The sequence below is a fragment of the Pygocentrus nattereri genome, chromosome 25, assembly GCF_015220715.1.
Source record: "Pygocentrus nattereri isolate fPygNat1 chromosome 25, fPygNat1.pri, whole genome shotgun sequence".
Classification (NCBI taxonomy): Eukaryota; Metazoa; Chordata; class Actinopteri; order Characiformes; family Serrasalmidae; genus Pygocentrus; species Pygocentrus nattereri.
Window position 1 is genome coordinate 9,072,415 of NC_051235.1, and position 132,414 is coordinate 9,204,828.

Consider the following 132,414-nt stretch of genomic DNA (forward strand, 5'->3'; position numbering starts at 1 on the left):
TGCTTGGTGATGTAAGGATTGGATGCAGCTGCTCGGCCATGGAAACCCATTCCATGAAGCTCTCTATGCTGTTCTTGAGCTAATCTGAACACATTGAAGTTTGGAGGTCTGTAGTGATTGACTCTGCAGAAAGTTGGAGACCTCTGCGCACTATGCGCCTCAGCATCCGCCATGTCATTTTACGTGGTCGACCACTTCGTGGCTGAGTTGCTGTTGTTCCCAATCACTTCCACTTTGTTATAATACCACTTACAGTTGACTGGGGAATATTTTGTTAGAAATTTCAGGACTGGACTGAACAGATGGCATCCTGTCAGTAATACATTGAAATTCACTGAGCTCCTGAGAGAGGCAAAGAGAGATTTGAGACAAACATTTGGAGACAAATGGACTTAAGTTTCCAACTGCCAAACACTAAAAAGGTGCAAAGATGAAGTCAGTGTCTCTTTTGAACTTTCCCGTTCCACCTTAAATGATGCCACATTTACATTCATGTCTCACTCAGAATTTAAGGTGGAACAGGAAAATTTAAACAAGAAGCTGGAGAATGAGAAGCGACTTCAGCCTTGTAAAAAATATCAACCGTTGAGAGACATTTTACAAGAAACTATTCAACGTTTGAGGAAAATCTTTCTGTCAGAAAAGGCAGGAAAGCGGCTATTTGATTTTTGTTGAAAGGACAAAATGGTTCTTCTTAACATTTGGGTTGTCAACTCCTGATCTAATCTAGTTTTTAATGCAGAGGGTCCTGGTCGGATTTCTCACTTATTCAGTAGTATTTTTGTTATGTGCACATCACAGACTGACTGGGCGCTGCGCTTCACCACTTTCAAGTTCTGCCTTTTGCATTCCGTCAAGATTAGAAAATTGCCCACCCCTACTGTTGACGCTTTGCTTATGAGGGCAAACTTGAATTTTAACACTTCACTCATCTTCCAAAATAAAATAAGTCTAGCGTGAGCACAGTAACAGGCATATGATGATGTTGCTGTAGATGAAATTTAATCCATTCGCTTGAAGAGTAACCAGCTGTGTAGAGTCCCGTCTACAGTCAGATGCCTACGTTTTGTCCATCTTGGGTCTGGAGACTTTCCAAGTCATAAGGCTCAAGTCCAAGTCAAAGTCCGAGTCACTGGTGTTCAAGTCAAAGTCTTTTTTATTTTATAGAGTCTCAAGTCATCAGAGTCGTGGCTCGAGTCTGACCCTAGTCCAAGTCATCTTACTCGAATCAACACCTCTGGACAAATGTTAAAATGTGCAGGGCAGTGGTCCTCCAGGACCAGGGCTGGGAAACACTAATCATTTTCCTGAGTAGTTTCCTAAGTAAATTCACATCTTTCTTACGAAAGCAGTTTGAAGCGTATCTACAATATATTTTAAGACAAAACAGGAACACAAACCCGAGTGGGCACAACATTCCAGCTGATAGCATTAAGAGCATAAAAAATAAGAAACATTAGGCTTGATCAAGAATCGCTGTGCTTCGACCAAGGATAGCTCTAATTTCCAGTCATCTTTTAACATCTCACAATTGTCTGCCTCAATGAAACGGATGATGAATGTTTGTTTTGGTTGCTATTAGACATAATCATAAAAATATCCATAACCAGAGTAGAGAAAAACATTCTGAAGTTCAGACCTCCAACAGCAGACACATACAGGAAGCACACAGTACTGTGCCAAAGTCAAGGAACCCCTTTCACTGATTTAATTTCCAGTCAAATGCGGCAAATAGATACACATTATTCCTTGTTCAGCATCTGGAAAAAAGCAGAAAACATCTATTTAACAGAAAATTATACAGAAGCTTCAGTAATGAAATATCATATCAAACTTCTCACAACTATTTGCCTTTATTACAGCTTTCTTTCTTTTCAGGAGACTTGCTTTCAGTTTTTCAAAAAAATTCATAGAGATATTATTTCCATACATCCAAAGTTCAGTCTAAGAAGTTGGTTGCATTTTTGACTGCTCACAATCCAAGCAACTAATCAAACTAACTAGTAGTAACTTTGGACTTACTGAAGTCTTTACACATAAACTTAAGCACAAATGTAGGTGCAAACCAACCAAAAACTGGTGCCACCACGTTGGGGTTGCGATGTCTACAACACAAATGTGTACAAATGCAAATATACAGTACTATTCAAAATTACCAGTGAACCTAAACGTGTCTCCTGGGTGTTATATGTAATGTTGATAATGATAGTAATAGTAGTAAATCTGAAAAAACAAGTTACTATTGGGTACTATTTTTCCTTAGAACAGTTACTGTAGAAAGGGGTAACTGTTGTCGGCTGAATGTGTTCATGGTTTTTGCAGCTTAGTTTCCATATATGAACAGTAGGGACTGGACAGTCAATGACACAGTTAAAACTAATTACTAATGCTTAAATAGTGTGTCAAGCAAGGACAACGTAATTGTATAGTAGCAAAAAGACAAAGAGAGAAAGAGAGAGAGAGAGAGAGAGAGAGAGAGAGAGAGAGCGAGAGAGAGAGAGAAGAAATGAAACCTTTGAAAAGGAGGTGTTAAGATGGATCAGATGGCAGCAGCAGTCAGACAGACAGTGGCGTCTGGCACATCAGAGAGGAGTGATTTTTCTTTTAATGATGGCGCTATGAGAGCAGATTGCTAATCTGGCTAAAAGAGTGGCGTCTGCCTCCAGGGGCGTGAGCGGTGTCTCCAAATGATTATCCCCGAGCCAACAGAGACACGCTTAATGAACACTTCAGCGCTAGAGTTCATAGTCATGTCTCCACACCACTGTCATCACATATAACTCTTCCTCTCTCTCTTTCTCTCTCTTTTTGCTACTATTCAATTGTTTTCCTTATTTTTTATTATATTATATTTATATTCCTTATATATATATATATATATATATATATATATATATATATATATATATATATATCACACACACACACACACACACACACATATATATATATATATATATATATATATATACATACATACATATATATATACATATATGTATATATACATACATATATATATATATATATATATATATATATATATATATATATATATATATATTGAACATTGATATATACAGTGAATTTTGATATATATGGAATGAAAGTTGAAGGGTTACGAATGGCCAAAAAAACTGTGCACCAATTAAAGGGCATTAACTCCAGGTGGAGCTTAAAAGAAGGGAATTCTGATAAAGTGAGCAGTATATTTACACAGTGAACCCTTGGAAAGAGTGATCTGAGAGCAGCTGATATATGATGTGAAGTTTCAGACGGGTGGCGCTTCAATATGTACATAATTTGACATGGTGCAGAAGAAGAGTCAGATCATTTCTGTTCTAAAAAAGGGAACACAAATCCACTGGAAAAGCAACTGACAATTGAGGTAGATCACTTCTAGCCCTATTCTTTCTTCTGATGGTCACCAAACACAAACACACCCTCACTAACACACTGTAACTGAATATATATCAAAGTACATTCTCTGTATATCAACATTCATTCAATATATCTCAGTGGAACAAAGATGTTTTGTTCAGACAGAGAGGGACTTTTGGGGTTATGTGTGTTGCCTTGCCCCTCTCCCACCTGCTAAGCAGACTGTTTACATTGTTATTTAACGTCAGTGTCTGTGTGTTTACTGTGTTGCCTGGATTCCACAAGATGTTGGAAAAATTCCTTTGAGAATCTGGTCTATTTTGACCTGCAATTCCTGCAGATTTTTTAGGCATACTTGCTGCAAATCTCCTGTTCTACCACCTCGCAAAGAAATGGACTGAAGAACACTGAACTCTTTGTCGTACTCAGTTTGGGAACTTTTGCCTTGTGACATGGTGCATTACCATCCTGGTAGTAGCCACTGGAAAATTATTGTGGTCATGGTCAGCAACAATACTCAAATCGCCTGTGGCATTCAAGGAGCATGGATTGATATTAACAGGTCCAAAGTGTGCCAAGAAAGCATTCCACCACTCCACCAGCCTGGACTGTTAACACAAGGCAAGTTGGGACCATGAATTCATGCTGTTGGTGCCAAGTTCTGACCCTACCATCCATGTGCCTCAGCAGACATCAAGATTCAGCAGACCAGGCTATGTTTCCCTGTCTTCATCTGTCCAGTTTTGGATGAGCCTATGTCCACTGCAGCCGTAGTTGTCTGTTCTTGGCTGACAGACGTGGAACCCAATGTAGTTCCTTCCTGTTGTAGCCATTCCTTCTTTTCTGCTCACCACAATTGTACAGGGTGGTTATCTGAGTGATCAAAATTGATAGAAAGTTCAGGAAATATTAACGGTTCACATATTTATTGATTGTTTTAACCTTTGGGTGAACAGCCTTTCTGTAACCTTTTCATTTTCTGTAGTTCCAGTGCTGTTTGGTGCTGATTTCTGTTCTGTGAACCCCCAAGTCTGAGGGCTTAATTTGTGAAGGGGAGCGTAAATTTAAGGGGCAACTGAAGCAGAAACAACACCTAAACTCTTCCAGGGATGCTGTGGGCCTCATTTAGTGGGAGCAAATCGTCATTTTGCCCCCCACCAAATGTCGCCCATGGGTGGGGCAGTGGTGATCAGCCAAAGTTTTAAAAAGACAGATTGGATTCAGATCAGACAGAGCAATTAGTCTGATTAGTACATGTGAAGCATCCTTGTCTCCACCTAAAAGGCATTTGTGACTTGTGCTTTGGAAGGTGGATTGACACAAATGTCTTTCCCAGAGTTACTTGTTAACCCTTTTGAATCTGACCTTGGGGATAGTGAAGAGAGGTCTGCAGAAGTTGCCTTTGTCTGCAGCTGTTAAGAAGACATTGTTGTGTTTTTTTTAAAATACTGTCATTCATTAGCTGAAAGGGAGATGTAGAGCCCATCTCTCTCTGAATATCGCTCTCTCTCTCTGAATATCTGTCTGTTGGCTCTCTCTGTGTCAGTCTCACTCTGTCTATCTCGCTGTCTAAATGTTTTTTTCTTTCTGACTCTCTCTATCTGAATCTCTCTCTCTCTCTCTTTCTCTCCTTCATTGATTTTTACTCCCCTGAGCCAGAGGATTATGCAATGATCCACAAGCATGTGAATTAGGATGGGAAAATACTGAGAATCATAAATATCGAGTTATGAACTGAAGTATGCTTCTTCCATTGACAAATGCAAAATCTCTGTAACAGCTGTAACATGGTGAACGTTTCTGCCCTGCACGGATTCATCACACTTTGCTGATTTCGGAAAATTATACTTACACAATTATCTAGCGCGCATTTGACTTATCTGAACACTTCTTAAGCTGTGGTGGCAAAAAGGAAAAAAAAACAAAACATAAGACAGCATAACATACTTAATGCATTTTCTCAGCAGGGTTGTGAAAACTTGTCTTGCTGCTTCCTAATCCAATGTCTAGATTCAAGGTTCAGTAAAAGTCAAATGAAGACGCTGCATAGACAGACCAATAAGAATGAAGGTCACCAGAGGTTAGCTACATTAATAGGCTACTCACATGTTGCTACCACCTCATTCAAAACAAGCGCTACGCTCGCAAAGAGAATAAAACACGTGAATGCGTATTTTCATAAGAAGATCCTCAACAGCATTCTGCATTCCAAAGAAGAGATGTGATTATCCTCTTTTTTGTTTGTAGCATACTGTGGCGGAGGCGAGATGGGGCCACCGTGATCACTCCTCACACAGGTGTGAGCTGCTCCTCTCCCTTGACTTAGTGTAGCTGTGCCTAATGAGAAGATATTGATGATATTGTGTATTGAGTATTGTTAGCTGTCATTAGCAATAAGTTAACTAGACTGACCCTGAAACCATAGGTCTCAGCCTCGTCTCAGTCTCAACATCATTTGGACTCTAATCTCGGTCTAAGTGTAAGATGGACTCGAAAACTGTTCTCAAGACCAGCCAAGTGCGATGCCTCTGTCTGAAGTAGTAAGAAACTTTTTCTTATTATTATTTATCAAAATTGTAATACTATTATTATATTAACAAAACCTTCCAAACAAATACCAGTACTTTCCCTGCACTGCTGAATTTCATACTTTTCCTGAATTTCCTTTATGCTGAAAATATGAAGATAACTCACTCACATTTTGCTAGAACAGTCAGTGAGCTTGGTATAAATATAATGTTATATTTTTGTGTATATTTGTCAACATATTTAAAATGACATATATCATAACCAACTGTTGTCCTTTGGCTTGTAACAGTGGTGGAATCCTTTTTGGAGAACCATTTGCAACACCATTTTCCTCTGTGAAAGGGTTATCATCAATCTGAAGAACCCTATCATGGTGCAAAGAACGCTTTAATCATGCAAAGGGTTCTTTGAGTGTTCATGGTTCTATATGGACCTGGGTTCGATTCCCCGACTGGGTGACCGGGGTCCTCTCTGTGTGGAGTTTGCATGTTCTCCCCGTGTCTGCGTGGGTTTCCTCCGGGTTCTCCGGTTTCCTCCCACAGTCCAAAGACATGCAGTCAGGCCAATTGGATGTGCTAAATTACCCCTGGGTGTGAATGTGTGAGTGACTGTCTGTGTCTGTCTGTCTGCCCTGCGATGGACTGGCGACCTGTCCAGGGTGTATCCTGCATTCCGCCCGAAGACTGCTGGGATAGGCTCCAGCACCCCCCTGCGACCCTGACGGAGAAGCGGATTAGAAAATGGATGGATGGATGGGTTCTATATGGAACCATTTTCTTGCCACTAGAGGGCCATGGTCCACAAGTTGAAGTAAAAAACATACATTTCAGAATGTTGACAAAATTAAAATCCACACACACCTTAATAACCACCTAGGATAATATAGCAATGGCCAAGCAACACCTTAGCAACCACCTGAGATGCCACAGCAGTGGCCCAGCAGCACCTTAATAACCACCAGGGACAAGGTGCCGCTAGTAATGCCCTAATGACTCTTTAGCAACCACTTGGGATACCATAGCAATGGCCTAGCAACACCTTAGCAAACACCTGTGATACTAGAGCTACAGCACAGCAACTCCTTTGTAACCACCTGAGATACAAAGGCCAAGAAACACTAACAACCACCTGGGATTCCATTATAATGTCTTACCAATGCCTTAGCAACCATTGGGATTTCTTGTTCCTCATGTAGCTCATTAAGAGTGACTGTTGGCCTCTCTCTTAGCTATCTTATCATTATTTTTACACAAATTTGCATGGTGCACCTGTCGAGGGCCAACCAATGGCAACATCTTTTATAACGACACCAGGTGCAATTTGCACAAGAATATTTTTATTACAGCATTCATTTGAAGAACTTGATGTATTTTTATTTTTAGATGTTTTGACACTCCTTATCATACATGTATATTGTATTTTAATATGATGTCTCTGAAATTCCTCCACTCTGTCATTCTGCCACTCTGACACAGGGATATGCAAAAGAAGTATTGTGTATATGCAGGGGTGGTTAATGTACCTGTAGAGCTTAGTGGGCAGTGCATGGGTTCAGACGCCCTTCCATGTCCATGTCGTATCTCGTGTACCTTCCATGACTTCCCCATGACCTTCTGATAAGTAAATCTTGTTCATTTTATTTTATTATTTTATTGTATTAATATTTTTCCATAAAGCTGTCTGAGCACCTTCCATTTAGAAAGGCTGGTTCCACTTAGACAGACATTCCCACTTCACAAAATCGGCAACCTTCCAGTCAGAAGTTGTCTGGATTTTGAGAAGCTATTGTCAGAGCATCTCTGTTGATTGGAGGTGCACGTCAAAATAAAGCTCGAGAAACCAGATATGTTTCCATCACAATGTACTAAGAATGTCTGAAACTGCTACAATATTATTCAAGCCAGTAATACTTTAACTAGTTTTATGCATCTGGTGTTAAATTGTACCACATCAAATACGGCCACTGTGTGGCTACTATAATAATTCATCAAAACATTCAGTATCGTGAGCTTTGCAGTAAAACTAGACACTAGAAGTACTTTTCTGAGGTAGCGAAGGACCTTCGCCTTCACTGCAGTTCAGTTTTATTTTTCAGTTATCCACTATTTGAATGCTAGCTACTTGAACTAGTGTTAAAGCTAATGCTAACTTGCTAGCTAATAACATGCTAGCTTATCAAGCACAAGCTGTTCTAATATAATCTAATGCAACGTGTGGTCATGTAGTTTTTTTGTCATATTTGTTCTTATATAGCAGACTTTAATGTACAAAGTTTAACTTTGTGAATACTGTTTTAGCAGCATAGCTTTAAACGCAAGCATGATTTAACCCTGTTAAAGCTTCAGCATAGCCGATAGGACAGCAGCTGGTGTGTCTGGTAATTCCCATCTAACATGGGCGAAAGGCTATTTTGACCAAAGCTAAGCCAAAAAACATTTTAACTGTGTATGACCCCGTGCATCTGCCACAGTGTACTCCATTTACAGTTCCACGCAGCCAAAATCCACATCTGTACCATGCATCAGTGAGCTTGGTTGAGGCGGGAGGCAGGAGGCTCGACACTTGATCACACATCACAGTAAAAGCATAGGTTAAAGAAGCTAACACTTATTGTCGAGATGAAAAGGCCCACCAGGTCTGAAGGGACAGATTTTTGCATTAAAGTAAACTACTTACCAAGCTATGGTGGTGAGGGGTATCGTCCATTTCTCAAGGTTGTTAAGCAAGCCACAGTGAGAATGATACATGCACCAGTGAATTCATATTTATTCATTTTTCAATGACAAATCTGAGCAAAGCTCTCTGTCTGTGTTAGCTCTCTGGTTCAGTTTTACCTTATTTTTGATTGGTTACCTCATAAAAAGTAACACATGACAAACTTTTCCACCAAAGTTGAATACTTAGAACTTGATCGAGTGGAAACTCAGTTAAGGCTGCTTGGTTGAATTGATGCATTTAAGAATGCAGCAATGATTTCAGGCAATGATTTCGGGAAGTCTTTGCCATTGTTTACAATGAATGGAGGTCATTTAATGTTATATCCTTACACTTTCACATTAATGAACGCAGAAGTGTGACAGTGATCTTAAAGCTTCATGGCACGTTAATGCCAAGCTAATAGCGATGTACATTTACTTCCCCATATCCTGTTAAATGCTATAATGGCTTAGCTTAAACTGACTTTTGGAACGTTTGTAAGACATGTATGAAATATTCTTGCATTGCATATTGCACTTTAAGTATTTACTAAAGAAGTTTACTAAAAAGCATTAGTCACTTAGCTTTTGCAATTTAACGGCAACCTTGGCTCTCAAGAAAGTTGCATGACCACCACATTGAGAAGATGTACAAGTATGGAAAACCTGTTTGTGCATATGCATGTGCATGTATTGGGTAAGTGATGGAAATGGACTCAAGATGAACTTTAGAAGTTGACAGGAGAAATTCATAAAGACACCATTTTCCACTCAGCATATGCAATTATCCTCTGACCTGCTTTCCTTTTAGCCACTATCTTCTTCCCCTCTCTTAAAGGTTAAATCTCTGCAGGTTTGTTTTTAGCGCATCTTTGTTCTAATCCTTTGTCACACTTATTTGCTCCCACCTGAATCTTCTACGAAGCAGCCAAGTCACAGCTAACATTATCCTAAAGCTCCATATAAAGCGACTGCCTATATGAAAATGTAGTGTGACAACAGCAGTGCTGTTTTTACTGACCCCTGATTAGTCCAAATCAGACAGAGGCAGAAAGAGGTAGAAAGGCATGGAGGGCCATGAAAGTTATTTCAACAGACATGATTTCCAATAGTTTTCCAAAATCTCCCGAAAACTCCACAGTATGTTATCTGTGACATTCGCAAGCGGTTTAAAGCTGATGGTCAATAGTTCATTACAGACCATTATGTTGTTTTTAAGGCTATTTGGTTCATTCGTGTATTTCTTTATGGACACGTGCTGTCCTCACACTTGCAGAAAGACTGCAGCAGGAACAATATATCTATTTTCCAAGCTTGCATTTAAACTGGCTTGCTTTGGTAGTTGAAATAGACCCATGTGAGCTCTGGTCAGTTATGATCAACGTCAACTGTTAACAGGTGGAGGGAACATCAAAGCATGTTAAATTTCTGGAAAAATATCTTGAAAGAAAAACAATAATGCAGTTTCCTGGGTAAGGTCTTTCTCCTGTGTGGCCAGTGGTATGACCACTTTTTATGCCCTCTTTACTGCAAGGCACAGTAGCAAGCCATGCTTTTAGTCCATGCTGAAAGAGAAATGATTATATAGTGGACTGTATTGAATTATGTGTAATTTGTTACTCTAGTGTAGTTTCATATATTTAAAGAAATAATATTATTACATTTCAAAGAAAACTATTTTCACTGCACTTCCCAGGGGATTTGTCAATGCTTCTTACTCTGAAGTTCGGAAAAAAAACTGTATTGTTTAAAATATAAAAGAATATGATGCATTTTCAAACAAAAGAACGGCGCATTCCTTCTCAGTGACTAAGCCTGGGTCAATGCCAACTGTATATGTGTTAACTAGTTATACTATATGGTCAAAAGTATAGGGACATCCACTCTAATGACTGAGTTCAGGTGTTTCAGCCACTCTCACTAATGACAGGTGTGTAAAATCAAGCACATACCCATGGGGACAGCCATAGACCAGAGGTTAGGGAACCGGCCTTGCGACTGGAAGCTGATAACACACGTCTGAGGTGTCTTAATGTAATTGTCATAGACAAACATTGGCAGTGGAGTGGGTCATAGTGAAGAGCTCAGTGACTTAAAACCTGGCAATGTCACATAATCCCACCTTTCCAAATAGTCAGTTTGAGAAATTTCTGCCCTACTAGATCTTGGCCAGTATGGTGTAAAGCACACCACCACTGAGCTCTGGAACAGTGGAAACCTGTTCTCTGGTGTGATGAATCACAATCTGGCAGTCTGATGGATGAATCTGGGTTTTGGTGGATGGGAAGAGAACAATACCTAGTGCCAGCAGTTTTGGTAAAGGAGGGATAATGGGCTTGGCTGTTTTTCAGGATTTACGCTATGGTCCATCAATTACAGTGAAGGGTAATGTTAATGCTACAACATGCAAAGACATTTCAGACAAATAAATGCTTCCAACTTTGAGGTAACAGTTTGGGGACGGCCCTTTATTTTGATATGCAAATTTTCCTCCTTTTTGTATTTTTCCCTTTTCTAGTAACAGCTACACATCTTTTCCAACCCATAGCATGAAGTTTACTTTACCATATGTATTTGTCAGATCTGAAGCAAGAGTGGAGCTTTTATTTTTCTTTTCTCTCAAAGATGAAAGCTTTAGGTTCCTGTTCCAGTATGACTGTGCACAAAGTGAGGTCCATAAAGACGTGGTTTGAGGAGGTTGGTGTGGAGGATCTCCAAGAGACCGCGCAGAGCCCTGGCTTCAACCCCACTCACTGACGAATGAATTGGAGCATCAATTGCAAGCCAGGCCTTTTTGTCCCTTAGAGTGCCTGACCTCATAGATGCTATTTTGACAAACTCCCACAGATGCACTCCTCAGAGTTTTGAAATGTGTCTGTGGGAACTTGTCAAAACATCATTTGTGAGCCCACAGACTTACTCTATATTAATGGTTATGGTTTTGGAATGTGATGTTCAAGCTCATATAGGTGTGATTGTCGGGTGTCTACATACTTTTGGCACCTAGTACTTTGTTCTATACTGCATTCACCTGATTTTTCTATAGCATATTTTAAATGTCATCTATCTAACTTGTAGTGATGGGAAGATTTTCAAACTGTTTGTTTCAATGAACTGAACAAGTGATTCAACCAATCCATTTCTGGGTAGAGTGAAGAGTAATGTTAATGCTACAGCATATTATATTCTAGAGAATTGTGCACTTCCAAATTTGTGGAAAATTTGGGGAAGGCCCTTCTTTTCCACCATGGCTGTGGCCCTGTTCATAAAGCAAAGTCCATCAGTGAGTGACGTGGTGTGACTGACCTGGACAGAGCCCTGACCTCAACCCCATCTAACACCTTTGGGATGAAATGGAATGCTGGCTGTAAGCCAGGCATCCTTATCACTCAAAACTGGGGCCTGACCTCTCTTGATCTCTTGTGGCTAAATGGAAGTCACTCTGGATAAGAGCGTCTGTTAAATACAGAAAATGTAAATGGAAACAAATCCACAAAGCTGTTTTCCAAATATAATGGAAAGCCATGCCAGAACAGAGGAGGCTGTTATTACAGGCTGTTATTAATAATGTCCATTATTTTGGAATGAGATGTTCAACAAGCCCATATGGTTCTGATGTCCATCTAATGTATATGTAGTATAAAGGGTCCTTGCTCTCTATTGTGGACCCATTATAATTGTAGACACTCTGTATATTTCAGCTAATAAAAGACTTTTATTCACTTTATGGTACTCTGGCATTAAATAGTGAGCCATTTATCACAGAGTGAATTTTTTTCATGGAACACATTTTTTCAGTTTCCTTCTGGGAAGAAGCAAGTATAGGTGAAGGACTTCTCTACAATTAATGTTTCTGTTTATTTTATTAGTGTTGTGTTTTTTAGTGTCTATTTAAATTCACACTTTTCCTGTTTACTGTCTATTTAATGTTATTGTTGCACCATGGGGTCTGAGAGTAACACAATTTCAGTACACTGTATGTCCTGTGCATATTGTAGTATCGACAATAAAGCTGATTTGACTTGACTTGACTTGCCTCTCTTTTTAATCCATTTCAGTATCAACGTTCAGGCCTGTCACTTATTTTTCCTAACGTGTCATCCATGTAGTTCTTTTGTGTACCTTAACATATGAAATTTTATAAATGAATTTCAATAATTTTACAATTTTACATTTATACTGAAGGCTAATTTGCAACCTTAGTTGCAGAGAGTAGAAAAGACCCCAATCCCACCTGTACTTAAGGGTCCCTGCTTCTAGAGCTTTCTTTCATCATTCGACAAGGAGAATCGATCAGAGATGAATCTGTTAGACTATTAGAGCCAGGACCTCATGTGATTGTAATTGCTGTTCTCTTTGTGTGAGTTAAGGTCATTCAAAAGGGTAAGGAACAGTGTCAGAAATACTCAGGAATTCTCTCTCTATGTCTGTCTCCCTCCCTCCTTCTCTCTCTCTCTCTCTCTCTCTCTCTCTCTCTCTCAAATGCTCTCGTAGATGGAGCTTAAGCATTGTTATGAATTCTTTACAGTACCAGCTCTCTTGGGTCTCACATACATGTCTCCTAGGAGAGAGTGTTAAGATTGAAAGTGACGCTGCATGGTTTACCACCCCCTCACTCACAAAGTGGTCTTACCATAATGAAACACTCACGGCGCTGAAAGGATATACTGCTGGTGTCTGAATGACAAGCACAGAGCATATGAAGCAAATAGTGGGCTTTCCCTGCTTCATTTCTCCGATGTTCTTTGTGAAGTTCTGTTTCAGCCCCATGGATCTTTCTGCTGGTGGGCCGATCATTGTAGCTGTTTAACCATTTTCTGAACCTAGCTTAGACTCAGCTGTGTTGACTTGCTAGCTGTAACCTACAGCAGCAAAAATATGGTGATATGTGTGGGTGTCAGTTATTTGACTTTTAATAATCTTGCCACTAAACTGTTCATGACCTTTGATGCACCCCCACTATTATTGGGTTGTGGGCTTTCCCATTTAAATTCTGAGAAGTTTTTTTCTTGTGAGGTTATGTTTCAGCACCATGGACAGCCATTCACAGGCAGTCATTATACCAGTGGTCACAAGCTCTGTTCCTGAAGATATTTCTTCCTGCAGTCTAGTTCTAACCACAATCTGACACACCTGCTCCAGCTAATTAACATCTTCAAAAGTTCTTAATTGGCTGGCACAGATGCATTAGCCTTAAGTTGGGGGGGTCGAGGGTAGGGGGTGTAGCGATGTGTTCTTACATGTAAAGAAGTATACAGAATGCTTCCTGGACCAAAGTGGAGCATACAAGAGTTATGGGGTTATGTGGATAGCCAGGGCAAACTGGCAGGCGTAAGACAAGAGCAGTCAAAATGGCCATTAAGTTCAAGTTGTTCATTTTACAGCATTGTGGAGAAAAACAGAATGCACATGTTTAACAGACCAGTACAAACAACTAAACATCATATCATATATTTCGGTATTTAATGTGCCCACCCTTTGCCTTTATTACAGCTTCCACTCTTTTCAGGAGACTTTCTTTTAGTTTTTCAAAGAAATTTGCAAAGTTCAGTCTTATAAGTTTGCATTTTCTATTTTTGAGGTCTGGACTCTGGGGTGGTCAGTCCATGGTTCTGAGAACATCAGCCGCTGTTTATTTGATTTGCAAATTTTCTTATTTTTTGCCTTTTTCTTAGTAACAGCCTCTTGACCGCTTCACATCCTTACAGACCCCTAGCACTGAGCTGATAGAGACATCTGTGGATTTTTCAGATCTGAAACAAGAGTAGATGAAAGAGCTGAAAGTTTTAGGTTAGTGGCGTCCAAATTCGACCCAGGGCCATATGCAGCATGTGGTCAGATTTTAACTGGCTCATGGCTTTTGTTTTAGAGTGTGTTATAAGTACATTGCAATTTTTCCTTTTACCTGATGGTGGCAATACTACTGTAATATTGCATTGTAATGCATCATACTGTAGTAAATTGCATGAAATTGGCTTTGTTCAGTGAGACCTGCAAATTAATTTACTTATTAAGATTTAATCAAGACTATATTCATGAAGCACAAACTCAACATTATGGAGCAGTGATTTTGGAGAGATGGAACAGAAACACTTGAATAAGAAAATCCTTAATATATGAATCATATTTTTGTTACTCTACATAAAAGAATCAATAATTTGCTTTATGTTTTTACTGGTCCAGATTACCCTGAATGAACAATTAAAAAATAAAGGAAGCCTTGTGCATCTTTATACAATAATAGGAAACACTGTAGCTCACAGAAAGCTCCAATTCTATGTGCTGATATGTTTTTCTCTGACCAGCATGAACATGCACACTTGGTAATTCCTCTAGTGGCAGAAAAACTAGAAAAACTCAGGCAGAGCAAACCAGCGGGACCTGATGGCACTGAACCTAGGGTGCTGAAACTGTGTGAAGAGCAGCTGTGTGGAATTCTTCACCACATCTTTCATCTGAACTGCAGCCTGAAGAGAGTCCCAGTTATATGCAGAACATCGTGTGTGGTTCCCCTTGCAGTTGCATTAACATCTCACTTAATGAAGACACTCAAAAGGCTGATGCCAGCTCATCTGAGACCTCTGGTGAGAACAGCTCTTGACTATTGGAGCTATTGGAGTGGATGGATCTACCTGCTGGACAGAACGTACTCTCACCTGGACACATTGGGCAGCACGATGAGGATCATTGTTCTTCGATTTTTCCAGTGCAACACCATTCATCCCATCATCTGCAAAAATTCTCGGATGTTGCGGCCATTGTGGGGTGCATGAGGAATGGACAGGAGAAGGAATACAGGGATCTGGTGAAGGACTTGTTTGACTGGTGTAAGCTAACCCAGTTGCTGCTAAACATCAGACTAAGGAGATGGTGCTGAACTGTATTAATTCTGGATATTAAATAAATAAAAGGTTGTCTCTGACCTTTGCACATAACGTACTATAAAAGGGGACACAAGACAATAACAATAAGGTGAGTTCAGGTCTAGTTGGGCTCTTTTTATCTCTCCCTATATATATATATATTTTTTTTTTTTTCTGTGTGTGCTGGTGTGATTTATAATTTTCTTCTTAAGAACACTCCATTGACACTCCCTTCCTTCTACCAAGAGCAGGCCATCTCACTGTCTCTCTGTTTCTCTCTCTCTCATTCACTTGAAGTAAAATGAAAGGTTGTTTCTGACTTTGCACACTAAGGTAACACAATAGAATGAATAGAGAGGAGAGTACACAATGACTTCAAAGCATACTATACAAGGGGAAACAAGACAATAACAATAAGGTGGAATCAGGTCTAGTGGGCATCAGGCTCACTTAAGGCGCTATGTGCTTTGGTTTTGCTTTTGTCAGCCAGTGTCAACAAACAGAACTGAAGTGTTGTTGTATGTGTGCTGAATAGGAATAAAAATGCTCCCTGAGTAGTAAAGAATGTTGGGGGGTAAATGAGGTCAAGCCAAGAAGGATTCTGTTGTGCAAATTTGACTGCGTCTGTGCAGCAAAAGTGCTTTAATGTGATGTGCCAAGACACATAAAACATCTGGCTTTCTTGGTTACTTTTGCACCTGGAAGGATGCAAAATGCTTTTCCATTTTTCCATTTGAATTTTTTTTATTATTCACATCAAATATGGTTTGTCATGACAAGGTATAATGCAGTTATAGTTTAAAATGTAGCCACATAACTGACACACAAGAGTTAAGCTACATTCAATCAGATTGTTGACGTGTGGTGCAGTAACCAATTGTGTCACTCCCACAGTTACACACTCAAAAAAAATGAGATATGAGTTTATTTTTCAGTATTCAAAGCATGGGACATCATTATGGTTTCTTTAAGTCTGAAAAACCCTTCCTGGATTGGGGCCTTGTTGTGGTGGAAGGGCTTATATGGTCTAGGGATCTTCAGAGCTAAGTCATCGGGAGTAATATGCTCCTGGTAGGGTATTCCAGGGCAAACAGGTCTGTAGTGAAGACCCAGACTAACTTGATCCAAAAACCCTCCATGAACAATGGACACAGACAATTATGTACCCTGCGCCTGGTGGCCCGGTAGGGAACATAACCAGGCCGGGCTCAGCCTGAAAAGGCAATGTAGGGAGACCATGTGGGCCCACCACCCGCAAGGTCCAGCATGGGCAAACGGTGCAGTGCCGTATAGGCAATGGAAGATTGCAGGGAGGCCCTTGGTGGCCTAGACCCTTGTGGCAGAAACTGGCTCTTGATACGTGGAATGTAACCTCACTGGCTGGGGAGCCAGAGCTTGCATGGGAGGTTGAGAGGTACCAACTAGATATAGTTGGGCTCACCTCCACCCACAGTGTCCGTTCTGGAACCAAACTCATGGATAGGGGTTGGTCCTTCTCCTACTCAGGGTTTGGGGATACTCACGTGTCCCCGGCTGGTGGCCGTGCAGTTGGAGTTTGTTCCAATGGACGAGAGGGTCCAACTGTCGGAGGCCCCTGTTTGGAATGATTTCAACTCCAACCCCCAGGAGAGCTTTTCTCATGTCCCGCAGGGGACATGGAGTCTGAATGGACCCTGTTTAAAACCTCCATTGTGGAAGCTGCCAGGCATAGCTGTGGCCAAAAGCTTGTGGGTGCCTGTCAGGGCGGTAAACCAAGAACCTCTGGTAGACCAGTGGTGAGGGAGGCCGTCAAGCTGAAGAAAGAGGCCTTTAGGGCCTGGATGGCTCGAAGGACTCCCGACTCAGAAGATAGGTACTGACAGGCAAAAAAGGTGGCAGCTTTTGAAAAATCCAGGGCATGGGAGGAGTTTGGTGACGCCATGGAAAAAGGCTTTCGGTCAGTTTCAAGGAGGTTCTGGACAACTGTCTGGCTACTCAAGAGTGGTCAGGGTGGCTGTGCCCATACAGGGTGTTGTATTCAGCAAGGGTGGTGAAACTCTGACTTCAAATGAGAATATCGTCAGTCAGTAGAGGGAGCAATTTGAGGAACCCCTTAATCCAGGAGACAGAGGCTTTTGGCGTGTCAAGCTCCATTTCCCTAGTGGAGATCACTGAAGTAGTTGGCAAGCACCGGGGGTGGATGAGAGTCTTCTGGAGATGCTTAAGGCTCTGGATATTGTGGGAGTGTTTTGGAGTGTTGTGGGTAACACGCCTCTGCAATATTGCATAGACTTTGGGAACAGTATCCTTGGACTGGCAGAACGTGGGTGATGGTCCCTATTTTTAAAAAAGGGGACTGGAGGGTGTGTGCCAACTATCAGGGAATTATACTGCTCAGCCTACCTGGGAAAGTATATGCCAGTGGTGTAGTCTTTGCAGTGGTGAAGAGGGCATCTGTTTACCGGTCTGTCTATATCCCGACCCTCACCTATGGTCATGAGTTGTGGGTAATGACTGAAAGAACAAGATCATGAATGCAAGTGGTGGAAAAGAGCTTTCTTTGTGGGGTGGCAGGCTACACTCTATTTGATAGGGTGAGGAGCTCACCCATCCAGGAAGAGATCAGAGTAGAGCCACCGCTCCTCCAAATTGAGAGGAGCCACCTGAGGTGGTTCGGGCATCTGATCCAGATGCCCCCTGGACGCCTTCCGGTGGGGGTTTACCAGGCACGGCCTACTTGGACAAGACCCCAGGTTCGTCCTAGGACCCGCTGGAGGGATGATATTGCAAAGTTGGCCTGGGAGCAGCTTGGTGTCCCCGGCAATGAGCTGGATCACATTGCGGGGGACAAGGTCATCTGGGATTCTCTGCTCTCTCAACTGCTACCGTGACCCTATCTGGACTAAGCAGTTTAATATTTGGATTGTCTATGGCCAGGTTTTGTGGAGTTTTGTTGCTCCACTGTTCCCAGAATTGATTCTGATCAATGGAATTTTCTATTTACTTTAGATATCAAACATAATGGCTGTGTTTTTTCTCTCTCTCCCTCTCTATCCCTCTCTCCCTCTTTTCCTCTCTCTCTCTCCCCCCCTCTCCCTCTCTCTCTCTTCCTCTCTCTCTCTCTCTCTCCCTCTCTCTCTTCCTCTCTCTCTCTCTCTCTCTCTCTCACTCTCCCTCTCTGTCTCTCTCCCTCTCCTTCTCTGTGTCTCTCTCCCCCCCTCTCTTTTTCTCTCTCTCTCGCTTTCTCTGTCTCTCTCTCTATCTCTCGCTGTCTCCCTCTCTCCCTTTCCCTTTCTCTCTCTCTCTGTCTCTCTCTCTTTCCCACTCCCTCTCTCTCTCTTTCTCTCTGTCTGTCTCTCTCTCTCTCGCTGTCTTCCTCTCTCTCTCTCTCTCCCTCTCTCTCTCTGTGTCTCTCTTTCCCTCTCCCTCTCTCTCTGTCTCTCTCTCTCCCTCTCTCTCTCTCTCTCTCCCCCTTTCTCTGTCTCTCTCTGTGTGTCTCTCTCTCCCTCTCTCGCTGTCTCCCTCTCTCCCTTTCCCTTTCTCTTTCCCACTCCCTCTCTGTCTCTCTCTCTCTCTCTCCCTTTCTGTCTCTCTCTGTGTCTCTCTCCCTCTCTCGCTGTCTCCCTCTCGCTCCCTTTCTCTCTCTCTCTTTCCCACTCCCTCTCTCTCTCTGTCTCTGTCTCTCTCTCTCCCTCTCTCTCCCTTTCCCTTTCTCTCTCTCCCACTCCCTCTCTCTCTCTCTCTCGCTGTCTTCCTCTCTCTCTCTCTCTGTGTCTCTCTCTCTCTCTCTCCCTCTCTCGCTGTCTTCCCCTCTCTCTCTCTCTCTCTCGTTCGTTTGAAGTCTTGCACATTCGTCACAAAACTCCGACCATGGCGAGGTGCTTTGGCTTTGCCTATTGCACTTAATCTCCAGCTTCGTTTATGAAGACCGTAGATCATTTTGTAGCCAGAGAAACGTCACAAAACTCTCCTGGACTTCTTTTCTCTCAGTTTAGCGTCATTTGGCTCTAAATTACCACCAAAACGACTGTACTGGGGTTGTGCGTTTTGACTAACCCGTTGCCCGCAGCTGCCCGGATGCTGCAGTTTCAGAGGGGCGATCTGGGAGAATTCAGCATGGTCAACATGGTCAGCGCGCGGGCAGCAGCGCTCTGGATCTGCGTCCAAGTTTCCTCCTGGAGCTCAGTCGCAGCGCAGGTGAGGACAGCCGTTCTTATTCTTTTAAAGCTCCACCGAGCTCAGCGTGCGTTTCTCTGAAAGAACCCCCTGAATTTTACAGAAGAAGCTCGAAGTCATTTATTTGGAGTCTCTCCATAGTGATTAGTGAATTAAGACGTGGTAAGAATGACTATATTGAGTACAAACATTTACATGCAGACTATGAATAACTATATTGAAGCCACAAATTAATATGTTGAGGCTTCCAATTACTATATAGAGACTACATATTACTATATTGAGGCTTCAAATTACTAAATCGATGCCACAAATTAATATTGGAGGCTATAAATTACTATATTGAGACCACAAATTAATAAATTGAGGCTTCAACTTACCATATTAATCTATTGTTAATCATATTGAGACCAAAATTAATCTGTAAATGCTATAAATTGCTATATTGAGATCACAAATTGATATATTGAGGCTTCCAATTACTATATTGAGACCACAAATTACTACATTGAAGCTTCAAATTATTATATTGATGCCAGAAATTAATATATTGACACCACAAAAGTTTTATTTTGAGGCCACAAATTAATATATAGAGGCTGTGAATTACTATATTGAGGCCACAAATGACTAAATTGAGACAACAAAATGATATATTCAGGCCACAGATTACTATATTTAGGCCATGAATTACTGTATTGAGGCAGCTTATTAATATATTGATGCTGCAAATTATTATACTGAAGCAACAAATTAATATTTTGAGGCCATAAATTACTATATTGGGAAGTTTAACTCAATAATAACTTCTGTTTTTTCAATCACTACGCCACCTTAGTGGCTCCATACCTAATTGTAGATCTGCATGCAGCAGTTTATCTGGAGCTAATTTAATGGTATTCAGCCTAACCATGATGCTCCAGAGAGGCTAATAAGTTAATATTGATAAAAGGCTGAATATTAAGTAAGTTTTAAGTAAGACAGGGCACTAAATATTGCCTTTACTGAAACTACCAGGTTTGATAAAGGCAGAATAATGGTGCTATAATGTGACTGATTCTTAGAAGCTAATGCCACCCTGGAGAGGTAAAAACACTTAAACAATAAAAGCCTCACTCAGGTGTGTTTTACAGGCATTATTCCATGGCATGCAGACACAGTTATACATATCTGCTTAAACCAACAGCTGTAGTTTAAAAGTACAGCTCTGAATTTTCCAGTCACTGCTTCAGCCTGTGACTGGGACACTTCTATCAGTTTCATATCCAAGCTACTCTTCAGAAAGAAACTTAACTGTACCTTTCAGGGTACAAAGCTGTCACTGGGGTGGTACATATATTAGGGAACATACAGTACTGTGCAGAAGTCAGAGACCACACATTATTTATTTATCTGTTAGAACAGCCGATAATGCAAGCTGTTCATTTTTCATCATCAGCGGAAAAAAATCTGAAAATTCCTTTAATGTTCTCCTTCCTTATGCATGAATAATCTTATATCTGATCTCCTGAACACCAAATTTGACTGGAAATGAAATAATGAAGGGTGATCTCTGATTTTTTTTGCACTACAGTTGCTGTATTGTTTAGTTATCTTGAACAGAGAACACAGTGTACCTTTCAAACTCATTTAAGATACACATTTGGAGCATTAGGACTATTTTATGCCTAGAAGGGTACATGTACATTCCTGGTAACCTGAGGAACAGCACAGTACCCCTTTTTCTGACAGTGTATATAATTATATTGGAGTGTATTCTTCTTTAAGTCTCCATCCTTTTATTGTATCTCCTGTTATGCATTTAGACTGAGTGAATGGTTGGACGACTGCTTACAAAGTCAGTTTACTTTGGCTGAATGATTAGAAGCTCACAGTAGGCTCAGTGATCAGAGCATAATTGTCAAGATACATTCGCCAGAAGTTCTTTGTGTTTGAACTTCCAGGTGACATCTCTTAAAGTTGTGGTCTTGGAGATCTGCATTACTGTAGAGGCTTGTTCCAGGCAGAATCCACTCTAGTTAATGAACTTCCTTGATTGACTTATTATTCAGTTAATAAGGGATTATTTTGGTGAAAATTCAAATTTATTGTCCACCAAATACAACAAATGTCATGGATCAGCAAAGCAAAGTTCATGTCTTTAATTTTGCACTGGAGTTACAAGGCTAATGAACTAAGTTTATAACCCTGCTGTCAGCAAGTGTGCTTAAATCACTCTTGCCTTAAATTGCATTTAGTATGTGAGTAATGCCACTTGCTTATGTGGTTTCTGGCACTGTGTGATGCACTGTTTTCTATAAAAAATGGGCAAAAGTACAGACAAATTCTGGTTTTATAGTGGCTGCTACTTTTGTTCATTTTTAATACATGCCATTTTATAGATTTGGGTACATTTTCTAGGTTTTAAAATACAGCTTTATAGATACACAGGTTCTCCCAAAAAATTGGCGTCATTTCGTAGTCGGACAACATTGCCAATTCTCCCTCAGATGATCTCAAATTTGAACAAAATGTGTAAAAACTAATTTTTAGTGTTTTTTCTTCTGGTTGAATGGCATTCATTATAAATGAAAAGGCATTTTGTGTGTTAGAATGTGCTTGAACACAGTCAAACAAGAGTGTGCAGCGTGCATTTTTCAGAAAATTCTATACAAAAGCACCAAATCGAAAGCAGATTGCTACAGACATGCTACAGCGTGTTTGGCAGGAGCTGGACTACTGACTAGACATGTGTCGTGTCGCAGGTGGTGTGCTTATTGAGCATTTGTGAAGCTATGAAATCGGTTATAAAATCTACACTACCGTGCGAAAGTCTTAGGCACCCAAGACACATTTTCAACATCTATTTATTTGTGTAGTATGTGTAGTATATATATATTCCTCTTTTTTATGTATTAAAATGCCTGTTACTCTTTACATTGTATGTAAATTTCATGACAAATGGGCCAAAAGAAACGACCCAAAATGACTTGGAAATAAACTCTGGTTCCATTGACTTACATTAGAAGTACAGTGGGTTTTATCCTTCTCCTGTAAAGTTGCCATTTTGGAGATACAAGGTTTTGTTCTGACAACAGCGATATATAATAAATAATGATTTTCTGGATGTTAGTGTGTTTGTTTAACCATTTCCAGGCCTCTCCTCGAGGAAGCCCAGTATTATATGTAGTTAAAAAGCAGCTCCTGGTTTGACCAATCAGTGCTCAGTAAATTGTGCTCATGATGTAATTGATGATAATAACAAGTCTCTGAGGTGGCTGTGAAGGTGTCAAGGAAAAAATGGACCCAAGAAATTCTTGTTACTTTTTATTGTTTTTATGTTTATTTGACTTATGAATGTGACTTTATTCTAATGTATATTGTGATAAACTCACTGCTGAGGTCAATTGTTCAAAAATTTGCTCAGATGCCTAAAACGTTTGCACAGGACTGTACATCCCTATGAATTTCTTGTTTGAATTTTGATAAATTGTTCAACATGAAGTCTAATTAATTTCGTTTGCCTAGGACATGTAGTTACTCAGCTATTCACATCTCAAATGATGTCAATTTTTTGGGACACCCTGTAGAACCACATAGGCAAGTGTATTTGAGATTGCTGAACAACTTGGTATTGTGCAAGGAAAGTGTTGGTGATTTAGGCATTTACACAATGCTAATTGGTGAGCTGTAAGCTTCCATTATAGTGTTGTTAGCTTCAAAGTTCCAGAACTTTAGGCACCAAACATGTCTTGGCTGGTCTAGTACATTTGAAATAAGAGGAAAACTGTCTAAATTGGATTTTTTTTCCAGAACTTACTTTAAACATAAGCAGTAAATACTGTAAAACTAATATGTAAGCAGTCACGAGAGTGAGGAATGGAATTCTGGAGCTGTCATTGGTTCGTCTTGAAGTTTAAAGGGTTAATCATCCATGATTACCTGATGGTCCCATGAGCCAACATACCGTGTGCGTCACAACATATTGTGTGCATCATAACTCTGAAAAATAACTTTTATAGAAGGAAAACAACATTCTTAAAACAACCGCTTCTTTAGCACAGTGCTGTGCAATAGTCAGACACCGTCTTCCGTTTATTCAATCGCCAGTCAAAACAGTAATTAAGTACAAGTTATTCATTTTTAATAAGAAATTTCTGAGGAACTTGGATATAAGATAATCCACTTGCATAAGGTAAGAGAAAGACAAAGTAGTGAAAAAACAGGAGTTTCCAAAATGAGGTTCCAAAAGCAATTAAAAGATATAGAGAAAGAACCTAACACAATGATCCAATCACTTGGGAGGTGGTAAGGAATATATGACCACATAACATTAATAGTGTGAACACTCAAGTGTCCTGATTTGTCTTTGACAGCCCTAAAGGACCACCTTAATCAGTAAAGCAGCTGTGTATCTTTGTTTTTTGCCTCCTCCACTGTTTTTTACTAGTCATGTTCTTGTGGCCTAAACGTTTTAAACAGACCTTTCATTTGCACAAATACTACATCAAGGTACATTGATGTCTGACAGTAAATGCAGCAAGAGACTGATGTAGTAAATGTAGGTGGTACCCTTCCTCCAGTCACAATCACTGGAGATGTTTTCGAAACACATGGAAAGCCTAGTGTGATTGGTTACATGTCTCAATGCCAACTTATGATTTCAGCACTGTCCACTTATCAGCATTTAGCAGATGCTCTTATCCAGAGCGACTTACAAGAAGTGCTTTGTCTGTCTAGAGAAAGTATCTTTGCTAGTTACCAATAGGTTAGAGAGAAAGACAGTCCTGAGCTCAGATACTGCTAGAAACAAAAGTCACTGTAGATACCCAGAAAAAAGGAACAGAGTTGAGCACAGAACTCTGTGTCGTACAATGCAATACAATGCAATACAATACAGTAAACTATGATACACAGTGCAAAACAATAAAATATAATATATAAGTGCAGCACAATAGATTGCAAACAATACTTAATTCAGTGCTCATTTAAGTGCTGTGTGAAGAGATGTGTCTTCAGTCTGCGTTTGAAGACAGCAAGACACTCTGCTGTACGGACAGCCAGTGGGAGTTCACTCCACCACTTGGGTGCCAGTACAGAGAACATTCTCGATGCTTGTCTTCCACGCGCCTTGAAGGATGGTGGGTGAAGCCGAGCTGTACTTGAAGCTCGAAGGGCTTGTGGTACAGTTCGAGATTTCACCTTTGCCATCAAGTAGGCAGGGGCTGGTCCATTTTTGGCTTTATAGGCAAGCATTAGGGTTTTATATCTGATGCATGCAGCTACAGGAAGCCAGTGAAGGGAGCGCAGCAGTGGGGTGATGTGGCTGAACTTGGGAAGATTGAAGACAAGCTGTACTGCCACATTCTGGATTGGTTGCAGAGGCTTGATGGCCTGCATGGGAAGACTAGCCAAGAGCGAGTTGCAGTAGTCAAGCCTTGAGATGACAAGAGACTGCACTAGCAAGAAATATCAGACAGACATGCCGAGATGCGACTGGAAACCTGTGTGTCAGAGGGTGAGAAAGAAAACATTAGTTGAGTGTCATCAGCATAACAGTGATAAGAGAAGTCATAAGAAGATATTACATCACCAAGAGAGCTAGTGTAAAGAGAAAAGAGAAGAGGACCTAGCACCAAGCCTTGTGGGACACCAGTGGAGAGCCTGCATGGAGAGGATGTCAACCCTCTCCATGTTACCTGATAAGAGCGATCCTCCAGATAGGACTTAAACCACTTCCTCACATAGCCAGTGATTCCACGGTTGGTGAGGATGTATGGTTGACTGCCAAAACGTATGGTTGACTGTCAAAAGCTGCTGAGAGATCAAGAAGGATCAGGACAGATGATAGTTTGGCTGATCTTGCTGATTGGAGCTTCTTGGTCACTGCTATGAGGGAAGTTTCTGTTGAGTGCATAGGTTTGAAGCCAGACTGGTTGGGGTCCTGGAGCTGGTTCTGTGTGTGAAAAAGAGAAAGTTGATTATAGACCGCACGTTCAAGAATTTTTATAAGGAAAGAGAGAAGTGATACTGGTCTGTAGTTGTTGACATCAGAGCTGTCAAGCATGGCTTTCTTCAAGATGGGAAGTACTCTTGCAGTCTTGAAAGTTGATGGAACTTTGCCTGATGCCAGGGAATTGTTGATGAGAAAAGTGATGAAGGGCAGTAGGTCCTTGGAGATTGACTGAAACAATGCAGATGGGATGGGATCCAGTGGGCAGGTGGTTGGGTGGTTGGGTGGTTTAACCTCTTAACATTCCAAGGTTATTACATACAAAGGCTACAAAAGGACTTCAGCGCAAACTAATGAAGCTCTCTTAGCATAAACAGAATAACGGAAATGTGTCATTAAATTTTGGGCCTTGTTTTGGCTTGCTAAGTGGTTAAAAATAAGGGTGGTCTCTGAGTTTTATTGGTCTATTCGTCATGAAATGCTCAGCTTGTGTTTTCAGATGGTGTGAAAAAAAATGTAGTTACAAGATTTGAATATGACAGTGATGAGACATGGTCTGTTTTTTGCCGGCAGCAAGTAGACCCTGAGGTGGGGCTCACAGCACAAGAACAGGTTCTCCTACTGTATGACATCAAACTCCAGTGTCTCCAGAACATCTCTGAACACGACCCTGCAGGTAGGCCATTCCACCCACACCTCCCTTTCGCCTCCACACCTGTATGGAGCTGTAGGTTCTCGTTTATAATATAGTCCCTTTATGCGGATCACTGAGATGTCCAGACTGCATGAGTCAGTACATCAGTGCACATACATACACTACATGGACATCCAGCAGAACTGCTATCTTCCAAGACCAGGCCAGAGTGTAGACCAGAGGTTGATCTGATGTGTTTGTAAAATTTTGATTGTTGAAGAACATTGCTGTGGCACAGCTGTTATTTTAGACTGCCATTAAACTGATTTTATTGCAGGAGACTTTTTTGCTGCTTTTAACCAACATCATTTCAGATTATTCAAAAGACTTGAGGAATCCATTTGCCACAACTGTGGAAAGAAAAAGCCAGAACTTAATTAAGAGGTTTTGAATTGATGGAGATCATTACTTTGGTTCATCTGTTATTTAGCTCTGAAACATCTGGATAAAAAAGGCTACTTTACTTGAATAAGTCCAGTTACATTGTGAGTGGGGTGAGGTGGGTGATGGAATCTTTATTGGGCGTCCTCTAACACGCTGATTAATGCTGATCACTCATGGGTAGACATGATAATATAGAAAACAGTAGCAACGCTAGAGTAGATCGAGTATAAGAGAGCAACACTAGCAACACTTAATTACCAGAAATTCCACACGCATTTGTAACCAATGCGTTTCAGCACATAGGCCTTCATCAGGGTTGAAGAGAATAATGGTTCCATTGTTGTTTAAGTGCACGAAGAACCAGAAGTACAATTTAAAAAGAACCAATAAAATGCTACAACACCCATCTTCCAGTCAGAGGAAAGGAAGTTACCGAGTCAAACAATATGCAGCTCAAACATCTCCAATGAACAACTTTCAGCATTCTAAATAAAATAAAGGGAAACATTTAGGATCACCAAGAGATCTAAAGATGAAAAAGGACAAATTACTACTGAAACAAACAAAAAAGAAAGTCTTTAATTATAAGCTCCTCATTCATCCCTTCAGGGATTCAACTTTTAAGATGAAAAATCCATAAGGATTCCTCTTTTTTCGAATGTGGTCAAGGTTATATCCTCTATCTGTAGGTTGTTCAACATGCTCAATACACCCCTTGTGAATAGGCAAAAGTCAAAACAGCAAAACAGAGTCAGATCTGGAAAAATAATGCTCGTGGAACAAGCAGCAATACTTTTAAATGTGACAAGTTGCAAATCTTTAAATGTATTTTGTAAAACTGGATCATTCTGGTGCACATGCCAGTGTTTCAATATCACATCTGCAATATCCATAGTTTTGTGAATGAGTGTTTCTATTTGTAGGTTTGGTAGGTAGAGATGAACAAAGACTTGTTCCCTTCTTATTGAAATGAACCATTAGCCATTAGTCTGCTTCAACAGCCCTAGTGGATCATTTTCTCCCTCCTATTCATGATGCACCCCATAAATAATGGTGACCAATTTCAAACAGATCATTTAAAACCTGCTAAATTGCATATTGCATATGGATAGCGAGAAGCAGACAATGCAACCAACTTCTATGACTGAGCTTTGGAGGTGTGGGAAAATATCCTTGTGTTTCCCAGAAATAATGGGAGCTGTAATGACGGGTGGACAAAGTAAATAAACCTGCAATTATATTTTCTTTGTTGAAACGTCTGTGTAATTTTTAAATAATCTAAATAAATGAATGGCTAACTGCTAAAAGTCTCTGGCTTTTGCACAGTGCTGCATGCTGTGCATATTGTTATTACCATGTTGTACTGCGAGTCTTCTTGGAAAAAGTTCATATGGGTGGCCCAGTCGTTTTTGGTCGATAATCCACCCACCTGGTGGTTAAGCAAACATTATTGCTTTACAGCAGAGAGAAATGAGCTGAATTCATAACACTAGTATTGCTATTAATGAAAGGCATCTGTAGTGATTCTGCTCAGGGTTATATGAGTGTGAGAAGTCTCCGTGTGCTGGCTGCATCATCTCCACTTTTGACAGATTACAAAATCAAGCCTGCTGTTTTATGTCAGTGTCGCATAACTACACTGGCATGACATGAGCTGAACAGATGGATCTCTCACTTAATGCTGCCACTCTCACTATGCTGACAATTTCCCCGCACCGGATTTAAATTAGATTCTCCAGAATTACATATCTCTTAGACAGATACATATGGCCCTTGAATGCTCTTTTCTGAGCTGCCTGCAGAGCATATATAAGATGGAAAGCAAATTACTGTCAAGTTGAGCTGGAACATTTCATCTTATAATACATTCAGACTGAATCAGTAAGCAATGACTGGCTGTTTGACAGGTTAAGAATATGGTATATCATACTTTGCAAATCCATTCTAATACAGATGTAGAAACCACTACCAAGCCGATATTCGTTCTTTAAAATTAGTTGGTTTTAAATCAGCATCTATGCAACTCTATGCAGCATCTATGCAACACCCTACTACCCCAGTAGAGTTGGGTATTGTTTGAAAATTTCAGATACTGATACTAATCCCATACCTTGAATTCAATACTGATACCAGAACAATACTTTTTATGTACAACCACATGTCCAAAAAAGTTGGGAAGCTGTGCAAAATGTAAATAAAAGCAAAATGCAATGATGTGCAGATAATTTAAACCCTGCATTTCACTGAAAGTAGTATAATGACAACATAAGCTTTATTATTTTTTGAAAAATATATGAATTTTTCACCCACTGAAAACATTTGGCACATTATTAAATATGTCAAAAGAGACCCCAAAATGTTGAGCAGTTGAAATGTTATATCAAGCACAAATGGGAAAACATTTCACTGTCAAAATTACAGCTGTTGGCCTCTTCAGTTCCCAAACGCTTAGAGAATATTAGAAGAAAAGGTGATGAAACACAGTGGTAAAAATGCCCCATCCCAACTTTTTTGAAATGTGGGCAAAATGGGCACATATTTAAAAAAAAAAAAAACAGTAAAATTTCTCAGTTTCAACATTTGATATGTTGTCTTTATAGTATGTTCCTTTAAAAAATATGGTTTACATGACTTGCATCCTATTTTTATTTACTTTCTGCACAGCATCTTAACTGTACTGGAAATGGGATTGTACCTTTTTATAATTGTGACGAACAGGCCAAAACAATGTATTCTCACTATCTTGGCCCTTCACGTCAGTCATTTTATCTGGATGCTGTAGAAAGAAATGAAAAACACTGGGAAAAAGTACCGAAATATAGTGTTATACATCATCACTAATTTGATAATAACCTGACTGCAGATCTGATAAACACTCAACCACTGAATATAGTGAAGGGGAGAAGTACCTCTTCAGCCAGTTAATTAGACTCTAATCATTGTTAATGATGAACTTGATAACTGCACTTGACTTTTGTGCTGTAATAAAAATATTACAATTTCCCTGGGGATGATGGCACAAACCTGAGAAGAACTGGCTCTAAAAAGGTCAAAGCTCTCACCTACAACATGAAAATCAGTAGTAGTTATTAGGCTGGTTAATGAAACCTGAAGATTTAGTATGTGAACCAACCGACAATTTCATTAAGTACACTTGCTTGCATCTACATGCTGTGACCATTTTTTCAGCTTCAGTACCATTTAAGTGCACTTTGTATCTCTACAATTACAGAGAATAGTCCATCTGCCCATCCTCTACATACTTTGTTATCCCCCTTTCACCCTATTTTTCGGTGGTCAGGACCTCCACAAGACCACCACAGAGCAGTTATTTGGGTGTTGGATCATTGTCAGCACTACAGAGCCACTGACGTGGTTGTGGTGTGTTAGTGTTGTGTGGGTGCAAGTGAATCAGATACAGCAGTGCTGATGGAGTTTTTAATCAGTGTCCACTTTCAGAGGCAGTAGCTCATCTGTTGCTACATAGTTTATGTTGGTCATCATCTAGCCCTTCATCACTGATCACAGGACGCTGTTGGCTGGATATTTTTGGTTGGTGGACTATTCTCAGTCCAGCAGTGACACTGAGGGGTTGAAACGCTCCAGCAGCACTGCTGTGTCTGATCAGCGCAACACACACTAACACATCACCACCACGTCAGTGTCTTTGCAGTGCTGAGAATGACCTACCACCCAAATAGTACCACTCTGTGAGGGTCTGTGGGGGTCCTGACCACTGAAGAACAGGGTAAAAGAGGGCTAAGTATGTAGAGAAACAGATGGACTACAGTCTGTAATTGTAGAACTAGTGGTTTTTTATTGGAATTTAAAATGAACATAGCCTTTTATGTTGGAACATGAACTAAGGCCAATATTAAAACCAAATGAGAAAAATAAATGTTTAGAACTAATATAAAATGATTTTGTTGAAAGTATTTGTGACACTTACTAAACCATTTTACAAAAGATAAAGAAATTAAGAAATGAAGGATAATTAAACAAATTGGACTGTGAGTGGAAAATGAGCGATGAAAAGTGATATTTTGTCCAATACTCTGCTTAGCCACTGGTGGGGTGCCTGAAAAACCCTGAGCTTAAAGCTAGTGGGCTGCCAGCTTTGCTGTCAGCAGGCCAACACTGACCCCTATTCCTCTTACTATATGGGATTCGTTCTTTTTCTCCCCCTTCATTCCATCCAGCATTTTCCGCTAATATTGGCCTGATACTGATACCGCATATCAGATTGATGCCATCTCAAAATAACAGTCAAGATAATGATTTTTTTTTCTGTAAATTTACCATTTTCCTTTTCCTTACAGCAGTGTTAATGTTCAGAAAATCCATTTTGAGAAATGAGAAGAGGAAGAAGGAGGAGAAGAGGTAGACCTCAGAGAAGGTTTATGGATGTAGTGAAGGTGGACATGGAGATGGTTGGTGTGAAAGTAGAGGAGGCAGTGGATAGGGCAAGATGGAGGCAGATGATCCGCTGTGGCGACCCCTAAAGGGAGCAGCCGAAAGAAGAAGAAGAAGTCCTGCACTGGAGCTAATTTAGCCTCGTAAGCTTATAGGGGGCAGTCGTGGGCTGTAGGTTAGGGAACTGGCCCTGTAACCGGAAGGTTGCTGGTTTGATCCCCAGTGCCGACAGTCCATGACTGAGGTGTCCTTGAGCAAGACACCTAACCCCCAGTTGCTCCCTGGCTGCCATGGATAGGGCTGCCCACCGCTCCAGGCAAGTGTGCTCACTGCCCCCTAGTGTGTGTGTGTTCACTAGTGTGTGTATGTGGTGTTTCACTTCACAGATGGGTTAAATGTGGAGGTGGGATTAAGTATCACTTAAACTTATATCCTGTGAATTAGCATCATGAAAACTGCACGCATTAGACTTGCTAATGTGGTTTCTTACGTTGTATGGCATACAGTTGTCTGTAAAAGTGAACAAAAGTATTCCTATAGATACAATGAAAGCTTTAGGATGGCAGCTATTATTGTTTTTAGCTTTAAGCTGCACTTTGTTGATAGCATGTTCTACACAGTCAAAGAAAGAACATTAGCAAGTCTGTTTGAATTGAAGTCACAAGTTGCATTTCAGGCAAGTGTGTGGTGATTTAGATGCCAGTAGCCATGGCTGTAATTAGCATGAGGACGCAGAAGTCCAGAACTTGGTTGCTTTGGAAATGTTTCACGAGATTCAGAGTGGAAACAGACCCAAAAACTCAGCTGACCACAGAACAGCTGGGGTTTGGCTGTAGAACTTTGACTTCTTGGGATGATCAGGTGTGTAAGACTTATTCTACAGGCCAGCATACAACATAGCTATGATAAAAATGTGAGACTTGACGATGGAATGCTTATAAAATGCAAAACAAATTTTATAATTGAACTCATATTGTTGCTGCCTAAATCCACATGCTTTATTCAAGTTCAGGTAGCTGTTCAGTGTGGGCTTCAAGCTCTGTAGCTGCTATATTAGCAATCAACCAAGTCTTAACATTCCAAATCGCAAGTGTTTATCGGCCCACTGACTTGGTAAGGTTGACACCCCAGTGGACAGTATGTTGTCCACCCTTGGATCACCCAAATTGTTGATCTGCACACAAGGTCTAACTAGTTTTTAGCCACCTCCCCTCACCACAAATAGCCTTTTATTTTGGAAATGAATTAAGAAAAATATTACAAACAATAGAGAAAAAAACAAGAAGCCCAAATATAAAATGACATTGTTGCAAATGTTGATGCTGATGTTATGCTAGATTGGCTGTTTAGCCACTGTATTTATGATTATTTACTAAACTAATTTACAAAGGATGAAGAAAGAAAGGAAGTGAAAATAAGTTAAAATAAGAAAATAGAATGAAGAGTGGACTTATCTGCTTAACCATCAGTGGGCCGCCAGCTTTGCTGTGAGTGGGCTAACAGTGGCCTGCTATCCTTTGGCTACCTGGGACGCTATAACCAGCATGAGAAGGTTCTCTGTTTCATAGCCTACTGATGGCATAATATCATTATGTACATTATAAAGGACATTATGGAACAGTCATAGACAGTTATATATTACGGATGTATAAAAGGCAGTAATGTATTGATATTATGGGCTATGGCAGGGGTTGGCAACATGTGGCTCCGGAGTGGCTCTTTAACTGCCCTGTTGTGACTCTGCAGTAGAATTAGATTTTAAGGTAAAAATAAAATAATCTTTCTCTGCAGTAAAATAAGGTTCTGCTGATCATCTAACACTGTTAAGCAGCTTTAAATGTTGGAGTTATGTATAAATGCTAATTGACTGATTTTTAATCCTGAAGGTTGACGGGCAGACTGCTGGTCACATAGCAATGCGAACTACTTTCACAAGCTATTGGCTAACGAAAAGGCAAAGAGAAAGATTTAAGACAAATATCCATAATTTGTATATGAATGGACATATTTGCATTCGTAAGCAGCCCAACACATTTCCTGATACCTTTAATCTGCAACGGGAAACTACTGAACACTAAAAACCATTCCACCTTAATAGTGCAGCAGTTACATTCTGGTGCCTCAGGCAGCATTTAACACCTTAAATGCTGCCTGAGGCACCAGAATCTCTGGCAGGAAACCTGAGGCACCAGAATATCTGGCAGGAAACCTGAGGCACCAGAATTTCTGGCAGGAAACCTTTCCTCAAAAGTAGAATAGCTTCTCATTCTCCAGCTCCTTGTTCTAATCTTCCCATTCCACTGAATGGGAAGATTAGAACAAGGAGCTAGAGAAAGAGAAGCTATTCCTGGAAGATTAGAACAAGGAGCTAGAGAATGAGAAGCTATTCTACCTTTGAGGAAAGGTTTCCTGCCAGAGATGCGAGGAAAGTTAAAGAGAAGAGTTATAGCTGAGCTAAAGCTTAAAGCAAACATATTTACACCCAAGATAGTATAATGGACATAAAATGTTGTTTTATTGAAGGGACAAACTATTCCTTTCATGCAAAAGCATATTTTCAGATTCTGCAGTTGAAACTTATTTGAATGATCTCAAAGCAGTAGTGCACCATTAAGAGCTGCATGCAGAGCGCATAAGAGACGGAAAGCAGAAAAATATCTTGCCAGTTTGAACTGTATCATGTCACATTTGGACTGGAATGTTGCACCATGTTTGGCACAGTTTCATTTCCTTTATCTATCAAATGCAAGCCTGACATTTCCGAGTTAGCATGTTTCTGACAGCAGGGGATGGGCTATGGCTGTAGAGAGATAGAGAAAGAATAACAGTGAGACACACATAGAGAGAGAGAAAGTCAGAGACAGAGCAGCATGGAGAATGAGTTCCATACACAAGCAGTAAGAGAGAGCTAGAGACAGAGAAATGCTTTGATTACAGTACATCTGACCTGTATTTGTTCTAAGCAGATGCTGGTGCTTTTGTTTCCACTGCGAAAGCTCTTTTTTTCCCAGCCACACTTTTTTCTACAATTATGTGTTTTTTTCTTTGGTCTGTCCTTATTTAGCTCCATAATCTCCACAGGCTTCCCACATGTTCTTTTAGTTGAATTGCTGCTTCAGAGCAAGCTTTTCTTTCAGGGCCAATCAGCATTGTTGTCTGCTCCAGTAGAGCCAACATTGACGATTTTTGATCATATGGTATTGAAATTGCCTTTGCTAATTGATTTCAGGTCTATTTGAGTCTGAGCCACCTACAGCTATCTAAAAAAATGTCCACAGGCACTTCTGTACACAGAGTCTTCTGGCTATTGAGTCATATTGTGTTGGTTACAGCCAGCAGAGAAACTGGACCCAAAACATTTTCCAGTGCACATTGGTGGGCGAAAATGTAACATTGTGATATTTAAAGACAAGTACATGATACACAATATGCATCACAATATTTCATTTTTATCAATCAAGTGGTAGTGTCAAAAATGACTATAATGCATCGCTATATGTGTCAGTGTCAAACTGTAAAATACAAATACGAAATATAAACAATGGGCTAACATCTAACTCAGCTCCTACTTATTGTGCAGTTATAATTTGGGTAACACCATGGTTTATTTTTGTATACAGGCTTGCTACAATTGTCTAAATATTTTTTTTAATGTGAAAAATGCAGTTGGCCAGTTATACAGACATACTGATGCATCCCCATGCATAGACATTTTGGGGGTTCAAAGGGGTTCAAGCTGGAAAAAAGGGCAGCATGAATATAAATTAAACTTAATTTAATTTATTGTACTTTGTTGTCACTCTTTTTGAGAGAGACAGCGTAGTCATGTTTCAGATAAAACCAAATGTACTAAGAATTGTTCCAACAACAGCCAGAAACATTAACATTACTAACACACAAACATTCTGGGGTTGACATATCCTGCCTTGGCAAACACAGCACATTATACCAATAAAAGTCCTTGGGTAAGACTCCTAATGCTACGTTTTACTATCTCTGTATTGTGATTAAAAGTGTAAGTCATTATTATATGTGTCTGCCATATGTTTCACATCATGTTTGGTTGTTTGGGGGTGTATTTGGTATTTGGGGAGCCCTAAGTGGTTGCCTACCTTTGCCTAGTGAAAAGACCACCACTAGGCTCAGACACCCTTTCTCATTGGTGAATTCAGCTAATATAAGGTTACTTTAACATTATGTTCACTACTTACGTGGCACAAATCCAATTAATGTGACACAGATCTGCCCCCCCCCCCCCCCCCCCCCCCCCCCAATTTTGTGTGGACACGCAAATCTGATCTTTTCATATCGGATCTGAGCCACTTTTATATATGGTCCTTTGATACATCTCATCCAGTTCTTGGCCATGTGGACAGCCAGATCAGAATTCATGTGGGATTTTCACTATCGCAGCAGCGCTGAACCTTATGTTAGTGCCAGTAAGATCAATGCATCTGTTCCCGCACCTTCATCTTGCTCTAATAGTGAACAGCTGAGAACTGTTTAGAGCAAATGATCTGAGTGACGAAGGCTTGGCCTGCTGTTTGTTTGTTGTTCATGATGCACGTGATTCATTCACATGATGTTATTGATTAGGATGTGCGCATATCGTATCAGAACAGGAACGTTCACATTAATTACAGATTTGAGTCACATACCTACATGAATGTGAATCAAGTTAGAAAGACTGGACCTCAGCAAAAAAATCAGAATTGAGGCTTGTTATATGAAAGTAGCCTAAGGTGCACTTATTGCTGAGACAGGTGTTCTAGAATGTCCCTTATACACAGATTGTGCATTGCTAATAGAACGGGATGCTCTGGAGCATTTGCATATGAGCCTAAGGGGAGAAACATATTTCACAAACACAAATGCCTTCACGCGTCATGGTCTAAACTGTGCCATGACTCAGTTCATAAAGCAATGCAAGCACAAGCTGCATTCTAAGCGATTCTTGGGTAACCAGCAAAATTGGCTGGACTGATGTCCAGGAACAGTTCAAATAGATTTCTTTAATAAACTAACTTGTTGGCACTTTTACACTTAAGAGGAAGAACCATGTAGAAGATAACAAATCTCCATCAGCACCCAGTGTTGTTGTAGTTTTAACTCATTAGCTCATTTGAGGCAGCTCTGTTACGTTACTCATTCAACATAAGTAACATAATCCAACAATCTCCTTCAGCTGTTTTTCAAGTGTTTTGAAATGCATTTCTCTATATTTTGTGTTGCATTTATTTGTTGTGCAACACAAGTGGTGTCAGTGTAAAATGGTCTACCAGAGTTGTACATTAAGTTTAGCCATAATCTGTTTTTTTTTCCCCTATTTTGGGGATTGTTTATTCCTTTACTATGGTTAATCAGATATAATGCTTGTATGTCAAAATTATTCGGAATGCACATCCCTAACAAACATTTTTAGGACGGAATAGTGACATCTGTGATCAAGAACTAACCTTTCAGGACCAATACCTGACCTCACTAAGGCTCTTTCATCTGAAAGCAATCAAACCCTCACAGCAATGTTCTAATATCTAGTCTAAAGCCTTCCCACTATAGTAGAGGCTGTTACTGCAGCAAAAGGGGACAAGCTCCCTGTTAATATAATTTAAAAAGAAAAGTTGGATGAGCAGGTGTCCTCAGACTTTTGAACATATATAACACATACACTACATGGACAAAAGTATTGGGATACCTACACGTTACATCAGCAGGAGCCTTTTTGACATCCCATTCTAAATCCAAAGGCAATAACATGTAGTTAGTCCTCCTTTGCAGCTATAACAACGTCCAGTCTTCTGAGAGGCTTTCTACAAGATTTTGGAGTGTCAGTGTGAATTTTTGCTCATTCACCCAGAAGAGCATTTGTGAAGTCAGACACTATTGTATGACAGGGCCTGTCTCGCAATCTCTGTTCTAGTTCACCGCAAAGGTGTTTGATGGGACTGAGGTCAGGGCTCTGTGTGGGCAGGTCAAGTTCTTTCACACCAAACTCACCCATCCATGCGTTATGGACCTTGCTTTGTGCACTGTGGCTCAGACATGCTGGATCAGAAAAGGATCTTCCTCAAACTGTTCCTACAAAGTTGGAAGCAGAGAATTGCTCTTAATGTCTTGGTATGCTGAAACATTAAGATTTCCCTTCACTGGACCTAAGGGGTCTAGGTCAACATCTGAAAAAAAGCTCCATAGCATTATCCCTCCTCCACCAAACTTTACCTGGATGGCGGCATTGTGCTAGCTATAATGTTCTCCTGGCATTCGTCAAAGAGACGCACATCAGACAGTCAGATAGAGAAGCGTGATTCGGCGTGCCACAGAATACCTTTCCACTGCTCCAGAGTCCAGTGGCAGCATGTTTTACACCCTCTATCTGATGCTTGGCTTTGTGCTTGGTGATATAAGGCTCACATGCAGCTGCTTGGCCATGGAAACCCATGCCATGAAGCTCACAGTGCACTGTTTTTGCTCCCTTTCACAAATGTCTGTAAAGGCAGACTGCATGACCAGGTGCTTGATTTTTATACGCCTGTAGCAATGAGACTAAATGAAACACTTTAATTCAATGACTAAGAGGTGCGTCTCGATACCTTTGCCCATATAGTGTGTGATCGTATGGCCATCCCCTCAACTGTAACTCCTATATTTGTTGAAAGTACCTAAGCTAAACATGTCCCTGCAGGGGACATTTGCATTTTGTCCATCGTGGAAGTGACAGAAAGTACTGACCCTGTGACATTTTCAAGGTGCAAGCACAGCAGCGGATGTGAGTGTGTGCCTGTACGTGCCATATGCAGCTCATGGCGTGATGAGATGAATCAGATCAGTGAGTCATCAGAGTTCAGTGCAGTTGAAGAGATAGCAGGGAAGAAATAAAGGAGTAAAGAGGGACTAAAGAAAGTAAGGAGGGTTTTTTGATGAAAAGTTTTCAGAGCAGCTATCTGAGAGTCCGTTAAACCCTCGAACTGGACTGCAACAGTTTGAAAGATCTGCTGTCCATCTTTGCAGAATCAGCCCTTATCTTAATCTGCTTTTTGAAAAACTTGCTTTCATGGTGACGGCTGCTCCAGCTAATCCATAATTAAATACTTACACCCTGCAAGTAAACAAGACTTAGCTCAAGCTGTATCAAACACCACTGCCGATTCTGAATATTAGCTTGTTATGATTGTGTTGAATCAATGATTATTTCCAGATTTTAGAATTTCATTTAGATAAGTTACTCAGACTTTTTTTGAGCAGTCTAAGATCTACAACAGTGGTTGGAAATGATGTTTCCTGCTGCGCTCACTGGGGTGGTTCAAGGGACTTTTATACACAAATGGGAATTTTTGTGATAAAAAAAAACTTATATAATATATAGTAACTTAATCAGAATATGCTACATTAAGTAACCGCCTAACTTGTTTGATTGACATTCAAAACAACCAATCACAGCCTGCTGTTATGGTGCAGCATGTAATTGAAGGTGATCATTACAGTCTATGAACACATCTTGCTCTAAAAGCTTTGTGTGTCATTTCAATGTCCAGTACAGGCAGCTTTTCGCTGTTGCTGGCCTGAATTTAGCTGAAAAAAAGATCCCGTCCAAATGATATAAATGCTGCATGGAAGTGTGTATCGCCAATCAGAATGCAACTGACAAACTCCTGATAGTTGTAGCCTGAGACTAGTAAACAAAGAAATAGTAAACAAGCCTGCTCCTGTTGCCCATTTCAATACCGGCTCTAAAAAAACCTTCATCCACTTGGCCTTGTCATTCCGCCATGGCCGTTCCATTGCTTTATTAGTTGAAGAAAAGGGTGCTTGCTGAGCCCACACAGTGTTGATTTCAGCAGCAGAACTTCAGAAATCATTGTGGTCTGAAAAACTGACCTTTTCAAATCCAGAAATAACGGAGGACAAAGTCATAGATATAAGTTATTTTAAAATACTTCATATTTCAAAGTATACTCAATTTGCTGGGCTGATATACTGCGACTTCATCCATTGACTGGTAGTTAGAGCCAATCTGATAAGAAAAACAAAATAAAAGGCAATGTCTCTACACCAAAATTATAGCCAGACAAAGCAGTTAAATTGATTGAATGTAAATTATGTTCAAACCTCTCAAAAAAAGTTTTGAATTGCAAAGTCTTTAAGCTCACTGAGGCTAAACTGCTGAGCCTCCCCTTCTGCAGTGAGTAGCCACTTGTGTAAAATAGGTGCAACACATCCTAGTAATGTGTTGAAGTGGGTGAGGGTTAAAAAAGTAGTGTTGGGAACTGCTTGACTAAAATCCATTTTTTAAAAGCTAATTAGTTAAAATTGTAGCCAACATTATCCAGTCTATGTTGGTCTTGGGCTGGTTTAACTGGTCACTCAGCATGGTCATGCTAGTTGACCAGCACAACAGCATACAAAAGACAACATATAATGGCTTCTCACTGATATTACATTTACATATATGTGTGTAAAATAAAGTCATTTTATTTATTTATTTATCCATGTTCATATACGCATATTTCAGATAAATAAATTTAAACATTGGTAAAATTGCACGAAACGGCATTTTTGCCTGCCCCATATCACAGTAATTACACCTTACCTCGAAATATAATCACTAAATTGCTTAAAAATGTTATGTTTGCATTTATGTGTGGATTAATTCCACGTTCCACACGCTCTTTTTCATAATAGGTTATGAAAAACCTCTGGAATATATGGAAACATCTGGAATATTCCACATGTCACATATTCAACAGGAATTTGCCTCATCTGAATTCCTGAAGATGAAGGGAAGCAAAACAGTTCTTACACTGTTTCAATAAAGAAAAAGCTTTATTATAAATCATGGCAACATCTTTAAAGTCCTTGTGCTACTTAATTTTTTATTTGCTAATTCTTTAATTATTCTATGTTTGTAACTTTGATCCAATTTTGATGATGCAGATTTGCAGTAGCCATTACTGCTTTATACATTTTTCCTTGCTAGTAGTTCAAGATAGTCATTTTTAAACTGTGCATGTGGGTGGTATGCATTTGCCTGTTGAGCTGAATGGCGGAATTACTTGCTTTCCACATGGGAGAGCAGAGTTCAGGCTCAGTGCAGAGAAGCACTGGTTGGGCTTCAAAACTTACGTTCCTTGGTGTTCTAGTTGTGCCACTTTGGCGCTGCACACATGAAGTGATTTGATTCATTCTGTCATTGCAGCCTTTAATGATATGTTCATCTCAATGACCATAATTTATCACCATTTATTGTGCAGTCCAATTACAGATGATGGCTCAATGATGGCTAAGTGTGGAGCACTCTGAAGGGTGACGGGGCTTAATTTTCTGCAGCAGTTTTGGAAGACGGGATCAATACCCCAGGAGGTCTAGGATGAATATTGTGTAAAGAAGCACAAAAGCGTCCAAACCAATTGAGCTGAACTTCAGAAATTAATATTGGAGCCTTTTCTTCTGAGGTCAGAATTGATCCACCTTTACAGGAAGCTGTCTCGATAAACTGTGTTGGCTGTTCTCCAACTCATTCTTGGCCGAGTTGCTGTCATATGTATTGCTTTTAGAAAAAGGTTTCTTTGAAACGTATCTGAACAGCTTCTATGACAGCATTGTGCCTTCGGAGTATTAACGCACTTCCTTTTAAGATTCATAGATTCAATTGAATTCACATTTGTATTTGAATAGTTTAGGGGAGAGTTTTACAAAAATGCAGAAATGCACTGCACAGACTTTTTTTGATGTTGGGAACTGTGTAGCCCCTAGCTTTCTAGTAAATTAGCATAGCTGGCCAGTAACAAAATTTCCTCATATGCAATGTTGTGCTGAAAATTGTCCATACATTATAAAGGAGGAGGAGACATAAGGTTCACTTGTTGAAAAATGAATGAGAATGAGTTCACGATGCTCGACCTTGTGGAGATACGTGCATGCACAGTGGTCAGAACAACTTGAAAAAGCACACTTTCTATGTATTATTTGTGGCAAACTCTATGGACTGTTTATGTGTTTTTTTCCTAGTTTTACCAGTGATTTCAACGCTAAAATGCGAATGTAGCTTTTAGTTTTGACTTCTTAGGTTTCTCCCCATTCAAATATATAAAAGCCCTGTACGAGTGGAACTGCCCTTCTTTATAATGTTTGCAGTTCCACCCAGAGAGCAGACTTTGTTAGCTAATCTCACTGAAGAATATCAAACCTTAGTTTACCAAAGTAGCAGTAAGAAATAGTGATTTTCAGTAAATGATGTGCGTTTAAATTTTTTATTGTACTTTTTCACACCCCCCAAGCTGAAAAGGTCATTTTAATAGGTTTGACTGTTTGTTCACGAGTGTCCTTAACTCTTACTAAAAGTGGTGTTGCATCACTCTGATGGCAGCAGTCAAGGTGGAGTAGTTTGCTGGGCAAGCTCTGCTCCTGAAGTGTATTATTGTGTTGCCTGAACCTCGTGTCCCTCCAGCGGTTCAAACTAAACTTCTTTTGAGCTATAACAGTGATAAAACAGCCCATAAGATGCTGTTGGGTGTTCTTCTAAATGGAAATAGTGAAGGCAAGTTGACAAGAGCTAGTTAACTGAGGGAACCAAGACTCAAAAGAGGACCCTATATTCCTGTAGGCTGCAGCAGATAGTGCAGCTAACCGATAAGTGCGAGAGATTTATATGTAAGATTAATCAGAGGTTATCAGATCATGCAGAGGAGAACTCTGTTAGGTAAGTCAAGTTTAGTCAGAAAACTAAAAAAAAGATCCAGTGGATATTAGACATATATAGGATTAGGGGTGGGAATCTCTTGGCACCTCACGATTCGTTTCGATTACGATTCAGAGGGCTGCGCCGTGACTTTGAAACGATTAACGATGTATCTTGATGCGTCTTTTTTTCTATACAGGATTTCCTTTTTTTCCACTGTGCGACAACTATGTACTTTTAAAGCAAAGTATTTGTAATAGTCCATACTGAATTTACTTCCAATATCTTGTATTAATAAAACAAATGAAAGTGATGTGGTAAGTGAACTGGAAGACTCTCCTTCACTGCTTTTGTTTGGAGCACACGAGACGGTGCTGCCACTAATCTGCGATTAAATGCGCAGTTATGGTGAAATAAGATCCAGAGGCGGTGGATGTCCATGCAGCACATGTTACAGCCATCCTACCCATTTCTTTCACTGATTTTTCAGTTTTGGGCTGGTTGTGGGGGGTGGGGGGGTGGGGGGGGGGTGCCAGTAAAACATGCTTGAGACAGGACGCTGTAATTCAAACAAGAAGCCGGAGAATGTAAAGCAACCTCATAAAACAGTTGAACGTTGAGAAACAAGAAACTATTCAACACTTGAGGAAAAGTGTCCTGTCGGAAATGAGAGGAAAGCGGCTAAAAAAAGCTCAAAGCAGAGCAAAATAATTCCACGTATTCATTTATATTTTTGTAGCCTATATTAGTACATTAGCACAAACTGAGACATACTGGACATTAAATGTTGTGGCTCCCAAGGTAGTCAGATTTTTGGTGAAAGGAAAATATGGCTCTTCTTAACATTTGGGTTGTGGCTCCTGACCTGATCTGGCTGTCCGGGCACTGCACTTCCAAGTTCCACCTTTTACGTCCTGTCAACATTACGTCATAAATTAAAATTTAGAAAAAACATTTTTGACATTTGTGAATCAATTCAGTCGTTCACGTCTGCATTGCGATGCATCGAAGAATCGAGTTTTCCCCCCACCCCTATACAGGATGGATATGAGGAGGTGGATTTGAGGAGCTGACCCTTGTTCATTGTCGCAGTCACAGTTTTGTTTTCATCTGCCCCAGTCTCACTAGACTGTAGCTGTTTTTCACAGAGGCCATAAAATGCCATTCCTGCCTGTTATGGAGGTCCCCCAGGTCATTTTTTTTCTCAGTGAGGTGGATGGAATATATTTCAATGGAAATAAACATTTATAATACTGTTTTTATATTGTGCTAAAATGCTGTTGTTTATTGTGGCAGTGGTACATAACTTTTAATATCAAGAACGCTACGCTTGTGCTATCTGTTTTATCTCAACACAGCCATCTTTGTGGACATGTGTGACTGGTTTTCACAGCAGGAGATTCTGACTACTCCCCTTTCACACCTCATTGCTCACAAGCAGCTCATCGCAACATCTCACACACACAGAGCCAAAAGCTTGTCAATTTCCATCCCACCAGCAGAATGGTCTGTAGGGGGTGTACAGAAGGAGGCTATCATCTTGACATCATTATAGCCTCAGTTTCTTGGTTTACTCCATGGCTTGGCAGCTGTTGATGTTTGGACTACAAAGCAGTTAAACCCATTTTAAACCTACATGAGGGTGAGGAGGTGCTGTAAAATCTTCACATTAGAAGAGGAGACTAAATTTTAAATGAGTTTGTTCGGTGTAATTTGTCCGTGACTCCAAAACCAGCTCTCTTTGAATAAGATCCAGTCCTGTTTCACTTCAGTCTCCAGTTTTTCCTTTCCGATACCGATAACTGATTCTTAAATATATGACGGTACCAGGTACCAATACTAACTATGTATGTGTGTGTGTGTGTAATAAGAACCATGTTTAATAATGAGAGTAAGTGTAGTTAAATTCAGTTAAAACAGAAGTAAACAGTATGCAAATAAATCTTTGGTGTGAGCTGACTGATGGTGGGGCCAGTGAACACACAGGTCTGGCTAGCGGGTTGCTGTGCTGAAGACCATAATGAGATTAAAGGCTATCATTATGCCTAGAATCTGATGCTCCCTTCTGTTCCTTCAAGTAGCAACCTGGAATAAGATTAACTCAGACAGTAAGTGACTACCCAGTGGTTGTTCCACTCCATTGATTAAAGCTGTGATTCATAGTGTGGAAATGAAACGACCAACATGCATAAAATTAAAAGTTTTTGGACAGTTGAGCTGTCATCTTTTTTCTTTTCTAGAAAAGGTTACAAAGGTAGCGGTACTTATTTCTTTATACCAATACTTCCATGGAAAAGGTCAGCACAGGTACTTTTTGTGGTAATTGAGGCATGTAGACTGAGGCTGGCCATAACCAGCTTGATAATGCATGCTGTGTGTTGAAGATACAGGGGGCTGGACAGCAGGGTTAGTGGGGTGGCATGGGATGTGGCTGACAAGTCAGAGACCCTGACAAGCTCAGAGTAATTTCATTCCTTTATCCACCCACATAAATACGGACTGCTTCTGTGTTTATGTGGGTGGATAAAGGAATGGAGATCATAGTGGACATCAGGAGAAGCCCTCCAACCCTGCCAGTCCTGCAGGTTCCTGGGCACAACAATCACCAGGGACCTGAAGTAGGACACCAACACCAGCTCCATCATCAAGAGAGCCCAGCAGAGAATGTACTTCATGCATCAGCTGAGGAAGTTCACCCTGCCCCAGGAGCTGATGGTTGGAGCCTGTCATCACCTCGTCCATAACAGTGTGGGGCAGCCCAGCCACCAAGCATGACCTCCATAGATGTAAATGTAGTGTAAAATGTCACATACTGTGAGCTCCTGTAACCCAAACCCAATCCCTTGTGTGTGTAGAAAAACCTGTTAAGCCAGTTAAGCTTGCGTGAAATATGTGTACATATTTCTATATTCTGGTCAATTTACGCAAAGTTAGGTTAGTTCTATCATTTATGTTGGCATAGGCACATATGCTGCTGCACTGACGTTGAACCGCATGCTTGCACTGGGTCGGTATGTCCAACAGATCAAAACAAGCTCAAAACAAAGTGACCGCAGTGCCCGGATTGGTGTTCTTGCTTTGTGCTCCTTTCAATTTAACATGTTAGGCTTTTATACACACAGAAACCAGAAAGAATGACGGATTTCACAAAAATTAGTGAAGTAAAAAAAAAAGTCGCCCAAAATGGAAATACTTCAGTAAAGTACAGATACACGAAAAAACTACTTAAGTACAATAACAAATTACATTTACTTAGTCACTGTCCAAAAGTTCCGTACATACAGTACTGTACTTTTGTTTATGTTATGGATGTGTTGACTTATTTTTAATCAATTTTCTAAGTAAAAAGTATCATTTGATTGGGGTTTTGCATACTACTGTATAGACAGACGTACAGATTGACTCTGTGTGCTCTGGTGTGTGTGCATCTCTGTTTGTATAGATGAAGTGTGTGCTCCTGGGTGGGATGGGCTCATCTGCTGGCCTCGGGGGTCATTAGGGACCGTCACTAAAGTGCCATGCCCCAGCTACGTCTATGACTTCAATCACAATGGTATGACTTTCACATTTTGAATCATGTCAGAACAAAACCTTGTATCTCTGTTTTTGTCATTTTTACATTTTTTTACAGAATTTGATGATGCCAGTTGTCCTTTAGAGTGTGTTCAGAAATTCACAATGTATGAGTAGAAGTGTTCCAGAACATTTTTAAAACAAATCTTGTTCTGTTAACTTCCATTCAAAGCTAAGAAGTTCTTTTGTTGTTTTTCTTCATTTTTCTGTAAAAGTACTGTTTTGAAGAGATGAGGTTTTGTCAAGACAGATATGGGCCATTCTATAACTCAACAAGGTCCTGGTGCATATTTCATGATGCAGAGGTTAATAATTCATAGATTTCATAGGAATACTACATAAAATGAAATTGCCAAATTTGTGTAAAAATCACAGATGATGAAATGCTCTTGCATACAAACCGTCTAGTTGATTTAAAGTGATGCGAAATGAAATATTGTTTTTATGTTATTTTTATGCTGTTTTTATGTTAACAGTTTAACTCAGTCTTTCTGTAAGTAGGTAAACTCAATAATTAAGATTTTCTTGAGTCATGAATATCAATGATGTGACTTGCCAGGGCCTGCGTTGTCATAGAAGAACCTGTAAATATATACATATATGTCATATCAGTACAACACCCACTAAAATCTCAGTGTCGCTGCAGCGCTGAGAAAGTATACAGAGAAACAGATGAACTACAGTCTGTAATTGTAGAACTAGAAAGTGCACCTTTATATTAAATGGAGCTGATAAAATGGGCAATGAGTGTAGAAACAAGGAGGTGGTTTATTATGTCTGATGGGCATATATTTTATTATACTTATTAATCTTTTGTTTTAGTGGAAAACTGTAATTACAATTGTCCTCTTTACCCCATAACTGATCTCTCCAACACAGCAAACTCATGCTTCATTTCCCTACAAAGATTATTGTTTAACTATACAGTTTATCATTTATCTGGTGCTGCTGTTTGTTTCTTTGCAGGCTATGCGTACCGTAAGTGTGATGTGAACGGATCTTGGGTGTTGGTGGAGAACAGAACGTGGGTAAATTACTCTGAATGTCTGTGGTTCCTGACACCGGGCAAGGAAAGAGGCAAAGTAAGTCTGACTGAAATATCCATTATCAGTTTCCTGCTTCCTCTAAATTGGTTGTTTTTTCAATGAGACTTAATCATTTTCAGGCAACTCTGATACAATACTGTGTACCTAATCAGATGATGCATGATTTCAGCCTCATGGTCTCATATACAAGCAGTCGTAATGGATGATGTTTAAGTAACAAAGAATTATTGAAGCTGCCCAGCGATGGTGCTGCCCAGCAGGTGGTGCTAGTGAGCAGCTGTAGTGCAATATCAGCAGGTCCACACCTTTATAAAAACCCCTAAAATGTCAAAAAAATTTACTAATGCATGTACAAGTGAGTGAGTGATGTTTTACAGATACGTCCACAGTTTTCTTGAAGTCTTTGTTCAGTCATGTGTTTTCTCCTCTTTTCAAGGTTGATCAAAAAGTAGACGCCACTCCTGAGTTCAAAATGAATGAAAGTGGGACTCATGACCTGTTTTTCACAGCACAGAGTAACAAAAAATATTTCAAATTTGCTCCAGGCATAGGGCTTTTGCGGTCATGACAACTGGAAACTCAGAACTTTTAAACTCTGAGCTTCCTGCTTCCCATATAAAAGTGCATGGTTTTGGAACAAATGGGTGCTCGCAATCGAGTGCTCGTTCGGGTGCTGTGAGCTTATAAAAAGCTCTCAAAAGACTTTACACTATAATTAAATGGCTGTTTGGTTCATGGTTCATTGATTTAGATGTAGGGTATGGCTGTTTACTATTCATATAGGGCATAAAATGACATGAAAATGCATCATTTATGTTGCTGACGTCAGTGACTGAACTGCTTTCCTCAGCCAGTGGATTCAAAGTTAGCCCACTAATCAAACAACACTTAGGCCCAATCTCAGTTCTACATTTTACCCCGACCACTTGATTTTGAGTGTCACCCTAACTCCTTTGAACTTTTACCATTTTTTTATTTTATTTAATTTTTTTATTTTTTTGCCCTGAAATCAAAAATGGGGACAGCCCTCAAATAAAAAAAAAAAAGCTTAATTAACAGACTATTAGTGGTGCTCTATAGGCGTCCTGGCCTGTCTTTAGTGACAGTAGAAAAGGGAAATGTTTGGCAACCTCGCTGCTGGGTTTTAGTTACATTTAGGGCATCAAATACCTTCAGAGAGGGGGTGTAAGACTTGTATACACTTGTAAGGGTGTATTTATTATCACTCACTCCTAATTCCTTGGTGATATGAAGCTGAAATCAGCTATTCACTAGCTTCTTGCTCGAATTTTCCCATTCCACCTTAAATGGTACAGAAGTTATATTCTGGTTCTTCAGGCATCGGAACTGCTAGATGCTATTAGCAATTTTTCAATGCTTGTTATGAAGAAAACCATAATACATTGAAATTAAACTAATACAAGACAATAGTAATACAACGGTTAATCATAATTTTTTAACAGAGAAATTACTTACATTTGTGGGTTTCTTTGGCCGCTCGTGCAGCCGTCTTGGTGGTTTTTCTTTTTTTCTCATAACACTCTGTTTGGAGTGAGCCTCCATTTGGAGGGTCATGTAGCCCTAACACATTGCCCTACCCCTCTATTTCAACAAAGATTGGGACACGCTAATCCTAGACTTAAAGGTGCAAAACAGAGGGCTAATGGCTAAGTGGTAGGGGCAAGAGGTGAAATGGGATTTGGCCTTAGTAGCAGAAATGATAGTGGCCTACTACCTGAAACTATTTGCTGTAGAAATACAGGCACATTTTCATTGTTTTTTTATGCAGTACATTCCAAAATTGAAAGAGGCCCCTACATGAATGACAAGAAACACATTTAATTGACAGTTTTAGCTGTTTACCTGCTTTTACTCATATTTATTGAGGAGTGTCCTACAAGTCCGCCAGCATATTACAGTCTGTTTTGGTGTAAGGGACTTATAGTAAATAAGCAATTTCAGTTAAACAGATTTTAGAAAATATATATGACGTTCTTATTTTGGTTTTAAGCTGTACTCTGTGAGATTTTTTGTTAAAATTAAAAGAAGTAGCAGTCATGAGAGAAGAAACAGACAAAAATATGTTGTGTGTGCAGTAGTGCAAGCCTTTAAACCGTAATTTGATAGTCAGACACATTGGGTCAGGAGTTTTTTGGACCATATCATATATTTTTATGTATTAAAGTCACATGAACAAGCTCAAAAAGAAAATCCAGCTCAATGTTCAGGTCTCAAATGAAAAATCAACAATATGCAGGTTAAATTACGGCATTTGGCAGACGCTCTTATCCAAGGCGACTTACAGTTTGATCACTTTACACAGGTAGGCGAATTTAGTGTTAGGAGTCTAGCCCAAGGACTCTTCTTGTTGTAGTATAGGGTGCTTGCCCAAGTGGGACATTGAACCCCAGTCTACAACATAGAAGGCAGAGGTGTTACCCACTACACTACACTATACCAACCTACATGAAGATACATTAGTACACCAATGCTACAAAATGTTTGCTAGATTAGTTACAGTTGAGTCGGTTAAGTGTGAATCTGAGCCGCAAGTCAGTTAAGCACATGTCCAAGCCAAGTCACGAGACAGATAAGCATACATTTGTTTCCTATCATGAGCCATCACGACTACTCAGATCCCAGGGTGCTGGCTTATTAATGGTTCCTAGAATTCATAAGGCTGCAGCTGGGGGAAGAGCTTTTTCTTATAAAGCCCCCAAACTCTGGAATGATCTACCAGAAAATGTTCAGGACTCAGACACAGCCTCAGTGTTCAAATTTAGGCTGAAAACTCACTTGTTCAGTTTAGCTTTTGGTAGGTAATGTTTCCCCTTAGATAAAGGCAGCAGATCCAGGGGTCCATGGACACAGGGAATTATAGTAAACTGAGACGCTGGTGCTGTCGTCCCGCTGCTCGCACGCGGTCACTCAGGTTTGTGGACGGTGGAGCGGAGGGGTGCCAAACTGTTTCAGAGTGCTGCCGTGTCTGTGTGTCCTTCTGGTTCTCTCCTGTTAGTTAAGTTGTCATAGTCAGATCTGCCGGAGTCGTTAGCCACACTCTGTAAATGTTTACATTCCCTGTTTATGTACAAACGGATAGAATAAAACGAATTCCCTCTCCCTGCCTGTTTTCCAAGTATACGACCACCCACGGGACACTGAAGGACGACTGACTGTCAAGCTCTCCTGCTACCCATTTCAGACTAGCTGCCCACGCCCCAGCTACCACCACCTGCCTTGGACTAGCTGCCCACCCTACACTGATGTTCTCATAGACTCCTAGCTATTACTACTACTAATACTACTGCTATTAATATTAGTAGTATAATCATTTGTAGGTAGTTTGACCAGAGGAGGAAGGGTCCCCCCTGGTGAGCCTGGTTCCTCCCAAGGTTTCTTCCTCAGCTCTGAGGGAGTTTTTCCTTGCAACTGTCACCCCTGACTTGCTCACCTGGGGGTTTTCTTATTAAAACTTTGTCTTTTCTGGAATTCTATAAAGCTGCTTTGTGACAACATCAGTCGTAAAAAGCGCCATACAAATAAATTTGATTTGATTTGATATCTGAGTTTGTGATTCTTGAGTCTTGTGAGTCAGCTAAGTGCAGATTTGAATCGAGTAATAAGTCAGCATGTATCCGAGTCATGTTGAGAGTCAGTTAAGCACGCATTCAAGATGAGGTGTGAGTCAGTTAAATACGTATCTTGAGTCCAATCGCAGTTGAGTCACGAGTCAGTTAAGCATGCAACTGGATTAAGTAATGAGTTAAAAGTGAATTCGAATTGAGCTGCAAGTCAGTTGAGCATACATCCCAGTCGAGTTGCAAATGAGTAAAGCATGCATCCAAGTTTCACCCAAGATTCACAAGTCTGTTAAGCATGCAACTAGGTCGAGTCATGATTCATTTAAGCATGCATCTGAATCAAGTTGCGAGTCAGTAAAGCATGCACCCGAGTCAAGTTTTGAGCGTGCATCTGAATCAAGTTGTGGGTCAGTTAATTGCACATCTAAGTTAAGTGGCAAGTCAATTAAGTGTGCATCTGAGTCGAGTTCAGCTGACTTGCTGACTCCACCGCCACCTCTGCCTTATCAGTCAAGTTGCAAAGTAGTAAAGTGTGATGTTAAACCTAATCACCTAGTGACAGCCTCTGAAGCCTGTAAGATTTGGGGTTTTGGAGACTTCCCTGATGTAAATGTGCAACTGCACACTACACATATGTTGTTACGTTGTGCTTCCCTGAGCAGATGACTCTGATTATTGTGAGCATGAGCTGAAAGAGGATTTAAAGAGAGCTCAGTCAGAATTACTAAAGAATGTGTCTTCTGAGGATATAAGTGAACGATCTATTACTGTGATTTTAACTTCATCAGGATAACGTTGATTTTGCATTTGAGACCTAAACATCAAGCAGGACCTTTTTTCAGCCTGTACATGTGACGTTACTACTTAAAGACATATGACATGGTCTGAAAACTCCCACAGAGTCTGACCTGATACCTCTGACTTTCAGTGATTATTTTAGTGCAGTTTGGAACTGAAATTAGATCATTTATATGCTTTAGAATCTGTATAACTGTGATTTATGCTTACGGGGAATTTCAACAAAAATAATAGTGGTGCTTTTTGACATAAAACACTTGAAGTGTGGTTGTGGTCCGTGATGGTATGGCATGGTTTCTCAGCATAATAAAATTCCCAATACTGTGATATAGTGATTAGTGATTTCATCATTCGAAAACCAACACCATACAGATCCCTAATGCTGAACCATGCATTAACCTGAAGCTGAATGCATTATAATGCACCTCCATAAAAACACTGAAAAGTTTTAAGACAGTTTAAATTTCTCTCTCTCTCTCTCTCTCTCTCTCTCTCTCTCTCTCTCTCTCTCTCTGTCTCTCTCTCTTCTAGAGAGACTTCTTCGAGAGGCTGCACATCATGTACACCGTGGGCTATGCTGTATCTTTCAGCTCCTTGTTGGTCGCCATTTTCATCATCGGCTACTTCAGGTACCACATTATCAGACTGTGGTGCCACCAGTTCCGTAATGGCACTTCACTCACTCTTGCCTATAAAGTGGTGTTCCACATCTTGGTTCCTTTGACACGCTTTCTGGGATGACACATCAAAACATTGGCATAAAGACAGTACCTCTTATTTAATTTCGTACCTGTCTGATTGTACCTGTTTTTGAGTCTTAAAAGTCTCTCAAGAGGTGCTTGTGTGTTCGAGAACACTGAAGTGGTTCTTTCCGAAAGACTTTTTGAATAGAGCCATAAGGCATATGAAGCGGATAAATTGGAGGATATGAGGCCTAACACCATTATAATAGCTCCACTGGCAGCCTTTCAGCACAGAGTCTCTTGGAAGATGTTTTTGCGTCAGTAAAATGATGACATGTTGGAGATGTGAATAGGCAGCTATTTTTCCAAAATCCATGTGCCATTGGTGTTAATAGGAAGCCAAAATCTGTTCTCCAATAGTGCTTGCTCCATGAAGTGTCTTTATTATGTTTGTTTGTTTTCTCATTATTTAGCTTAAGAGCAATGAACAGCGATGTAGCTCATTTAACTGATACCAGGGGTGGCTGATGTGTGTTCTACTGTGCTAAATTAAGTGCTGAGGTGCATTTAAGCCAATGAATAAAATACAGGACAGTTTTATAATGTAGCAAGTAATGTAGTGTAATACTTCTCCAACCTTCCTCAATTGTCCCACCTTTTAGTAGCAAACTTATCAAAGGTTTTAAATTAATACGCAAAATATAAAGGAAGTATTTATTTTTTATATTGAGGCTTTGTTTCCAGGGGTCACCTGCACACTGCCAGAAAAAAGGCACAGTATGAGTACATTTAAGTACAAACAATATAAGTGTACCCTCAAAGAATGGTCTTAAGGTCCAACTTTGTAGTAGTTGTAAGTTTAAGTGCTTTAACAAGTTTCTGTGAAAGCACCACATTGCAAACACTGAACACATTTTGGAGCAACATACCTTCTAGATGACATCTTTTTCAGGGACATCCACATCAACATGACAACTCTAAGCTGCAGTCTCCATATGTTACTATGTTACTCCATATGTGTAATCAGAGGCATTGTTAAGCTTGAAATATTGCAAAGAAGGCTGTTTCACTTTTGGACTTGGGGTTGTATAACAAGCACTTAAAAGCTTATTATGTACATAGAAACAGGCAGTGTTCAGCATTGTTTCCTGTGTGACATACGCTCTCAGGAAAAATGTGTCTTTCGGGGTACAAACAATGTAATTTGTAGTAATTCTTGTAGGTCTACATACGGAGGTCTACATGACTACAGTAGGAATTTCAAACAAATTAACTCAGATTAAGCCTAGAACACAAGCAAGACTTCACACATAATCAAACAAATACAGGGACTGTGTACACAGGCATTGATTATGCAGCAGGACAGAGGTACAGGTCATGGTGAGTGGGTGGTACCATGCCGCAGCCAATTAGTAAAAGTAATGAAGCATATTGCTTCATCTGCATCTGTATGTGCAGTAATCTACGCATACTCTGCATTTACTGTTCACCTTGTTAGAAAAAACTACATCCTAAAACGTGTGCATCTGTACTCAAGCATTTTATCATCTGCCCTCTGCCTTATTCATCATTGGTCAAGTTCTGACCACTTGGCCACTGTTGACCAGATATTATTTGAGAGGTATACCAATCACAGCACAGCAGACAATGACATGGTTGTTTGTGTACAGTAGTCTTACCAGGGTTTTTATGTCAGCGTCAATGTTAGTCTGACATTGATCCAATCCCCAAAAATGTCCATCCAAGAGCAGCTGTGTGGTCAGAAACTGACCACTGATGAAGCTCTGGAGCAAGGGTCTCAAACTCTCATTACCTAGGTGGTCTTGTCCAAGGGGAGCCAGGGAAAGTTTTTTCAAGCGTGAATTGTTTTTGAGGTATGAATTTTAATGTCACAACAAACTACTGCTATTTGTGAAAGTAAATAATAATAATAATAATAATAATAATAATAAGTAGTAGTAGTAGTAGTAGTAGTGTAAATATGTAAGTGTTTAAGAAATATTTCATGAATTTAAGTAAACTTACTTTCAACCATTAACTCAAATTGGGACTTTATTACAAATTACAGCATTTGCATTAATGCTGAATGTGAAGGAAATTGTTGTTGAGTAAGTAAATCTGAGCTGTCAGTGCTTTTGACTGTTGGTAGTTTAAGACCCATGCTCTATAGGATAGCTAACACTAACTGCTTCAATGCAGTCTTATCACCAGCACACTGGAGCTATAAGGTTGGGTCTGTTGTCATCATATGACAATTAAACATCAATATACACATGGAGAGCATTTTAAAAGGTAGTATGATATACAAAGATTACATTAGTACTGCTTCGGCTTTGATTATAGAGCTTTTTCCTTCTGTATCTTGTACACAGGCGTCTTCACTGCACCAGGAACTACATCCACATGCACTTGTTTGTGTCCTTCATGTTACGTGCCATCAGCATCTTCGTGAAGGACCGAGTGGTGTACGCCAACGGCGGAGTACAGCAGTATGATGCGATGCTCATGGATGACATAAACACTGTCTCCATCAGCCCTCTGGACAAGACTCAGTATGTAAGTTCAGCAGTGAATGGCTTCCTCTAAAAAAGGCTTCCTCTGAAAGTCTCATGGAGTTTCAGCAGATGTTTCGACTGATAGATTCTGCAGGCAGACCTAGTAGTGTCCCACAGTGCCTATTATCTTTAGGAAATGTGTAACTACAGGGACTTCTGTGTAAAATGGATTAGCTATTCTTAGGTTCTAGAAGTGTGTAATAAAACATGCCCACCAACAAGCCTAGGCTATTTACAGGGCATTTTTAACAAATCACAAAAAGAAGACCCTTAGAGGCCCAGTGATTAAATCCCAAATCCAAAACACCTGGCAGGATATCTAGCGATTTCCAGTGATTGGAGTCAAAAGAAAGTTACTGTAGTTCTTTGTTCAATACTTCCCACCGTTCTCCAAGCTCTGACTTCATTGACAGTTACTGGACTGTTGCTTCAATATCCAGCCATATAGAGAAACCATCATCACAGACCCACTCCAATATGTGACATAGGTGGGCATTTAACTAATATTTCAATACCTGGGAGACCTAATCCCCCTCTATCACTTGATAGTTGCAACACAGACATCTTAATTAGGGATCGTCATTTATTCATGATAAATAAACCGACTGTTCTATTTTTTTTTATGAAGGAATATAATGGGAATCATCAAAATTGGGTAAATTAGGGAGTACATTCATTTTCAGAAGTGAAATTCAGCTTAAGAGCATTCCACCTCACAAGGTCAAGAAGTGGGTCAAAATTGGCTTTATACGTCTTTTCAAATTTTGGTGTAATAAATATGCCGAGGTAAACAAATCCCAGGGGAGACCCCTTGAGGGGAAGGGATGGGAGCTGTCATAACCTCAGATTTATACACATTCAATATCAAGAGAAAGTGACAGCTTGAATCCAGAGATGGTGACAGTTTGAATAAGCTGAGGGACAGATACAGCAGGGTCTGAAATCAACAGCAAAACACCATCTGCATATAAAGTTTTTTTGTGTAGTTTGAGACCAACAGCCAATCTACATATTGCAGGGTCCTGCTTGATGACTTCAGCCAGTGGTTCAATCACTATTAAAAACAGTAGAGGTGATAATGAATACTCTTGCATGTTTCCTCTAAAAATTCAAAAATGTTCAGATCTGCAACCACCAGTGAAGCCTGCCATCATCAGATCATTATACAGGACTTTTTTCCCATTTGATAAAATGTCACCCAAGTTGTTTAAATGCATGGAACAGGTCAGGCCATTCAACGTGGTCAAAGACCTTTTGCTCATCTAATGAGATCACAAGACCATCCATTGTCTGCTGCTGGCATCACTGAATAATACTTAGCAAACTTCTTATATTATTTGTGGAGTTACAACCTGAAACCAGACTGATTACTTCTGATTATAGAAAGTAAAAGGCCTTCTACATGTCCAGAATTTTGGATAAGACTTTTATATCTACATTCAGAATTGAGATTGGTCTGTAAGAGGCAGGGTCACTGGGACGATTTCCTTTTAATACAGGGTTAAAGACCATTAAAACGTAATTTTCAAACAAATCACAAAAAGAAGACAGACCCTTAGAGGCCCAGTGATTAAATCCCAAATCCAAAACACCTGGCAGGAAATCTGGCGATTTCCAGTGATTGGAGTCAAAAGAAAGTTACTGTAGTTCTTTGTTCAATACTTCCCACCGTTCTCCAAGCTCTGACTTCATTGACTGTTACTGGACTGTTGCTCCAATATCCAGCCATATAGAGAAGCCATCATCACAGACCCACTCCAATATGTGACATAGGCAGGACTTTAACTGTAATATTTTAATACTCCTTTTTTTGTTTCAAATTGAAGAGGTGTTCATAGAGCTTCCTAAAGACATTTGTTTTAGGTTTAGAAAAGAGGCACCCTGACTCATCAATCACTACAGTAACAGACTACAAGGCTAGCTTTTTACTTAATCCAGCCAGTATTAAGTTGTCTTATTCACATGTTTGAATAACGTGTTTTGCAAATATTAGTTTTTCACCAGCTTTCGGTGTTAATATAAAAATATTTCAATATAAAATGCAGCCTCCAGTGCCTGGGCTGTGCTGAAATATCCTTAAAAGTAGCATAAAGATACACTGCAGCATGATCAGTGATAATAAGATTGCCAATTGAGCAAGAACTAACGTATTGTAAGAATTATTTAGGAGTAAAAGGAATAGTCAATTCCTGTGTAACATTTGTGGGGATTTGAAAAGAACGTATATTCCTTTACTGCAGATGAAGTGTCCTCCAAATAGTCTCTTCACATAGTTCTTCACAAAGGCCAGTGATTTGGGACCAAGTGCAGACAGGAGATCAGAGATTTCATGAAACAGTTGAAATCCTCACCTATAATGATATTCAAATTGGAGACTATGGCAGTTTTTTGCAAATTTTCAAAATTATCAAAAAAAGTGAATGGAAAACCTCAAAAAAAAAAAAACACCCAAATGAAGTGTTTTTCGAATAAACAATAACATATTGTAATGAGGATCGATGATGAGGCGGACGCATGTGCGTAAGAAAAGCAATTCTCGTGGCAAATCCAGGGTCATGGCTGCGGATTGGACTGCCCACCACTATGGGCAAGTGTGCTCACTGCCCCATAGTGTGTGTGTGCTCACTAGAGTGTATGTGGTGTTTCACTTCACAGATGGGTTAAATGCGGAGGTGAAATTTCCCCGTTGTGGGACTAATAAGGGTCTCTTAATCTTAATCTTAATCTTAAAACAGTCTAGGTTCAACGAGCCAACACGGAGAGCAGGAGGGACAGACAGGTTAATGAAAATGAACAGGTTAAACAAACAATAGGGCTGGAAGCTCAAACATCAAACAGCACAAACCATACATACATATCAAACAAAGACCAGCAAACACAAGGGGCAAACACAGGGCTTAAATACAAACAGGGATAATGACAAAACAGGATACAGGTGGAAAACACAGGTGGCAACGATCAGGGGTCAGAAAACAAGGGGACTGGACTGGGTCGGAATCAAAACAAATGCACGTGGAAGACCAAAACACAAAGCACATGGAGGAGTGGGAGGAGCCAATTGTGACACATATCAAGCTGTCAGTTAGAAATGATTGGCCCCTACAGATGGTCCAATCATGGTGCATAGCTTTTTGAAGGCTGCTTTCCACATTCTGACATGCCTAATCCAAATGTTGTTTGAGCTTTGCTCTGCACAGAATTGGGGATGTCAAACTGGGGACCTTCCAGGCCAGAATGCTTGTGAGATTAGCATTCACCCTCATCTAACACTCTGAATTCAGTTTATGAAGGGCTTGCAAATGATCTAAATCAGGTGTGTTTAATGAGGCGGTGTGCTGAAGTCTGCAATGTTTTGGCCTGGGAGGACCAGAGCGCGACACATGTGACATGTAAAGTTTCCTCACATAACTGTAGTGGATGAAAATCATGACTTAATTCACTTGCTGAAATTTTGTAAATGCGCATGACATTTGCAAAACATTTATCCTCCATGTGTAGACTCTTTAATAAGCACAAATCATTCATATTTGCCTTTAACACAATAATGCAATCGGTGCTTTATTTCCAGCACTGTGTCAAAGTGTACATCTGTGATTGGTCAGAGTTGACTGAGGCAAATTATCCCAAAGGTGGCCAGTACTGAACCTCAAGAGGAATTAAGCTCATGGAACACAAATCGATCCACAAGCTCTGTTCCTGGGGTGAGACTGAGCAATTTGTGGATCACTGAAGCAGATTTTGAACAAAGGAGACCATAAAACACAATTATAATACATGCTGACCGAGATGGCAAAAGGACAGTGGTTCAAGACCCCCTGTGGTGTGTCTCTGCCTGGTGATAATGATTAGAAAACAATATATTGTGCAGCTCTACTTCCAGCCTTACTCTGACACACTGTGCTCAGTGCAGAGGCCCATGGAGACCATGATTGCCTAAAGCATGTTATTTTAAAGCTGAAAGCCAACTCTGTAAGGTGCTAGGTTTTTGCAGGTTAGAGTTTTGCAGTGTAGTGGTTTAGAAAAGGAGAGTCTTGGTGAAACAACATTAGACCAAATCAGTACGGGCTGCGAATAGCAGGGACCATTTATAGAGGTTGATTGTTGATAAGCTAAAAATGTTTCTTTGGTCCACTCAGCTAAAAGAAAAAAAATCTTTAGAGGAATTTGACTTCACAAAGTGTCTTTCAAAGCAATAAAAGTTTTGAAGTTAGCACATTGATCCTGAGTTGGTATTGACTGAATGTAACTGTAAATATTTTTTTGAGTGGTTGAAACCAATGCGGTTCATTTGAACAGGTTGGGTGTAAGATTACCGTCCTGCTCTTCATCTACTTCCTCGCAACCAACTATTACTGGATATTGGTGGAAGGACTCTACCTACACAGCCTCATCTTCATGGCCTTCTTCTCTGACTCCAAGTACCTCTGGGGCTTCACACTAATAGGATGGGGTGAGTGTATGTCTTCAAGTATGTATGTATGTACGTGCAGGTATTCATTCTTTATACAGCATCCAAATGAGTTTAAAAGACTTTGTTTGTTTATCAGTTTGATCTTCCACCACAAGTATGGGAGAAATCTAGCAATTCCATTTTTCAAAGAGTGCAGTCACAGTCATTATACTTCCAAAGAAAATTTAATTGGCTTTCCAATTCATTACCATTCTATCACATATTCCCATTCATATTTTACAAGTATATTTTCATGCGCAGACAAAAGGCAAAAGATGAATGGAAGCATGTCATCTCTTGTATTTTCATCTTGGGGCCAAGGCATGTAAAGACTTTTGTTTTTACACAGATATTTTTCAAGGGCACCAGTAATGGAGGACATTATAACAAAGGCTACTAGACACAACCAAGTGAACTTTGATTCCTTCATTTTATTTCGCCTTCAAAAGCAAAAGGCAGCCTTTGTCGAGTTTAAAAGCCCTTGACATGTATGTATGTAAATCAAAGCCTGGTGTTAGCACTGTTTCACTCAGCAGCCTGTTCCACAGGATGTACACAATGCCATGAAAAAGTGTTTGCCCCCTGATTTCTTCTCTTTTTCTACATTTGTGGCAGTTAATATATAGTATTAAGATGATGTCATGCAGTATCTCTCACCATTTTGGCAGGCAAGCTCACTGAGCAGCACAGTGGCAATTTGTTATGCAATAAAAGCAGTAAAACCTTTTTGGGGGTGAATACTCAGTTAAAAACTATTTTTAAAGCATTTTAATGCCATTTTTTGGGGTGTACTGCCTAAATAAAAGCTGACCTCTACAGATTTCCTGCTGTGTCACAAACCTCATACTAGCATACTAAATAATACTATGTAAAAAGCAGTGCAGGACCATTAGAAGGGTGCTCAATGGTGTGGAAGTATGTACTTTGGGATGCAACATTAGATCAGTCAGTGAACCTGTTCAACACTAGCAGCAGTAGTTGCTGTTTATAGCTTTGCTGTGCCGCTCATTAGCTTCATTAAACATCTTCATGTGAAAGTTTAGGGTATTTCCTGATCAAGGATGCATTTATTAAAGTAAACTGGATGTCTACGAATGTTCTCTGGCATGATGTCGGCTTCTTATTTGCCAAATTTTAAAAATTTGTTCTACATATAAGGCGTCTTTAGCTGCCGCACCATTTAAAGTGGAACAGAAAATTTGAATTCCAAGTTTTTGTATTCGTTTTTGTCCAGTCTAATCACTGGCGTGTTCTGAAATTAGGAGAAATGTAGGTTATACGGATCCAGTCCACCAATCTAAAAGGGTCCACATATCTTTTCATGTTTTTCTGGTCTGTTTTACTTGGTGTTCATCTATCTCCAGGGTTGTAGCTGCAGCAACAGTGACTAGAGAAGCTATATCAGAGCAAAGTTGGAGTTACAGCTTGCCTACCAAAATGGTAGCAGGGCGTTCTCAATGACGTAATTGGATTAAACAGTATATGACATCTGCCATGACACATTTATGGCTTGTGTATGTTAATGATTAGTAACAGGTTGAAGTAAAATTTGATCAATGATTGTTAATCAAGCAAAATACTACTACCATGCTATTGCCATGTCTGTGTACCTATGAACCTCTTAGGTCTGAAAAGTTCCCGTCACATCTGTAAAAGTTGTTCTACACACAACTTTGAATTTTAAATGATATTTATATTGTAGGTTTTTATTTATTGTGTAGCCAAACTAATGTTAGCTAGGTGACAAATTTGTTGTTGCTTCCTAGATTCACCAGCACAGTCTGGCTAAGTATAGCATTGAATCTCAGCATTGTGTAGCTACTCTTTTTACACTCATTAGCTAAATGGAATTTAAGTGAACATGTAATCTCTTTTTGTAGTTTCTAATCTCTCAGCAGGAGGTATAAAAGAACGTAGATAGATATGTTACTTCATAAAATGTTTAATGTATTTGTTTCAGAGAAATATACTTTTAGCACAACATTAAGCTGATTGTAGGCTGTTGTGTCAGGAGAAAAGCCTGGAGAAGAATTCAATGGCATTTTGGGTGCTTAGAGATCAAAAGTGGATTCTTTCAGCAGGATAAATAATCTGAAACACAGCTGTCTTTTGAAAGGTTTTGGAACGTTCTGTGCAAAAGAAATGCTTGGAATTAGTTTCTAAATATGTACTATAGTGCACTACATGTGCTATAAACCTTATTCCAAAAAGGTGGAACGGTGGACAAAATGCAAATAAACATAAAAAGTTTTTGACCTTTATTTAAATGAAAACTGTATAGAGACAAGATGTTTTGTTTTTAGAAATACATTTTATTTTTGTAAATATATGCTCATTCTGAAATGAATGCCTGCCACATGTTCCAAAAACTTGACATGTTTCTAACAGAACACTTGACCATCACACCTACATAAGCTTGTAGGTCCAAAACCATAGACATTCATTTAGAGTAATCCAACTTCTTCTGGGAAGGCTTTCCACAAGACTTTGGAGTGTATCTGTGAGAATTTGTACCCTTTCAGTCATAAGAGCTTTTGTGATGTCGAGTGAAAATGCTGGAGCTCCTCCTCACCGCACAGGAAAGAGGAAAGGGCCTTCCCCAGACTTGTATGCTGTATGCATTAACATTACCCTTCACTGGAACTAAGTGTTGGAATCCACACAAAAACAGCCTCAGACTATTGTCCCTCCTCCACCAAACTTTAATGTTAGCACTAAGTATCCTGGTAGGTAGCATTCTACCTTCAGACTTCCAGACAGTGAAGCATACTATGAAAGCAGAGGGATGGGGTGGGGATATGTTCGATCTGTCCCTTGAATGACTCCCTTCTATTTCCTCTGGAAACTATAGTTGGTGGTGTTTCACATCCAGTACCCAGCTCCACCTACGAATTCACGTAAACAAACGACCAGCGGCGAGAGTGACTAGATGTGACTAGATGTGGAAAATAAGGGTTCTGGTTAAAAAACAATGAAGCCAGCCTGCAAACATGGACACTGACAACGATAATAACGCCAGTGTTTACTGTTGGTGAATCAGCGGCCTTATTATGCGGTTGTCAAGGATGGTGTTATTAATGCGTTATAATTATAGCTCTGTTTGTTCTGCTTGGCTTGTGCTCCCACTGTGTCTTCGTCAGCTTTAATTGCTGACCCGAGACATTTGTGATGCCGAAGGTTTGGAGTTTGGAAGCAGTGGATGGTGTTAGCACTTAAGCACTCTTTGTACCCTGGCTCATGTTCAGCCATTTGCATTTTTTTTTTATCCCTGCACTCTTTTCTTTTGTTCTGGAAGTTGTTGTGAATTTGCTTGTGCAAGGGGTGAAGACTGATAGAACACTAAAAGCAAATGAAAGTGCCCCCAGTGTGGCTCATTATAAAAGAAAAGAAGGAGCCTTATACACTTTCACACTCCTTTTCTTGCTTCTTTTTCTTTCACCTTCTTTCTCTTTTTCTCTCCCACATACACACACACACATAGACATACAACTGGCCTAAAGATACCAGTCCAGAAGTAATTTCCTGCCTTAAAAATGAGTTTCGCCAGCCTGAATTTCTCTCTGCCCTCCTTTCATCTGATATTCTTTTCCTATATTTGCTGTCCCTAGCATTAATAATCAAGCCACTCTTATATTCTTCTCCACGTTTTTACTGTCTTAGCACACACCACCTTGTTTCGTTTTGTAGACCCTGATGACAGCCCTTTTCCCACATCCACATCTCAGAATTCCTCAGCTGTTTGTTTAGATTGGTGACAGCAGAATTTGAAGCCTCATTTATTCACAGCGCCTGTTTGATGCGCAGCCTCCGTCGGTGAAGCAGAATTGCTTTGAAGTGCTAATGCTCAGAGGAAGGACTTCTTTAGAAGTCTGCCTTTCTTTAACTCCCAATCTGAATGACTATATGGAAGTGAAGCCTCAAGTGAACTGGTAAGTGGGCAAGGAACCTTGGTGCACAGCTGAGATACTGAGCAATCAAAGACAAACACAGGTGTTACAGGGAGCACTGCCTGATACATAAAAACCAACATAAAGTGCACTAGTGAGGTGTTGATCCACCACAAGCCACCAGAACAGCGTCATTGTGCATTTGCATAGATTCTTCAAGTCTCTGGAGGAATCAAACACCATTCTTCCAAAAGATGTTCCCTCAGTTGATGTTTTTCATGATGGTGGTGGAGAACACTGTCCGAAATCTCCCATAGGTGTTTGGTCTGGTGACTGCAAAGGCCTTAGCATATGACTTAAATAATTCTCCATACTCTTCAAACCATTCAGTGATCCCTCGTGCCTTGTGGATGGGGCATTATCATCTTGGAAGAGACCACTCCCGTCCCAGCGACTCTTCCCTCTAGACAAATGGACCCAAACCATGCCAGTAAAAAGCCACCCCAGTAGCACAACAAAAGCCACAGCACCTCCTCAAAGTAGGGGTCAAGGATTTAGATCGGTTCTGTTGTCAATGCCCATGCACTCGCCCACTTGTGGAGAACACTGTAAAGGATGACTCGTCTGAACAGATCACTGTATTGCACGTTTAAGGTGTTACTTTTATAGGGAACAGATTAAGACCTTACAGTTCTCCAGTTGTCACTGCGCATACAGTTCTGCACAAAATATTGATCATCCCCCATCAAATTACATGTTTTGTTGATTTTCTAAGTGGAAATATGTTAGCACGCCCTCTACAGGGAACAAACTTAAATATGACATTTTCCTTTAAATTTTAGGTGACAATTTCTATTTATTTGCCAAGTTTAACATATTGGAACAATTCAACAAATGAGGCATTGGAAAATAAATGAAATATAAATGTGCCATAACTTGTGCATCGACCACATTTTATGTTGTATTTTTTCATCAATGTGTTACATTCTACAAAGCTTCAAAGGGGACGGAGGTAAAAAAAAAAAGATTAATTCAAGTTAGCGTTTTTGTAGTTTGTACACATGTTTTCTCTTATTCATGGTCACGATTTCACATTAATATATGTACTTTTAATCCATAAATCTATTAAACTCTCTTGCCGTTTGACACATTTACACATTTCTGGCGTTTGGCTGACGCTCTTATCCAGAGCGACTTACAATTTGATCAATTTTACACAGGTAGGCCAAGGCGGTGTTAGGAGTCTTGCCCAAGGACTCTTATTGGTAAAGTGTAGGGTGCTTGCCCTGGTGGGGGATTGAACCCCAATCTACAGTGTAGAAGGCAGAGGTGTTACCCACTACACCAACCAACCTCATCCCACATAACTTTCAAAGTTTCTCTATGTGTTGAATTTGAGTTTGTTGAATTGTCGACGCTGATCATTTCTTCCTGTAATAGTGTGATGGTCTCTAACACTGCAGCTTGACGCGGGAGTAGAAACAGGGCTAAGTGGCCGAGCTGCGTCTGTGACTGTTTAATATGATCATTATAAAGTGCAGTTTAGTGAAGATTGTGGTTGTAGTTTATTGTCTTCCTTCCTTTCACCACCAAACTGTTTCCTCATAACGGCCCAAATCAGAATCAGACCTCATGAGCGTCTCTGTCCATCATTTCATCAGTCTAACTGAGTGTCAGGGAGTTGTTAGTTACTCCTGCACAGGACCAATAACATGACCTGTAGCTACTACATTGATTTTGTGAACAAATAAAAAAAAAAAACATTAAAAGCAGTAAAAAAACCAAAAAAAAATTCAGTTAAAAATGAAACATGACTACAATTAAAAGAAAACGAGAGAATGAATTAGAAAACAATCACAAATAAACAAAATCGTACCCACGAAGTAAAGAAAATGTGTGCATGTTTAAAAGAAAACGAGGAAACAATTTAAGAAATCGTGATGCGAATAAAAGAAAATGAGTGTACAAACTGCCAAAAGTTAGCTCAAATTAATTCCTTTTTAACCTGCAGGGCTCTGCAACATTCAGCAAATACAGTGAGGAAAAATAAGTTTTATTTAAATGACTTCTAGAACATGTATTCACCTAAGATGTACACACATGAGGTTATTTCAGTTTATGCTTATAAATACGAACAAAAACTGTGTATTCAAATATGCATGGAACAGTGTACTGCAGTCAGGGGGAACAAAAATAGAACTCTTTGGAAGTCATTTAGCTTGAAGAAAGAAGATTGCATTTATAATTCCAAGTACACCACACCCACAGTGAAGTATGGAGGTGGGAGCATCGCTTTACATGTAATTAAGGAAACATGAATGGAGTGATGTACTGAGAGATATTAGAGGAAAATAGCAAAAGAGCTCAAGGCTGCTTTCTACAAAGGGGTGAAGGGGCTTGCATGATCTAGCCAATCTACTCACTTGAATCCTATTGAAAATGTATGGGGGATTTTGAAATTGCAAAAGCATCAGATAGACCTTCATAACCTTGTGCAATTGAAGATGGTTTGCCAAGAGAAACAGACTAAATGAAACCACAATGTTGCAAAAAGCTTTTTACTTTTTAGCACTGACTACAAACACCACCTTCAGCACCACATTGTGGAGGCTTGTGACAGCATTTCTCTAGAGATTCTCATGCGGGTTCATAACAATTGGGTCCCTCGCCTTCAGCTCTGTGTTCAGCACCAGGAACAGCACATTGAACACATCAAATAGCTGTGCATCACAGGCAACGTTCCCAGTTGTTGTCGCAACTTTCTGTGTTGATCACTTTTGAACCACAAGAGATACTGCAAATCTCTTGCGGCAATCAATTTCTGAGACAATTCTGGTCTTCTTTGATATGCTACATGACCACCTTCCCATTGGAAAAACTTGCCCTTGATCCATAATGGCGGCTTTCAACATAGCGGCCATGTTCCGGACACAGCATAAAAGATAGGCCCCCTCACCCATTACTTGGTGGGGAATTCAGTTCTGTCATTTTCCCTTTCATTTCTGAAAAAAAAACTGTGTCCTGTGACTTTTGACTCACCCTGTATATTACATACAAAATCAAAAATGTTGGAAAAACCTCCCCTCACCGCATATGGTAATTGTGCATTAGGTGTCAGGTGAGAAATATGCAAAAGGCCATAGGGTGCAGAGTGGAAGACTGCTTGCTAGCTTAATTTTAACCAGTCGATTAGTCACTTATAAAGTTCAGTAGTTGTCAGTTCTATTCATACATATTTATACATAACTATTACTGTTCCAGACATCTGTGGAACGTATTTTGTTCACAGCTTGCTGATACAGGCAGGGCTGACAGATGTTGCTGTTTAAAGCATATTTAAGAACATTTCAGCTTCAGACACTCTGCCCACACAAGTACAGAGACTGTCTGATGCGAACTGCACGCTAAAATCACCAGAAACTCTCAGAAACTCACCTCTCACAGAGAATTTAAACTGGCTGTATTCAGTGCACTTGCATCTATTCATCAATAGGCCTTTCAGAGTGAGATATAGGCCTAGTCGCTGAACCAGGGAACATTCTTGATGTTCTATTTTTAAACATTATTCTTGAATTTTCATGAATACTTATTCATGAGTCTTTTAAATTGTAGGTAGCAAGTAAACAAGATATCTTCTTGCTTTTGCTGACCAGTAGTCCAAGTTAGTTTTCATTAAACGTATTGCACTATGGTTGGTTGTTTTGCATGTAAGCTCTTTCCTATTACATTATAACATAATGTCTTTGATACGTGGAACGATATATATTAAGGCCATGGTTTCTCTATTTTATACATATGGTTAGCCACTCGAGACTGTTACAGGGATTTCACTCTTATTTGCTCAGTAATGCAGGGAGTGTTATGGCTTATTCCTCTACTATCACATAACAGATAAAACAAGATGTAGAATAGCATGAACTTCAGTGGCCATTACCACAGTTACTGCATGACATCAAATCTACCCAATCAGTCATGATCTTTTATTCATTTGACTTTTATTTATATCTTTTGGTTCAATGTTGACGATGTCAGTGTGAACACCAAGCGAACCAGAACTAAAATGCAGCAGTGTATTATTTTCCACTTTGGTCCTGACCAAGAAGAAGCCCAACAAGACCATAAGTTCCACTGTATTTTCAGTAATTCTGTAGTTTATTAGACTTGATGCTCTGGTACATTATTTGATCATTTACTGATATTACTAGTAGTCAAAAGTTTGGGCACATCTACTCACGGAAGAGTTTTTCTTAATGTTTTCCCACATTTTGTAATAAAAGCGAGGACATGAAAACTATGAGGACGAAGATGTTCGACCAGCAGCAATCAGCATTCAGCAATCAGCATCAGTTATTATATATATATGTATATATATATATATATATATATATATATATATATATATATATATATATATATACAGGGGTGGGGCTTCAGGGGGAGCTGGGAGGACGGCACGCCCCCAGCCCGGGCCTAGAGGGGGCCCGGATGGGAGAGAGGATAAGATTTCAAGTAGCCGGGCCTCTATCACGTCCAAAGAGCCCTCTCCTGATTGTATCCAGATGAGTACGGTATACGTCCAAAGGCATAGCCGACTGACTGACTGACCGACTGACTTTAGTGATGTAGTAGGTGTAAATATTGAATAAAATGTTGTTCTGCATGACTGGCTTTACTTTAACTCTTACATTTACCTTTATGACATGCAAATTTTCAAGTGGATTGGCGATATTTTCTCCTTGTCAACCACCCAGCAGTAACTTCTACATTCAGTGAGGTTTGCACCGCCCTGCTTTTATTTTTGACTCTTCCCGTCACCATTGCAACCTCTGAGCGCTCATTCTCCAAGTTAAAACTCATTAAAAACCACATGAGGAGCACAGTGGGACAGGAGACTTGCCATATTGTCCATAGAGAATGAGATTGCAAAGAAAATGGACTTACAGAGCATCGTGGACGAGTTCGCGGAGCACAAGGCTCGAGCACAAGCCTAAAGTACTTGTGTTTGTGAACATGTGGGCCGCTGAGCCAGTTTTACCAAACTTAAAAGCTACTGAGTTGAAATAGATAAAGTGGGTGTCAAAACGATCCGATCGCTATCCGTGGTGCTGAACTGCTTTGGATTTGTGTTGTTTTATCATTAGTTACCATGTAGCCTAATGTTTTTGTTGTTCTCTTGGTGTGTTATATTTCATGTCCTTGACGGACTTCAAAATGACATAGTTGTTTTCCGTGGTGCCGAAGCTTGTAAGCCCCACTGTTGCAAACATCTGTATGTTGTAAAATGACGTTATGATGAGCTTTATTAAATAATAAAGGGTATAAAGGGCCCGGTCATTTGCCCCGCCCCCAGCCCGGCTCTGATTTGTTCCGCTAGTGTATATTATATATATATACACATACATACAGTGCACAAGAAAATGCAAATCATGTTATGCTTTTCTATTGGCTTTGACTAAGAAAAAGTTAACCAAATCAGATGTTACTTCTAAGAATCTCCAAAGTAGCCCCTCTTTGACTTGATGCTACTCCACATTCTCTCAAACAGCTACATGAAGAGCCATCTGGGATGCTTTTCCACCAGGCTTGAAGAAGATACACATATGCTGAGACTTTGCTGGCCTCTGAAATCCACTTGTTGCTTGCTTTAGAAAGAATTCAAGCAATTCAATTTATTTTCTGCATAATTAAATCTTTAAGATATAAACTATATCATTCATATTTGCAGTTTGGTGCGAAGTGCTCTGTTCTAGAGTCAGAATCGTTCTGATGGGAACTAGATGTCTGAAGTGTTTAATGCTTCTGAGGCTGGCTTTACACAGTGAAACCTTTTTTTCAGTTTTAGTTGCATGAAACTTACAACACTTTACAACACAGTTCCACTTGAAATGCATAATCCTGAAACTCAGTCACAGCTGTTGCAAACATCTCAAATTTGTGAAACAAGTTTCAGAGCTGATAGCTAGCTAACAAGTGAAGTAACTGAATGTCTTGCATGCAGCTTTGTTTTTGAATTGCTTTATGTAACTTCAAGTCACATGGAAATATGTTTCAGGCCAATCACATCAACATGCAACTAGTTTCAAAGCCAAGCTAACAGCTACCTAACAGGAAGTGGTTAAATAAAAATAGTTCCAAATAAATTGTTGCGTGCCTGGAGATTGTTTGGTAGTAGTTTTGAAATAAAGCATATTTTCTGATATCTGCTTAGGGCAGAGAGATACACTCAGGGTGCTGTAAGGCAAAATATCTTATAAGAAAACTTACTTTTACTGATTTACCAGTATTTTACCATAATCAACATTAAAAATACATGTAGGTTCACGTTTGTATACATTGTGACCCCTGGTTCCTATCACCACTTTAAAGAAATCATTAGGCTTCTCTGTAATGCTTTATTTCATGTCAAGCCACTCTGAATGACTCCTCCACTGAATTATGCAAAGATTTAAAAATACAGTGCTGAAAAGTCAGAGACTAACCTTCATTTATTTCATTTCCAGTCAAACAGCCATTAGGTAAAAGTTTTTTAGTATCAGAAAAAAGAGAAAGGCATACACATAACAGGATATTACACAGAAACCTCAAAAAACAAATCGTATATCAGTTTTTTGAGAGACTTGCTTTCTTGCTTTTGTGGGGCAGTAGTGTGCTGGAGGTTCCCAGTAGTGAAAATCCCAGTAGATCAGCCGTTTCTGAAATACTCAGACCAGCCCGTCTGGCACCAACAACCACGCCACGTTCAAAGCCACTTAAATCCCCTTTCTTCCCCGTTCTGATGCTCGGTCTGCACTTCAGCAAGTTGTCTTGACCTCCTCTACATGCCTAAATGCATTGAGTTGTGGCCGTGTGATTGGCTGATTAGCCATTTGTGTTAACAAGCCAATGAGTACCTACTAAAGTGGCCGGTGAGTGTATGTGCATGAATGTGCATGAATGTGTGTGTGTGTGTGTGTGTGTGTGTGTGTGTGTATGTGTGTGTGTGTGTGTGATTGATAAGTTCTTGTCAGTTCTTGTTTAATTCTTGTCAATTCATTCTGTGTGTGACTGCAGGCGTTCCAGCCCTCTTTGTATCAGCTTGGGCCATTGTCAGGGCAACGCTGGCAGATGCACGGTGAGTATCTCATCTTTAGGTTCACTTGGCATGTGCGCGTACAAACACACACACACACACACACACACTCACACACACTTTCACATGCAATGTGAATGACAAAAATTCACTTGACACACAGAAGCCACTCAAGCGATGTTTCATTAGCTACAGTAAATTGGTCACACTATGGTGCAGTTACACCTGCTCTGTCTTTCTCAACACTTTTAAAAACTCTCTCTCTCTCTCTCAGGTGCTGGGAGCTGAGTGCAGGCAATATTAAGTGGATATACCAGGTTCCTATTCTGACAGCAATCGGAGTGAGTAAGGCTTGGGTTGATTTACATATCTGTTGTTACTCATGACTGATTCAAGCCTGAATGAGGATGGTACCGTTCAGCTCACCATTTCACAGAACTGCTTTTGTTTAATGTGCAGCACAACATCCATCCATTAGAATCCCAACCTCTCACTAATGAACAAATCAACAAGCCAAGTGTCAATTTTGCCTTACACTCATATTCGTTAACTACCTTGTTCTCTGATCCAGCATGCCCTCATAGTCCGCCAGATCTATTTTCTCACCAAGTTTAATTTCTGTAGTGCCTCTCTGGCACTGAAAGATGCTTTACAATAAAAAACAGTATACAGTATTGTGCAAATGTCAGAGACCAGCTTTCATTTATTAAATCTCCATCAAATCAAACTTTGAAGGTGTAGAAAAATACCTCTGTGGATTTCTTTGAAAGCTGTACTAAAGACAAAGAGTATACATACTAAATACAAAAAAAGGATTATGTGTTTTTGTAGTTAATTTGTGTTTATGATTATGAATGATTGTTTTTGAATTACATCATGTATGTTGCAGGCAACTCACAACATGCAACTAGTTGAATGGCAGTTTCAGAGCTAAGAGCTGCCTCATAGGAAGTTATTACATTATTATTATTGTAAGGCAAAATATGTCTCAAAGCAAACTTATTTCCCATAATCAAAATTACATACTAAAACACAGAAGACATAACAAAAACAGGTAAACAAGAAAAAAAAGCAAAGGCAAAAGTCCAGAAACACAGTCTGATACACAAGAAGGCAATGAACATAAGAAGAACACTCGGTAGCACAAATGGAAGAAGCAATACCTCACAAATACTGTAACTAAACTAAAGCCTGGGCTTTGAATACCATCTACCACAAGTCATATGACACACAAGAGAGGTGTATAAGTATTCATTCAAAGGGGAATGGCAATTGGCTGTGGATGGTGGTGTGACAGTCTCATGATCTCCAAGCGAATTCTGACAATAACAATAAACAACAATGAACAGTCATTTTTAGGAGGGTACAAGCCTCCATGTATAGCTGCTTGCATATCCACACCTCCTGAGGTTCTCGGAGGCAAGCCAGTAGCCGGATGTATTTGAAAATGAAACTGAGATCTTGACCAAGTTCCAAGTGAGACATTTGTCAAGGCATCATTTCCCCTTTTTTCCCCGCTGACTGAAGCAGGTAAACACATCCTTGATCAAACCTAATCAGGTTCCAGGAAACCAGTGTGTACACCTCTTCCACTGAATGTCAGAAAAATTAAGCGCTCTGAATGTCAGAGAAATGTTTTATCATCCAAAAAAGCTTCCTAAAACTGCACTCATTGAAAATAAGAAGCGGCAGTGCTGTCAATGCAGAAGTCTTCTTTTGTCCTTGGAAAAAGGACAATAGGCTAAGAAAGCTGCATCAGCCTAGTAGGGGCGCCGAAGAAACATTTTGTGGTTTTGAAAAGTTCTAAAGTAGAAATGATGTGTAACTTTTGAAAAGTTACTGCACAAGATTTTTTTACTGAATTTATCTCTTAATTATTCAAGTTGGATGCACTTACATTGAAAATGTCTTTTACAATGTTGTCCTAGATAGTCATAAGGTCACAATGGAAATTAAATGATTATTCAGTTTTCCATGTACTATAAAAATAAAAAATAATCATTCCCTCTCGAGGTGCAACATGAATCATATTTTTACTGTTATTGTTACATGATTGTCCATGATAGATGCAAGTTCAGATTAAATTGCATTATACATGCAGCATGAGAGTTACACAATTAGATTGCCAGGAATGTAGCGTTAGGAGTCGCAAGGCTGTCTCTGACCTTTTGGAGGCCCTTAGCATATTTTTTAGACACTAACTAACTAAGTAACAATGATCGGCGCTGCTAATGGCACACAATTATACATTTCCATTCCTTCTGAAAATCAAGACTGTGTTGACAGGCTTACCAGCTGTGTAATATTTGTCAGTGGATGTCACAAAATTTTCTATAACTCAGTCTAGAAAAATCTAAAATACTGATTCTACTGGTACAAACACACTTGGTTCTTTTGCTTCATATATCAAACCTGAAGTACGAAACCCAGGTGAAACCTGACTCCAACATCTGTTATATTCCACATGTAAACACAGTCACTAAAGTAGCTTTATATCATTTGAGAAATATCACTAAAGTTCAGACTTTTCTGTCTCAGTGTGACGCAGAGAAACTTGCTCATGCAAGTTCACTACTGTAATGCTCTTCTTACTGGGCTTCCTAAAAAAACAGTACATCCTCTACAACTCATCTTTTAGAAAGAAAATGTGTAGATTGAATCTGCATTGTTAGATCTATTACTCCTTCTTTTCCAAATACAAGACAAAACAAATGGCATAATGTTAACACGCCTTATAGGCAGTGGGAGATTGGCCTAGGCCCCTGCAGCAGAAACTGGCTCTTGGTACGTTGAATGTAACGTGTGGGGGGTGCGGGGGTGCGGGGGGCGGGGGGGGGGGGTGAGTTTGTGCGGGATGTTGAGAGGTACCAACTAGATATAGTTGGGCTCACCTCTACCCATGGTGTCCGTTCTGGAACCAAACTCCTGGATAGGGGTTGGTCCCTCTCCTGCTCAGGGGTTGCACAGGATGAGAGGCGCCAGGTGAATGTGGGGATACTCACGTGTGCTTATGCACCAAACAACAGGTAAGAGTATTTGGCCTTCTTGGAGCAAGTGGACAGGGTTCTGGAAAGGGTCCCATCTACAGACTTCATAGGAGACTTCAATGCTCATGTTGGCAATGACTGGGAGACCTGAAGAGGCGTGATTTGGAAGAACGGCCTACCCGACCTAAAACACAAATGGTGAATTGTCATTGGACTTCTGTGCCAGGCATGGATTGTCCATAATGAACACCAATTTCAAACACAAGGATGTTCATAAGTGTACATGGTACCAGAGCTCCTTGGGTCAGAGGTCAGTGATCAACTTTGTTGTCATTTCATCTGACTTGGGACCAAATGTTCTGGACACTCGAGTGAAGCGAGGTGCTGAGCTGTGAACTGATTACCATTTGGTGATGAGTTGGATGAGATGGCAGGGAAGACTAATGGTCAGACCCGGGAGGCCCAAGAGAATAGTGAGAGTGTGCTATGAACAACTGTCTGTGGCCCCTGTTTGGAATGATTTCAACTCCCACCTCCAGGAGACCTTTTCTCATGCCCTGGAGGAGGTAGGGGACATGGAGTCTGAATGGACCCTTTTCAAAACCTCCATTGTGGAAGCTGCCAGGCATAGCTGTGACCAAAAGCTTGGGAGTACCTTTCAGGGCAGTAACCCAAGAACCCCCTGGTGGACACCTGGTGAGGGAGGCCATAAAGCTGAAGAAAGAGGCCTTTAGGGGCTGGATGGCCCGGAGGACTCCCGACTCAGCAGACAGGTACCAACAGGCAAAAATGGTAGCAGCCACAACTTTGGCAGAAGCAAAATCCAGGGTATGAGAGAAGTTTGGTGAAGCCATGTAAAAAGACTTTTGGTTGGCCTCAAAGAGGTTCTGGACAACTGTCCGGTGACTCAGGAGCAGTCAGGGTGGCCGCGCCCAAGCTGTATTCGGCAATGGTGCAGAAATGAGTATATTGTTGGCTAGTGGAAAGAGCACTTTGAGGAACTGAGGTAGTTGGCAAGGTCCTCAGTGGAAAGGCACCAGGAGTGGATGAGATTAGTCCGGAGATGCTTAAGGCTCTGGATATTGTGGGGCTGTCATGGCTAACAAGCCTCTGCAATATTGCATTGACCTTGGGAACAGTACCTTTGGACTGGCAGACTGGGGTGGTGGTCCCTATTTTTAAAAAAGTGACCGCAGGATGTGCGCCAACTATCAGGGTATCACACTGCTCAGCCTCCCTGGAAAAGTCTATGCCAAGGTGCTGGAAAGGAGACGTCCAACCGATAGTTGAACCTCAGATTGAGGAGGAACAATGTGGATTCCGTCCCGGTCATGGAGCAGCAGATCAGCTATTCACCCTCTCATGGATTGTTGAGGGGGCATGGGAGTTTGCCAACCCTGTCTACATGTGTTTTGTGGATGTGGAGAAGGCTTATGACCGTGTTCCCCAAGATATCTTGTGGGAGGTCCTTCGGGAATATGGGGTGCCAGGGCTACTACTCTGGGCCATTCAATCCCCGTACTCCCAGAGTGAGAGCTGTGTTTGTGTACTCGGCATTAAGTCAGACTCTTTCAGTGTTAGCATTGGTATTCATGTGTGGAGGCCGGAGGATCTCTGCTATTTGCAGATGATGTTTTTATTTTAGCTGGATCACATGGATGCCTCCAGTGGTCACTGGAGTGGTTTGCAGCTGAGTGTGAAGAGGTTGGTATGTGGATCAGCACCTCCAAGTCTGAGTCCATGGTCTTTGCATGGAAAAGGATGACATGCCCACTCCAGGTAAGGGGAAAGGATTTGCCCCAGGTGGAGGAGTTTAAGTATCTTGGGGTCTTGTTCACGAGTGATGGGAAGAGGGATCGTGAGATCAGCCGCAGGCCGGGACAGGCGGCAGCAGTAATGTGGTCACTGTACCAGATTGTAAATGTGAAGGGGGAGCTGAGGCGAAGCTCTCTGTTTATGGTCGGTCTACATCCCGACCCTCACCTATGGTCATGAGCTGTGGGTAATGACTGAAAGAATGAGATCACGAATACAAGCGGCAGAAATGAGCTTTCTTGAGAGGGTGGCGGGGTAAACTCTATTTGATGGGGTGAGGAGCTCTGTCATCCAGGAGGGTCTCACAGGAGAGTCGCTACTCCTCCGCATTTAGAGGAGCCAGCTGAGGTGGTTCGGGCATCTGATCCAGATGCCCCCTGGACGCCTCCCAGTGGGGGTGTAGGCATGGCAATTGTCTAGGCATGGCCTACCGTCGTCCTAGGACCCACTGGAGGGATTATATCTCCAAATTGGCCTGGAAGCGGCTTGGGGTCCCCAGGAATGAGCTGGAGGAAGTTGTAGGGGACAGGGTCATCTGGGATTCTCTGCTCTCTCAACTGCTACCACAACCCTATCTGGACTGAGCGGTAAACAATGATGATGATAACGTTAACACAAAAAAAAACCTTTTCTCTTCTTCTTTTTTTTCTTCTCTGTTTTTCAACTCTGGATGCTTTGAGACATGGTTAACCAGTTACCTTTTCGCCTCTCTTGAGCTTAGACAACATATTGGTACTGTAATAACACTGAAGCTGTTTGGGTTCCTGCTGCTTATGTCGCTTATTAGGTAGAGCCAGCACCATAGGATCACTATTTACCAGATATTATTTGTATGGTGGACCATTCTAAGCACAACTGCGATACTGATGTGATGTAGTATATGCGATGCTGTGTGTATCAAGTCCAGCAGTGTTGTTGGTGTGTTAAAACATCTCAAAGTCATTCTTGAACTGGGAAAAGTCCACCAACCAACCGGGGCTGATGAAGGGCTAGATGATGACTAACATGTACTCTGCATGGAAGGAGATAATGGGTCAGATTTTATAAAAAAGTAATTGACAATTACCAACAGTCTACTAACATTTTGGGGGTGGCTAATATAGCAGCCTTAGCAGTATATCTACCAAAAACCTCTATGCAAATGAACACAGGTGCAAATCTATGACCAGCACAATACAACTAGGTTGCCCATCTCCACCAGGTGGGAGAAAAAGGCTGCGTACAACTGCATACTGCAATTGTAAAATAGTGCCCCACCATTAGACATGTATTCATTAGTTTTGTATGCAAAGTATGGAAGTGCATGGTTTGATTGTTGTAGTCTGATTCTGGTTAAAATGTCTCATTATGTTGAAATAATTAAATTTCTCAAGATTTTATTCTGAAGATTAAGATATTGTTATGATATATGAAAAATTGAGAGACAGTAATTATTTTGACTTTGTTTTTTGAAGCACATGTACATTTTCAGCTGGTGGGATGAGCTGAACTTTCTTGCTGGATTAGGAACTGTATGATTTTGGCTGTCATCTTAGTTCTATGCAGTGCATCAAACAATGGCTGTGACATTTCAGCTCTAATATGAATGAAGTAATAAGTAGCTTTAGAAATGCAGAAATTACAGAGCCAATGACTTTTACAGCAGTTCTGACCTTGTAGTTACAGACTGAAGCTGGCCAGAACTCCAGCCCAAGTTCCTAGAGTGCACCGCCCCCAATCAGTCTTCACTCATACTACTACTACCATGTTGAAGGCATGGTCTGAACTCACACACAGGCATTAAAAACACACAGTCAGTATTTACTATATTTTCAGTACATATGCAATAAGGCCAAAAAGACCAGCAACCACCCATTTCATATCATAACAGGTGCTAAATATCTGTAGTAAACTACGAGAGATTTTTAACGCCTACGCAGGATTTGGGACAGGACAACATGTTAGTAAATCTGCCCCATAGCCTAATGTCTCTATACAAGGTCCACCCTCAAGTTTCTGTCTGGTCATCTGTCCTCTGGTCAATGTTGGTCCTATTGTTGTCCCTTTCAACAGGATGTAGTACAGAGTGGCTGAGAAATTATGCAGATGGGCTACATTTAGTTACTAGCCACACATAAACAGTGGGTTAGAAATTCACTCAGATTGTTATGCTGATAAAATAATTTGTAATTTAAAACTTTGTATTAAATTAGAGAACAATGCAAATTAGAAGCTTTTTCACTAGTGGTGTCAGACTGTCCATCCTGACTATAGGCACATGTCTAGTAAATACACTTTTACACTAGAATTTAAACAATATCAAAAAATTAAAGATATTCAGTCCAGTAACATGATTGCTGTTCCCTCAATATTACAGCAGTCCACTTTCCAGCAATCAAATCTGAACTGGTTATGTATTTAAAGAAGCGTTCAGAATTCAGTTGTGTGTAAAAGGACATATTCATGGCTGTACTCTGTTCTGGCTATGACTGCTGCGCTATAATTGAGCAGGCCTGGCTGATTGATTGAGCGGACGGGGTATATTTATCTGTGCATGACAGGCAGACGCACACTAACGTGAACATTATCCGCATAATTATGGTCTTTGTGGAACACATCACTGCCGCTAGAATTGGACACAGGCCAGAGAGAGAGAGTCTGCCTCCCCTCTGAGCCAGAGAGAAGACTGCAATTATGTGAAAGCGTGTAAATAGACTTTGTCCTGTGGTTTGTCAGGAAAACAAAAGCAACCTAATTAATCCACGCGGATGATGAGTAGTCGCTTAAGGTTGGGTACGCACAGGTCGTGCTCTACACACCTGGCTAAATTTAAAAAGTTTTGTGTTTTGCTTGTGGAGCTGTACCTTCCTGTAGAGTTCAATCCCAACCTTCGCCTGGTTGGATTGGCTCGCAGTATTGAGTCTAGAAGGCCTTGATTACTGGCTCAGGTGGATTAATTTTGGGTTGGAAGGAAATTCTTAAAGGGAGATATCCTAGGGTAGAAAAACATGAACGCTAGCGGTGGAGTAGTAATTAACTGGTTTTGTGGCTTATGAATAGGTCATTGCCACTATTAGAAGAATTAGAAGTTCAGGGGCAGGAACTGAACTGTGGTTAAAGTGCGTTCATTGTGTAGCAGTAGCAGATCAAAGCCGTTGGGTTTTATAAATCTGAAAAGGGTTAGAAATGTGAAAGCATAATAGGTGGTTTATGAATACTCAGTTCATGTCTGTCAAGGTTTTCAATCATCCAGGCCCCTCAGGACCTTTGGGGAATTCAGAGAAAGCCTAACAATTTCTATGAAATGGAAAAAAAAAACATTTGTAGTTCTTTTCATTTTATTGGATGAATCTACTTGTTGTATTTAAGCTGTGCAAACATTGTAGCAATACTCTTATGTTGTTAACGCCTAGTTGGAAATAATACTTGTTTGCGCTGTGATTTTTCTATGTGGTTTCTAAGTGGATAGAGTCAAGTAAACTTTCCTATTGGTTAGGACTTCAGGAGGCCTAACACAGATTAACCACTAATATAATTAGAAAGTGACAATGGAACTAATAACGTTTTGATTTCCAATTACTGGGACCAGTTTTGTGAGGAAAAACAATGTAGGCAATGTGGTGGTTGGTTAGTGTAGTGGTTAACACCTTTGCCTTCTACACTGTAGACTGGGGTTCAATCCCCACCTGGGTAAACACCATACACTATACCAAGTATATATATATACAGTGCCCTCCATAATTATTGGCACCCCTGGTTAAGATGTGTCAAAAGCCTTAAAATAAATTCAGTTTTTATTGTGGAAACATACTGTCACACTGAAAATTGTAGAAAAATGTAACCTTTAACTCAAGTAGAGTTTTAGGGGGAAAATAAAATCCCTGACTAAGAAATAATTTTTCTTCATAAAATCACCTGTTCCACAATTATTGGCACCCCTAACAATTCTTAGGAAATAAATGTAATTAAAGAATTTCTGTCACTTCTACAGTAGTTTACGAAGTTAATCAAAGTATGTAGGAACATTTAATTAGCAATTCACAACTTCCTGTTTCCCTGGGGTATAATTATGACGTGACACAGAGGCCATTTCTCTTCAACATGGGAAAGACAAAGGAACATAGCATTCAAGTAAGGCAGATGTGTGTTGACCTTCACAGGTCAGGCAATGGCTACAAGAAAATAGCCACTCACCTACACCTGTCCGTATCTACTGTCAGAGGAATTAATAAGAAGTTTAAAACAACTGGAACAGTGGTAAACAAGTCTGGACGAGGACGCAAGTTTATTTTGCCACCACGCACAGTGAGGAGGATGATAAGAGAAATAAAAAGTTCTCCAAAGCTCACTGTTACGGAACTGCAACAAATGGTAGCATCTTGGGGTCACGAAGTCTCCAAAACAACCATCAGACGCTATCTACACGCCAACAAGCTGTTTGGGAGGCATGCATGGAAAAAACCTTTTCTCACTCACAATCATAAACGTAAACGTTTGGAGTTTGCTAAGCAGTACTGGGACTTCAACTGGGACCGTGTGCTTTGGTCAGATGAAACAAAGATAGAGCTTTTTGGCAACAAATGCTGTAAGTGGGTCTGGCGTAACACAAGAGCTGAGTATGCAGAAAAGCACCTCATGCCCACTGTGAAATACGGGGGAGGATCAGTGATGCTGTGGGCCTGCTTTTCTTCCAGAGGCCCAGGGAACCTTGTTAGGGTGCATGGCATCATGAATGCTTTGAAATACCAGGACATTTTAAAACAAAATCTGGTGGCTTCTGCCCGAAAGCTGAAGATGGGTCGTCACTGGGTCTTTCAGCAAGATAATGACCCTAAACATATGGCAAGATCTACACAGAAATGGTTGACCACACACAGAATCAAGCTCCTCCCATGGCCATCTCAGTCCCCAGACCTTAACCCCATTGAAAACCTGTGGGGTGAGCTGAAGAGGAGAGTGCAGAGGAGAGGACCCAGGTCGCTGGATGATTTAGAGAGATTGTGCAAAGAGGAATGGTCGAAGATACCTCTTTCTGTGTTCTCCCATCTTGTGAAACATTATAGGAGAAGATTAGGTGCTGTTTTGTTGGCAAAGGGGGGTTGTACAAAGTATTAACATCAGGGGTGCTAATAATTGTGGCACACATTATTTGATGTTAAACAATTATTTCTTAATGTGGGATTTTTTTCCTACTGAATAAATGCACTTGAGATAAAGGTTGGATTTTGCTCTTTTTTCCATCGTGGTCCTATATTATTTAAAAAAACCCTCAATTTATTAGAAGCTAAAGAACACATCTTAACCAGGGGTGCCAATAATTATGGAGGGCACTGTATATATATATATATATATATATATATATATATATATATATATATATATATATATATATAAAAGAGTCCTTGGGCAAGACTCCTAACACCACCCTGGCCCCCCCCTGTGTAAAATGATCAAGTTGTAAGTCGCTCTGGATAAGAGCGTCAGCAAAAAATGCCGTAAATGTAGGCCTTCCGAATGTCCTAGATATGCAACTGACTGAAAATACAAGTGACAAATGCATTACAGTCAGATGTTGCAAACATTGGTGGCAGCCAGGCTTGTTACTGTAAAGCTACAACATGTAAGGTAAAATAGATAGTAGTGCCTGTTAGAAGCTTAAAAAGAAAACATTGAATGTCTTTTAGAGGTTTAATCTATATTCATGTGAATCACTAACATACTACTTTAATTTCAAAGGGATGCTAGCAGAAAGAATCATTTTCACATTTCTGTCCTGGACTAAAGGCAAACCTACAGAATTCATAACTCAATGTCTACCAGTGGCAGACTGATGAGAGCAGACTTTGGTGTAGAGAGATGGCTGTAAGTTTTCATTTTATTAAAGATTTCTCCTTTGCTGCTCAGCTTTTTAGCCTCTTTCTTCCTACAGCATCAGACAGCAGACTCTATTAAAGCTTATACTATTTTGATTTCTGTTGATGTGGTTATTATTCTCATGAACCACACAGCAAATGGCTGTATATATGGCTGTATGTGATGCTTTATCATCTAATGGTATACAAACGTCTTTCCGTCAGTCACCAGGGGTCAACAATATGGCAACAGCGACAAGTGTGACGTCAATTGTATACTATTCATAGAGTAATGACCCCTGTATAAATAACATAAAAGACAGATAAATAGATAAATAAATAGACATGATTATAAATCTACTGCAGGTATGCAAATAACACCTTACAGGTGACTTCATAGCGACAACAATATGGTATATCAAAAAGTACAAGCTGCTGCTTTATCTAACCAGTGGAGTAGTGGAATATGTTGTGTGCAACTGTTTTTGAATTGACTGTCAAGTTGCATGGGAATAAAGTTGCTGGCGGGTCACAACATGCAACTTGTTGCCTGAAGGTTTCACTGTGCCATGCCGTAGAAGTTGCAGTTATCAGTGGTGAAAACAAAAGCATTGTGCAATTTATTCATTTGAATGATTTGAATTTGGGCAAAAGCAACTCTAATAATTTAGCAATTTTGTTTTTGTTGTTTCTTGATGTTGAAACAAGTTATAAAGGCAGTAGTAAATTTGAATTTTCACTTTGAGCCTGATGGTGCATAGATACATACAGAGAGGTATGACATTGTACATCACATTTTCATTGTTTTCAATTTTGCCACAGTTATGCATTCATAAAGCTTCAGTCTGCGCTACTACAGATAGTTTGAGCATTGCTTTAATAGTGTGTTTATTTTAACAGCCTTAACAGTCCATTCACTGTCCACTCTATCAGATACTCCTACCTTGTTGGTCCACCTTGTAGATAAGTAAAGTCAGAGACAGTAGCTCATCTATTGCTGCACAGTTTGTGTTGGTCAGCATCTCATCCTTCACTAGTGATCACAGGACACTGCTGGCTGGACGTTTATGGTTCTCAGTCCAGCTGTGTTTAAGAACTCCAGCAGCACTGCTGTGTCTGATCCAATCGTACCAGCGCAGCACACACTAACACACCACCACCACTTCAGCGTCACTGCAGTGCTGACAACAATCCACCACCCAAATAGTACCTGCTCTTTGAGGGTCCATGGGGGTCCTGACCATTGAAGAACAGGGTAAAAGGGATAACAAAGTATCAGAGAAACAGGTGAACTAAATAAATCTGCCTATATAGTAAGTGGAGCTGATAAAATGATTGTAGAAACAAAGAGGTGTAGTTAATAAATTGGCCAGTCTGTGTATATGTTTGTTTACGTTTTGCAGACATGAAATGTGAGCAGAGGTTGCCTTATCAAAATTGTCATTTTTTCCTTTCAGCTCAACTTTATCCTGTTTGTTAATATCGTCCGAGTTCTGGCGACAAAGATCCGGGAGACTAACGCAGGCAGATACGACACTCGTAAGCAGTACAGGTAAATATTAGTATTTTGCAAAAATTAAGTGTATTTTGCAAAAATTTTGGTTTGAATAAAAGGGGAAGGTGCATTTTTTTATTTTAATGCATTCCTTTATTGCCTGAATGTGATACTTTGCATTATGCCAGTGTGTTTGTTTGGAATATAATATATTGATTTTACAGTGTAACAGCTGGATTGACTAAAAAGGTTTCTGTAGTGTGTTGAACAAAAGGGCTTATTATCTGAAAATTAATTTGTAACGGTGATGAGCGATGAGGCATGATGGTGCTGAGATAAGCGACTTTTATTAAGGGCAATCCAGGGTCATGGTCAAAAACGGTCCAGGGTCAGATGGCCAATACGGAGAGCAGGAGGGACAGACATGACAAAATGAACACAGAACTCCAAACAGACCAGAAATAAACCAAACTATTCAAATAATAAACACTACATCCAACAAACATCAAACATTAAGCAAAGACCAACAAGAAACTCAGGAAAACACCAGGCTTAAATACAAACAGGGATATCGAGGGATAACTGGACACAGGTGGAAAACAAGTGGAAACAATGAGGGGCAGAGTCACAAAACAAGGGGCTGGACTGGGATCAAAACAAAAAGCATGTGGACTAGACCAAAACACAACACGAACAGTCCACATGGACAGGACTGGGAGGGGCCAGTCGTGACACTAGAATTTTGTGATTGTTATGAGCTAAGAATTTAAAGTGTGTCTAGTTTTGGGGGATGTTCTGTGCTGCCTCTTTGTCAGTGTTTGTGTTGTATGGGCACATCCTGTGCAGTGAAAGATAAAACCCAACATGTATTCATTACAAAACAAACTGTTCTGTTTTGATCGTGGTGTGATGCCATGATCCTTTAGAGAGTGGTAAATTGAGTGTAATATCGAGTGCTGTTTCTCATCTAGGCTGCTACTCATTTTACACTGAGGCTCATTTGAACCTGCCATGCCATTCTACTCTACTGCTGCTTTGGTTTTGTATGTAGCTGTTTCTAGTCTGTTGGTGTACATGTGACAGAGAACAGTCATAGACCGGGAGATCGAGAAAGAGGAGGGGGGGTCTATATAAAGAAGAGATAGAGCAATGTACAAAATAAATGAGAGAAATAGAGAGACAGAGCTATATAAAGGAAATGAGGCACTGTAAGGGAGTAAGGGAGACACAGGAAGAGAGATACACATAGTAAGGGCCATGCTAAGACATTCTGGGTTCCTGGGCTAACCCTGTTTTGGGGCCCCTACCGCACCCTTATCAGCTCCCCACACATTCATCATGACAGTGGAATTGTGACTTCTAAGATTCAAACTCTTACCGACTCATAATTTAACTCAGACTCACCCTTCGCAACTTGATTTAGATGCGTAACTGACTCTCGACTCAATTTGAACTCACACTGAACTGACTGGAAATTCTACTCAGAGTTACCCTTAAATGAGTCACAACTCAACTTGGACTCACACTTTACAGACTCGAGAATCAACTCATACTTGCACCCTAGAGACTCACAACTCAGACTTGCATTCCAGAGACTCGAAACTCAGACTTGCATCCCAGAGACTTGAGACTTGACTTAGACTCACATCCCAAAGACTCAATAATCAGACCCGCACCTCAGAGATTCAAGACTTGACTTGGATTCACACCCCAGAAATTCTAGTCTTGGACTCAAAGGCCCAAAACTCAACTCAACTCAACGCCTCGAGGGTTAATTTTGACATGCTTTCCAGACTTGAGCAGTTTCCACGTTGATCCTCTGGTATATTGCTTTTTTCCTACAATGGAAACGGGACTAGGGATCAACTTTATGGTAACAGCAATGTCTATTGATACTACAGGAATGGTAATGAATGGGCCAGTTTTGGGTTTTTTTTTTTTTTACAGCAGTTAACGTTCGGTTCATTCCCTATACATAACCCACCTTTTTTCTTTAACACACTGATCTCATTCTCAGAGCAAGCTTTTACTTTATTTTCTTAGCCTTCCAATCACTGCATAGAAATCATTGCTATCAAACTGCTTCACAGTCCATTATGATCACAAATGTCTAGTTCTTTAGTCAGCATTTCCAAGGTGCATATGTGAATGCAAGCTCCAGATATGTTCAGATGTGCCTGAGGGACACCTAAAAGCCTGTAAGACTGGATGTTGTTTTCTACTCATTTTAAAAGCCAAAAAAATAAAAAGAGTTTTGGATTTGCTTGTGCATTAAACCTCACCATCAGCGGAACACAGACAGTAGCTTTCTCAAAGCTGAGTCATTTCATTTGCTATTTAGTTGGTCATTTCAATGAATATCAAGCTTTCTGATGAACCATTAACCAACAGACCTAAAATCACGAACACTTCCCATGAAAACGTAAAACGCAGCACTGTGATTTATATAAACAAGGCTTTAGCCTGTACTGAATGAAGAAACCTTGATGTAACAGATATGACAGATATGACATGTAATGTAGTTTGTTTACTCACTTTATTTATGGCATGTTATTAACCCAAGTTAATGAGCATAAATCAACATAAAGTTAGTTTAAAGGTAGTTTGCAGCTTTTAAGGTTTTTGTCATTGGACTAACTACTTTAGCTAACAAACACATTTTAGGCTATAACTTAAGGTTACACTTTACAGAAGCAATAAAAAAAGTCAGTTGTAGCCTACCTTAAATTAATTTTAATTAAATTTAAATTTCCTTGTTGTGCTGTAAACTACACTTAGGATGGTTTAATCTCTGCAGTATCCCTTTATCAATGACTCTGGTGCTTCTGATTAAAATTGACTGGAGTCGAGAGTCAGAGCCAACACCAGAAAACTCACCCTCATATGTACAATTAAAAAAGCCCACCCATGGAAAAATGGATGTCCTGTTATATCTATATACTTGTATAGCGCTAAGTGTGATTATAAAAACAACTTGAATCAGAAATTATTTATTGAATAGAAATTTGTATATATTTCCATGAATAGGGTCAGTATGGGCCTATGTTGCGATAATGTGGTAACACTGCTGGCATGTGTGGGAATTGTGTAAGGATGGCAGTGGGGCACATAGGGATGGTGTGGTGTTAGAGATGTTGGAGTGGTTGGGGCCATACACTCCATTTTGGCATTTAGAATTGGTTGTTGTGATTTACTTGCACATGCAACGGAGCTTTAGCACAATAAAATCAAAGGGTCTAACCCTAACCCTTATTGCAAATTGATTTAGAGCACATTTTCTCTCAAAGCGCACAATACTGGAAGGATATTACTGTAATGAAGCACCTACTCAGATTTATTGAGACTGATAGTAAAGACTGACCATAATCAATTGAAGTCAGATTTTATGAAATATTCAAATGGAGCTTAAAATCTGTAAAAAATTCCACTTGTCTGTGCCTTTTACACTGCAGAGTGACTGCCAGCATGACAAAGTGAACAGTCCCACAGTGGCAGTTTCTTTTCTTCTCAAGCTTTTATTTTCTGGCAGAGGTTTCAATCAACGTTGGACTGCAAAGTTTACTGGTTCAACAGGGACTATGCAACAATGTTCTATTCCACTTTAAATGGTGTGTCAGTTACATTTTCGTGTCTGTGCTGGTGAAACTGCAATTGCTGATAAACCTAGACCCACACTTGGCCCTGGAGATCTGCCTTCCTGCAGATTCTACACTAGTTCTAATCACAATCTGCCACACCTGCTTGTAACCCCGGGGAGCAAGGAGACGGCGCATACGCTGAGATAAGCGACTTTTATTGAGGGTCATGGTCATGACAGTCCAGGTTCATATATCCAACACGAAGAGCACAAGAGTCAGACATAATAAAACCTCAAAACAGACAAACAGTTCCCACAGAACAAACAGTACTTCCAACAAGCATACATGCATCAAACATACATCCAAACATATCAAACAAAGACCTGCAACCACACAGGGGAAAACACAGGGCTTAAATACAAGAGGGTAAATGAGGGACAGGCGGAGGCGGTGGAGACAATCGGGGTGGAGTCATGAAGCAATGGGGCAGGGCTGAAAACCAAAACTAAGAAGCACATGAACAGGACTGAGAAATAAACACAACAGGAGCACATTCCTACAAATTGAAGGAATAGATGGGCGAGAGCATAGCGGTTGTTGTGGTGGTTGATCGCATTGAACACCTTTCAAAAATACAGCATTAAGAATGGCTTACATTACAATTTATAGTACAAGGGCTCAGTTTTACTAGCCATTGAAATGAACAATTTTCCAATAACTTTTACTGTTATCCCATTTGCGATAAACCTGGTGGAGCCCCCTGGGCCCCGAACATCTAAAAGCCCATTGAATTAAATACAGCCCAGCACAAAGTGCAAGAGACAAGAAATACACAAAGAAAATTAGAGACATGGAGGAAGTGGAAGACAAAAAGAACATTACAGATAGAGAGAAAGAGAATTTAACATCACATTTTTAAAACTAGCAATTTCTAGCTAGTAAGTAGCTACCACATGTATTTGCTAGGCATTTAAGACACAGTTAATTGTTTAAATACAGTTAATTATTGAACATGGCATTGCTAATATTTGGTCTGACATAATTAACAATTGTAATCTAATATCAATAATATAATATTTTAAAAAGGTTTAAAATAGATCATTGTGGCTGGCCTAATGGTATGTTGCTTCAACTTAGCACTATTAACTATGTATTTGAAAGTCCATCTCCACCACAAAAAAATGGTAAGTCATAATAAAGAGATCTAATGATAATGAAATTGTAAGTCAGAATTATGAGATACTAAATCATGGTAATAAGGTATCACGTCATCTCACCTGCATATTATGTTGAGATAAATACTAATAAACCTACCAAACAGCCTGACAATATTGTAACATTTCTCACAAGTATAAGAATAATGAGACACTGTCTTATAATTATGCAATAGCAATACTAGGGCCCAATCCTATTTCTTCTTTTTAACCCTACTCCTTGTTTTCGAGTGTCACTTTGCAACTCTGCTCCAAGGGGTAGTGGTTGAAATATTGCCCTACGAAATGGGATAACACTCAAATAAAAAAATAAAAAAAACATTGCTTCATTAACAGGCTACTAGCAGTGCTCTATAGGTGACCCGGCCAGTCTTTAATGATAGCAGAGGAGAGTAAAGTTCAACTTCTCACTGCTGGGTTTTAGTTACATTTCGGGCATCATATGCTTTCAAAGAGAGGGTGTACGACAATTATTTATTATCACCCACTGCAAATTATTTGGTACAAAGCTAATAAGTCAGCTTTTCACAAGCTTCTTGTTCAAATTTTCCCGTTCCACCTTAAATGGTGCAGCAGTTACATTCTGGCGCTTCAGGCATCAATACTGCCAGACTATGCAAGGGTAACAAGAAAAATTAGCTAGCTAGCTACCGAGACATTAGCAGTTTTTTATGCTTGTTACGAAGAAAACAACCATAATAAACTGAACGAACATTAAATTAGAATAAAACAATGGTTATCATAAATTTGTAACAGAGAAAATATTTACATCTGTAGCTTTCTTTGGTCGCTCATGCAGCCATCTTGACAGTTTTTCTTTTTGTTCTCATAACACCTCATTTGGAGTGAGCCTCTGAAAAACCTCAACAAAAATTGGCACACCCTAACCCTAGCGGTAGGGACAATGGGTGAAATGGAATTGGTTCATTAAAATAATCATTAAAAAGGTAATTAATATGAAATAACCATCTTTCTGTGTCTCATCACACTACGTGATCATCGGCGTGGAGACACCATTCAAAACGTTGGCATGGTGACAGCATCACTGAAAATGAATGATTATCAGAGGAGGGCTTTAGCAGTGTTGACTCCTTATTTAAGGATGGAAAGGCAGTAAGAAAGCACTGTACTCTTATTTTTTGCTGCATAATACTGGGATTATTTGGACTTGTCTGGTTGCTCCCAAATAAGTCAAGACACAGTTTATTCCACTTCCACAGTCCACAGCAAAAGTTTAAAAAATATTTGGTAAGGTTTTGGTACTGGTTATAATTATTGAAACCTCTGACTTTGAACCAGTTTGACAGAGTGACTCAAGGTAAATGGTCACCAAACCTGCCTTTCCCCTTATAGATCCCTCCTGCAGACTTCCACTCCAACCCTAATCAACCCCACTTGATCAAACAAGTATTGGTCAGTAAAATGAGGCATCCCATAAAACTATGACAGATAATAATAATAATAATTAATTTTATTTGTAACGCACTTTACATTTTAAACAAATCTCAAAGTGCTATACAGTAGAAGCATTTCAATGAAATCAAAGAACTGTTATAAAACATCTTTACACTCAATAGAAAGATCACGGGTTGTAAGTTCTGCTGAAGAGAAAGGTTTTAAGTCCTTTTTTAAAACTCTCACTTGACTGTGGTGCCCTCAGATGGTCAGGGAGAGCATTCCATACGCGAGGAGCAGCAGAACAGAAGGCCTGGTCCCCCATGGTGCGGAGTTTAGTTCTGGGGAGGAGGAGGCGATTTGTGTTTGTAGAACAAAGGGATCGTGATGAGGTCTGTGGGGTGAGGAGTTCTTTCAGATATGTAGGAGCATTGCCATAAATGCACTGATGGGTGAGGAGGGAAACCTTGTATTCGATCCTGGTAGAGATGGGAAGCCAGTGAAGAGAACAGAGGATGGGTGTTATGTGTTCATATTTACGCACTCTCATCAGGATCCTAGCAGCGCTGTTCTGAATGTATTGTAGCCTCTGGAGACTCTTGCCAGGAATCCCAATGAGAAGTGCATTGCAGTAGTCGAGTCTAGAGGAGATGAAAGAATGAACCAGTTTTTCAGCATCAGATAAAGTCAGAGTGGGGCAAAGTTTGGCGATGTTTCTGAGGTGGTGAAAGGAGATCTTGCAGAGGTGTTTTATATGGGCCTCGAAAGTGAGTTGAGAGTCAAACCTCACACCAAGATTGGAGACTGATGATGAGAGTGGAATGTTGTGGCCCCAGAATGTAATACTGGTTATGGAGGTTGATTGAGTCTGATGTGGGGTGCCAATCATGATTGCCTCTGTTTTGGCACTGTTCAACTGGAGGAAGTTGTGTTCCATCCATACCTGAATATCTTCTAGACAGGCAGCAAGTTGTGATGATGGCGTTGATGATGAAGAGGCTACAGAGGAGTTTGCGTCAATTCGAAGGTAGAGTTGTACATCATCAGCATAGCAGTGGAATGAAATTCCATGGTGACTAAGGACATGGCCAAGGGGAAGCATGTATATAGTAAACAGGATGGGGCCTAGGACTGACCCCTGGGGGACTCCACAGGTCACAGTGTGTGTCTGGGATCTTGCCTTTCCATATGTTAAGTACTCTGTTCTTTCAGTCAGATAAGACTGAAACCAGTTTATGGCGGTGTCCGTGAGACCAATGATGTGATGAAGCCGATTGAGGAGTATGCCATGGTCAACAGTGTCAAATGCAGCAGACAAATCCAGGAGGATGAGGAGCGAAGGTGAGCCAGCGTCAGTTTCTGTGCTGTGAGCAGAGCGGAAACCAGACTGAAATTTTTCATAAAGGTTATTGTATTTAAGATGGTCCTGAAGATGGGCGGTGACTACCTTTTCCAGTACTTTAGAGAGAAAGGGAAAATTGGAGATAGGCCTATAATTTGCAAAGACATCCAGATCAAGAGTAGGTTTTATGAGCAGTGGTCTGATTATGGCTGCCTTTAGAGAAGATGGAACAAACCCAGTCTGGAGAGAGTGGTTTATTACAGTGGTAATCAGAGGACTTATGGCAGAGATGTTTGCTTTCACCAGAGAGGTAGGAAAGGGATCCAAGGCACAGGTGGAAGGTTTCATCTTCTTGACAATGCCTTCAACCTCTTGCTGTGAGACTTCTGGAAAACAGTTTAGGGGCTGGGAGACCTCAGACTGTGAGTACATACCCTGCACATGTAGAGTGGAGAAGGTTGAAATAGCAGAACGAATTGAGTGGGTTTTTTTTCTAAAGAAAGCCATGAAGTTGTTGCAGTGCTGTTCTGTACTTTCAGTGAGTAAGGTGGCTTGTGGTTTCAGGAGATGGTTGATAGTGGTGAATAACTGCTTAGAATTCCCCTGACTGTTTTTGATGATGTTTCCATAAAACTGTGACCATGCTTTCGTAATGGATCTTGAGTAGGCTTTTTGATGTTCCCGATATGCTAACTTGTGAACAGTGAGGCCAGAGGCTTTGTAACAACACTCGAGGCCACGCCCGGCTGCCTTCATTTCTCTTAGCTCATCAGTGAACTAGGGGGCTGAACGAGAGAAGGTGACTGTTCTGGTTTTAGCAGGAGCATGAAGATCCAAGATTCTGCTCAGACTTTTATTGTAGAAATCCACTGCATCATTGACCGATGGGAGGTCTGTATGTAGAAGATTCTTCAAGTCGGCTGTCATGATTTCTGGATTTATTTTTTTCAAATTTCTGAAGCAGATTTGGCGTTTGGGCTTCATGGTTGTACAGAGTGATGAGAGGCATGAAGGATGGGTTTGGTTTGGGAGGCCGATAAATGAGTCGTATTGTCACAGGAGATGGCAGTTTACATCTAAACACCAGACATTCACAAGAGGAAAGCTCAGGCAGAGGCAAATAAGATAAGTCCAGATCACTGCGTTAGCCAAACCCCCATCACGACCCATGCGGCAGGCTTTCTGAAGGTAGCTGTAGCCAGAGGGACAGGTCTCATTTAATATAGAGAAAAACTCTGGTTGATGCCAGGTTTCTGTAAGGCACATTAAATCCAAGCACTTGTCCAGAATGTGGTCATGTATGAGGCAGGATTTATTTGTTAATGACTGTGTATTGAATAATTCAATTTTGATATTGGATGGAGCACTGGGTCTCCGTATAGGCTAGAGAACACTGAAATCCACTCCATGTTTTCCATCCTGCTCCGTGAGTAGCGTTGCCACAGGAACCCCAACGTTACTAGTGTGAGTAGCAGCAGCGTTCTGATGACGACGTCGTGGCACAATGGTGCGGACAGCTGAGCAGATGGATGGGATGGCGTGCCCAGAGCTAGAGTAAACTAACTTTCTCCACGAGCTCCTATGAATGTAGTGAGGTCGGCGAAGGAGTTTGACTTGTTTAATGACTGATATGCGGGATGGAGTAGTGAAATTGTTGAAATTCATCAGCTGGCTGACCAAATAATTCAACATCATGGAGAGCAGAGCTTGTCTCAACATCATGGAGAGCAGAGATGACTTTGAGGAGCTTTGTTTCACAAGACGTAGGAAGAGTACATTGAATATTTCATTGTTAAATGAGGAAGGCTACCCAAGATGTTAAGTCTGTTATTCAGTGCTACTAACTAGTAGTAAGCATCAACACATATGGGTTCACAAGAAGTTGATGCTGAAGTTGGCTTCATATGGGAAGTCATGGGCTGGAGGTTAGGGAACTGGCCCTGTGACTGGAAGGTCACCGGTTTGAGTATGTGACTAAGGTGCCCTTGAGCAAGATATCTAACCCCCTACTGCTCACCGGGCGCTGTGGATAGGGCTGCCTATCGCTCCAGGCAAGTGTGCTCACTGCCCCTAGTGTGTGTGTGTTCACTAGTGTGTATGTGGTGTTTCACTGCACTGATGGGTTTAATGTGGAGGTGAAATTTCTCCATTGTGGGACTGATAGGGGTCACTTAATCTAATATTTGCCAGCATCCTGTTCCAAGTTTCTATTTCTCCCGAAATAGTGGACCCGCATGTCACCATTGTGAGAACTGTGATAGAATAGTTTTCCAGTAGTCATTGAACTTGTCATAAAATGCGTCAGTGGAGCATTCGCGACAGGCAAAATGAAACTGCAGAAAGTATGTGAGCTTGTAAGCTCACAAAGGCACAACTCTCTGCAGATTAGTGGACCTCTGAGTGGGAGATACATAAAGAAAGTGAAGGAAAGACAAGAAATGACAGAGGCAGACTCAAAGATTATAGTACTGTTCTGTCCAAGTACCGGGGAGAGATTGCCCCAGTTCTGTGGAGGTCATTAAATTTCTCTCTCACTTCTGAACTCTTCTACATGTCATAGCAGATTGAGGGAGAATGAGCAGCTTCAGCTTTAGATCCCTGAAGCTAAGGGGCCTCTTACACTCAGACAGGCAGTCTTGCCACTACTCTAAAAAAATTATTTTTAAAGTACGATATCACTTTACCAGAATCATTCTGGCAGTGCAGCTGTGTGATTTATCTTAAATGGCTCTTTTTCATCTTTAAAAATATCCTCAGATTTTTAGACATAATAAGCGTGGTGTGATTTTAGATGAACATCTTGTTATTATCTTAACATAAGTTCCACATTTAGACTTGCTCTTCTCTCAGTAGCACACTGTAACCAGAGGGAGTCAGAAGAGGGAGGACCCAAGTGTGCCTATTCTTTTTTTAGTCATGGCTTTGAAGCGTCAACCTACAGGTAGCAGTGTTGGTATGGATATTATTCATTTAAATGTAATCTGGGACAAATGAGTACAAATGATATGGCTGAAAATAAACAGTAACATAATATTTTAGTGTAATTTATGGTTGCAACAACTAGTAGACAATAGTGTCAAAAATAAAAAATGAAGTTATCAGTTAGTTGGCTTGATGGTGTTGCAATTCTAGTCATGTGACTAAAAGAGGGAAATACTAATAGCATGGCTTGCAGCAAAGAATTATGCACCCAAAAAATCAAATACTGTAAAAACACTTCACTTCAACAACATCTAAAAAGAGTATATAGACTTGTAAAAATTTATAGAGTACAGTGGTCAGCACAACAGTCAAGCATCCAAGAGAAAACATACAAACCACTGGCTCATGAGCAGGAGCAGCACCAGGACTGCTGCTTTGCATGGACACAGCAAATTTGCAGGTTGGCTGAACTGAGGACGTAACACTCTCGACTCATAACAGAAAAATTAAATCTAAACTTTACACAAGAAGCAATAATGTGCACCATAACTTTAATATGCTCGCAATTTCTTTCTATTGTTCTGGCATTTATGCATTCAGATTTAATGAACCACATTCAGAGATAACTGTAGCTACTGTATTTATGGACTGTTATGCTGTCTGCATGGTTTCTTTAGTGTTTTGAATAAGCGATGCTCATGGTTCCCATCCATGAAGGACTTGAAAGAGGTCTTTTTTCTTTGATGAGCTTTTGTTTCATTCCTCATTCCGTCAAAATGTTTAGCAAATGTCTCATAGCTATGGTTATCAGTTAACCCTGCCAACTGACTGGTGAGCATTAAAACCGAATTTCAGATAAGCCCCCAGGTTCATTTTTATTTGTGGTTTTGGCTATATTTTTGGTTGGGCCGATAGCAAAACGTTTGCTGGGCCAATTATACCGCAGTCACTGGCTATGAGTGTGAGGCGACTGTGAAATCCAAGTATGAGAGCGACTTAAGAGTCTCTTTAACATTTACAATGTCTTTTGTTTTTGGGACCTCTCTGCCCATCGATTTGTTGGATCCGTGACCCAGGCAAATCATTGAATTCAGGTATTCCAGTCACTTCCATGGACACAGGTATATAAAACCAAGCACCTAGGCCTGCAGACTGCTTCTACAAACATTAGTGAAAGAATGAGTTGCTCTCAGGAGCTCAGTGAATTCCAGCGTGGTACCGTGATATGATGCCACCTGTGCAACAAGTACAGTCGTGAAATTTCCTTGCTACAAAATATTCCACAGCCAACTGTCAGTGGTATTATAACAAAGTGGAAGCGAATGGGAACGACAGCAACGCAGCCATGAAGTGGTAGGCCACGTAAAATGACAGAGGAATGAGTTTCCATGGCTGAGCAGCTGCATTCAAGCCTTACATCACCAAGCAATGCAAAGCATTGAATGCAGTGGTGTAAAGCGCCATCACTGGACTCTAGAGGAGTGGAGACTTGTTCTCGGCAGTGATGAATCACGCTTCTCCATCTGGCAATCCCATGAATGAGTCTGGGTTTGGTTTTTGCTGGGAGAATGGTACTTGTCTGACTGCATTGTGCCTAGTGTAAAGTTTGGAGGGGGGATTATGTTGTGGGGTTGTTTTGAAGGAGTTGGCTCTCCACCTTGGTTCCAGTAAAAGGAACTCTTAATGTTTCAGCAAACCAAGAGATTTTGGACCATTTCATGCTCCCAACTTTGTGGGAACAGTTTGCGGACGGTCCCTTCCTGTTCCAACATGACTGCACAAAACAAGGTCCATAAAGACACGGATGAGCAAGTTTGGTTTGGAAGAACTTGACTGGCCTGCACAGAGTCCTGACTTCAACCCGATAGAACACCTTTGGGATGAATTAGAGCGGAGACTGCGAGCCAGGGCTTCTCGTCCAACATCAGTGTCTGACCTCACAAACGTGCTTCTGGAAGAACGGTCAAAAAGTCCTATAAACACACTCCTAACCCTTGTGGGAAGCCTTCCCAGAGGAGTTGAAGCTGTTATAGTTGCAAAGGGTGGGTCGACATCATATTAAACCCTATGGATTAAGAATTAAATCTCAAGTTCATATGTGTGTGAAGGCAGACGGGCCAATACTTTTGGCAATATAGAGTGTTTGGGTAGATAGGTAGAGCGAAATGTTAGGCCTACATGACCCTTTAAATGGATGTTTTTCAGAGACACATTCCAAACAGTATGTTATGAGAAACCAACACACAAACACTCGTCATGTGTGTTTACATAAAAGCCAGACTACTGATGATGTCTCGGGTTCTTGAAAGGTTGTCCCATTTTGTAGGTGAAGATTTCAATCACTGTCCCTTGTAAATCAGTTCCAAGGGGCAAGGTGGTAAAATAAGAAATGCCATTGGGCCGTAGTCATTAAACCAGTGGACAACACCATTGACAAATCCTTAACCATTAATAGGAGAATGAGTAAACATGGTCAGGATACTAAAATGTGAAAGACAAGAAACATAGTAAACACAGCTTAAATGAGATGGCTTTGAATTGTTAAATGTTAAAGGATTTGATGTGCTATACAGAGTCCATGCTATACTCAGTCCATACAGTCCATAAAAGGCAAATAAGCTGCAAAAACAGGCTGTTTTAAACTCATAATGGGTGTGATATCACAATACTGAACACATGTACACAACTGGTCTTTCACACTTAACATCTTTTGCTAATATATTTTCTAAACTATTGTGTATACATGTTGACTGATCCAATGCAAATACTACTGTAGTGGTACTTCACTCCTGTTGAGCAAGTTGAAATGATGCTGAACTCCTCCTGACTTTCCAAGTAAGGATTTCCACAGGGGTGTTTTCTCTGAAGTCAGAGGTTGGATATTCTGAGTTGAAATCTTTAGTCAAATCCCGAAAAAACTCTAATACAGGAGTATAAGTAGTGGTCCTAATGAGGTTAATAATGAGAAGCAGGAGTGAGCGATCATTAGTGATCAGGTGTGGCAAACAGGAGCTGAAGAATAATGCAGGCAAGTGAAAATTCAGTGACACCCAGTTGCGCGAGGCTGGCCAAGATCCCGGATTCCAAGAATAGATTTGATCAAATCAGAAAGGGCACATTTGACTCATATGCAATTATACTATTATGTAAAAGGTATAAATTGTCAGAAAACTAAAAGGATGGTTATAATAATTTGACTTATAAGACTTTGTAATAATTATTTTCAGGCTTTGTAGGACTATACATATTCATTCCTTTACTCATTCATTCATTCATTCGTTTATTTGACAAAGCAGATGACTCCAATGGTCATTTCATGTTTCAGAGTTAAAGCCATGTAATGGATACAAGTTTTTCAAGTGCAACATTTAACATATTTTAACATACAAGTCAGTAAAGTGCTGTAATTTTGTAAAAAAAAAACAAAAAAACAACAACAACAAAACAGCCCGCAAATGGACAATATTAAACATATATAAGATCATACCTCAGAAAATTCTTTGGCTGGATCTCAAATGGTTAACTACTCTATATACAGTAAACTATGTGAGTTATAAAATCGTGGCTTTTAAACCCAAATATCGCATGTTATGCCCAGTATGGAGTGCATACATGGCTGAATCCAAAGTGGTCATTTGTTAGACACACACTGTGCAGTATTCATTATTTTAAGACCTGTGTGCTGCACTTTCTAGGGAGAAGGGAGCCATTTGAGCAATGTTGGGTCACCTGACCGGAATACCACACTGATTTGATGAACGGATTTATCGGGTTTAGCTTGAGAACAGTGCTGATGTTTGACTGATCGTGCTGTAAAACGTGGAGCTTACAATGCTTTGACAATGGACAACAGGGGCTTTTGTGACCAAACATATTTAATGGTTCAGAATGTGTTAAGAATAACTCACTGCAGTCATCTCATTTTATTAAGGATGCATTCAGAGTTTTTTGCAAATGAACTCTTCAAGTGTAGAACTATAGAGTGCTTCTGTATGGAAAGTGGAGCCGACAAAATGGACAATGAGTGCAGATACAAAGAGGTTTAGATATCTTGATAGCATCACAAAGTTCTTAAAGAGTCTACTGTGCAGTTAAATGGGCACAGACTGGCCTGAGGTCTGTATTAGGCTGCTGGAGTCACTGTTATTTTATAAAAGCCATCGACAACTACTGATGATGTCTCGGGTTCTTGAAAGATTGTCCCATTTTGTAGGTGAAGATTTCAATCACTATCCCTTGTAAATCAGTTCCAAGGGGCAAAAAAAAACAGAGTTTAAATCTTTAGTTATTTTGGTGGAATCAGCTTAAGAAGATTCATCTGTTATGACTGTGCAGTTCCTGCCAGATGTATCCACTCGAAAGTGAACTGTGAACATATGGTTTGGCACATGGTCAGCAGTAATGCAACTCAGCTCAGTTATGCAACGGCTTTCAGATGGTGCAAGTTTAATAGTGTGGCCTAAATTGTGTCAAAAAACACACTATGACACCAGAGCAGCAGGATGGTTCCATGGGCTCATGCTGTTTACACCAGATTCTGACTCTGCTATCTGTATATTGCTGCAAAAAAACAAGGTTCAGTCTTCAGTTGTTCAGCTTTACTGAGTATGTTCCCACTGTGGCCTTGTCTTCCCATTCTTAGCCAACAAGAACAGAGCCATAGATATGCACATATACCCAGCAGAGGATGCACTCCTGTAGCCAAAGCTCCAGCAGCATTTATTCTGGTGCCTCATGAATGTGCTTTGGCTTTTGCCTCAAGTGGTGCAACCATGTAAATGTTCACCCCAGCTTCATCAATACTATGAACCCCAGTGTTGCCACAGCCATCCATAACTAGGAGCCCAAAGGAGGAAATGCCTGGTGGGATTTTTTCTTTTTTGACCCTCATCTGTCATAGTGAGGACACTCAGCTCAGTGATATAGTGATACTCAGAAATAAGTCATAGTGCTGAAGGAAAATGTTTAGATTTTCATATTTACATTGATTTTAAGCTTGTTTATGTTTTCTGGTGAGAACAGCAGCCCTTATTCATCAAAGTTGCATGCAGTACTGCACTGTCCTGCCTGTTTACTGTGTTTAATGTCTGTTTAATTTTTTTTGCACACAATGTCTGCACGTTCGCACTTTGTACTTTTTGTTCCTTGTTGCACCGTGTTGTTCCTGGAGGAATGTAATTTCACTCCACTGTGTACTTGTACATAGATGGAATCACAGTAAAAGTCTCTTGACTTGACTTGTGTGAAGACGGCCAAATAGGCATATCTATAAGTGGAACCCATAGACCTCTGAGGTCATGCTGTGTGCCATATGTAGTAGTTTAGTTCTTTTGGCAGTAGTAGCCAATAGTTTAAGCAACTGATTTTATTATAAAATAGTATCCTGGGGTAAATTTGTTTTCCAAAGGCCACAGTGTGAGGGAAGTAGCTGAATTTGCAGGTATATTGAAGTGTGTGGTCATACAGGTCTACCTGCAGTGGGAGAGTCCCAGTCTACCAGATATTCTCCTCTGTGGCCAAAAGACGAAACTGACGTGGGATTGCCGGTGTGTTTCACAGCTTGATGAAAGAATGAAAGACACTTCTCTGCGAGGTGTTCTTTCAGAAATTGGTTGTGAAGGACCTGAATTCATGTCTAGAATTGACTTCTTGCCTGGAAATGAAGTGTTTTTTATTCACAAGCTTTCTGGATAAGAAAATCACCACCATAAACATGCAAGGTAATTTTTTGTCTGTGGAGCTTATTTACGAACTTCTTATTTGAATTTTCCATTTCGCTTTAAATGGTGCAACATTTACAGAATGTAACTGCGGCACCATTTAAGGTGGAATGAGAAATGCAAAAAATGAACCTGGCAAAGCTTCAAGAATGGACTTCTCAGTGCAAATTTCCAGCCCTGACCAACTCTGGATTTTAGGCAGGTTAAAGCACCCGTCCAACTCAAAACGCTTAGCAAATGCGTCATAGTTACAGTGTTGATTCAAATGAAATCAGTATTAAAAATAGAATCTTAAATGTCATATATTTAGAGTACTTATTTTTATTTTCAAAAAAATTATCAAAAAAACAAAAAACATTTAGCACGGCATGTGCTACCCAGGACTCAAGGAGGATGCTGGAGAAGAGGTTCAGTGCTGCAGTGGCCTTGTTTCTTTATTTCACACCAAACAAACACGACAATGAAAAACAAAACCAAACCTACGCTGCACACGTTTCTGTGGCTTCTACCTAGACTTTTCAGTCCTTTACTCTTTCAGCTCTTCAGTCCTCTGTCTTTCTCTCTCTCCCTCTCTCTCTCTCTCTTTCTCTCTCTCCCTCTCTCTCTCTCTCGCTCTGTTCCCTCAGCTCTTATTAAAAAGGCGCACACCCCAACATAATACTAGAATATAGTAGCAGACTTACTTTCATGTGACTTCATTTCAATACGTCAGAGTGTTTACCTAGTAGCGTATTTTGGCTCCTTAATGACCGTATAATTCTGAGAATCTAAATAGAGCAAATCAGCTTAGACCTTGAGCTCCTACTATGGGCATGATGCCAAATACAGAATAACACACAACTTCAGAAGCCTGTAGTCTTTTAGAGCATTGTGTATTCAGAGCTTTGAAGAGCCATTATTCCATTGTTTTTGTCCATAAATGAATCTGACCACAGGTCATCCGTAATTAACAGGCTGTTTATTCACCTATAGAACTCCAGCAGAAACAGTGCTACAGCAGTCAATGTCATTTAGATCAGGTGGATTGTAAATTTTGACAACTACTAAAACGTTTGACCACATCTGCCTGCTTCACGTATTATAAGCACATGATTTGCTGTTCACTTTAATGAGCAGGCATTACCAATAATGACCAGTGAGGGTGTGTGTATATAAATTAGCTCACATACACTTAAAGGAAAGATTATCTTATGCCATTCTACAGGCTCTGACCACATTAAAAGTGTAATTGAATTGATAATAGATTCAATTACAGCAGCGGTGATGAGTTGGAGAGAATCTGATAGAGAACATTGTTTGGAAATGGGCTCATTGCCGTGTTGGATTAAAGCACAGGACATGATGGCAGCTCACTGAAGAGGGTCACTAAATGAAGCTCTCATGGTAAATTTGGTTGCCTGTGCCCTGTCCTTGGGGCTCAATCATCTTCTCTCTCACTTTCACTGCTCGAGATGAGCAAAAAAAGATGGGCAGCTGTTGAAGTGATGTGACAATCTGGCCTATGCCAGCAACAGGTCTTATATATGGATCATTCCGCGCAGTTGGTTCAAATTCATGTTGGTGATGTCCGCGCAGTTGGTGATCATTCATTTCAGACTTTTAACTGACTTGGACTAAAATCATTTTGTTTTAAGTGGCCTCATACCCTAATTATGCTTATCTTATCAAGACAAATACCTGAACATTTTATTACTACCAAAACAATCATAACAGTATTAAAACTTTTCCAACTATTTTGACAATGATTGTTTTGTGGGTGACAGTTTTAGCTAATCTTGATCATGACTCAAACACGCCTACATTGTACACACATAAAATCATAGTATTTTATATTGAAATCAAACAAAAAGTTTACTTAATTACAGAAAATGTGTGTTTTGGTTGTGACAGTTATGAAGGTTGCAGTGATTCAGACTTTGGGACAGATTTACTTCATAACAATGAGGTCTTCCTGCTCTAAAAATGTAGGGGTGTGACTAAAATAAGGCTCAGCCAATGAACTAACTCTGTGCTTCGTTAGTGATGGGAAAAATTGATTAAAATTAAGCAAAAATGAACAATATCTATACCTGTTATGACCCGTTTAGGGTAGGCCACAACATAAAATTGTCTCCCCCAACTTCCTATTACCAAACCGCCAGACCAATCACAGTCAAACACTCAGACAATTGTCTCATGATTTTTTATTATGGAATGTGGAAGCTTAAGCTTCAGGAGTGGTCTCAGTCAAAAGAACCCAAGATGAAATTCAGGGGGTAAGCATCTGGGACAGCCACCTCCCAACAGAATGTACCCTATAAATTATGATATGTATATATTTGTATATATTTAGCTTCTGTTTATTATTTACTATTTCTGTTCAGATCAGCTTTTTTTATTTCTTTTCATTTTTTTTATGTTTAGCACTGAGTACACCACGGGCTGATTATTAATGCCAGCAACCTCCTACTTATCATGTCTACTTAGTGCCATTCCTTAGTGCACCTGCCCGCTTTAACCGCACATCCTGACCCCTAAAAGAAGTCTTTGGTTGATTCAGAACAGATGGGCTAGCCTACATTGACCTCATGCATCAATCCCCAACACCATGTCACTGATGCTTGGTTTGACCACTGTCAGTATGGCAGTCTTGCCATTTCTGAGATGATCTGACCTGGTCCTCTGGCCATTATGAATTGGCCTGTCAGAGACACTCAAGACTTCATGCCTGCTTCTTTTCTCCTGCATCCAGTGCATTGTCTGTGAGATCTGACTGTGAGATCTGACTCTTACTGCCTGATATATCCCAAACCCCCATATGTGCCACTGGTACATAATAATCAATGAGTGCCATTCACTTGTACTAACAATGTTAGAAGGCTACTTGTTCATGAAACAGTGGCACAGCTGTTTGTGCAGTAAAGTTTAAAAACTGATTTATCTCTTTAATTAGGAAAAAAAAGTTCAAGTTTTCCACCTGAAGTAATTACGTTATGTAGGATTCACTTACGCTGATGTGTTGAGTGTAGGCGTGCATATTTACATATAAGAGATGACTTCAATAATCAAACATGTCATGCCTCCAAGGTGTACCAACCTCTAATCACAAATTCTGCGCTGAGAAATGTTTGTATGGCAGGGTAATTTAAAGCGCTGCCACACATGATTTTGTAATTTGTCTTTGCTGTTTTAGCTTCAGTGGCTGTGTGAAAAGTGGTGCAGTTTGTTTCTCTCTGAGGCAAGGTGATGTGGACGCCTGGTATGAATTGATGACACATTCGGCTGAACCAGCTGTAATTTATTGATCAATTTCCATATAATTCTAAATGTTCTATCGACCGGCATTTTCTGTGTAGTTCAGGCTGTAACAAAGCCTCTGAATACTAAATGAAAAAAACAAACATCAACATAACGAATGAATACTCGAGTATTTGAATTATCAGGCAAGCTCTGCTTTTGTCCATTATTTTTATATCATTGCTGTCCAAAAACAAGTATCTCCAAAATAGTAACTTTACAGGAGGGGGCAAAAACATTCTTTACTTTCCATGTAAGTTCATTGAAAAAGTTTTTAGTCTGTTTTAGTTTTTAGTCTGAAGCAGGAAAGGCAGTAATGCGGGGTAAAATAATTTCTTACTGCGCACATAAGAAAAATAAAGAAAAAACACTTATATTAGAATTGGAACAGAAAATTAAATCTTTAGAAAATGCCTATGCTGCATCACCACAAGAAAATATAATTAACAGCCTGAGGAAACTTAAATTGGAATTAAATGAAATACTTGATAAGAAGACACAATTTATGTTGCAGAGGTTGCGTCTGGAAAACTTTGAACATGGAAATAAATCTGGAAAATTCCTGGCCAATCAGTTAAAACTGAATAAAGAAAAAACAGCTATTCACTCTATTAAAGACTCGGTCAGTAATATTACTCATGACCCACAACAAATAAATAACTCCTTTAAAGACTTTTATGAAGCCTTATACTCATCACAGATTAATCCATCTGATGCTGAAATTGAAGAATTTCTTAATGATATAAATCTACCTAAATTAAATGAGGATCAGCTCTTACAACTCTTGATTCACCGTTTTCATCATCTGAATTCTATAAGGCAATACAGCACCTTCCAAATAATAAAGCCCCAGGCCCAGACGGTTTCCCAGCAGAATTCTATAAAGAATTCTGGCCTGTGTTAGAACCTACTTTTTTCAGGATGGTGACTCAAATCAAGAATAACCACACAATCTCTCCAAACATGAACTCGGCCAACATTAGCCTGCTTCTTAAACCAGGCAAAGACCCAACACTTCCATCTAGCTATCACCCAATCTCTCTTATTAATGTAGACCTTAAAATTATTTGCAAAGTTCTCGCAAGAAGATTAGAAAAAATCACTCCATATATTATACATTCGGACCAAACAGGTTTATCAAGGGCCGGCACTCAGCCGATAACACACGCCGACTAATAAATATAATAGACTACTGTTCCATTAACAAATTAGAAAAAATAGTAGTCTCTTTAGATGCAGAGAAAGCATTTGACAGGGTAAATTGGAAATTTTTGTTAGCAGTTCTACATAAATTTGGATTTGGCCCATCCTTTATAAACTGGATCGAAACATTATACAGCTCTCCAAATGCACGGGTTAGGACAAATGATCTTATTTCACAAAGCTTCAGTCTGCAGAGGGGAACTAGACAAGGTTGCCCACTCTCTCCCTCAATGTTTATCATCTTCATTGAGCCACTAGCAGCAAAAATCAGACAGAATGTAAACATCAAAGGAATCCAAACAGAAAATACAGACCATAAAATAAGCCTTTATGCTGATGATGTATTACTTTTCCTCGGGAACTCACAAACCGCTCTTCTAAAGACAATCACACTTATAGATAAGTTCTCATCTGTATCAGATTACTCCATTAATTGGAGTAAATCAACAGTTTTGCCTCTGAATTGTAAATTTCAGAACATCATACCTACATCACTACAGTCGGGCAACATTAGATATCTAGGTATAAATTTTTCTCCCAGGCTGTTAGATCTGGTACGACTGAACCATATTCCTCTACTAAAAACAATAGAGGACGATCTCACACGTTGAAACTCTCTACCTATATCTCTCATGGGGAGAGTTGCCACAATAAAAATGATGATTCTGCCTAAAGTAAATTATCTGTTCTTAATGATCCCTAATAAACCTTCTATTGCTTGGTTTAAGTCGCTAGACTCAAATATATCTAAATTTTTATGGAAAAGTAAAACATCTAGAATAAGCTTGAAGACTTTACAAAAGCTAAAATGCAGCGGTGGTCTAGAACTACCAAATTTTTATCACTATTTTTTAGCCAATAGACTACAGTATGTTTCAAGGTGGATGAAATCAAACCGTTCAGACAGCCCATGGCTGGATCTGGAACAAACACTCTGTGGGAAATTGAAAATATCTGACTTACCTCTCATTAGCTCCAGCATTAAACATTACAATTGCTTTAAAAGCCTTACAATAAGCACCACCCTGATAGCCTGGTGGGAATTCTTAAAGATGGCTAAGTCTTCACTAATCCCTTGTAAATTAACACCCATTTGGAACAATCCCGATATATGTCGGAAAAAGACAGTACTGAATTTTTCAGAATGGCAAGAAAAAGGAATAAATAATTTAGAACATGTTATTCATGATGGGACCTTTATTTCATTTGAAGATCTTATTTTAAAATATGAAATTAGCAGTAGCAAATTTCTGGAATATCACCAATTGAGGTCCATCATACAGGCAAGATTTAATCTAAGTAATCTAAATCTAGAAATCCCTGTGTGGATAACAGACTTTCTAAACCTCTATACCCCTAAACTGTTATCAAAAATATACAAATTATTATTAAAAATTAATGATTCAATATCCCTTCCAATTACAAAATGGGAGAGAGATCTTTCCATCATCCCGGATGAAAATTTCTGGACACAGATATGTCTAAATACTTTTAAAATGACTAAAAATCCAAATTTACAACTTATACAATACAAAACTCTCCATAGAATACATTATACAGGGCACAGAATGTTCCAAATGGGCCTCAGAGAAACAAATATATGCACTAACTGTACAGGTAATTATATTGAAAATTATATGCATGCTATATGGTCTTGCATGCCTGTTCAGAGATTTTGGCAGACAATATGTGAAGACTTATCCACATGGTTCCATTGTGATATCCAAGTCTCACCAAAACTGTGCATTTTAGGTGATATAAGTGAATTAAACATAGAAACGAATATATCACATATAGTTCTTACTGCCTTATGCATCGCCAAGAAAACTATCCTCATGAAGTGGAAATCAAAAAATGATTTATGTATAACTCACTACAGAAACCTACTTCTAGACCACATTAGTCTGGAAAGAATGTCTGCTACCACTAAAAATCAATTGACTACATTTGAATCCCTCTGGTCCCCACTGATCAGCTCCATCACGTGATGGGGGTAACCGGCTGTAGTCTTGTCTTGTGGTGTACCCAGCAGGTGGCTGGGGGTGGGCTGGGGGATTTGGGTGTCTGATGGCTCTTGGACTGGAGATGGGGGCTGATGCTCTGCGGTTTCTGTGTGCGGGCCCTGTTGTTGATGGTGGGGGGCCTGGATGTGTGCGCTCACGGTCTTGGGGTGGGGACCTGGGGACCCGTGGGGGTGGGTGCTGGCCCCGTCCGGGGGGCTGGCCTCCTCTGTGTGGGCCGGGGTGTGGGATCTGGGGCCTTGGCGCCTGGGGTCGCCCGTCCCCCGTTTGGGCTCCTCCCTGCGCTGGAGGGGTCTGTGCCCCCCTGGGCGCATCGCCGGGTGGTGGGGGGTCTGGGGCGCGCCGGGGTGTCTGTCTGGCATTCCAGGATTCTGGATGCCTCCCGGGAGGAGGGGTGGGGCACTCAAGTAGGGGGACAACCACATAGGGCTGGTTGGTTCTGGACCCAGGACCACTGTGTTTGCGTATATATGGGTGTGTGTGAAGTTTGTGCGGGTGAGTGTGTTTGTGTTGGTATGTATGTGTGTGTGTTTGTATTGTAATTGTGAGTATGTGTATTGTAATCGTGAGTATGTGTATGTGTGATAATTGTTGTCTCTTGTGTGCGTGTGGGTGTGTATGTTTTGTGCTGTGTCAGCTGTGTGGGCGGGCGCCGGCCTGGAGCGCGGTGGTGTCCTGGGGTCGTGGCCGCTTCGGGCCCAGGGCCGGCCTTCCCTGCGCCGCGGCCGGGTGTAGGAAACCGGGGTGCCTAGTGAGCTAGCGCCAGCTGGCTCTCTTCCTCCGAGGGGTAGTTCTCTGCCTCTCGGTCTTTCTTATCCTGACCCTTCCCCTCCTCCCACTCAGTCAAACATCACACTACACATGGGGGTTCTGGGGGAGGGGGGCCCATGCTACAGTGAGTAGGGCCACCTACCTGGCTCTGCTCGCTGTGATGCGTGATGTCCCACTCCTCCCCTTTTTTCCCCCCTTACAATGACACATTTCATGACACAGTACAGTACACACAGGGCTTTGGGGGGCAGGTGTCACTCAGTGGATGGTGGGTGGCGCTGCTGATGTGACCTCACTTATCTGCTCACTGCTACCTGCCCCTCAATTTTATTTACACATTAGACATTGAGGGCCTTGGGGGGCAGCGTGGCAGTGTGCTGTTATTCAGTACTACATTGCCTCTGTCCCTCCAATTTTAATTGCACTGTAGCTCACACACATTCTTTTCATTTCACACACATATTGAGTGTGTGGGGGGGGGTGGGCAGGTCCTCTCACACCCCGGTTTGGTGCACCCTGCCTGGTGGGGAGACCGGCCGGTCATTCAGGGCCGGGGTGGCTGCCTCCCTGGGTTACCGCTGACCCGTGCTGGTGTCCGCCCGCCGATACTGTGAGTCCATGTATGTTCCGTGTGTATGCATGAGTGGGTGACTGGTGTGTGCGAGTGTGGGTGTGGGTGTGGGTGTGTGTGGGTGCATGTGAACATGTGTGTGTGGACAGCTGGGCCTGGGTCTATGACTTGCTGAGCCTGGACATCTGTGGTACATGGTGGTGGGCAGGAGTTACCCCTCCCCACCGCTCCCCGCTGCTTGCCGACTCCGCCCCCCCCCCGGGGTATGGGTGCCCTGTGGGTCCCTGGGTGCATGACTGGACATCTTGGCGTGGTCCCTGCCCTGCTCCCTTGGCGGTTGTGTCCTGAGGGTGGTTTGGGCCTTTCTGGCATTGGGGGGGGGGGGGTTGGGGGGGGTGTCCTGCCGGGGGTCGGCCGGTCTCGGGCGCCTGGGCCCTCGGGGGCCGCATGCTCAGCTCATGCTGGGGATGTTGGCCTGCCGGGGGGGTGGGCTGCTCATTGCCTCTGGCTCTCCGGTCACTTGCCCTTTGTCTGTGGGCGCTCTGTCTGGGGCCTCCATTCTTCGTCCTCTGGGGCGTGCACGCGGTGGCCGTCGGAGCATGTGGCCTCAGGTCTCCTGAGTTCCTAATGGGCTGTGGATGGTCCGGGTCCCCCGGGTCCTTCCCTATCTGTCTCTGGACCACGGGGGCATGGTTGCGGCTTCTTGCCCTCATTGCTGAGCACATTCCATGACACATGACACGTGAACGCATATACACACATATACACATTGCTGCAAACAGTAGAATTGTGTGTGGTGGGTGGGTGTATATGTATAGAGGCATATGTATAGATATGTAAACATGTGTATGTATGTAGCAGCAAATAGTAGAATTATGTCTGGGTATATATATGTATATGTATATGTGAATATGTATATGTATGTATATCTGTATAATTGTTTTTTTCCCCTCCCTTTTTTTTTTTTTTTTAACTTACTTATTTATCTATTTATTTTTATTTAGTTGTCTGTTTATTTACTTATTTTATTTGTTTTTTCTCTCTTTTTTTTTATTATTAAAAAAAAAAAAAAAAAAGTTTTTAGTCTAACCAATTTTGGAGCATTTCTATTTGTCCAATCATCATGAAATTCTCACGCAATGTAAAGGACCACTGCTGAGCTCAAATGATGCAGAAAAGTAAAAATGGCAAAAAAATGGAGATACATGTTTTTATTGGACAGCGACGATATGCTAATCCCCCCACTAAAAACATCTCTCTCTCTCTCTCTCTCTCTCTCTCTCTCTCTCTCTCTCACTGGGCAGGAAGTTGGCTAAATCCACGCTGGTGTTGGTGCTGGTGTTTGGAGTGCACTATATTGTATTTGTAGGGATGCCACACACATTCACTGGCCTGGGCTGGGAGTTGCGCATGTACTGTGAGCTCTTCTTCAACTCTTTTCAGGTAAATACACATCCCTACACAAACACACTGTCCACAGCACACCATCATTGTGTAATTGTCTTTAGCTTTATCTGATCGTTATTAGATTAGGCACTGGTAAAGTAAGCCTTGTTAGGACTTGAATGCCTTAAAATATTGTGAATGTTCCATACTATGAAAATATTTTGTATTAACCAAACAAAAGTGTTTTGTTTATGACAAATAGGCAAAATCCCCCACTAGTAGGTCACCAGTGTTCCACTGTGATGATCTCTTATGGTTGGTCTGGATATATAACAGTCAAAAATGTCAAACTCTGGCTGAAGTTGGAAATTATTAATAATATATTTGACTTTCTGAAGATGCATTAGATCTTTATCTTGCTGCTCTTTACTCAGTGGACCAAGAAGCCATTTCATGCTACAACAAAATTTTGTCTATTTCTAATAATGATCAAAGCATATTTTTTTATAGTACTGGACAGGTATATCACATTGTGTCTTCCACAATTTAACTGTTGGCGTTCCCTTTAAAACATTCTGGATTAAGTTTGAAACTTGGCATTAGATCTCCTGGAATAGGGTTTACCATCCCTACATTGAGGAATAAGCTGTAAGAGTAATCTTTTGCTCCTGATCCTTATTTACTTTGTAATGTGACGTGAGCTTCTTACAAATCATCCAATTAACTTATCCATGCTACTCCGACAAGTGCTGGGTTGCACATGCTTTGCAGAACATTGGGGAAAATCCAATTCTACCTGAAGAGAAACTGCATCACACTAAACAGAATTTGTCCAGATGCACAAAATAAGAGCACATTATTATTTTCAAATGATGTTCATTTTCTACACACCTAAGAAGGTGTGTTCTACACACCACACTGATAGATGCATAGGTAATAGTGTTTTTGTCATGTACTCCTCTGTGTGCAAACCCAATTCCAGAAAATTTGTGACAGTAACTAAAATGCAAATAAACGAAGGAAAGCAGTGATTTGTAAAATTTTACAAGTATTTAATGGAAAACGGCCCAGAGAAGAGAAGTTTCATTTGGTCATTCTAAATTAAATGCATAAAACAGATTCCAAAAACATTAGGACAGGTGAAATGTAAGACTGGGAATGATCAAAAAACACAAGTGAATAGGTAACAGTTGATGCTTCCATGATTAGGTGTAAAAGGACTGAGAACTGTGTGAGCAAATGATCCAACAGTTCGAAACGTTTTTTCAGTGCGTGACTGCAAGGAATTTATATGGGAATATGGGAATTTCACAAAATGATTCAGAGTCTAAAAAATAAGAATGTGTAAATAGCAAGGACAAAAACCAATATTAAATTCCCATAATCTTCGCTCCCTCTTTAAAAACCAACATGCTTCGGTAAAGAATATAACTACATAGCTTCAGAAAACCCTTGTCAGTAAACAGGCTGTTGCTGCAACTAGAAATGTGCTTTAAGATTCTACTATAGAGCTATGTATCTATATAGCTATATATGAACAACATCCAGAAACACCGCTGACTTCTCTGGGCTTAAGCTCATCTGAGATTAACTGACGCAAAGTAGAATGGTGTGCTGTGGTCTGAGTGCAACTTTCAGATTGTTTTTGGCCATTGTGTTCTCTGGACCAAAGAGGAAAAGGTCAATCCAGATTGATACCAATGCAAAGTTTAAGAACCAGCTCGTGTTGCAACAGCGTCACTTCATAGTAAGAGAATAAAGGTGCTAGATTGGCCTGCCTGCAGTTGAGACATGCCTCTGATTGAAAATGTGTGGCGCATTATAAAGCAATGTTATATGTTTATTATGATTTATTTATTTGTTTATTATTATTATTCATTATATGTCAACGCAGACCCTGAACTGTCAAGCAGCTGATGTATTACATTGACCTTCACAACTACAATAGTTGGTGTCCTCAGTTCCCAAATGATAACTGAATGTTGTTAAAAGGAAAGGTGATGTAACACAGTGGTAAACAAACCCCTATAAACAATCCCAAACAAGTTACAGGCCAACCCAAACAATCAAGTTGATTAGTTGAAACAATTAATTATCTTGTCTTTTTTCTGTCTTCAAATGAATACAGGTCAAAAGGATTTTACAAATCAATGCAGTTTTTTTCTTGCATTTTTTTTACTGTCCAAACTTATTTTGGATATGAATTTGTACAAGTGTTACAGATGCTGTGAGGTAATCTGTCCTGGAAGTTTCACTTCACAGGTCTACCAACAATTAAAGGCAGGACTTCCTTCGAATTTCTGGCCACACTTTATTTGGATGGTCCCCTATAGATGCTCTACAGCTACTTAAATCATTAACAAACTTTCTGGTGATCCTCAGTTGATTATCAACAACATTATGGTTAGGGTTAGGGTTAGGAGTAGATGTAGGTTTTGCCTTGAGGTTAAGGTGAGGGTTAGGTTTATGGTTAGGGATAGATTTAATACGCTCTTTCATACTGAACTTCAAGTTCAGTTGAATTTAGTTGACTGTTATTGAAAGGCGGACTGAGCATTTACAAAGCATCTATAGTGAACCATCTTAGTTACATTCAACGTCAAGTTCAGTGACATTTAATGATTATTCAGTTGAATGTTACTTAAATATATACGGAACATTTACAAAGAATCTACAGTGGACCATCCAAATTTCCACACGTCAATTGTCAGTGCAACAGGTAGTGTATATATTTCAATTAAACAAGTTATACTTAATACTTAGTAATTTTATCCTTTATTGTGGTAAAAGAAACTCAGCTTACTCACTACTGTGTATAAATTAATGTGCCTACACACACATGCGCACATACACACACACACACACACACACACACACACACACACACACACCTACATACACTTTGTCTTTGTATTAGCTCAATTCGGGAAAGGTCATGGCTTGTATTCTGTTTGCATGAGTGATGAGTGAGTGTTTGGTGTATGTGTGAGTCATGAAAGAGCCTCTCTGCTCTATTGCCACTCACCAGCTCTTTTTGCTCTGTCTAAGGGCTTTTTCGTGTCCATCATCTACTGCTTCTGCAATGGAGAGGTGAGTGAGGTCAGCCTTCAGCTCTACGTGTGTGTTTGTGTGTGTGTGTGTGTGTGTTTGTCTGTTTACAGAACTGACTTGACAGTTTTTTCCACCATAATGCTCTTTCATAAGCATCGTTTTTATTTGAGGGGTAGTGGCAGCCATCCCACCTAATGAAAATATGGAATATGACAAACATCGCATCATGATACTTTTTTCATGATGCATAATATGTATCACGATATTTAGTCTTTCTGAGGTTGGTGAACAAGTTATAAAACATACCGGCAAAATAGTAGTGCCACATTTAAGAAGAGCAATGAAAAGCTGAGTGAATTGATTTCTTAGAATTCTATGTTTGCTGGAATTATTCAATTTCCAGCGCACATAGCACGTGTTAGCATTAATATGTCCACTCTTCAGTTCATTCTACAGCAGGATGAAGATCCTAAACAGAAGATCTAGATAGGAAGATAAGACTTATCAAACACAGAAGCTGCTGGTGTTCTCAGAGTATTTTTTTTTCATGTATTCAACATCAACCTTAACTCTTCTGTCCTTCCACTATCAAAAGCAATGAGTTACAGTGTCCTCCCACCAACAGCTGTTCTTAGAGGAGTCACTGACACTATGTTCCTCTTCAAGGAGACACTAAGGCTGACTTTACATGGCGAAACCTCCATGCAACTTTATTTGCTTAAAACCTACATGAAACTGATTAGCCCGTAGGTAAAGTGTCCTGCAACTCATTTGAAACTCACTACAAATCCACAACTGGACATCTGAGATCAGTTCCGTTTTAAAGGAGAATCCCACCCAATTCTTGCATAATGAACTCAAGATGTTAACAAAGTGGCCCTCGTAGCTTTTGTTAACAAGGTTAAATGTTTGAGGCCAGGTAGCTGAAATGGAACATCACTGCCTCTCTGTTATTTATGTGAGAGATATTAGATGTAGAATGTTCTCTGTACTGGCGCCCAGGTGGTGGAATGAACTCCCACTGGCTGTCCGAACAGCAGAGTCTCTTGCTGTCTTCAAACTCAGACTGAAGACACGTCTCTTTACACAGCACTTAAATGAGCACTGAACTATAAGCTGCACTTATTTATTGTACTGCACTCTGTATTGTAGTTTATTATATTGTATTGTATCTTATTGTTATTGTATTGCTTTGAATGGCACAGAGTTCTGCGTTCAACTCTGGTTCTTTTTCTCTTGGTGTCTGCAGTGACAATTGTTTCTAGCAGTATCTGAGCTCAGGACTGTCTTTTTCTCTAAGCTATTGGTAACTAGCAAAGATACTTTCTCTAGATTGACAAAGCACTTCTTGTAAGTCGCTCTGGATAAGATGCTAAATGCTGTAAATGTAAATGTAAATGTTCCTGTCATTATACAGAGTGTTTTCCTTGTTTTTCATTTTCCACTTGTAATGTTGGGTTTTATTCAGTTTAATTGACCACTTTATCATCCCTTTATCTATTCAAGCTATTTTGTTACTGTGCCTTTAAGACTAAGCCTTTAAGAGTATACCTGACCTCTCTTCTGTACAGAGCCTCAGAGGGTATGCAGGTTAAAAAAATATATATAATAATAATGTCAGTGAACATTTTGCAGCTCGTATGCATGTTTTCTTTTATTAAGAATTTCTTTCTCTCATTTTATTTCAATTGTGCACACATTTTCTTTACTTCGTGGGCAAGCATTTTCCCTTGATCACAATTGTCGAATTCATTGTCTCATTTTCTTTTAGTCGTGCTCATGAATTCTTTTTAATTGAACACACATTTATTTGTTTGTTTGTTTGTGTAGCAGATACATGGTGCTAACAGCTTGCTGAGACTGTCTGAAGGGGTTTTGATGTGATAATGGGCAGAGATGCTCATCAGGTCTGATTTTGATTTGCTGGCTTTAGGAAGACACTGTGGCTCCTCTTCACAGCAAACAGCCCACAGATTCATCAGTGCAGCTGCAGTTTGGGCAGTTTGGTGGTGAAATGAAAGAAGACAATAAACTACAATTACAACCTTCACTAAACTGCACTTTCTAATGATATTTAGCAGTGATATAGAAGCAGTGCAGCCGCTTAGCCCTGTTTCCCTGAGACCACACCAGCCAGAGGATTTCAACATCATTCAGTCTGCAAAAGACAAAAACTGCTCCTTCAATCCAGAGAGGCTCAAGAGAAAACCATGGCTAACCGCGAGTGTAGCCAGAAACCACTCTTCTGCTTTCCTTGCCTTCCCTTGCTGTTTTACAATAAAGTTTTTGACAAGTTTGCCCATTCATCATGCATCTTTTTTTTTTTCGAGCAGTGAACGTCACTAGTGACTTGTTCTGCATTAACACATGGCGTGTTATTCCTAATGCCCAGAAATCAACGTGTTCCCAGCTCTGATGTCCTGTTTGGATATGTCGTTACAGACCACAATGATCGTACTCTCCTAGATAACTTTGGATTTGTAATGCAATACTGTACAGTCAGGTTTTGTGAGATCTAATATTATCATATCACATTTATTCCTGTCTCCACTTCCACTAACGTTAATGTGTAAATTGATGGAATACATTTGTGTTTGGATTAGGTTTGTATGTAGGTACATTGATGAGTCGGGCTGCTGCCCCACCAGGCTTTCTGTGCCAGAGATGCCACTCCTTGTACAACATGAAAATTACACTTTCAAATTTGGATTGGTTTGTGTCTTCAGTCCCTGATCAATTACTAAGTGTTGTTAAAAGCAAAAGTGATATAACACAATGGTGAAAATGCATCTGTTGCAACTTTTTTGGCACATGTTGCAGGCATTAAACGTAGTATGAGCATATATTCACAAAACAAAATTGAAGTCATAAGAAAAAGATTTTGCATTTGTCTCCTGTTTTTCTTAGCAGTTCAGCGTTTGTAAAAATAATCAAATCTTTCTCAACATGCAACTCTCTCTTATTATGCTTTTGTATTCAAGTGAATTAGCACTTCAGTAGTAGCAGTACCTTTACTTCAACAGGAATTGTAGTGTTTACACTCCAACAAAGAGTGTATTAAGATTAGGAGACCCTTATTAGTCCCACTACGGGGAAATTTCATCTCCGCATTTATCCCATCTGTGAAGGGAAACACCACATAGTGCGTGCACACACACACACACACACACACACACACACACACACACACACACACTAGGGGGCAGTGAGCACATTTGCCCAGAGCGGTGGGCAGCCCAATCCAGTTGGGGGTTAGGTGTCTTGCTCAAGGACACCTCAGTCATGTGCTGTCGGCTCTGGGGATCGAACCGGCGACCTTCCGGTCACAAGGCTGGATCCCTAACCTCCAGCCCACAACTGCCCCATATTATGAGCAATGCAAGATATGCAGGAGCAGAAAAGCCTTAATGGTGGTCTGAAAAGTTTAACAAAGGTAGCAACATTTGAATAAAGTGTGGCCATGTGTCAAATGCCAGCTTGAATCCTGTTTGTGGCCTCACCTTTTGCACTGCTTGGTAGTTTTACAAAATCTCCCAGTGCCTTTTACTCTGAGAGGATAAGAGCGAAATACCAACACTCTCTTTCACAATATGCGATGATGGCCCTTGATGGAGGAAGCATTTGAATGGTAGATTAAGTGTTATCTGAGTTAATGCTGTGCACTACTCAAAGGCATTGGATTGAATTGTCAATGGATGCTTTCAGTATGAAGTTCAATGCCATAGAGTGTCTGTGGTAGGAGATCTTAAATATTAATATAGGTTTGAAGGTCATGCACTTTAACTTGACATTTCTGAATGTGAAATGGTCTACGGTGTATTTGAGATAAATCAGCCAAATTTCCAAATCTGGTATTTGGGATTCAATGTTCTACACATCATTGTGTTCTCTGCTCATTACTCACCTGTCCCAGCTTATGAAGGGCTTGGTCAGAGACGAAAGAGAACTGAAAATCATGCTTTAAGTAAAGCTACTGTTACTATAATGACCATCACATGTTCATTTGAATACAAGTAAAATTATTAAGTGTTTGCTGCATTTAACATTGGAAAAAGACATAAAATTTGACCTGTGCAAAAGTTTGGCACAATGTATATTATAGATTTTTTTTTTTTACGACTGCGTTAAACTCCGCAAATTGTGCACTAAAATTTGCTGAAAAGTTGTACATTTAAGTCTGTCCACTGTAGAGGATGTGTTAACTTATTTTTACATAGAAATTCAACAAAATATGGGTGTTCCAAACCGTTGCATATGAATGTATTTACATGAGTAACATGAGTAATTACTTATAACCTTTATCTATTTTACTATCTACCTAAGCCAGGGGTTGGCAACATGCAGCTCTGGAGCCACATGTGGCTCTTTTATTGCCCTGCCAGAATTAGATTTTTAGGTAAAAACAAAAAATCCTCATTTGCAGTAAAATAAATTTCTGCTGATTGTTCAAACACAGTTTTATCAATAAATGGTCTTAAATGTGGGAAGTTAATGTATAACTACTAATTCACCATTTGACCCTGAAGATCAGCGTACAGACTGCTGGGCCTGCAGCAATGCAGACAACAATCTCACCTAGCTAGTGGCTGACAAAAAGGCAAAGAAAGAAATTTAAGATAAGGCAAACATTGATCATTTGGAAATGAATGGACTTATTTAGATCACTCCAGCTGGTTTCCTGATAAGCTTAATCTGCAGCGAGAAACTGTCAAACACCAAAAAGTCATGAAGCTTCTCATTCACAGCTTCTTTTTTGAATATTCCCATTCCACCTTACATGGTGCAGCAGTTACATTATGGCGCCTCAGGCACCATGTAAGGTGGAACAGAAAAATTAAAAAGTCATATAAAAAAAATGTAAAGTTCAGTGACATTGTACAAGAAATTATTCTACTCTTGTGGAAAAGGTTCCTGCTGGAGATGTGAGAAAGGCAGCTATAGCTGAGCTAAAGCTTAAAGCAGAGTAAAGTAAGTCTGTGTTTTTCGTTAATATTTTTAGCCTATACTAGGGCATTAGTTTATACTGACACATATTTACAGCCAAGATAGTAAAACATTACTTCAATAAAATGGACGTGAAATTTTGAGTTTGATTTTTCTTGAAATGACAAAATTGCTCTTCTTAATATTTTGGTTGCCAACCTCACTGTTGACTCATTACCCTCCCCTCAACACTGGCTTACTTTAGCAAATTAAGCTACAGAATACAAAAAATGTATTTCTACTAACTTCACAGCCCTGATGTTATTTGCAACAATCATGTGCATCTTGCTTTTATACATCAGTTCTGCAAAATAAAGAAAACAGTAAAGCAAAGAAGCCCTGAACATTGTATTAGTGCTTTAATATTGTCAGTTACTTCGTATTATTTTGTGTTACAGTAGAGACATAAGTGTTGCAATATCAGGTTCAGCTCAGCTTTTTCAATATTTGCTTGATTAACCTGGTTGGTTAGTGTAGTGGTTAACACCTTTGCCTTCTACGCTGTAGACTGGGGTTCAATCCCCCACCAGGGCAAGCACCCTACACTATACCAATAAGGGTTCCTGGGCAAGACTCCTAACACCACCTTGGCCTACCTGTGTAAAAATGACCAAATCGTAAGTCGCTCTGGATAAGAGTGTCAGCCAAATGCTGTAAATGTAACCTGAATGTCATTTTGTTCCAATCAGTCTGTAAAGCACCTCACAGCCCATTTTGTCTGCTGAATTTGGCATAGACCTGCTGTCACGTTCACCTGAATAGATCAATATTATCTTCCTTAAGTTAGAATGTATCCATTTTCTGTTTTTATATGCAGCGAGTCATACTTAGCAACCAGCGCTAAGCAGAATGATACAGTTATTGTGAAAAGTGTGCTGTTACCATCGACAGAACAGGTACAACAATCTGACTGTGTCAACACTAGTTCTTGTATAAAAATGAGATTAAGGCTATGTAATAGAACATGAGCTTTAAGGTTTTAGGCTTAAAGGGTGAAAGAGCTGCTAAAATGACATTTTATTTATTTAATTAATTGATTTATTTGTCAGAGAAGGTGGCCATTGCATTTCACACACCTTGGAAAATAAAAAATCACTTTTGGAAATAAAAGTTTGTCACAGAAAACGACCCATTTATATACATCTGCATATTCTGCCTACAGCAGTTTAGTCCCACCCACTCATGCTGAAGTTATACAAAGTTTTTCAGCCTTTAAATGAATTATAATGATATAGTTATAGCTATAAGTAACCCTCAAGGAAAAAACTCAAGGTAAAACATAAAATTCAAGACAAATATAGGATATGGGCCCTTTTAATAATCAGTATCAACAGAGCTGTAAATGAGCCAGAGTAATTTTCATCTGTTGTCACTGGTCAGATGTTAAGAAGTCCTAAAATGTGTTCAATACATGTATATTAAATATATAAAAGTAGCTTCATAAAATGAGAAATCATACAGAATAAATAAGTGCATTTGATTTTAAAAGCTTCTTATTAGAGAGTACGATTACAGAAGTACTTGTATCCATGACTTAAAGTCATGGATGAGTTTGTACTTTTTAAAACTGAATGCTAGCAAAACTGAGTTGCTTTTAATTGGCTCTAAGTCACTGATATCCAGCTCATCTGTCCTTGGCATCAATATTGATGGGATTCTAGTAACACCTTCTCCCCACGTCCACAACCTCGGAGTTATCTTTGACCCTACACTTTCTTTTGACATCCACATCAATTCCGTTGTTAAGACAGCATTTTTCCATCTTTCGCAATATTTCCCGTCTTCGATCATTTCTCAGTCATGCCAATGTAGAAACGCTTGTGCATGCGTTAGTGACGTCACGACTGGACTACAGCAATGTTCTCTTTTCTGGCCTCTCTGTCAAAACGCTCACCAAGTTACAGTATGTTCAAAATGACGCTGCTAGGATAGTCAACTTTTCAAAAAAGAATGACGCTGTCTTTCAGGGTCTTCACTGGTTGCCCATTACATTCCGTATTCAGTACTATATGTCCCATCCCGTACTTTGAGATCGCAAAATCTAGGCCTCCTTCATGTTCCTAGATTTAAATTGACTTCTATGGGTGGTTGATCATTTAATGTAGCAGCTCCCAAGTTATGGAATACTCTCCCACAGTCTATTCAGGATGCAACCTCTTGGTCTTCATTCAAATCTCTGTTAAAGACGAAGTTGTTTTCACTGTAATTTCGTTGTTCTGTTTATACTTGAATGTTTACCTGTATTGCCTTTTGTTTAATGTGTTGTTGTTAATGTGTTGATGTTCTTTGATTGTAAAGCATTCTTGATGGGAAAGTTATGATGATGATGATGATGATGATGATGATGTAACGTATCTCACATTGCCCTCTTTCCCTCCTCTCTCCACCAGGTGCAGACAGAGATGCGGAAGATGTGGCTGCGCTGGACACTAGCATTCGACTGGAAGGGCCCATTTGTGCTGGCCAACTACCGCTATGGGTCAGTGCTGACCAGCTTGAACAGTGGCACCAGTGTCCACTCCCAGCTGCCGGCTGCCGCCCGTGGTGCCATCCTGCTGTCCAGCCGAGTCTATCACTCGTCCAGCCGGATTAGCAGCACCCGCACCTCAGTCTCGCATGCCACACTCTCCCACACACATGCCCACGTGGTGCTGCCCGGCTATGTATTCAGCAGCTCAGACGTGGAGAGCCTGCCGCCATCCATCCCTGAGGAAAATGAGGAGGAGGCCAAACGTGTGGATGACATCACACTCAGAGAGACTGGCAATGACATCACACTGAGAGAAAGTGAGGAGGATGCCTTTGGAGACACTGCCAAGCCTGCTGATGACCTCACACTCGGAGCAGATGCAGGGCACATGAACACTGCAGCGTTCAGAGAGAACAGGAAACTTGATGTCACTTTCAGAGAAAATGCAACTGACGTCAAACCAAAGGACTCTGTGGCCGTGAGGTACAGCTGTCTTGATCAAGAGGAGGAAGAAGAGGAGCTGTAGGACAAATCCTGAAGATGTCGCAACATCCGCACAAAACCTAATTCTTCATAAACTGTCTGATGTTTTTTTTTTTCTTTTTTTTCACCGCAGTGTTAGTTTGAAAAGAAAAACATACACTTCATTAAGCACACACCCTTGTATCTACACACATTGACCATTTTATCAGCTCCACTACCATATAGGACTTTGTCTTTGTCTGTTCTTCAGTGGTCAGGACCACCACAAAGTGGATCACAGCATGGTCAGGCATGGTTATCTTTCCCGTTCCATTTCTCTACTGCAGTGTGTAGTCTTTATTTTACAAAGTAGTCATTCTTTCAAGAAATTACAGCACAGATGACCTGTCCATTACAGTGTGTCTGAGAGGGTCTCAGAGTTTCAGTCTAGGAGGTCTCAAATATGCAGTACCATGCAAAAGTTTTAGGTACCTAAGAACATTAGATTAAAAAGCTGTTTATCTGAGCCAGTATTTATAATCTAGAATTAATGATATAGGATCTATTCCTGTCCCTAAAGTCATAGTAAATTATAGATGAATCTGATCCTACATCAACACTGCTACTTTGAGAAGCTCTGTGAGTGCAAGTCCTGGTAACAAAGCATTTAAAACACTAATTTGAGAATAAGTACAAATGGCACAATAAGTAGTGAGGAGAGTTTTTGAGAAAGCACAGTTCATAATCTGACAACTGCAGGAAATCAGACTTTGCCAATGTGTTTGGATGCACTTAGGTAATGAGATGATGGAGAAGCTCAGGGTCTAAATGAGTCAGGCAGTAATTGGATTTCTGCTGTGTAACCAGCCAATAAACTCACAGCGACATAAACATAACAAATTCAAATGCCATTTCTTTAAATACTTTTCTTTAAAGTCACTGCACCAGAAAATAGGAATATACACCATTTAAAAGATGTTTTGTTGCCATCTCATGAGTGTGCAGTGCTCTGTTTTCGCACTTTCACAGACTAAGAAAAATGGGGAAAAAAAATCTGAATAAGGGTCTGATTGCACTGAAAAAGCAGATTACTGAGCTAAAATTCAGCTCTTTTTTTCAGGTTTCTAGAAATGTAGTAACGGGCTTGATCCAGCTCAAGAAATCTCTATGCTATTTACATGACTGCTTGAATAATTAGATAACTGCCAAAATCCAATAATGATCATATTGTTGGTGTGCATGTATATGCATGCAATACTTGGTAACACTTTATTTGAAGGCTACCTACATAAGGGCTTTATGACGCATTCATAATCACTAAATAATGTGTTTATGAAGCACTACTTAAACATTTATTAAGTGCTTATGTCGGTTCTCGCAACCTGACATAAGATGTTTTATGAAATAAATGACATTGTACTGACATAATATGAATAAACGTTGAACATATTTACAGCACTAAACATATTTAAAACACTATACATAATCTCATCAATCATCTTATCCATGCCATGGAGCGAAGAGGGGGTGGTTTCCAGGCATATTTCACCTGATATTAATACAATGATCTTAGGAATGCTGACATATATAGTTATGTATAGTGTTTTAAATATGTTTAGTGCTGTAAATATGTTCAATGTTTATTCTTATTATGTCAGTACAATGTCATCTATGTAATGTAAAACATCTTATGTCAGGTCGCGAGAACCGACATAAGCACTTAATAAATGTTCAAGTAGTGCTTCATAAACACATTATTCAGTGCTTATGAATGCGTCATGAAGTCCTTATGTAGGTAGCCTTCAAATAAAGTGTTACCCAATACTTCATTATGTTACTTTATTATGAGCTGGTGGTGGCATTTAACAAATCTATGTGATGGCTGAGGGCAACAAGGAGAAATCTGGAACCAAACTTTGTTCTCCAAACTCGCTCACAAGATATCATAAACAATTCTTTTTGCATCTGTTTTAATGATTAGATGGTGTTTCCCAAGCATGTGCACACTTATTGCCAAGATAATGGTTTTAAACAATTGCTTAGCTGCTTAAGACTTTTGCACAGCAAAGTGCAGCTTTTTTTTTTGGATAAGAAAAATTCCAGCTGCTCCAAGACTGCACAGTGATTCACTTACAACCACAGAAATTCATGAAACTTAACAGACCAACAGAACTGCCAGTTGTCAAATTGGAAGGTTTCAGACATTCAGAGGCATTTCAAAGACTTCCACTGTGCCAAGTCACTGATTTTCTTACCACTAAGAGCATTTTCACACTAGGGCTTATATTTCTTGGAGGGGAGGCTGTTCGCACCAGGACTTCAGTACATCAAGCATGAATGATGGTTTTGAGTCCAGTACAGAACCTAACCCTAAACTGAAACTAAGGGTTTTGTAACATGAATAATATCATATAAGTAAATGCATAATATCTCAATTAACTGCAGTTTTGTTTCAGTAAATATAGAGCACTCAGAGCATTACAAACATGACACACATCTTGTGACAGCCTGCCAGGCTAAAAATCTTAAAAGAGAAAGGCTAGTCATTCACAAGTGCTCTTGCATGAGGATATGCCTCACATAGGTCTACCATGATCATGAACCTTTCACACAATTAATAGCCATGTAAATAATTGTGATTATTAGTTTATCGGCTGTTTCATTTGTTCACAATATACAACTAACTGATGAAAATGCAACCAGTTCATGATTGAACTGTGACATGATTGTAAAAGCCAAAAGCTGTGGAAATCACGGTGATTATGTAGTAATTGTGGCAGGCCAAGCACCCAAACATAAGCACTGCTTGTTATGGTTTGAATGTTTTAAGCGACATCTTTATAAAATGGCTGTTTTGAAAAAGGTTCTCTATATATAAGCATCTAAAACACAATCACTCTGTAGAAACATTTCACCATGCAAAGAACAATTTAAGTATGAAATGTTACTAATGCCCTTTAGGAAAGGACCCTTGAAGAATCATGTTGAAGCTACAGTTTGGAAGAAATTGTCCTGTGTGAAAACAAACCTGTGATGACCACCAGACAACCCCCCCCCCCCCCCCCCCCCCCCCCCGACCCCCCACTCCAATTCCCAGAACCGATCCTTGATGTGGACTCAGGTCTCTACTTTTTTAGTGTAAAGCTGCACAATAAAAATCTGAGGATATTAAAGAAAAAATGATATAAACAACTTTGCTGCGGAAATTTGCACCAGCTTGCAGATGGACTCCATGAGATGTAAACATGTAAATAAGGCTGCTTTTCATTAGTCACTACGAGCAGTGAAACAGTTGGTGTTAAATGCTTCATGTGTTAATGATTGTTTTCATTTTGAGTGTCAGTAGGTGGCTGGTAGTGAATTAATGTGAACTGGTATCAAATGTACAGAATGTAATTGACACTATTTTTCTATCACTGAATGTCTTGAATGTGGATGATTATAGTTGGCTTATTCTAAATATTACATTAGATTTTGTTTTTGATATTCTATGTGTTAGCCACCTTAAAGGGGCATTCAGGCCGTTTAATATATGTCATGTTATGTCCTATTATGTTGTTCAGCAATGTATCCTTCAGCATCATCAGTTTGACACGATTTTGTTTTCATTTTTCAGCGTTCTCTCACTGCCATACACAGCATGCATTACACAAATACACCATGCAACCATTGGGAATCTTCCCCACAGTGATAAAGAAATCCTAACTGCTAGCATAGCCATTTATATAGAGGCTTATAAATGTGTAGACATGATGCTTTCCCAGCAGTAACATTAGCTCTCTGGCTTTTTTGAGTATAAATCACACTTTTGAAAGTACTGTGGCAACACAAAAGGCAAGTAGGCATGTTTGTGACAATTATAGCAATGCTATAAAAGCATTTGGCATTTAGCCAGAGTGTTCCTCAGTGAACAGTTCACAACACTCAGCAAATCTCTGAAAAAAAAAGGTTGTATGAACCTAATTTGAATATGCCACACATCTTCATTCCATTTGTTACTTGAAAAATAAAATGTAGCTGCAATTACTGTCAATTTATTTTGTGGTATTTACATATGCATTTGACAGACACTTACACAGAGGAATTAGGCCAGAAACATACTTCACACAACTACACAGACAGGGTGTCATGAGTTGTTGCTATATAACATATGATGCAATTCATAATCCAGCAAAAGCTGTCTCATACTGTCAACGTGCTCTTGATATGGCAGTAGATCTGGTTCTGATTTTCCCTCTATCACACCCCCCACTTCAGTACTGAGTGATTTAACAGCCACAGTAATGTAAGAATGTGTTGAGTTTGTACAGAAAGACTACATGTTTACAATGCATTGGAGGAGCGTTGTCATTTGAACCGCATGGAAGGCAGCTATCCAATATACTGTATTAAGTGTGTTAACCCCTGGTCTTGGAGATCTACCACCTTGCAAAGCTTAGCTCTAACTGTACTGTAACACACCTGATGTAGGTAATCAAGGCCTGCAGGGGCATCTGACTAGGAGAGCCAAGTATTGGGACACAACTCTTAACCATTGAATTCAACTGTTTTATGCAGTCCCATTGCCACAGGTTTATAAAATTAAGCACGTAGATTTGCAGTCTGCCTTTACACACAATTTTGAACGAAATGCTCATTCTAAAGAGCTCACTGAATTCAAGTGTGATACTGTAATAGGATGCCACCATCACAACGAGTCAGTTGAAGAACCACAGCAACTCAGTCACAAAGTGGCAGACCATGTAAAGTTAGAGCTGGGTCAGCAAGTGCTCACACGCATAGTGCATAAAAGTCACCAACACTATGACTCAATAACTGCAGTGTTCCAAACCTCCTCTAGTATTGACATCCGCACAAACATTGTGTGCAGGTAGCTTCATGGTATGGGTTTCCATGGCCAAGCAGCTACATGCAAGTCTTACACCATAAAGCAAAAAGCCAAGTGTTGGATTAAATGGTGTAGAGCACACCACCACTGGACTCTGGAGCAGTGGAAATGTATTCTGTGGAGTGAGGAATCACGCTTCTCTATCTGGCAGTCTGATGGACCAGTCTGGGTTTGGTGAATGCCTGGAGTTACCTGCTTGACTGTACTGTGGCAAGTGTAAAGTTTGCTGGAGGAAGGATAATAGATCCCATTGAAGACATTATGGACAATTCTGTGCTTCCAGCTTTGTGGAAACACTTTGGGGAAGAACCTTTTTTGTTCCAGCATGACTGAACCCCAGTGCACAAAGCAAGGTCCATAAAGGCATGGCTGAACTAATTCCATATTAATGACTGGTGTGGGATGTCATTAAAGCACCTGTAGGTGTAATGTGTAGGTGTCCCAGTGTTTTCGTCCATATAATGTATGTTGGATCAAAACTCTTTATGGTGGTAGACCTCCAGGACCAATATTGAGCACTCCTGCACTCTACCAACTGCAACAATGAGCCACCAGATTTGTTTCCCCAGAGCTAGCTAAGTAACTAGGATCATTTTCTTTGACTGAATATTCAATTTTGTTGAAAAAGCATGAAGTTTACTGTGATGGACTGGCGACCTGTCCAGGGTGTTTCCTACCTTCCACCGATGACAGCTGGGATGTGACCCAGAAGGAGAAGTGACCCAGAAGGAGAAGCAGCTTAGAAGATGCAGTGCACTGTCATGACCGGCTCAGAACACTGTGAAATATGAAAGCTCCCATGTGGAAAATGTTATTTTGCAGTTCTTCTTCTCAGATCTCTACCCTGTTTGATGTAACTGCATTGGCCATTTCCCCACATTCAGGCACTGAATTTGTTTCCTTACCATGATGATAATGAGGGACTGATTGAGGTTATGTAATCTGAGCAGGCTGGCACTTTTGAATATTTGAGGAAAAGAGAAAAATAACAGAAAAATACAGTTCCAATTATATGATTCTTTAGGATAATTCAATCACCAACAGAGGGAAAAGATGCCGTATGAAACAGCCTACATGTCACGACAAGGTGTCAGGGCTTGTTATACTAATGTGCCTGTTATTATGGTGACAGTGTATTATCACCAAATTGTATTTTTTCCTTTTCCTGTGACACTTTCCTAATATCACATGCATATTTACCTAATAGGCTTCAAGAAACAATTACAGTCCCGTACAATGATTTGCCAAGCGAGACGTAAGCCAGAGGACATTTTTTGAAATCAGGCCAACTGTTTAACCAGCATGAAAGAAGCCTGCAAGAAGCCGTCGGTGCTTAATTGAAGAAAAGGAATTGGCTATTGCACGGTGGTTAAGCTTCAAAGCTCTCCATTGTTTCAAAACATGTCAGAAAGTGATAATTACAGGGAAAGAGAGAAATCCTGAAAACTCATCACAAAGTGTCATTACTCGCACTGATGGTGAGAAAAAACGCAATTTTGTTCCAGCCCCAGAATCTTTTCTTCCTTGGTATAATAAGAACTTGGCGTCATGCACAGTTTTCCTGATTGTGGAACATGTTGGTAATACTTCAACAATAATTGTCTCACTGGAAGCAAGTAAGCACTGATGAAGACAAGACACTAAGCATTCAGTAGACTGAGATTTTCTTTTCTTTGCTTTGAAAGTTGATAATGAAGTGCTGGAGCTCAGAAGCAGTCAGGTGTCCTTCCTCTAAGCCAAGACAGATGGATAAAAGGCACCTATGTGAAGCCCATCATCACAAGCCTAACTTGCTTAATTCAGCCTTGATCAAAGCCAGATGAGACTGAAGGGTGTGTGCCTGTGTGTGTGTGCACACATCTGGCTGAGCGAGAGAAAAAGAATAAATAAAGCAAAAAGTTAAAAAAGGTAGAAATGATAGAGAGAGTGAGATTTCTGACTTTGTAACGTCTCTTTAATGTGGCTGTTTACCATTTTTAGGACATCATTCCAGCTTGTACACAAATTGAATGAAATTAACACTGGAAAATCAGGCTGTTTGAAATAAATATTGTTAAAAGGGATGTCAGCTTCCTAATTCTTGTCATATTTTTAGATTCAACATCCTGCGTGAATGTACTTTTACCTGTCAAAAAAACAACAGTTTTCAATTTCAATTAAGGGTGTTTGCACTTTCGTTTCGTAGGTTAAGTTTCAGGTGGACTGAAATACCAATACCAATACACCAATAAGACTATTTTGAGCATATCTTCTCCCCTTAAAAAAAGAGGTAAAAATCCTGCAATAGGTTTATGGCTGTTGCCGTGGCTACACCACTGTCAATCACTGAGCAAACCTGATGAGGCAAAGGGGTTGAGCTGTTCTAGCTTTAGGTTTAGAACTTTATTTTCAAATTTAACTTTAGTTCATTTTCAAGTCATATATCTTCAATATCATTGAGGCAGTTCTGTTTTTTGCAATCGAGGCCGCTACATCTCAGTCCATGTGAAAAATATAAGGCCCAGCTAGCCAAGATAAGGTAGCTAGGTAACTGCACATTTTTAATGTATTACCTTTTTGCAATACAGATACATTCTTACATTGTATTTGCATATTCATACTGAATGCATAACAGTGCTCTTGTGAAATAAATTCTGAATTCTAGGCCATATCAATGTTGCCAAATGCATTTTCTCTTATTGGATAGTGTTTTGGTGAATTATTGTGCTTGCAGTCCAAGCCTGGCAGTTCACAAGTGTTTATTTATATCTAATTTAAAACAAAATCTCTGAGTAAGTTAGGCTGACAGATTAGTTTACAAACACTAATTTGGGACAAAATGATGAATACATGTTAATATTTTCATTATTTGAAAACCACAGATGTTATGGTACTTTATTCAATTTAGTAGAGCCACCCTCCGTGGATTTAGCCATGGGTATGCAATGAAGATATGTTGCATTTCCTCAAACAATGGGGCTTGAAATTGGTTACTCTTGCAGTAAGTAAATACAGTTCTTGCAGCCACTTATGTAGCACACCTACATCTACCACTCTTACTGTTTTGTCAAGGTGTGCCCCAGGGGTCAGTATCGGGTCCCCTCTTTTTATCATTTAGCTTCTCCCATTTGTACTCATTATGAGGCCACTATTTAGAACAGTTTCAATTTGTACAAGGGGCACAGAGCCTTAAAGTCTTTTCAGTTCTACAGTAATACTGACTTCCCACATTGTGTTCGATGTGAAAAGACCTCACAACGAAACGTTAAACAATAAGACAAAAATACTGTTTCTGATATTATCCTTCCTGCGTAGCAGCTTGCCAGTGTGATATTTTCTCCTGAATAATGTGCAAGAAAACCAAGAGCAGAGTTTCAAATAACAGATATATATAAAATAACAGTAATTTTCTCTTGGCCAAAAGTTTGTTTATACAGAAAGAAAAGAAAAAATATTCCAGCCATCACCTGATTGAGATTAGGAATAGAATTTTAGGCTCAAAGAAAAATCTTTTGCCTTACAGTTTAACGTAACAATCAGTAGACACACACAAAGTAAAAAGCTCCTCAACATGCTCAACAGTATGCAAGAAGTGGAGGATGCATATATTAGTCAACCAGTCGAATATTAAATCCATTAGTCGGCATTGTGAGCAACAGTGCCTGAAAAAGAATGGTGCAATAAACAGGTAGGAGAGAACAGAAATCAGTTCTTTCAGCTAAATACAAACCCCAAAGTATTTATTGGTGTGAAAATGCTACACAAAATTAAACCAGTTACACTGCAAGTTGTGTTCAAATACAGGTTTGTACGCCAGGCTAGGTAGTTTTGAGAATCACAATAGCAAAGGGCATTTTGATTGACATGCAAAACATCCAAACACAGAATATTTAATGCAACAAAAACAAATTTGGAGTACCAGGTGGGAAAAGCAGGATATCATGTTTACTTGCTATCTACAGTTTTAAGCACAATTAAGAAAGAACTTTTTTAAAATGGGATGTTATGAATATTCCCTGGTTTTAAGACTAGGCCTACATATAGCTCTGAAAGGCTAATTGGCAAGTAGATGCAACTGCTTGCTAGTACCATTTTGTACCATTTAACAATTGATTGCTTCCCATGGGACAGTGGATGTACGAGAGCCGGTTTAAATTCTTTGTGAGACATGAGATTTGGAGAGCTGTGGTGATGCAGTGGTAGTGTGCAGGTAGTGTGCAGTTTACATCAGACAGTCTGTGGGCAGAGTGCCTGAAACTCTCTTCTGCAGGGCACTTCTCACACTTTTTTAATGTGGTAAAGAAGACTAGTCAACTACTTTTTTGAATGACTAGATGACTGATAAACATTTATAGTTGTGCAACCCCTAGCAAGAAGGTAGCCTTTAGAAACAATCATTTGAAGTCTAACAGCATGATAAATTCAAAAAGAACTATGGTCAAAGCATTGAAAACTCTATGAAGTTATCATAGAGAATAGAACTCTTCTGCTCCTCCATTCTCTCATGGCAGGCAGGTGGTGTTTTAGTTCCTGCAAGCAATCAAGAATAACAGGAAATGAAAACAGCTGTAGTCAGTCTCATTGCTTGCACCAAATTGGTAAAGTACTTCCACCTATATGGGTTAAAAGGGCTTGCCCTACCTGCCTTTCCCCATGGCCCACACTCTCCAAAATATTGAGTGCTCTTTCTTAATCCTGCTCCTGAGGAGGAGCCGCTGCCCTGCACAGTTCAACAATTTATTGCCCCAACACACCTGATTCAGCTGGTAAACAAGCCTTTCATGAACTGGATCAGGAGTGCTGGAGAAGGGAGTACTTCAAACCGCACACTGCAGCGCCTTCCTCAAGAACAGGGATAAAAACACTGCTGTAGAGCTTTTAAGGGTGTGGGTGATGATGAAAAATGGTCTCCAAACACAATCAAACATAAAAACTGAATAGAAGATGACTGGGAATCTAGATATTTACCATGGGTCACATGTCAAGATATGCTGCACTTCCTCAAATGCAAACCAGAATTGTTGCAGCCACTGATGTAAGATATCCAAATCTACCACTGCTACTGTTTCTGATGGTGTGCTCCAGGGGTCAGTACTGAGTCCCCTCCATTTTATCATTTATCTTCTCCCACTGACCCAAGTTATGAGGCATTAAACGAAATTGATTTTGTGACATTCCATTTCCTTAAGTGGACTCACATCTAAACTCCCCAGAAATATTACCTTCAACATGAATAACTTGTAGATTGTAGCTGTTTTGACTTGAAAAATATTTAAAGGTTGGTCTTTGACTTTTGCACAGCACTGTACATCTGGAAACCTCTTTAGAAGTGAAATACAATGGACAGGGAAAACAATCAACCATTCGGAAGCACCAGCATCAATGAAGGGATCTCACTTAGTCAATGATGTTTTAAAGATGTATGCCATGCTATGTTTATATATACATTACATTTCCAAAAGTATTCACTCACCTATCCAAATCATTGAATTCAGGTGTTCCAATCACTTCCATAGCCACAGGTGTATAAAACCAAGCACCTAGGCCTGCAGACTGCTTCTACAAACATTTGTGAGGGAACGGGTCGCTCTCAGGAGCTGTGTGGTACCATGATAGGATGTCATGATAGGAAGTCCAGTCGTGAAATTTCCTCACTACTACATATTCCACAGTCAACTATCAGTAGTATTACAATAAAGTGGAAGCGACTGGGAACAACAGCAACTCAGCCAAGAAGTGATAGGTCGAACAGCTGCACCCAAGCCTTACATCACCAAGTGCAATGCAAAGCGTCGAATGCAGTGGTTTAAAGCGCCGCCACTGGACCGTAGAGCAGTGGAAACTCCAGAGTGACACTTATCTGTCTGGCAAGCTGATGGACGTGTCTGGGTTTGGTGGTTGCCAGGAGAACTATAATTGTCTGACTGCATTGTGCCAAGTGTAAAGTTTGGTGGAGGGGGGATTATGGTGTGGGGTTGTGGGGAACTCTCAATGCTTCAACAGACCAAGATATGTTGGACAATTTCATGCTCCCAACTTTGTGAGAACAGTTTGGGGATGGCCCATTCCTGTTCCACCATGACTGAGCACCACACCACAGACAAGGTCCGTTAAGAAAAGGAGGAGTAAGTTTGTTGTGGAATAACTTGACTGGCCTGTACAGAGTCCTGACCTCAACCCGATAGATTTGGGATGAATTAGAGCAGAGACTGCGAGCCAGGCCTTCTCGTCCATCATCAGTGTCTGACCTCACAAATGCATTTCTGGACCTCACAAATTCCTATAAACTCCTAACCCTTGAGGAAAGCCTTCCCAGAAGAGTTGAAGCTGTTGTAGCTGCAAAGGGTGGGACAACATCATATTAAACCCTATGGATTAAGAATGGAATCTCACACAATTTCATATGTGTGCGGAGGCAGACGAGCGAATACTTTTGGAAATATAGTTTACATGGAGTGATGCAATTCTATCCTCCCAACTTACTTAGTATAGTAGGTGTGAAGCTTCCTGGCAGACTGCTAGTAACTCATACATCTCTAAACTATAAATATTTCATTGTGAGCATCTTGCATTTTAATATAATAATAACCATAATATCTCTGTGTACTGCCAGAAATATGTTCACACTTTAGAATTTGACTGGATGTAGTATGCCATCTGGATAGTTTTCATGTACTATTTGAGGTATATACAGCTTATTGCGTGTTATCTGTCTGGTACACTTTTTAGCGTAGGTGTATGCAATTTCAGAGCAACAAGCATGGTTAATATCTATGAATATTCCTGGCTAGCCTGACCACATATTTATATATTATATTTATATATAAGACCATCATGCATCATGAATGTCTTCCTCTGCTTCTGATCATGCATGCAGTGTGCTAACATAGTCCCACATAATCAGGGCCAGGCGGCTGTACGGATAATATGTTTTCACACTTGTGTCGCTAACGAAGTGTTAGTGTTTACTGGGAACATTGAGGGCAGTGAAGGATGCATAACACCCCCATCCTGCACGCTTCACTCCTCAGGAGCCTGGTTATTATGGAGCATTAAGCTGCAAAGAAATGGTAAGTTTTACACATCAGTGCACACTCGATGCATACTAGTATCTCTGTTTTGGCTTTTCCAGAGACCCTTATCTTACACAGATATAAAGAAATAGAAAAATGGGGCTTTTCCTCTATTACAGTGATTGATGTTCAAGAAGAATAGTAGTGTGTAATAGAGGGCAATGCTGATACGTACATACAGGGCTTCAAGTATTGCTGAGCTTTTTAGGTGGCGGATCTTTCTTGGGGTTAAGGGAAATGGCTTAAAAATAAAACCTGTCCACTGTAAAAAAAAGATCAAATGATTAAATATAAGAGAGTAATTACTGCAAAACTGGGTTTACTAACAATTACTTATGTTTTGTCCTTCATTTTATGGTTAAATGCCTTATTCAAATATAAATATATCCTTATTCAAAGTCAAATATAAGTCCTATTGACAACATGCCAGCATCAGGATATTGTGAGGCACTGCCAACTTTGGTCAGGACCAAATGAACCTGTGTTATCAGCATTGTGAGATCTAGGAAGGTCTAACTATTGGAGAGGACTGGCCATAATTACATTAGAAAGACAAATTGAGTGAAACAGAAAAATTATCATTTTTACTGTAATTATATTTACAGTTATTTAACAGTTTTCTCCTAGCTACTTTGCTGAAAGACATTTGACCATTTTTCACAGTATTTTTTATATGGTGTACTCTAATATTCAGAGGTACAGATTTTCCTGGAGATGGTTGGACAGTCACATTCTGGGGTTGGACTAACGGAAGATCCCGTTTGACTTTCGGCACATCTGGGTCATGGCACAGTCTGGCACATCCAGGTATGATTGAGTGAATGTCCTTTCACAGAATGCCTAGACTGCAGGCTGCAGCATGGTGAACACCCTTAAAAAGGGTTCTTCAAGTTTTTTTTTTTTGTGAAGACTCATTCTACCAAACTGGCCCAAAGCCAGAGCTGAAAGCACATTTCAGACTTTTAACTGACTGGACTTGAGAATCCTTAAAGTCCTTTTGCTTCGCGTGCCACCTTCCTCTAATTATGTTTATTTTATCCAAATATTTTGGTAGTGACTGTTTTAGCCCACAACTTCCCAGTCTTATATTTCCCTTGTCTCAACTTTTTTGGAATTGTGTTTCATGCATAAAATTTTAAATGAGTGTATATATGTCCATCCATCCATCCATCCATTTTCTAAGCCGCTTCTCCGTCAGGGTCGCGGGGGGGTGCTGGAGCCTATCCCAGCAGTCTTCGGGCGGAAGGCAGGATACACCCTGGACAGGTTATATGTATATATATATATATATATATATATATATATATATATATATATATATATACAAAAATCAAAAAAGTTGATAAGGTACAATATTTCATGAAATATTTACAATTAAAATATATCTTCTTTGTGCTTTTTAATTAAATACCCGTAAAACACAATTTACTAATCATTGCTTTCTCTTTTTATGTTTTTATCATATTTTCTCATTTTACCTATTTTACCACCTTTTTTATGGGTTTGTAGAAAATCAACAAAACATGTAATTTGACCAATAGTATTGAAACATTTGCATTAGACTGTATACATAGCCTGTGTACCACTGCTGACTTTTATTGAAGTATCCTGTTAGCTTGTCTGTTCCACCGTAACCTAGTTAAGTAAAACCTATTCCTTTATGTAGACTTTTACTTCATCTACTCACAATTTGTAACAGAAAACAATTTTCAGAAACTTTCTAACTACAAACATACATGTACACTATACTGCCAAAAGTATTCGCTCGTCTGCCTTCACATGCATATGAAATTGAGTGAGGTTCCATTCTTAATCCATAGGGTTTAATATGATGTTGGCCCACCCTTTGCAGCTATAACAGCTTCAACTCTTAAGGGTTAGGAGTGTGTTTATGGGAATTTTTGACCATTATTCCAGAAGCGCATTTGTGAGGTCAGAGACTGATGTTGGACGAGAAGGCCTGGCTCACAGTCTCCACTCTATTTCATCCCAAAGGCGTTCTACTGGGTTGAGGTGCAGGCCAGTCAAGTTCTTCCACAACAAACTCGCTCCTCCATTTCTTTATGGACCTTGTCTGTGGTGTGCTGCTCAGTCATGTTGGAACAGGAATGGGCCATCCCCAAACCATTCCCACAAAGTTGGGAGCAAGAAATTGTCCAACATATCTTGGTTTGTTGAAGCATTGAGAATTCACCACCACCCCACACCATAATCCCCCCTCCACCAAACTTTACACTTGGCACAATGCAGTCAGACAATTACCGTTCTCCTGGCAACTGCCAAACCCAAAGTCATCCATAGGCTTGCCAGACATAGAAGCAGAGAACACGTCTCCACTGCTCTAGAGTCCAGTGGCAGTGCTTTACACCGCTGCATTCAACACTTTGCATTGTGCTTGGTGATGTAAGGCTTGGATGCCGCTGCTCGGCCTTGGAAACATATTCCATGAAGCTCTCTACGATGTTCTTGAGTTAATCTGAAGGCCACATGAAGTTTTGAGGTCTGTAGTGATTGACTCTGCAGAAAGTTGGTGACCTCTGTGCACTATGCCCCTCAGCATCCGCTGACCCCGCGCTGTCATTTTACATGGCCTACCACTTCTTGGCTGAGTTGCTGT

General features: G+C 40.1%; 1 protein-coding gene across 1 annotated transcript; it reads left to right on the forward strand.

Annotated features, from left to right (window-relative positions):
* The first annotated feature begins 19,263 nt into the window (after positions 1–19,263).
* On the forward strand, positions 19,264–119,156 carry pth2rb (parathyroid hormone 2 receptor b). The gene is made up of 13 exons (XM_017694586.2): positions 19,264–19,645; positions 26,130–26,232; positions 45,165–45,275; positions 46,262–46,377; positions 51,252–51,349; positions 53,776–53,959; positions 58,255–58,408; positions 69,346–69,406; positions 69,639–69,705; positions 81,455–81,549; positions 106,810–106,948; positions 109,940–109,981; positions 117,316–119,156. The coding sequence occupies exons 1-13, from the start codon at positions 19,526–19,528 to the stop codon at positions 117,919–117,921; spliced, it is 1,896 nt and encodes a 631-aa protein (XP_017550075.2). The 5' UTR covers positions 19,264–19,525; the 3' UTR covers positions 117,922–119,156.
* The last annotated feature ends 13,258 nt before the right edge of the window (positions 119,157–132,414 follow it).

What these genes read in the sequence shown, in the direction of transcription:
- pth2rb (XM_017694586.2), top strand. Translation starts at nt 19,526, where the DNA reads ATGCTGCAGTTTCAGAGGGGCGATCTGGGAGAATTCAGCATGGTCAAC. An exon ending in GCAACGCTGGCAGATGCACG is followed by an intron (nt 69,407 to 69,638) that starts GTGAGTATCTCA and finishes TCTCTCTCTCAG; the next exon opens with GTGCTGGGAGCTGAGTGCAG. An exon ending in CTATTCTGACAGCAATCGGA is followed by an intron (nt 69,706 to 81,454) that starts GTGAGTAAGGCT and finishes TTTTCCTTTCAG; the next exon opens with CTCAACTTTATCCTGTTTGT.